This window comes from Oryza brachyantha, chromosome 12 (genome assembly GCF_000231095.2).
Source record: "Oryza brachyantha chromosome 12, ObraRS2, whole genome shotgun sequence".
Lineage (NCBI taxonomy): Eukaryota > Viridiplantae > Streptophyta > Magnoliopsida > Poales > Poaceae > Oryza > Oryza brachyantha.
The window spans coordinates 6,238,246-6,382,424 of NC_023174.2; the positions used below are offsets into that span (position 1 = coordinate 6,238,246).

The 144,179-nt window shown below is 45.0% G+C and overlaps 6 protein-coding genes across 13 annotated transcripts; 3 read left to right on the forward strand and 3 right to left on the reverse strand.

Moving 5' to 3' along the window:
* Positions 1 to 23,690: 23,690 nt before the first annotated feature.
* Positions 23,691 to 30,741, reverse strand: LOC102709981 (disease resistance protein RGA5-like). The gene is made up of 5 exons (XM_040529679.1): positions 29,587 to 30,741; positions 25,529 to 27,238; positions 25,174 to 25,217; positions 24,777 to 24,849; positions 23,691 to 24,354 (listed from the first exon to the last, which is right to left on the reverse strand). The coding sequence occupies exons 1-5, from the start codon at positions 30,447 to 30,449 to the stop codon at positions 23,967 to 23,969; spliced, it is 3,078 nt and encodes a 1,025-aa protein (XP_040385613.1). The 5' UTR covers positions 30,450 to 30,741; the 3' UTR covers positions 23,691 to 23,966.
* Positions 30,742 to 58,346: 27,605 nt separating this feature from the next.
* Positions 58,347 to 73,119, forward strand: LOC102710548 (disease resistance protein RGA4-like). Its single transcript, XM_040529247.1, has 3 exons — positions 58,347 to 59,299; positions 69,027 to 71,491; positions 72,951 to 73,119. Exons 1-2 carry the CDS (start codon positions 58,485 to 58,487, stop codon positions 71,488 to 71,490), a joined length of 3,279 nt encoding a protein of 1,092 aa, XP_040385181.1. The 5' UTR covers positions 58,347 to 58,484; the 3' UTR covers position 71,491; positions 72,951 to 73,119.
* A 1,284-nt stretch (positions 73,120 to 74,403) lies between these two features.
* Positions 74,404 to 83,742, reverse strand: LOC102710836. Of its 6 annotated transcripts, none has more exons than XM_040529902.1 (12): positions 83,289 to 83,740; positions 78,825 to 79,007; positions 78,468 to 78,560; positions 78,163 to 78,345; positions 77,929 to 78,031; positions 77,662 to 77,844; positions 77,155 to 77,448; positions 76,343 to 77,079; positions 76,081 to 76,236; positions 75,131 to 75,700; positions 74,946 to 75,043; positions 74,404 to 74,845 (listed from the first exon to the last, which is right to left on the reverse strand). In XM_040529902.1, exons 1-12 carry the CDS (start codon positions 83,559 to 83,561, stop codon positions 74,779 to 74,781), a joined length of 2,940 nt encoding a protein of 979 aa, XP_040385836.1. In that variant the 5' UTR covers positions 83,562 to 83,740; the 3' UTR covers positions 74,404 to 74,778. The 6 variants fall into 6 exon arrangements, with proteins under 6 accessions (XP_040385836.1, XP_040385837.1, XP_040385833.1 ...); XM_040529903.1 differs by having other exon boundaries at positions 74,946 to 75,038; positions 83,289 to 83,736; XM_040529899.1 differs by having other exon boundaries at positions 74,946 to 75,700; positions 76,343 to 77,448; positions 83,289 to 83,533; positions 83,631 to 83,742.
* Positions 83,743 to 86,085: 2,343 nt separating this feature from the next.
* LOC102711119 (protein RETICULATA-RELATED 1, chloroplastic) lies at positions 86,086 to 91,888 on the reverse strand. Its single transcript, XM_006664434.2, has 8 exons — positions 91,413 to 91,888; positions 90,662 to 90,823; positions 90,477 to 90,569; positions 90,277 to 90,392; positions 88,537 to 88,635; positions 88,156 to 88,461; positions 87,887 to 88,051; positions 86,086 to 86,779 (listed from the first exon to the last, which is right to left on the reverse strand). Exons 1-8 carry the CDS (start codon positions 91,779 to 91,781, stop codon positions 86,515 to 86,517), a joined length of 1,575 nt encoding a protein of 524 aa, XP_006664497.2. The 5' UTR covers positions 91,782 to 91,888; the 3' UTR covers positions 86,086 to 86,514.
* Positions 91,889 to 100,909: 9,021 nt separating this feature from the next.
* LOC102718972 (protein LOW PHOTOSYNTHETIC EFFICIENCY 1, chloroplastic-like) lies at positions 100,910 to 103,137 on the forward strand. Its single transcript, XM_040529222.1, has 2 exons — positions 100,910 to 101,041; positions 101,141 to 103,137. The coding sequence occupies exons 1-2, from the start codon at positions 100,910 to 100,912 to the stop codon at positions 103,001 to 103,003; spliced, it is 1,995 nt and encodes a 664-aa protein (XP_040385156.1). The 3' UTR covers positions 103,004 to 103,137.
* Positions 103,138 to 107,838: 4,701 nt separating this feature from the next.
* LOC102719253 (ultraviolet-B receptor UVR8) lies at positions 107,839 to 112,639 on the forward strand. Of its 3 annotated transcripts, none has more exons than XM_006663884.3 (6): positions 107,839 to 108,073; positions 109,055 to 109,375; positions 109,451 to 109,800; positions 109,890 to 110,291; positions 110,836 to 111,214; positions 112,092 to 112,639. In XM_006663884.3, the coding sequence occupies exons 2-6, from the start codon at positions 109,148 to 109,150 to the stop codon at positions 112,335 to 112,337; spliced, it is 1,605 nt and encodes a 534-aa protein (XP_006663947.1). In that variant the 5' UTR covers positions 107,839 to 108,073; positions 109,055 to 109,147; the 3' UTR covers positions 112,338 to 112,639. The 3 variants fall into 3 exon arrangements, with proteins under 3 accessions (XP_006663947.1, XP_006663949.1, XP_006663948.1); XM_006663886.3 differs by lacking the exon at positions 107,839 to 108,073 and adding an exon at positions 108,107 to 108,281; XM_006663885.3 differs by lacking the exon at positions 107,839 to 108,073 and having other exon boundaries at positions 108,543 to 109,375.
* Positions 112,640 to 144,179: the final 31,540 nt, after the last annotated feature.

Below are 144,179 nucleotides of genomic sequence, written 5' to 3' on the forward strand. Positions count from 1 at the left end.
AACCGGATTTAAATATAAATTTCAGAGGATAAAATTTTGCTCTAATAAACAAAATAAAATTTGGCAAAATTAGAGGCAATTTCTTTTTTTTCCTCCTTCCTTTTTCTTTTCTCTTTTTCCCTTTTCTTTTTCTCTTTTCCTTTTTTCCCCTCCGTGACCGAGCTCCTCTGCCTCTCCCTTGTGTGCACGGTCTCCACCCCCTCCCCTTTGTGTCGGACTCCACCTTTCCACCACCCCCCCACCCCCCTTCCGTGCACGCGCACAAGTCCCCTCTGCCAGCCCGTGAGCAGCCACCAACTCCCTCTCGCATGTTAAACTAATTCCAATTAATTAGGACTCAATTTCTTATACCTTTAAAGCTTTATCTATTCCCTTTTTGTATGGGATGGATAACTAGATTTATCTCTAGCTCTCCCCTATAAATACCCCCTAGAGCCTCACCTCTTTTCCCCGTCTCCCTCTCCCGTGCACCTCCTGCCGCCTCCTGTCCAGCAGCGAGCAGCAGTGCAGCCGTCCGCCGGTTTCCTTCTCCCGAATCTCAGGTTCGCATCTATTTTATTCTTGAGAATCAATCTAAATTCATCTACCGTTTAATTCTTTAGGTTTTCAAGTCGAATAGCGAGGAACAACAGCAATCTATCGCTGATCTCTCCACCAAACCTCAGGTTCGCGTACCGTTCGCTCATGCGAACCAATCTATCTTTGATCTACCATTTAATTGTGTAGATTTTCTAATCTAATTAGCTAGCGTGAGATTGATCTACAGTGCGGAGTTTAATTTCGTACGTGTAGATTTGTTTCACGTTAAAGTCATTTAGTTTCTAGTTTAGCGAGTCGTTAAATCTCAATTTAACGGGTCGTTAATTCCTATCGTGTTCCGCTAACAGTTCACAGTTTCGCGCTTCGGATCTGACTCATTGTGCGAATCTCTAATTCGTTCATGTTTTAGTTCTGTTTTGCAAGTACACGTTCTGTTCGCGCTTTTCCCGAGCCGCGGCCCAACCTACGCTCGAAGTCCCCATCACCTCACTCGGCCCACTCCTCCCGGCCCAACAGCTCGGGCCCACTCCCTCTGCTCAGCCTGTCTCCCCCGCTCCCTCCTTTCCTCCCTCTCTTTTCTCTGGGCCAACCCAACTCTTCTCCCGGCCCAGCTCGCTACCACCTCCCCCTTCTCTCTCCCTCCCGCACCGCACCAGGCCGAGCCAAGCCGGCCCAATTCCCCGCGCTCGCAGTGCAGGCCACCTCCTTCCTCCTCAGGACACCGATAGGTGGGCCCCACCAGCCGGACACGTTTCCCTGCTCTGGCCGCACCCACTCACGTCACTCGCCGCTGCGCCGAGCTGCTTTGTGCCCTCACCGCGCCGGTTACGCCTCGCCCGTGCCGTGTCGTGTTGTCGGCCGGCGCCGTGTCCGCTTGCCGCCTCTGCCACACCGCGCCTTGGCACCGAGCTGCGCCGAGCCGCCTCGCCGTCTGTGCCACGTGTGCCTCGCCGCCGCAGCTCATGTGCGCCACACCGCACTGGCGTCGCCGCGCGTTTGCCGCGTCACGAAGTCGTCGAGCCGTTGTCACACCCGGAGTTTGTCCCAAGCCTTAAATCGTAAAAGAAATCCGTAAATAACAATCGGCTTAATTAACTCAGGAAGAATCCCTCTAAAAGGACCTAATTTAATTAAATCAAGGCTCGCAAATCGACTAACTGGATTTAAATTCAAATTACACAAGTATAAAATTTGGCCAAACAAATTAATTTAAAACTCGGCAAAAGTGGGGTTTTCCTTTTTCCCTCCTTTTTCCATTCTTTTTCCCTTCCTTCTCAAATTGGGCCAAAGTCCAATTTTCCTCCCTTCCTTTTCTTTTTCTTTTTCCTCTCCTCCTTCCCGGGCCGGCCCAGCCGAGCCGGCCCACCTCTCCCCTCGGCCGGCCCAGCCGACCGGCCTCCGGCCTCCTCCCCGCGCACGCCTCCGCCTGGGCCGCTGCTTCGGCCCAGCTCGCCCGCGCTGCGCCGCGTAGTCCGCGCCGCCTCCCTCCCCCGTGCCACTGACAGGTGGGGCCCACCTGTCAGCGACCGAGCCCAGCCAGCTCGCGCGCCCGTGCCGCGCCGCGCAAAGTCCGAGTCCGCGCCACCGCCGCAACCGCCGCTGCCGAGTCCTCGCCGCGCCTGACTCGGTCTCCAACCTCTGCCCCGCCCTAGCCGGCGCCGCCACCCTATAAATTTCCCCTGCCGCCGCGCCGTCGCCCACTTTCCGTCTCAGCCCAAGTCGCCGTCGCGCCGTCGCTGTTCGCCGCCACCGTTCAATCTCGCTACCGGACGCCTTCGCCGTCATCCAGCCACGTCACCACCTCCGCGCCGCCGTCGCTGACTGGTTGCCGCCCCCGTCGTCGCCGGTGAGCATCCCCAGCGCCGCGCATTCCTTCGCCCCCCGGTCGCCGTCGCGTCTGACCTCCTCACCTTCGCCAACCGATCTCCGCCGATCTTCCGCTCCTACCCGCGTCGCCACCTCAGCCTCGATCTCGTCGACTCGTCCGCACGGTCGCCGCCGACGTTGAGAGTCTCCTTCCTCCTCCTCTCTCTCTCTTCCTTCCCGGCCGACCGCCGCCGAGCCGCACGCTGTCGCCGGACGGGTGCGGAGCCTGTCGTCGCCGCCGCCCGCTGCTGTCGTCGTCGCCTTCGCGACGCCGTCGTCAAGCCGCCGCCACCCGCGCCTGTGCGTGCCCGCGCTCGTCGCTCGCTCATCGTCGCCGCGCCAACCATCGCCGCTGCTTTGTCCGGTTGTGCCGCGTGCGCCACCGCCTTGGTCGCGCGCCACGCACCGTCACCGGACGTCGGTCGTCACCGTCGCGCCGTCGCCGTCGCGCCGTCGTCGCCGTCGCCATGCGCCGCCGCTGTCGCCGCTGCCGGCAGCCACCGCCCGCCCGAGCTGCTTTCCCCGCTGCCCTCTCTGTTCCCCTCTCGCTAACCGACAGGACCCACCTGTCAGTCACCCCGCGCCTCTCCTCCCTCTCTCCTCCCGTGGGACCCACTTGTCAGCCTCTCCTCTCCCCTCTCTCCCATTGACAAGTGGCCCGCACCCGTCAGCGCCTCCTCTCTCCTCGCTGACGTCAGCAGCCCCATTAATTGCGCAATAATTGATTTAGGACTTTTCTGTTTAGCTAAAAAACCCAGAAAACTTCTAAAATTAGTAAGTAATTCATCTAGTCTCTGTTTAGGTCCATTTAAATTTCATTAAATTCATAAAATTGTCAAGAATCCATTAAAAATAGTTTCTTTTGTTGTTTCAGTAGAGTTTGTGCCTGTTTTATTTATTTTTGTGCTTTGTCGCTTAGATTCGGACACCGCCGAAGAGCCGGTTTACTTCGAGATCGTCGCTGAAGTTCAGGAGCCAGAGCAAGGCAAGTGACACTCATCTTTGATCATGTTGAACCCATTATTGCAAATTCCCCGCTTTGTTTATTCAAACATGCGTTGTTTTAATTAAAGTATTTACTGTATGTTATTTTTCGAGTAAACCTTATTATTATGCCGTTGTTTATCCAACTTTATCCATGCTGGACCAAGGGTAACATGATTAGAGTTAGGCCTAGGTTAATGCTTAGCCGTGCTTAGAACAAGTAGCTCATGGGATCACATTTAAACATGGTTAGTTTCCAATAGCTGAGATATTGATTCATTACCCGGTTCGGGTTGATGTCAACTAAAATATTGATAATGGTGGGCTGTGGGTGCATGGTTTTGAGAGATGCACCCATGGTAATTAAGGACCGGTTCACGGGAAACCCTAGAAGTAATTAAGTGCTAACCACATGCCGAAATGGGTAAGGTGGGATTTGAAGCATGACTTTGAACTATTTGACGTACCGAGGCAAGGGTAGGCGTGATGGAGTATGGACGGGCAATCGTGGTGTAACGAAAGCCTCTGCTGCTTCCGGATCTACCAAGGCACAAGAGGGGACTGCCCGACTTGGTGTAAAGGAGGGGGTGAAACCTGAAGTGTGGTGCGATTAAATAGGGAGGGTTATGTGACGGGTCCTATCACGGTCTCCTTTCCGGTATACCATGGTGGTATGTCGGCGCATGTTCAAGTGTAGTGGAGTCTTGTCTTGTGGGTACAGTAGTACACCTCTGATCAGAGTATAATCTATTCGAATAGCCGTGCCCACGGTTACGGGCGAGCTCGCAGCTTCACTGTGATTAGTGAACCTTTAATAACTTGAGTAAATTGGTTTTTCACTCGGGACTACTGTAACGTGGTGTAACGTTGAGTAGTGGTTGGGCCTGTTGCAACGTGGTGTAACGATGGACAGTGTTGTGGTATTTTACAACTGTTATTTACTTATCCTTTATTGTACTCAATTACCTGTATTCTTTTTAATCTCTATTATTTTTTAACTGTTGCTTTATTGCAACTAACCCTAGCCTGCCCTTGTTAATCCCTATGCGTCATTTATTCCCCCTTGTCCGTGTTACTTGTTGAGTACGGTGGTTTGTACTCAGCCTTGCTTAACTTTCCCGACCAGAGCTGGAAGTCGAGTCCGATGGAGGTGTCTCTCAGGAGTGAGCTGATCTGCCGTCAAAGCTTTCTCTGTGGACTGGAGCCGTACCCGCTGGAGCTAGTCTACCTTTTCTTTCCGCTGCATTTCCGCTAGAATAAGTGTAATTTTCAGTTATTTCTAAGAACGATGGTTATGTAATCAACATTGTCTTTTTGTGTACCCTGGCTGGTCCTGGACAGAGATTTAATACACATTTAAGTTCAGAAATTCGTGTGAGAAATTTCTGGGCGTGACAGCCGTGCCACGCGTGCACCGCCGCCTACTTGTCGTCCTCCACCTGCCGCGCTTGCACCGCCGCCGCGCACCTCCTTGCCGAGGCACGCCGCATGTGCGCCGCCGCCGAGCCGCTCGCCACGCCCGGCCGCACCTCGCCCGCGCTAGCGCCACCGCGCCCTCGCCTCGCTGTCGCGGTATTCCGCTGCCGCACCAGCCGCCCTTGCCTCACCGCGTTGTGCCGCGTCGCCTCGCCTCACCGTGCTGTGCCGCGCCGCCTCGCCTCATCGTGCCGCCAAACCATCGTGCGCATCGGCCGCCGCTCTTCCCGCGCCTCTAACCGACGTGCGCAACCGCCGGCAGCATCCGCGCCGCCTTCCTAACAACCTCCCCACCCTAGCCGGCGCTAGCTCCCCCTATAAAGCCCCATCGCCGCTCGCCGCCGCACTCGTTCCCGAGCCGCCGCCGCGCTAGTTGCCTATCGTCGCGTAGACGCTGCCGCTCCTCCTCGGCCACGCGCCGTCTTCGTCGGTCGCCGGTGAGAACCCGCTTCGTCGGTCTCCAGTCGTCATCGCCGCTCCTCCGCTCGCCACCATCGCCTCGCCGCCACCGATGAGGTCCTGCCGCCACCGTTGCACGCCCGCGACCGTCGCGCCGGTCGCCGGCCATCGCGTCCCGCGCGCTGCCATCAAGGCCACCGCCTCCCCTCTCCTCTGCTGTCGCCACTTAGCCGCTCCGCTCGCCTCCGTCGCCGCCGATCACCAGCCGTCGTCGAGCGTCTCCGGTGGCCGTCGGACCCCGCCGCCGTCATTGGTTGCCGACCGCCGCTGCCCGGCCGCCCTCTCCCTCCACCGCTCCAGCCGAAGCCGAGCGTCGTCCCCTCTCCCTCTCTGTTTTCTCTCTCTGCCAGCCGGGGCCCACCCGTCAGCCGGCTGGTCCCCTCTCTCCTCTCTCTCCCCCAAATAGGACCCAGCCGTCAGCCTCCTCTCTCTCATGTGTTGACATCATCGTCTCCAATTAATTGCGCAATAAATGCATTAAGGTTTTCTGTTTAGTTTAAAAACACAGTTAATCTTCTAAAATTCATAACTAATCCATCTAGTCTCTGTTTAGGTCCATTCAAGTTTCATTAAATCCAGAAAAATGCCAAGAATACATTAAAAATAGTTTCTTTCTCTGTTTTAGTAGTTTTATAGTTTGTTTTTGCTTGTTTTTGCCTTGTTTGTCGTAGGTTTTGACCCTATCGCAGCGCCGTTCGTTCTCGAAGTCGTCGCCGAAGTTTCTCGTGGGCCTAAGCAAGGCAAGTGGCACCCTTCTTTGATCATGTTGAACCTATGTTTATAAAATTCCCCTGTTTACATTCAAACATGCATTGTTTTATGAAAATCTATTTATTGTATTTATCTATTCGGCATTTACCTTTATATCCGTTGATTCCCACTCATTATTATTGTCATCCCAAGATTAATTTGACTAGACTTAGGGTTAGGAAATGCTTAGCCATGCTTAGTTCAACTAGCTCACCTGTTATCATTTAATTACTATTAGACTTAATAGACCTTTAATGGTTGTGATCATGGTTAATTTCCAAATGTGGATTAATGCCAACTAAAATATTGCTTTTGGTGGGCTGTGGGTGCATGGCTTTGAGAGTCGTGCCCATGGCACAAGAGGGGGCTACCCGACTTGGTGTAAAAGAGGGGGCGAAACCTGAAGTGTGGTGCGATTGTCTAGGGAGGGTTAGGTGAAAGGTCTTATCATGGTTTCCATACTGAGGTATCGTGGTGATACGTTGGGGCATGGTAACATGCTTGGAAGCCATGTCTTGTGGGTAAAGTTGTACACCTCTGTAGAGTAAAACTATTCGAATAGCCGTGCCCACGGTTATTGGGCGAACTAACAGATTCACTGGGATTGGTTGAACCTTTAATAACTTGATTAATCTTGGAACTGGTTTGACCCTGTGCAACGTGGTGTAACGTTGGCAGTGGTTCGGGTCTGTCGCAACGTGGTTTAACGTTGGGCAGAGGGTTGACCCTGTTGCAGTGTGATGTAACGCTGGACAGTGGTTTGGGCCTGTTGCAACGTGGTGTAACGTTGAACAGTGGATGATTATTTTAACTGTTTACTTTACTCGTTTCAGTCTATTTTATTTATTGTTTTGCTAAATTACTGCTGCTTTGTGCAAAGTTAACCTTAGCCTATTCCTTGATACCCAATTGCGTTCATTATTCTTCCCCTCTTGGGTGTTACTTGTTGAGTACGGTGGTTTGTACTCAGCCTTGCTTAATTTTTCCCCACCAGAGAGTGCTAGAGCCTGTGTCAGAAGAAGGTTGTTCCCAAGGTTGAAGTGAGGTTTAGTCCGCCGTCGAGAATGCCTGTGGTGTGGAGCCGTCATCACCAGCTGAAGCTGAAGATTAGTTGAGTTTTAGTTTGTTTTCCTTTTCCGCTGTATTTCGATAGATAATTGTTTTTATTTGTTTTTAAGTCGTGGAACTGTGTATTAATTTGTCATAGTGTGTACTCGGGCTGATTCCTAGACCGAGATTTAATACATGCTATTGTTCAAAAATTGGTGTAAATTTCTAGGCGTGACATGAATGAGGAGATCCTCTTGCCTCTCAAGCGAACTTTCCTTCTTTTCTACCACTTTCATCAGTTTGGCAATATGAATAAGAGCGGGTTTTCTAAAATTCCTAAGCATAGAATCATCTTCGTCATGGTCTACATCATCATCATCACTAGAATCAACACTATGCTTAGGGGCAAGATATACCTTGCGCTCTTGCGCTATGAGGCACAACGGTGTATGGTCGTTATCGTCGTCGCTCAAGTTGGGGAAGAGTTCCTTCGTGCTTGATGAAGAGATAGTCATGGTGGTGACACCTCTGCTCTTGGAGTCACTTTACTTGGGCTCCTCTTCCTTGTCGCTCTCATTGTAGCTTGAGAACCACTCTTCACCAATGTGAACTCTCCCAGGCCTTTTCTTGAAGTACTTGGTCTTGCCCTTGCTCTCCTTGTTCTTGACAAGCTTGGGGCAATTCGCTATGAAAATGCTCAAACTCCTTGTATTCATAGCAAGCTTTCTTGGATTGCCGCTTCGAGCGATCTTTATCTTTTCTTCCATAGCTCTTCTTGTGGAGGAATCTCTTAAACTTGTGGACCAAGAGAGCGAGTTCTTCATCTTCGCTCTCCGAGTCACTTGTGCTCTCCTCTTGAACCTTGGAGCTACCCCTCACTGCCTTGAAGGTCACTTTCTTGTTCTTGGCTTGAGTGGCATTGGTAGCGTACTTCTTGACTTCCTTGGCTTCTTCCTCCAAGACCTCATGTGATATAATTCTTGAGAGCACATCACTTGGAGTCATCCTCTTGAAACCGCTTGACTCACGGATCAAGGTCACCAAGTAGGGTTCCTTGGTGAGATAGCCAAGAGCAAACGCTTCACCACCACATGATCCATCATATCTTCACTTTCAAGCCCACGGATCTTGTTCACAATGACCATCATCCGGTCATACATCTCTTGAGGTGTTTCGTCATCTTCCATAGTGAACCTTCAAAACTTACCTTCAAGAAGTTCGATCTTTGATTCTCGAACCGCTCTTGATCCTTCATGGGCCATTCGGAGAGTGTCCAAAATCTCCTTGGCTTTATCAAGCTGATCATCCTTGTTGAATTCCTCCGGGCTCAAGGAGTTGAGGATCACACTTGGCTCTTGAGCATTGCGGCAGATGAGGAGCTCTTGTGTCGGGTGAGATCTTCTTCATCATCCGGCATATCTTTCACATCTGTGCACACAACTTTCCAAACACTTGGATGCAAAGAGATTAGATGAAGTCTCATTTTGTGCTTCCATGCCCCATAGTGAGTGCCATCAAAGTGAGGAGCACGACCGGAAGAGAAACATATGTTAGAAGAAGAAGTATTGAGTTTAGAGTAGTCAAACTCAAAAGCAACTCCCTTTTTGGTAGAGCCATCTCCACCATCTCCATCTTCACAATTGTTGTTGGAAACGTTGTTAGACTTGCCTCCCATCTTGGATTACTTTAAGCGATTAAGCCTTTTTAGAAGAACAGGCTCCGATGCCAATTGAAGACCGAAGGAGACAGCCTAGGGGAGGGGGGTGAATAGGTGTCCTGAAAAATCTTCGAAACAGCAGCGGTCAGTAGGGGCCGGACCGTCTAGACGTAAGGCCGGACCGTCCGTCCGGTTGTGCCGAGAGCTCAGGCCGGATTGTCCAAGTTAGAACACTGGACCATCTGGTTAGTGGAAACAATAGACTTGAAGGTCTCCTTTTCCAGTGAAGTTCCTGGGAACGTGAAGTGATTGTGTGCAGAATATAAATGTAGAAAGATCGTAGGAACAGTGTGAACACTAAAATACAAGAATGAAGACCCGAGAGATTTATCCCAAAGTTCGGATCTTTCGATCCTACTCTCTATTGAGGTGTTCCTGTGAGCGGGATCTCTCTCGATTCTTTTCCTCTCTTGGCTTTCTCCCACAAGGCCAACATGGGTCTCCGGATTCACACCTAAGGACTACCAACCCCTTCGATCGACCACAAAGGTCAAGATCAAGGCGGCTTGCCTAGCCCTAGGTTGCAATCCGCTCTACCCTGCAGCCCTCTATGAGAAAGCACAAGAATCCACTAACAAGCTTACCTATTTCCTTGCGGAGGTTAGGCAACAACCTTTACAAACTTGCTCCCAGGCAATCCACACGAATCGGAGGCTCACGGGCGACGCCTATCCGTCTAGGAGACCGATCTCCAAGAGTAATAGGCCAGCTTGACTTTGCATGCATCCATCAACGCCCAAGAACGAACACTCAAACACTCACTAGCCTAAACACTCTCCCTATGATGTGATCCAGTGATTAATCTCTCTAGAAAGTGTTTTAGGTTAGTGGGGAGGCTTAAGAGGTGCTGAACTTGCCCTAGCAACCAAAGAATTCGAACAGAAAGCCTCACCAACGACTAGATCCAAAGGAGGCCTTAAATAGGTTAGCAGACGTCACTTAGCCATTGGAAAAGTTACCTAACCGGATTGTCCGGTCGACACTTAGCTCACTCACTCAGAGCAGGGGTTGGACCAAAGTCCGGATCATCCTACCACCGGACCGTCCGGCCAGGGGGCCGGACTGTCCAGTCCCTACTGATTAGGAAAGACAGTGACAAAGCCTCTGCTCAACTCAGACTTAACCCAAAACACTCTTGGATGTATGCTAAGCTTTTGGTGACCCCTCTTAATAGTACGGAGTTCCTACGACTCAAAACAAAAAAAAAGTCCATCTTTGAACGCCTTCAACTCTGTAGAATCGTCGCTTCGGGTCACACAGGCATCAAAGTAAATCGTGTATTCCTTCAATTGAAATTGATCCCTTATCTTCTCTGCAATCACGACTCATTATCGCACACATGCTTGGCTAGCATTGTCATTAATCATCCAAAACTCCATTTAGGGGCTAGATGCACTTTCATCTATATCCATCCATGAGTGAACACGTTTCCAAAAATTGAGTCCAAAGCTGAAATTTTCAGAGAGCCTGGACCGGACAATCCATCCACTGCCTCAAAGAGAAACCCTAAGTGTTGGACCGTACGGTCCAACACTTAGGGTCAACTTTTCATAGTCTCTCTCATTGTACTCTTTATTCTCTACATCTCACAACATTGCGTCTAGTGTGTTCCGATCCACATAGAACATTTCACCCCTCAATAGTGATTGCACAAACATATCTTCAATTCCTTCTTCTTGTTATTGCTCGTCTTCATTTATTTCTACGGCATCGCTACTCGATTGAACTTCCTCACCATGGCAGATCCAACGGTCGTAACCGGCATAAGGCCTCTTCTAACTAAGTGACTCTATATCTGCACTCGACTTTTCCAGGACTTCTCATTCTTACAGTTTATGTATGGGCAGCACATGAATTGAGCATTTCTCGTAGGCTTGTCATCTTCTTCTGCTTTTAGAAATTGCCCAAGTCCACTTCTATATTCATTGCTCAAACGATTCGTGTTGTACATCCAACTTCGATCCATCTATGATCAATTGAGAACATTATCATAGTTAGCGGTCATTTCTAAATTACCAATGTTAATTAATCCATGTATATATATGTATGTGTCTCTAGATTCCCTAATATACCTCAACATGAATCTTATAGAATGTATGATATTGTCTTTACAAAAAATTACATTGATAACACTTAATTGATCATAGAAGATGTAATAAATCAAGGTTGAACAATATGCTTTCGTGGAAACTCCCATAATACTTGCAAAACTATATAATAATGTTGCCTTCTATTTATGAATTATGGAATAAACGTGTAGCCAATAATACCTTCTTCTATTCAATTTGACTTTCCAATTTATTTTGGCAAAAATCCGCCCCCTCATTCTCCCACCCAAAATCTGAACAGTCAAATGGGTTGGGATAGCCAAAACTTTGGTTCAAGCGGGTATATATAAAGTCATAATATGGGCCACGGTTCTTACAAAATAAACCGTTTCAAATATTTCTACAAATCTCTCACGGCTCACAATACATGAGCCACAGTTCTATACTACACAACCCTTATGGTTAAGGAGTGATATCGGTTACTGATGGTAATTCGAGAACCGTTACATATATTGACGTATCGGTAACATCTCTTGGTTTTGGACCGTTCCCGATATGTTGTCATGGCTGTATTACCTGGCCCATGATAGATATTGCTCTATCCATCACGGGCCAATACGATTGGCCATATCAGATACAGACCTCGTTACGGCTCGTTATAGTGTAATTTAGCTATAATGGTCCAAATTGAGCCATTACGGTTATACCGTTTCCGATAGAGGGATATGTAGTAGTGTGTGCGCTTTGCCTTGCTTAGCTGGTTATCGACTACTTACGTAAGAATATTGACTACGATTTTGGAGAAATTCCTTTTTCTCTTATTATGCTCCAAATAATTGCTATGTAACGAATCTTGGAAGTGCGTATGATCATAATCCTCGTGTGTATGCATATATTGACCATGTTCGGGAAGTGTGTATATGTGACATTACCAATTACTAATGAATATTCTCATTTTGTATTTTTTTTCAAAAATGGTATCTCTGCACTGCTGGTGATTACCGCTATAAACTGGCGGTGATGAGGGTGTGTTGTTTGTGAAGTTGGTGATGAAGATTTCTTGTGATAGCTATTTAATGATATAATGATGATATTAAATACTACAAAGATAAAAAAATTCTTTAGAAATATGAGATGATGAACTTTTTCACAAAAAGATGTAGGTTTAGCTGTTCAGGAAGCATGCGAGCAAAAGATGCAAAAGATGAAAAAAATCGAGAAAAGTGTTTCTTTATCTAAATCAATATATAAGACAACATTAAATATACAATATCCATACTATCAGCAGGAGGTTTTTACAATCACTAGACCTTGTTTTCATATCCCTCGATCATGCCCGTGTCAACATGGGTCGGCCAGTTTTAGTTCAAAGTCCAGGCCTACTCACATGAATGAGAAATTTGCTATTATACCATCTTTAATGTGCGCATTCGCCCATATGACATTTTAGATTCTGCATTCGCTAGAATGACACTCTCACACTGTGAGCTATCTCTAAAATAGATTTATGTCAACACTGATATGAAGTAAAAAAAATTATACCTATTATTGTTAAAATACGGACGAAACTACCCCTCCTACTCTTAGCAGTACGTGCGTGACTCAATTCCATCAACTCCCGGCCGCCTCCACCCAAGCTCGCCACTGCTACTCTCCACCCAAGCCCGGCACTGGCGCCGGCGCCTCCATCCACCGCCTCGTCTACCGAAGCCTGCCGTTGCCTCCAACCCATCTTGTCGATGCCGCCATCGTGGCTCAGCCAGATCTCGCACCGTTGCCTCCACCCCACCGTGTCACCTTCACCATCGCCTCCACCTCGCGCCCACACCGCTGCGGGCTCGACCCCACCGACGCCACTGGTGGGCTCGGCCGCACTGACTCAGCCGGCTGGCCACCAACAAATCTCACCGCCATCGAGGCACCGCCGGCCTCGCTGTCCATGTTGCCGCTGGCTCATCCCGACAGCCTCCTCCTCCGCTGGCGTGAGCTGCTTTGATGTGGAGTAGGGTTCCCGATCTTCTGAAAGGTTCTGATAAACAATCGATTTGGGCGGAGTAGCGACACATGTCGATCCGGCTTCTTGAGCCCCAGAATCGCAGCACCATGTCTCCTCTGGTTACCACCGTGCCAGAACATAGATGGCCTCGCCGAGAAGGCTAATCCCTGTTTGCGAATTAAAGAACACAAACAAGAACAAGAAAGAAAGCAACCAAAATTGCAGATGAATGATTAAACTCAAAAGTTGGGGTCTGACAAACCGATCTAGCGACGAAACTGTTCTTGACAGATTAATCTAAGCAAAACCCAACCCTAACCTAGGCGACGGCTGGTGATATATATAGGCTAGAGTCGTGCAAGGCCCCCCTTGGACGTGTCCCTAATGGACTCAGACACGATACATGGGCCAAAGGCCCAAAGACGGTGAAGCAGCACCGGGATAGATTCTGGATGCCAACTTGTTCGATCGATTCCCGTTGACTCGTAATGAATTTGGACGTGGGACCAGATCCATTGGAAATGTTATCTTCTTAGCTTTCTATCCATATAAAGAAAACCCCAATCCGAGTGCGTATGCGACCTGGGCGTCCGTTTTAGTGCAGCCTGGTCGTGGACTCTGAACCATGATCGAAGTCGAATTGGTTTGGGCCTCCACCTTGACTTGGACGTCCTTCATGGTCCTCTCCTTGATTCCTAATCATAATACAATCATTAGGTAGCAATCTATTCTCCAAATCATTCAAAGAAGAACATAGGAACGAGCTCACCTCTAAATGTAACTGTCACGTGCGAACTCTAGTGATTGGACCTTAAATATCCATCGAAGGTGTATTATGTGCATCGGAAGAAGTGATGTCCTCGTTATCCTCCCCCTCTTGAATTGAAGTCATCCTCGACTCAAACACATCCTCCTCTCCCAAGTAAGGCTTCAAATCTGAAATATTTAAGGTAGGACTAACCCCAAAATCGGGGGGCAACTCAAGTTTATATGCATTATCATTAATCTTCTCAATTATTTTGAAAAGACCATCAGCCCTAGGCATTAACTTTGACTGTCTCAAATGTGGAAAACGCTCCTTTCTCAAGTGCAACCACACCAAATCAGCTACTTCAAGTTTTACTTCTCGTTTTCCTTTACTACCAGCAACTCTATACTTTTCAGTCATCTTTTCAATGTTGTGCTTAGTTGTTTCATGCATTTTCAAAATAAATTCAGCACGGTCTTTAGCAGAACTATGAATTCTCTCACTAGTAGGCAAAGGTAGAATATCAATAGGAGCACAAGGGTTGAAACCATATACTACCTGTTACGGAATTACCTTAGTAGTAGAATGTGTTGCCCGATTGTATGCAAACTCCACATGAGGCAAACATTCTTCCCATATCTTCAAATTCTTCTTCAATACAGCCCGCAACATGGTACCCAAAGTACGGTTCACCACCTGTGTCTGTCCATCAGTTTGTGGATGACAAGTAGTAGAAAACAATAACTTTGTACCTAGCTTGGTCCACAAAGTACGCCAAAAATGACTCAAAAATTTTGCGTCACGATCTAAAACAATAGTAGAAGGCAGCCATGCAAACGTACCATCTCTTTGAAAAAGAGGTCAGCAATATGAACAGCGTCATCACTCTTATGACATGCTATAAAAAGATCCATCTTAGAAAAACGATCCTCTACAACAAAAATACTATCCCTACCCCTCTTAGTCCTAGGCAATCCCAATACGAAATCCATAGAAATATCCGCCCAAGGAATAGAAGGTACAGGAAGTGGCATATACAAACCATGTGGATTCAAACGAGACTTAGCCTTTTGGCATGTAGCACAACGACCAACGAAACGCTCAACATCTCTCCTCATCTTTGGCTAAAAGAAATGAGAAGCCAAAACATCCTCCGTCTTCTTAGCACCAAAGTGCCCCATCAATCCTCCTCCATGCGCCTCATGCAACAACAAAAGACAAAAGGAACCAACTGGAATGCATAGACGGTTAGCTCTAAACACAAAACCATCATTGATCACAAACTTGTTCCGTGTACACCCCTCTTTACAATTCAGCATCACATCGTAAAAATCAGGATCAAGCACATATTGATCTTTAATCGATTCAAGTCCAAAAATCCGACAATCAAGTTGGGACAACATAGTATATCGTCTAGACAAAGCATCAGCTATCACATCATCCTTCCCTTTCTTATGTTTGATAATATAAGGAAAAGATTCAATAAATTCTACCCATTTAGCATGTCTACGATTAAGATTACTTTGAGAACGAAGATACTTAAGCGATTCATGATCGGAATGTATTACAAATTCCTTTGGCCACAAGTAATGACACCACGTCTCTAAAGAACGTACAAGAGCATACAATTCTTTATCATACGTAGAATAATTAAGAACATGCCCATGTAATTTCTCACTAAAGTAAGCAACAGGTTTACCTTCTTGCATCAAAACACCACCAATGCCAACTCCACTAGCATCACATTCTAGTTCAAAAGTCTTACCAAAATTTAGAAGTTGCAACAATGGTGCATGAGTAAGCTTTTCCTTCAAAGCAGCGGAGGATTCCTCTTGTGTTTTTCCCCACTTAAACACCACACCTTTCTTCGTCAACTCATGCAATGGCGCCGCAATGGTGCTGAAATCTTTGACAAAGCGGCGATAGAAACCTACAAGACCAAGAAAACTTCTCACCTGCGTGATGGTCTGAGGCATCGGCTAGCTCTCAATGGCTTCAATTTTTGTCCCATCCACCTCGATTACCTGTGGAGTAATAACATAGCCCAGAAAAGAAACTCTATCGGTGCAAAAGATGCACATCTCAAGGTTAGCAAACAAACGTGCATCTCGCAAAGCATCAAAAACAGAACGTAGGTGCTCCATATGTTCATCAGAAGACTTGCTGAAAATCAGTATGTCATCAAAATAAACCACCACAAAACGTCCAATAAAAGCCCTCAAAACATCATTCATCAAACGCATGAAAGTACTAGGTGCATTAGTTAAACCGAAGGGCATTACTAACCATTCATGCAATCCAAATTTAGTTTTAAAAGTTGTTTTCCATTCATCTCCAAGTTTCATCCTTATTTGGTGGTATCCACTACGCAAGTCAATTTTTCTAAAAATTATAGAGCCACACAATTCATCAAGCATGTCGTCTAACCTAGGGATAGGATGACGATACCAAATGGTAATATTGTTAATGGCTCGACAATCCACACACATACGCCAAGATCCATCCTTCTTAGGAACCAAAATCACAGAAACTGCACAAGGGCCAAGACTTTCACGTACATACCCGCGGTCCAAAAGATCTTGGACTTGTCGCTGAATTTCCTTAGTCTCCTCAGGATTGGTTCGATAAGCAGCACGGTTTGGCAAGGTTGCTCCTGGAATTAAATCAATTCGGTGCTCTATCCCTCTCATAGGTGGCAACCCAGGAGGTATCTCAGCTGGAAAAATGTCCTCGTACTCCTGCAAAACGTTAGTGACCATAGGAGGCAAAGAACTAGCAATATCATCAAGTGAGAACAAGGTTTGTTTGCAAATCAAAGCATAACATACGTCATTTTCAGAAATTTTAGCAAGATCACATTTTGTTGCAAGCATAACACCACCCTTCAATCTAATTCCCTCAGCCTTAGAACTAGGTGAAGACTTATCCTTTTTAGGTGAGAAAATAGACTTAGCAACTTGGTGATTTTCAGATTCCTCATTTTTCAAACTAGCAGCGCGTTCTTTATCAGCTCCTACAATTTCAGCAGGGGTCAAACGGAGCAAGCTAATTTTCATTCCATTATGCACAAAAGAATATTTATTACTTCTACCATGGTGTGTAGCATCATTATCATGTTCCCAAGGTCGACCCAACAAAAGGGAACAAGCTTGCATAGGAACTACATCACAATCAACGGAATCAGCATACGAACCAATGGAAAAAGAAACCCGACAAACCTGTGTTACCTTAGCTCTTCCGGAATCATTTAATCACTGAATGTAGTAAGGATGTGGATGTGCGCGTGTGGTCAAGGCAAGCTTCTTGACCAAATCAGAACTCACCAAATTGTTGCGCATGTGGTCAAGGCAAGCTTCTTGACCAAATCAGAACTCACCAAATTGTTGCAGCTTCCTCCATCAATGATCACACATGCACGACGATTGTTGATGACAAAGAAAATCTGGAACAAATTGTGGCATTGCAACCTCTCAGGTTGTTGTACCTGAGTGCTGAGCACTCGTTGTACAATGATGGTTCTGCATGCCGTCGTGTCCTCACGACCATACACCGCATCATCCTTGTCACACCCGGAATTTTGTCCTAAGCCTAAAAACGTAAAAAGAAATCCGAAAATAACAATTGGCTTAATTAACTCAGGAAAAATCCCTCTAAAAGAACTTAATTTAATTAAATCGAGGTTCGCAAATCAATTAACTGGATTTAAACTCAAATTGCAGAAGTATAAAATTTGGCCAAACAAATTTATTTAAAACTCGGCAAAAGTGGGGCTTTCCTTTTTCCTCTCTTTTTCCCTTCCTTCTCAAATTGGGCCGAAGTCCAATTTTCCTCCCCCTTCCTTTTCTTTTTCCTTTTTCCTCTCCTCCTTCCCAGGCCGGCCTAGCCGAGCCGGCCCACCTCTCCCTCCAGGCCGGCCCAGCTGAGCCAGCTCGCTCGCACGTGCGCACCTCCCCTCCACTTGGGCCGCGGCTGTCGGCCCAGCTCGCGCGCCCACGCTCGCCCGCGAAGTCCGCGCCGCCTCCCTCCGCCTTTGCGCCGCTGACAGGCGGGGCCCACCTGTCAGCGACCGCGCCAGCGACCGCGCCCGCGCCGGCCGAGTCCGAGCCCGCGCCGCGCCGCCGCCGCGTCGCAACCGCCGCGCCGCAACCGCCGCCGCCGAGTCCTCGCCGCGCCCGACTCGGTCTCCAACCACCACCCCGCCCTAGCCGGCCTCCCCGCGCTATAAATCCTCACCGCCGCCGCGCCGCCGCTCACCTTTTCCCTCTCCGCCCGAAGCTCTCGCTGCCGCCGCGCTGTCCTCCTCCGCCGCCGTGCGTCTCGCCACCGGTCGCCACCGCGGAGCGCTGTCACCACCTTCGCCCCGCCGTCGCCGACTGGTTGCCGCCCCTGTCGTCGCCGGTGAGCATCCCCAGCGCCCGCGCATCCTCTCGCCACCCGGTCGCCGCCGCGCCCGACCTCCTCACCGCCGCCGGTCGATCTCTGCCGCCATCGCCGATCGACCACGCCTACCCGCGTCACCACCTCCGCCTCGACCTCACCGACTCACACGCACGGTCGCCGCCGCCGGTGAGCGTCTCCTTCCTCCTCCCCTCTTTCTTTTCCTTCCCGGTCGACCGCCACCGAGCCGCACGCCGTCGCCGGACGGGTGCGGTGCACGTCGTCGCCGTCGCCCGCCGCTGTCGTCGTCGCCTTCACAACGCCGTCATCAAGCCGCCGCCACCCGCGCCCGTACGCGCCCGCGCTCGTCGCCCGGTCGTCGTCGCGGCGCTAGTCCGTCGCCGCCGCTTTGCCCAGCTGCGCCGCGTGCACCGCCGTCTCGGTCGTGCACCGCGCGCCGTCGCCGGACGCCGGTCGTCACCGTCGCGCCGTCGCCGCCATGCCGCGCGCCGTCGCCGTGCGCCGCCGCTGTCGCCACCGCCGGCTGCCGCCGTCGGCTGAGCTGCTCTCCCCGCTCCCCTGCTCTCTCTCCGTCTGACCGACGGGCCCCACCTGTCGGCCACCCCTCCTCCTCCTTTCCCCTCTCCCCCTCTCACTGCCAGGCGGGCCCGCGTCGTTAGCCGTCGCCGCGCCCTTCCTCTCTCTCTTCCCCGGGACCCACCTGTCAGCCCCTCATCCTCCCCTCTCTCCCACCGACAGCTGGACCCCCACCCGTCAGCGCCTCCTCTCTCCTCGCTGACGTCAGCAGCCCCATTAATTGCGCAATAATTGATTTAGGATTTTTCTATTTAGTTAAAAAACTCAGAAAACTTCTAAAATTCATAAGTAATTCATCTAGTCTCTGTTTAGGTCCATTCAAATTTCATTAAATTCATAAAATTGTCAAGAATCCATTAAAAATACTTTCTTTTGCTGTTTCAATGGAGTTTGTGCCTGTTTTATTTATTTTTGTGCTTTGTCGCTTAGATTCAGACCCCGCCGAAGAGCCGGTTTACTTCGAGATCGTCGCCGAAGTACCCCAGGGGCCAGAGCAAGGCAAGTGGCACTCATCTTTGACCATATTGAACCCATTATTGCAAGTTCCCCGCTTTATTTATTCAAACATGCATTGTTTTAATTAAAGTATTTACTGTATTTATTTTTCGGGTAAACCTTATTATTATGCCGTTGTTTATCCAGCTTTATTCATTGCTAGACTAGGGGTAACTTGATTAGATTTAGGCCTAGGTTAATGCTTAGCCGTGCTTAGAACAAGTAGCTTATGGGATCACATTTAATCATGCTTAGTTCTGAATAGCGGTAATAATGATTCATCACCTAGTTCGGGTTAATGTCAACTAAAACATTGATAATGGTGGGCTGTGGGTGCATGGTTTTGAGAGTCGCAATTAAGAACCGGTTCACGGGAAACCCTGGAAGTAATTAAGTGCTAACCACATGCCGAAATGGGTAAGGTGGGATCTGAAGCATGGCTTCGAACTATTTGACGTACCAAGGCAAGGGTAGGCGTGATGGAGTATGGACGGGCAATCGTGGTGTAACGAAAGCCTCTGCTGCTTCCGGATCTACCAAGGCACAAGAGGGGACTGCCCGACTTGGTGTAAAGGAGGGGGTGAAACCTGAAGTGCGGTGCGATTAAATAGGGAGGGTTGTGTGACGGGTCCTATCACGGTCTCCTTTCCAGTATGCCGTGGTGGTATGTCGGTGCACGTTCAAGTGTAGCGGAGTCGTGTCTTGTGTGTACAGTAGTACACCTCTGATCAGAGTATAATCTATTCGAATAGCCGTGCCCACGGTCACGGGCGAACTCCCAGCTTCACTGTGATTAGGGAACCTTTAATAACTTGAGTAAACTGGTTTTCACTCGAGACTACGGCAACGTGGTGTAACGTTGAGTAGTGGTTGGGCCTGTTGCAGCGTGGTGTAACGTTGGACAGTGTTGTGGTATTTTACAACTGTTATTTACTTATCCTTTACTGTATTCAATTATCTTTATTCATTTTAATCTCTGTTATTTGTTTAACTACTGCTTTATTGCAACTAATCCTAGCCTGCCCTTGATAATCCCTATGCATCATTTATTACCCTCTTTTTCGTGTTACTTGTTGAGTACGGTGGTTTGTACTCAGCCTTGCTTAACTTCCCCCTTCAGAGTTAGAAGTTGAGTCTGGTGGAGAAGACTCTCAGGAGTGAGCTGATCTACCGTCGAAGCTTTGCCTGTGGACTGGAACCGTACCCGCTGGAGCTAGTCTACCTTTCGTTCCGCTGCATTTTCGTTAGATTAATTGTTATTTTCAGTTGTTTCTAAGAACGATGGTTATGTAATCAACATTATCTTTTTATGTACCCTGGTTGGCCCTGGACAGGGATTTATTACATAATTAAGTTCAGAAATTCGTGTGAGGAATTTCTGGGCGAGACAATCCTCAACCTCAACCTCTTCTTCTTCTTCATCTTCAATGTCAGAAATACTGACGTAACCATCTTCTGTAGCCAGATAAGCCAGTTGACTAGGGCAATCCTTTTGCACATGGCCAAACCCTTGGCAGCGGTGGCACTGAATTTTTGTAGTGCGTCCCGTCGAAGCGACGGATGAGGCACTCTTGGTGGGTTCCTGCAAGGAACTTTTACTTGAATTGGCGGGTCGTGGTAGAGGTGGTTTTGGTGCTGTAGAACCACCAAATGCAACTGGTCACTTGTTCGCAGGTGGGGGTTCCCGAGAAGAGATGGCCTTCGTCATCCCCGAAGGTGGAGCCGTGCACGGGGGTGTACGTAGTTGACTTGCTCTTACTCTGCTGCTCACGCCCCTGCAAGCATAGCAAATTGAAACAACTGGTTGACAGTGTTAAATTCCTTAATAATCCACTATGTCTTGGATGTCACGTCTCAACCCCGAGTAAAAACGACAAATAGCATCCTCGGTCCCCTGTACTATGCCACATCGCATTAAACCCTTTTGGAGCTCACCATAGTAATCTTGCACAGATTTGTCACCTTGGTCTAAACGCATCAAATTCTTACGCAAGTCTCTATGATAAGATGGTGGAACAAATCTATCACGCATAGCAACCTAAGCTCTTCCCATGTATTAGGTACAACACCCTCTGCAGCTAAACCAGTCCACCAAATAATAGCAAAATCTTTAAATTCACTAGTGGCTTGTCTAACTCTATGTTGCTCAGGCACAAGATGAGAACTAAACTTTTGCTCTACTGTCATCTCCCAATCAAGATATTTCTTACCATCATAATAACCCAAAAAAGATGGTATTTGAAACTTAACCTTAGCATGAGGATCATCGGGCACACAATTATTGTTACCTTGTTGGTATTGCATGTTTTGAGCGCCACCCATACCTGTGATAAAAACATCAACCAACAATGAGGATTATCCCTAATAATCTACAGCGCGGTGTAGTGGTGCCTCTCAAAACTTCAGGCAATATGGTGCTCCCTACCATGCTCTTATAAGGTTCTTACGAGCAAACAAAGGATACCAAGAAGAACGTAGGCAACGATTGCAAGGATCAAGAACCTGTGTCGTTATGTAGAGCTAGGAAGGCCAAATATATGTGAGTGGTACACAATCCAATAACAGATAGTAATGCTGAATAAATGGCCTAAGTACAAGTAGAAATCGCTGGAAGGGACATGTTCCTAAAACAAGACTATCATGCGAGAGTGGAAACAAGGAAATAGGCTCTCTATCAAAAGTCTCTTAACAATGAAACACCTCTGAAAGTTGTGCTCAGCACACCACAAGAGTACACAGCCTCTCGATGTCTTTTTTTTCAGTTTTTTCTCACACTTTTTTTTATTTTTATTTTTTCTATATTTTTTCTCAACCAGGAGTACACAAATAACAAACTCCTAAAGTTATATCTTAAACCAAGGTAAGATATGGCCTATGGAATATTCTCAAGTAGGTGCAAAGTTGTGGTACAAACTTCTGAAGCAAAAACTCAATCTTCCAAGCTGAATTTCGTAATGAAAAATTCGTCAAACCTGACAAAGTCAGCGACAAACGAATGCAAAATTTTCTGTAGATGTCTAAAAGGTACAAGAACGTCCAAATCGGAGTCCGTATGAGAAAGTTAGAGTTGTTTTACTGAAGGGGGTTATTAACACAAGGCGGCTAGCAATCCGAAACCGAGTAGAACTCGATCTCTCAAGTCAGGCTCTCGCGCAACACGACAGATAGATCTAGAACCAAAAAACGTGAAACTAAACCAGCGACCACAAACTCGACTAGGACACAAACTCAACACTATGGACTCTGAAATCGAATTATGCAAAGGCTAAATCATGGTCTAGGTTAAGGAAGACTATCGACTATTTTTTTTTGGCTTCTTTTTTGTAGACTCTAGGACAAAGGTGAAAACAAAAATTGAAACTAGGGTAAAGATACTGAGCGAACCTGACGGTGAACCTAGAGCTCTGATACCAACTAATGTGGACTAGGGTTCCCGATCTTCCAAAAGGTTCTGATAAACAATCGATTTGGGCGGAGTCGCGACACACGTCAATCCGGCTTCTTGAGCCCCGCAATCGCAGCACCATGTCTTCTCTGGTTACCACCGTGCCGGAACACAAATGGCCTCGCCGAGAAGGCTAATCCCTGTTTGCAAATCAAAAAACACAAACAAGAACAAGAAAGAAAGCAACCAAAATTGCAGATGAATGATTAAACTCACGAGTTGGGGTCTTACAAACCGATCTAGCGGCGAAACTGTTCTTGACAGATTAATCTAAGCAAAACCCAACCCTAACCTAAGCGACGGCTATTGATATATATAGTCTAGAGTCGTGCAAGACCCCCCCTGGACGTGTCCGTAATGGACTCAACACGATACATGGGCCAAAGGCCCAAAGACGTTGAAGCAGCACCGGGACAGATTCTGGACGCCAACTTATTCGGTCGATTCCTGTTGACTAGGAATAAATTTGGACGTGGGACCAGATCCATGGGAAAGGTTATCTTCTTAGCTTTCCATCCATATAAAGAACGCCCCAATCTGAGCACGTATGCGACCTGGGCGTCCGTTTTAGTGCAGCCTGATCGTGGACTCCTAATCATAATACAATCATTAGTTAGCAATCTATTGTCTAAATCATACAAAGAAAAACATAGTAACGAGCTCACCTCTAAATGTTATTGTCGCACGTGAGCTCTACTGATTGGACCTTGAATATCCATCGAAGGTGTATTATGTGCATCGGAAGAAGTGATGTCCTCATCATGCTTCGTCTCCGCCGTCGCCAGCTTTGTCCCCACCGACGTCGCCATGGGCTCGGCCGCGCCGACTTAGCCGGCTGGCTGCCACCAAATCTCGCCCCCATCGAGGCACCATCGGCCTCACCGTCCACGCCACCGTGAGCTCGTCCCTCCAGCGTCCTCCGCCGCCAGCACGGGCTGCTTCGTCTCCATTGTCGCCGGCGCAGGCTCGGCCCCGCCACTGTCCCGGCCCCTACACTCAACACCACCTGCTCGGTTTGCTCAAGCAGGGGCATTTTGTTTATAAAATTGATGCAAATATGTATACACATATTTTTATATGTAGCAAGGAGACCAAATGTTATTTTGGCAAGCTGAATTGTTTGAGAGTGGCGTTCTAGCGAATGCAAATTCTACGATGGCATATGAGGCAATGCACACATTGAAGATGGTATGATAGCAATTTTCTCCACATGAAATGGCCTGGGGTTGAAGCCCACACAGATGAGGTGTTAAGAGGTAGCACGACTATTTACAACCTCTTTTCATCGATTACTTGTGGTATACCTCCATGTACCTCCCTTGTTAATTTTGAGGTATTGAGAGGCACCACAAATTGACAATAGAAGCACCAAACTACGCTACACAAAGACCTTAAATGAAACCACCCTAGGCCCCTAGCTACGAAGTTAGGAAGTGAGGAGAAGCGGTGTGCATCTGGATCTTCGCGCGGAGGGACTTGGCACCTTGGATCATGTCAATCTTCTGCCCATCCTTGACGAAGGCAAAAGTAGGCACTACTCCGTCGATGTCGTACGACTCCGCGATGGCCTCCAGATCATCGATGTCAACCTTCAGGAAAACCGCGCCTGCGAATTCCTTGGCATACTCAGCGAAGACCGGAGCGATCATGCGTGAGGGCACACACCAGGAAGCACTGAACTCGATGACCACGAGCTTGCGAGACTCCATTGCCTGGTCCATGAGATACCAGAACTCATCCATGGTGTGGCACTCGGTCACCATCCCTTCCACGCCGAAGGCCGTTTCCTCTTCTACTCTTTGCCGGCTGCAACAAGTTATGAGATACATTACATCTTTTGAATATATATTGTCTACTCCCTCTGTTTAATTATAAGATGTTCTGACCCAAAATAGATTCATCCATATATCAATGTAGATGTTTATATATATATATATATATATAGATTTATTAATATCTATATTAATTATTAGTATCTATATGAATCTAGAAAGTATCAGAACTTCTTATAATATGAAGCGGTGTAATACATTAATACATGACATTGAATGATTTTAACCTAGCGGTAATAGGATTTTATCTTTCACATATATGGCTGCAATAACAAGATTGTATTTTATATGCTTCAATGAACCATCTAAAAAGGTCTCTTCTGAGAAAGAAAGAAAGAAAGAAAGAAGAGATGAGAGAGAGATGGCACCCACACACGCAAGGAAAGAACTCCATACCTGCTACCAGCTTGCATGTCGCCAGCTTCCTTCAAGGTCATTTTAAAATTTCGATCTTCCCATTCTTTTGAATCTGTTTTGTGTTGTGAAATTATAATTTAAACAAGTGTTAGTACTGCGTCTTACTCGAGCGTTCTATTTCAACTACAATTTGATCACATTGGCATATGCATGCGGAAAGGCAGATGTAAAACGAGATGCCATGGTTTTGTGGACACGAGTGGTTTAAACTAAACGAGATGATCTCGCAAGGAGGTAAGAATAAGAAGTTAAGAATTGAACCATATACCGAAGTGTTTATTTTTGGTGTGTTATGTGTTAATTACCAAGAGATACTACAATTAACGCTAAAAATGTGCATGAACTCAAACTGTGAATTGAACTGACAGAGATTTACCTCTATTCCGTTGATGTGAAGAGGACTTCGATAGCATACATACCCTAATGCAAGTTGACAATAACCATTTAGATTCCATTAATTAAATTGGTCCCAAATGAACATGACATTAATGAGGCAAAAGATGGAAGTTAACGAAAGCACAAGCACATGAAGCCTTGTAACTTAAAAGAAAATGCAATATATTCATCTATACCGGTGTTTGAAATTTCAGAACCCACCCCTCCGGCAATTTAGAAAAAAAAAATTAATTTTTCTTTGCGAATTCATTCAAATTTAGAAAAAAAAATAGACCGTTCTAGATTTCGAAAAGATCCAAACATGCAAACCAAAATTGCAGAGCCCTAATCCATACCCACTATCATCTTCATCCGAGTCTCTCTCTTCAACACCAAAGATCCAATCAACCCATCGTATGTTGACGACAAGGTTTCTTGGGTGCCTGCGAATTGCAGTCTTCAAGGCAGACTCCACTTCCTCTTTGTCAGATTGGTCAGCATCAGCATCAGGGCCCTCAATTCTTGCAGAGATCTCTTGAAGCGATGCCAGATGCTCAAACCCAGGCTCTGCAGGTCCGTACTGTTTGAATTCATCTGCATTGAACCTCACACTGAACCTCTCTAATCTGGGCATTGCTCCCTCGACAAAAGCCATGCATGGTGCAGTACAGGCGAACATGAAGTAGCTCAGAGCCCAGAAGCCCTCATTCGCAACGACGATCCTCTGTGCAGGTGCTGTCTGGACACGAAGTGAGAGAGCACTGAGAGCAGGCAATCCTCTGAGAGTGTCAAGATCATCCTGGGAGATCTGCATCACTGCGATGTTTAAGACGCGTAGCCTGTCTAGCTTCCCAATCCAGCTGGGGATGCTGGTGAACACATACCGACTGTCAGGGAGCCGCTCGAGCAGCACAAGACGAAGGTGCAGCAGACGCTCCGTTTGAACAGTCTCGAACGAGGCAGCAGCTGTTCTTGCGTCTACTTCCAGTGTCTGCAGGTACTGCAGCCCCTGCATCATTTCTGGAAGTTTGGCTGTGATGTTACCTGTGATGATCTTCAGATATCTCAGCTGTAACAATTCAGAGATGCTTGTCAGGTCGCAGCTTGTTTTCTCTTGGTGAGCCCAGAACTGAAGATTCAGAACTCGAAGAAGCCTGTACTCTGCAATGGAAGGCACGCACTTGACTTGCCCAAAAAATGCCATTGATCGAACTTGGGACAGTCTCAAACCTGTTAGTAGTGTTGTTGCATCAACTTGTGCACTGCCAAAGTGAAGAGACAGTCGGCGAACCTTGTCGGCATATCTTGCTGCCGTTTGAGAATGCTCCAATGTGATGCAGAAGTTCTCTTCTATCGACTTGCATCTGATGAAATTGAGCACCATGTGGTGCACTACACAGGACAATACCTCATTCTTGCAGTTGATATCTACTGGTTGGATCAGTCCCCTACTAACAAGTTCATCAAAATAGTTCCCTCCAACTTCTTCCATGTCTTCGTTTTCTGTTGAATCAATGAAACCTTCAGCCATCCATTGCTTCACCAAGTCATCCTTCCTGATTATGTAGTCCTCTCTATAGATGCTAAGATATAGCATACATGCTTTCAAACAATTAGGAAGCTTGTTGTAAATAAGATTGAGCACTTGTCTCATCCCCTGCAAAGTAGGATTTTTCTTCAAATTGGCAGTAGTCAATGAGTTTTGTATGTGATCCCATTGCTGTAAACTATCTAACAGCTGGCTTTTAAAATGTCTGGCTGTGATAGTTATTGCTAGTGGCAAACCACCACATTTTTTTATTATGTCATAAGAAACTTCAGCATGCTGTCCAGGAAATTCATTTCCTTCGCCTACAACTCTACTGAAAAACAGTTCTCTTGGGACATCATCTTTCAGTGGATCAATCTCAAAAATGTGCTCCGAGTTATAACCAGAGCATGCCAAAGCTACTGATTTAATTTCTGTTGTCATTAATATTCTACTGCAACAATTATTCTCTGGCAAACCACGGCTAATAATATCCCACGTTGATGAAGCCCATAAATCTTCAATTATGATGAAGTACCTGCAGAATATTAATTTATGGCTAAATATCAGACACATCATGTCAAAATTCAGTTTTCTGAGGGCTATATGTCGGGTAGCATGCTAAATTTTAAACTGATGAGGACATGTTTTATATCCTCTTGCAAAACTCAGGAATTGCATAACCGCATTTGTGAGATATGAGTACAAACAACTCCTGTGTAAATTTTAACAAGCCTATAAAACATATGTACCTTCATTCACATTATGTAAATAAAATAAAAAAAACCTGATTTTTTTAGGGTACACCAAAACTTTGTGAACCATTCTAACATTCATTGTACATTGGTTAATTTAATATTAATGGTGCCATTGGTAAGATTCATTTATTACCATTAAAGTAAAACTATCAATTTCTTTAACGAAATAAAGGAGAAATAATGTTGTTTCTACTATTATAAAACATCATTATTAATACCATTCATAAATCTGCTTGTCAAGTTCAAATTTTGAGTAGCAATAGAATTGTAATAGCCAGCTAGTTTAGTCAAATGCAATTTAATTTCTTGCTTTCATTTTGTATTCTAACTTTTGAAGTACTTTTGAAAATTAAATATATTTATTCTTTCAAATAAAAACTTCTAGTAAAACAATAAACTATAAATTATTTGAATACAATTTTTTCGTACTTCTAGTCCACGGATATGCACTACAAAAGACCTCCTAAAAATCAAGACAACTCCTTAAAGTGGGCTCTTCTAGTAAATTAAAAATGATCTGAACACTATATATATTTTTTCGTCTACCAAGTCACTTATGGTTATTAGAACGAGGTCAGTCGAGTATCTGTCATGCATTTGAGAATTAATAGTTCATATTACATAAACATTTTTTAAACCATAAATTAGAACATGTTGTTATACAGGAATTTGTATGGTACACCAAAGTTATTATGAACCATCCATTGTCTTTGGATCCAATGTCTAGTGTTGCTCTTATCTAATAGGTGGGAACACACCAATGTTTCCTTACATTGATATTAAATTCATAACATCATATAATAAAAATCATGTTACATATAATTGAATTTCAGTATACAAATTATAATTTGTAAAATTGGTGGTTTATAAAAGGTTTAATTAAAAACATTGAGTTATATAAAATTTAAGAATAAGTTGCTTGTTTTTCTTCCAAATTAGGATTACTAAAACAATTTTAAATCTTCACAATCAAATGCATCTAAATCTTGAATAAGAGTTTTAAAAGTTGTTTTCAAATCCATACAGTTCAAGTATTAATAAATAGTATCAATGTTCTTACCATATTCACTTAATTTCTTATGATTAATTCAAATATTTGGATTTTATTTCTCACATCTGAAATCTATAATTTTATATTCTTTTGTAATGTATAATTGAGTTGCACCAACCATGCATGTGTGACTTGAATTTATAAAAAATAATAATGGTCTTTAATGCTCTTTTCGTTACTGTCATTTATTCATAAGGAAGTGAAAATAAATAATAATAATTCAATGGTCCGTAATGGCTGGTAGCTCTTACGCTCTTACTCCCTATAGGTAAGGTGGAGCACCCTAAAAGAACTATAATTCACAAGATAAATATGTAATTAATAAAGTAGTTTTTCTTTTAATAAGATTTATTTCATTTTTTAATGAATGAGCCTTGGACTAGGTCGTAGGAACATCCTCTAGATACACCGATATTTTGGAGGTAATATAACTCATAAATCAATAGTGTCATTGTAAAAGTATTCTCTCCATCCCAAAATAACTTCTTTTTTCACTCATCACACACCCACTGATACAAACTAAAATACTAAAGTACTGACAGTTTATCAAATTTCAGTATAATTATCTCATACTTTATCTTTTTCCAATGTATTTATTCTTGCTTTCACAAAACTCTAATGTAATGATTACTCAAGAAAATGAACTTATTTTTAGGACGAACTATAATGCCTAAAAATGAACTTACTTTGAGATGAGAGGAAGGTTGTATTTCAGTAATCGTTGACATCTGTCCAATGAATTTTAGGACAAACTATAATGACTAAAAATGAATTTACTTTGAGACGAAGGTTGTATTTCAGTAATCGTTGACATTTGTCCAATAAATTTAGAGCTTGACTACAATACAATACTCTCTGTTTGGTAGTATTTTACTACCGGTATTACCATTGATATAAAAATCTCCGCCATCGATTTAAATTCTACTACCATTAGAAAAAAAATATTGTACTATCAGTACTTGTTAAGGTAGTATAAATAGATCTGATCCCTTAGGTTTAAAAAAAATCAACGGTTTATATTAGTTTCACTCTACAACACCTAATGAATTTACGTACGAAGGGTAAAGAAAAAAATACTTCTTATCTTGCAAATGCGCCCTGATAGTTTCGACGAGTTGATCAACCTCCCAAACGTCCGAACACTGATGCTGATGCTGTGGTCGCAGCTGCGACAGCATGTCGGCGAGGATCTTCGCCACGTCGGGTTTCCGAGACGTCCGCACGAAGGCCCGGCACTCCAATCGCCGGCCATGGAGCCGGTACACTTCTGTGGCCACCGTCGTCTTGCCGACACCGCCGGGTCCAAGAATCGACCCCACCTTGAGCGCTGGCGTGGCCTTGTCATCGCCGGCGAGCCACTGCACGAGCGATTTCATCAAGCTATCCCTGCCAGCGATCTGGACGTGCATGTTGTCCATCCCCAACGTCAGCGACAGAAACCGCCGGCCCCGTTCGTCGTCCTCCTCCCTCGGCCTCGAGCCGCACCTGCCGCCTCGATTGTAGCTCTCGTACCGGCGGATGGCCTCCTTCACGCGGGCTCTGAACCGGGCGATCTCGTCGGCGATCCATCGCCGCCGGTTGAGCTCACCTCGAAGCCTGGCGACCATGCCCGTCTTCTTGGCAGCTGCAGCAGCACTGCTGCGGCTGCCATCGCCGCCGCAGCGGAGCTGGGTCGTTAGCTTGTCGACGAAGTCATCGACGTCGTAGGAGAGCTCGCGCACCTCCTTCGCCCAGCACGCCGCCGTCGTCGCCGTGTCCGGCGGCTCCACGACGAGGTATCCATCGAGCAGGCTGTGGAGGTCGTCTCTGAGCAGGAGGATCTTCTTCCTGTCCCCCTTCCGCAGCGGCCGCTGCTCAGGCGGCCGCAGAAGCGAGTCGAGCTTCCTCACAAGGGGCCGCATGGCACCCTGCGACGCGCTGACCGCCGCCACCGCCGCCATGGACGATCCACCTATAGCTCGCCGAGATCGATCAGGCGAGAGCGAGAGCTGGCTATCCTTAGTCGCCGATTCGAGAACACGGACGATCGATCCATCGTCGACATAGCTGAATATGATTTGAGAACGGAGACGACTTAGTGGGCAAGAAATCCTCTTCTCCCTTTGTGGCCTTGCCTAATGGAATTGGATGACTTTTTGGTGTTTGGACGCTTTGATGTACAGGCTTACAATGGGAGCCCTAATACTCCAGGAGCTAGTTTTGACACTTTGATGTCCTGCGCTGAAAATAATGTTATTTACTCCATTCGTTTCATACTGCATCATGTTTTAGCTAGACCTATCTATATTTATCATAGATCAATAAACATGTTTTATCTGCCACTCTAGATTCGTTACCATCCATGTGAATTTATAAAGAGTTAAAGCATCTTATAATTGATGTAATAGTTTTTTTTGTTGATAGTCATATATATATGTTACTTGGCTGTTACTATTGCCAACTTGCAGAATACTGGTTGGTAAGTAATAGGCTTGCATCTATCGTTTTTCCTTCTAGTTTTTCTAAGTACATTGTGTTAATTTGGTCCTGATAAAGTGTGATAAGTGTCAGGCCAAACTCCAAAGAGAATAAAAGTGAAAACAATTTTTGGATATCAAAATAGGGTGGAGGGGATTGACCCATGGGAATAAGCTAGGGAAAGGTACAACTAAGGCCGCGTTCGGCTAGGGAGGTAAGTCTTACCTCCCTCGTTTTCCCAAACTGCTAAACAGTGTATTTTTTGCAAAAATTTTCTATAGAAAAGTTGTTTAAAAAATCATATTAATCTATTTTATATTTTTTAGTAATTAATACTTATTAATCATGTACTAATCTATTACTATATTTTCCGCACGGGGCTAAGTTAACTTATCTGCAAGAAACGAACGCGGCCTAGGTTGTGCAACAAGTGGCAAAGGACATTTGTAATGGGAGCAATTAATTCCCTGATAGTAGCCTGGGAATTAAAAAATGCCACTGTGCATTTAGAGTTCTAATTCAACGTTGTTGATAATATTTCTATTTTTGCCCCTTGAATTGTTCCCTTAGGTTCTTATAAATTTTTAATTTGTCATTTATGTAACTTTTAGGAACAGAAACCTACACAAAAAAAAACCAAATTCCCACCACAAGAAACCCCTATTTGCACGCAGGTACTTGTACACACGCTATCTTAGCCATTCGCTCTGCATTAAGATTCGTGCGAGTAGTGTATTGGAGGGTAGTATAGATACTAATTAATTCCTGTAATTGCTCGTTACATGTCCCCGATCTAAACTATCTAAAGTCATTAAATGTCATGCCACGTAGACAAAAACAAGTGATGTTACATATAATCCATGATTAGATAGGGAAGTTTGGTTTCATAAGGATGAAACCTGATGTACACGTCACCTAGTCCATCAATAATTGAAACCTTCGTCACTAAGAGCAATTCATTTCATCTTTACACATTTAATCAACTTCATTAGTCACTTGGATGCAACATTTAAGTTATAAACCAATGAAACTGTGAAATAAAATTTTGCATTGAGAGAACTCATTTCATTCCTCCACTCAAATATGTTTTTGATAAGATAATGGTATTGAAAACCGCGCACAATGAATTGAAACCTCGCACTGAGAATGTCCTAATAGCAAGTTCAATAGTATAGCCAACTACTAGCTCCAATTCATCTATAGTCAATCTAATAGCCAATTCATACAATAGTTACCTACAAAACATCAATACATGGTTCCACATGTCATACACACATTTTGTCTTGGAGCCCGCGTGCAGCTGGCTACAAATTAGTAGCCCACCTCTCTTCTCTCTCCCCTCTTATCTCTTTAAAATATACTTATAGTTGGCTTAAGCATGCTATTGTACCTGCTCTAAAGCTACGACGCTTCGTTGTTGTCACCATCAGTGACCGACGGAGCGCTCGCAGCAGCTTCTTGGTGACTAGTACAATGGTCGTAATATTCCCCCACGGTGGCATTCCCCCACGGTGGCATTTTCTCGATGGCAGCCCCATGGTTGTCCAGTGCTAGCCAAAGATCACATATATATGTGTGGTCGGTTCCTATTTCTCTTCCATAATCCTATAATACAATAGATGATATAGCCTCAATAGTCACATATAATTTTATATTTTAACCATTTTCTATATTTTTGGATCATGCAGTGGTGATGGTCTACTTATAACTATGAAAGCTATTGTTCTAGTAACAATGTCTTCCTTAATTATTGTTAAGGCAATGATATTTTTCATCCCTACATGGACACTTGAGATGCTACTACCTCTTTCGCTCTTTATATACATGATGGAACCGTTAACTTGTGAAAGGTCCTATAAAACTACTAGAGACATCTCTTCCTCCCTACGGTGGGATCCAAGCCTACGTGGCAATGCATTATTGTGATTGCGAGGGAGGGAGGTGATGGGGCGAGGGTAAGGGGAGGCTTAGCTTTAACCAATGGGTCTAGAGAATTTATAACATCTCTCATACTTATTGTTTTGCTGATAGCGATTTCATCCATTTCGCGCACTGCTTATGATTTTTATATAGCATATATGTCACATCTCTGTCCATACTCCTCGCGTGTTACATGTTAATCAATGTTAGAAACTCTGACATAGTTACATCTTCATGTATTATTGAATTATATTACGTTCGTTACAAAATATAAATATTTATAAGTTGTTTAGCACAGACTAAGGATATATTAAAAGACTTCATTTCAGTCATTTTAGTGGTCAAATTTTAAATCTTAAATTAATTAGATTCACATTGTAAGTATCTGATTAGCTCTTGAAAATATGAAGATCTGTGCAGAAATGCTTATATTGTGGTATAAATTTTGAATCCTAAAAATACTTATATTTTGGAATTTGCGAAGTATATTGTAACAGCCATCTGCAAACTCCCTTATAACCCTCTTTCTCCACGAGGTATAATTATATATTAAAGGACCGGAGCTCGCTTTCAGAAAATGGTAGCGCTGGCTAAATTTTGTGAAATATTTTTTATATTATTTGAAAATTCTCATTTGAAATTCAAAGTATTCAAGATAAAAGAAAATAAAAACACAAAAATGAGAAGAATATTTTTTCCCAAAAGTGGTATTTGAAAAACAATGTGTTGACAACTCAGCAATCATTCTCCATCTCTGTAGCAAAGGGGATCACCCTAGCTTGATGCTAATCATCCTGCATTAATATAACAAGACAAAAGACGGTAGTAGTGGATGCTAACAATGAAAGTAAACCTGATGATCATTGACGGAGAAGTATGTAAACTAAAGTGTTGTTTGTTTCCATAAGTTTTAGGACTAAAAATTAGTCTTAGAATTAAAATATAAGTTCTTTTAGTCCTACCCTGTTTGTTTGGAGGGATAAAAAGACTAAAACTTCATTAAATGACCTACTAAATAGTAAATAGTACACAGCACACACATATAGCTATAGATCTACAGTAGTAGAGTAGGTGTACTATAGGCCTTTAGTCCCTTTTAGCACCTCCCCTAGAGACTTATAGACCTAGATAAATTTAGTCCCTTTTAGTCCCTATTATTTGATATTTTAGGGGTTAAAAAGGACTAAAGTAGAGGGACTTATAGATTAGTCCCTCCAAACCAGACTCTAAACATAATTAATGAGGTATAAAAAAGTAATAAGATGCTGCTAAAGCAAGTGTGATAACATCCTATAAAAAGATTGATGTAATCTGCGGGCACTGCTTTTGGAGACGATATGAGTCAGTCAGGCACTATGAAAGGAGACCCGGAAAAAAAAAAGAAAAGAGATTGACGAAAAGAGATTCTGTTAATCACACTACTTTTTGTGTACCAACTTTGTGAGAAACAAAACGTGGAATAATCTTTTCTGTAAAATCCATGACTTTAATTTGCTGACACTGCCGTTGCTTAGCACTAAGTAGTTACTGTATTGGAGGCCTGGAGCGGCGCCGAAACAAAGCTGAGGTAGGTTGGTGGAATTTATGCCTTTCTTATCTTTCCAAATTATTCTGATGATTTATTCCTCCTGACAGGAACCTGCCAGCATGGTCTTTTTATATTCCTGATGGTTTATGCTAGCTTACGGTAGATCTCACCAAAGATCTTCAGCAGTCTAATAATATAGCCAACAAACTGGTTATAAGATTTCTTATAGCCAGCTCTTAGCCCACCCATATTCTAGTTAGCTTTTCATTAATGTAGGACCCACATGTCATTCTCACATAATTTCTTGGCTCTTGTACCCGAGCTGGTATAATAGCAGCCTATAAGCCAACTATAAACATATTTTAAAAGAATAAGAGGGGAGAGAAGAGAGGTGGGCTACTAATAATTTGTAGCCAGCTGCACACGGACTTCAAGATAGGGTGTGTGTATGACATTTGGGACCATGTACTAATGTTTTGTAACTAACTATTGTATGAATTGACTATTCGATTGACTATATTGAAGCTAGTAGTTGGCTATGCTATTCAACTTGCTCTAACAGTGAGGGTAGGTTTTGCGAACTTGCGAAGAAGATGCCATCGCCATGACACAAAGCCCTAAGTGCTGGTTGGGAATCATGCGTAGGAGCCATCTAGACGACACTTATGAATGATACCGCCATCCATTAGTCATTAAAAATTGGCACCTTCATCCTACCACGGGTCGAAAAAAGAAGCCAACTCAAATTGAGCCAACCGTTCCTTGTGGCTGTAGTAGCCCGAGGACAACTGCGATGGCTAGCTTGCCGGTGATCGGCAGCAACATGCATGCATTGTAGGCTGGCTGGTTGTGTAAGAGTTCACTGATCTCATGGTTGTCGTTGGTGCAATCTGACGAACGAAGCCTATGGTGCGGGGTTACTTCAGCATAAACCGCATGATAGAGCAGGACCTCAACACGTCACGGTTTGTCACTTTGTCATCTGCTGCATTGGGACTGTCCCCTCCGGGCATGACTCGCTGCTGTCCATCCAAACCTGCAAGAACATCGTTGACCTTGGCCTCTCCACTGACTCGTCCCGTTCGCCTGATTTGGCATCCCTAACTTCCTCGCTGGAAGATGTGGCAGTGCGGGTTGAGGGAGAGATGGAGATGGGGATGGAGAGAGTTATGGGCTAAGGGGGCAGAGAAGGAGACACATGTAGGCTACAGTAGCAGAAAACAAAATTTTACATCGCATAAACCAAGAACCATGCAGGAAACATGCATGTAGTAGATCATGGATCATTATCGCATGGCACGTTGTGCAGCGAAAGAAGGTACTAAATAGCTAAAGTAGTGTCCGACAATCTAATCCGCATGTATAGGGAATGAATGTCATGCACGGATGTGCTAGCGTCCGCGCGCGACTAGGGTTTTGGCTTGGGAGGAGAACTGGGTAACGGCTAGGGTTTTCACACATGAACCAACCTCCTTGCCTCTATATATATATAAGACTCGAAACCAAGCCTCCAAGACCCATACGAGTCCGATTCAAATCGCTTATCTGAACTGAGCCCGAATTAGATCAGTATCCAACTCTCATATTCCAGCCAATTAAGTGTGTGACCCATATGTTCACGAATACTTGGTTTGAACTTGAAAACTCATTTTCGGTGCACCTGTCAACAGTGGCTCCAAACAAAACATATTGACCCACTGAGTATCCATAAAGATCACATTCTGAACCTATAGTGTATCTCTGTATTAATCCCTTTGCCTCAAAATATTGATTAAGCTCAATGCTAGATATGTGACATTTTTTCAATAGCATAACTATTCTCTCAATCCTATAATAGATTACTTAAATTGTTTGAGTTATCTATCTTAAACAACAATTCATGATAAATATGTAAATATTGTATGTGATACATACCATCTCTATGATTACCTCTGTAGGATCGAAACAGAGTTAAACACACTTACCAAAGGGGGTGAATGGTAGGTAAAACCAAGACCCAAAAATCTTCTAGCGGAAATAAAAGGTTACCTCTAGGTAGCCGCTCCTGCGATTACCTCTGGTAACGCCGTCCTATGCCGCCAATCTGTTTGCGCCGCTCCTGAAATGATCGCGTCACTCCTGTGCCGCCGATCAGATTCGTCGAGATCCAGAGAAATAGCGGTAGATGAAAGCAGAATATGTAGATTGAATGCTCTCAACTTTATTGCTCAACTAGTATTTACAAAGTGCAACAATAGCACTCCTCTGAAAATTGTTGATCTAGAATCAATAACTATTCAACTCTAATTTTCTAATTCTAAATCTCTAAAATACACACCAAGGATATACCCCTCGTTCCCTATTTATAACAAAATAATCCGTCTCTGAATCTATCTCAAACAATAATTAATCGACTTTTTCTCGGACTCGGCAACCAGCCGCACGTCCGTCCAAAACCAAATCCAACAAAATTCACGTACTGCATGCTGCTCCCGTACGTGCATAGTACGCATATATGTGCTAGAGTAGCACACAGTACAGTACAGTCCGCTACAATAACGATACGATACAGTGTCCGAGTACTGTACTCTGTAGCACCCTTTCGTTTTCCGTTTTTCATCTCCTGTTTACTTCGCGATTTTTCCTCATGTGAAGCCCATTACGATTTCATCACTCACGGTGTTTCTCCACCATGTGCCATCTCGTATTCAACATCGTCACTCGGCATCCTTGATCGTCCGGACCTCAGCTCCTCACTGAGCTTAGCCACGATCACACCGCCGGAGACCGATATTGACCTCCGAGAATCACGACTCTATCCAACCATGTCATATGGCATCCCGACCATCCAGACCTCGGTTTCTCCCTAAACTTAGTCACGGTCCTCATCCCGACCATCCAGAGCTCAGTTCCTCCGTAAACCTAGTTATGGTCCTCGCCATTGACCACAGTTGACCTCAAGTCACCTGCACACATAGGAACAAACCAACTGCTTCCGGGCATAGATATCGTAACCTGACCCACATTAGTCACACACACTCACACCAACACTACAACAGTTTCTAAACCAAATCTATCAATTTACAAGCCAATTGTTCATCACACAATATTGATCATGACTATGGTCTTACAACCTAGAGGGTATATCACTAAACAGCGGTGCATGGTGAGGGGGTAGAGAAGGAGGGGACGAGGTAGAGAGGGACGACAGAAATCGGTGTTTGGCTGGTAGAGATGAACGAAGATGTGGGTAAGGTGGAGAGGGGCAGACGACAAGGCAGCGTTCCGCTCGGCTCACGTCCATTGCAAAAGTGTCAAATTTTCTACACAACTATAAAAAGGAACAGTGGTCTGCTGCCACCACCACCTATCCTCACTATAGTTTTATAATTTAGTCCTCTAATTCTTGATATTAAAAACCAATTAAATATAGATTAATATCTATATATAAATTCAAATTAAGATGACTATTTTATATAAGAAAATTTGATAACACATCGTAAAATCCGTAGCAAAGTACGGATATTTAACTAGTTTTTAGAAAAATTGATACCTGTAACATGTTTGTGCCGATTTTTTCTTTTTTTTTCATTAACTAGCACCTATTAATATATTATAGGTGCTGATTTTTTTTTAAAAAGACAAGCACCTATAATATGTGGGTGTCGGTTTTATTTTTTTAACACATGCAGATAAAAAATGAGCCACAGGTGTCGGTTTAGACTTTAGAGCTGGCACCTATAGGGCCATCACCGGTCATCACCTATTAGACGTTCACCAGCACGGGATCCCTTATCTCTAACAGACTAAAAGCATCATCTATATCGGGTAGCGCCCCCGTCAGTCAGCAAAGGTCACTGATGTGTGCTAAGATCTCAATCAGGCACAAGCCCGTCACCGATGGATATTATCTCAATCGGGCCGAGTAATATGCCCGTCAGAGATAAGCTTGACCAAACCGTGCGAGTCAGACCTAGCCCGTCACGGATATCCTATCTCAATCGGGCTAACACACAAGCCCGTCACTGATAAGTACCTATCTCTATTGGGCCGAGAAAGGAGCCCGTCACAGATAGATTTGACCCATGTGAGGACTAAAAATTGACCTGGCTCGTATGAACTTATCTCTATCGGGCTCAAGCCTTAAGCCCACCACAGATGATGATATCTCTACCGGCCTATTCTAGAGCCCATCCCAGATGACTTTATCCCTAACGGGCCTAGGTTGTACGCCCGTAAGTGATCAGTAGGTTAGTAAAAAAATAAAATTTGTATTTTTGGCTAGACTCAGGCTTTTGCTAGCCATGCCCGCTGCGAAAATACAGAATATATACAAATTTATCGATCCCAGCAATCCAGATTTCAGTCCATTCCCATCACATATATATACACATTTCAGTCCACTCACATAATCCATCACGGCAAAAGCAATTCACAGCATATTATACAAATACATTCACATCCTTTATGGCCCACCAAAGCAGAGTTATGAACTAAAACAAGTTAAGATGTAATCAATTAGTAACCCAGACATTATACAATCTAGAAAAACAAATAATACATATTAGATCAACTTAAGTGCAGTAATTGTCAAAGCATTGTAAATTTATGTCGCAAGTACGGACTTAATTACAACTCTTGTTCAACACAATTCAATGATTATATAATTACACAAATAGATGTTTGTCACAAGCATTGGAAATGTGGAAGTATTCATGGACGAGCTAGCTAGCACTTGACTCTAAACATTCCCTTACTTGACAAGATATCATCAAGTATGAATCGTGCTATCTCTTCTCGAATGATATCGAAGTTGTTTTCCGGCATCTTTAAAAGTTTATCCTGCATGCGAGACGCAAAGTTAGTCTACATACGTTGCGAGTTATCGTCCTACGTACATAATAAACAACCGAAACACACACCTCAAGGTCGAGCAAGGCCACCTTGTCTGCGAAGCTTCTCATGTTATGGCAAACGTGGAACCCACACTGGTCACCGACTTGTTGACGTATTGGGAAGTCTTTCTTGTGACCGAGTGTGGGATGCCCGTCCTTATGCCTTCCGCCTTTTGCCATGTACTTGACCCAGGCGTCATTGAAGGCAGCTTCGATCGCCGTCCAATCATATATGTTTTTTTATGTCGGAGTTAAGGTAGTAAACCAAACTCCACTTCGGCACTATGACCAGAATAATCCAATGACCCCTACGACATAAATAAATTGATAGTTAAGTACTTAGAGATATGCATGTCATCGCCTTTCATGGTAAGTAGGGTGCACGCTTACTGTTGATTGTAGGCACACATAAGAAAGTCCTTGTCTTGACGGGACCATAAGCAATCATACAAATACTCTACCATGCTAGCTCGATCGGTCTTCATAGTGGTCTCGCTGACGACAGACGGATCGAGCAAGGCAACATGGGGTGCATGACGATGGACATGCTTCCAAGTCAACCTATATGCAAGGAAAGGATCTGAGTAAGTGTAATATATAGTTTGTTATTACCATATTTCATACGCAACAATACTTACAAGGAGTAGCACTTAAGGAGGTTGGTGTCGATCGACTGCAACCTGTAGAGGTCCCACAGATCTCTGAAGTCTACAACGATGAAGCCCGGAGGCCCGAGGAATGGCTGTGTATCGTGTTGCCCCGTCATCGAGGTCTCTCTATTCTTCCTCCTTGAATTAGTTTTCTCCATGTAGTACCCGTGCAACTCCTTGCATGCGTCGCCCATCTTCGTCCCCTACCAATGGCAGGCGTAACGTGAATTCGGTTGGAGGGTTCTGACGAGCCGACGCCTTGCCGAGATCTAGCTTCTTAGGAGCTAGGATCGTCCCTTCCACCTTGTCTCTTCCCTTCCCTGTTGATGTCCCTTTTTTGCGGGTATCAACCAGCGGTGGGGAAGATTTTGTCCTCCTGAGCTTCTTGGCAGGTGGGGGAAGTTGTGCAAAACTGTCTACCTCAGGACCCTCTCCACCAAAGTCAGTATCGTATTGCAACTGCGGATCTTCAATGGCAATAGGGGCAGATAAAAGAGTTGGGCAGGGAGGTGGCGGCGGTGGACAAGTACTTGGAGCTGGCCTAGGAGTTACATTGATTTGAATGTTGTCCTTTGGCCATTGAATGAACGTCCCACGTTTAGATCCAAGTGTTAGAATCTCGTCATTCGGTGGGTGCGGGAGAGTGAAGATAACCCAATCGGGCTTCACTAAGTCTACTTGAACTTTGGCATGCCCGCTAGCAGCTGGGCCCCATGCACTCGGGTCTCTGGAGTAGGTTTGAACGCACGACCCTCCGTGGCAGGAATTGCCACTCCTTGTGCCACCTTAACGACTAGGGTGCACGGGGTGGGTTCCTACAATACATTTCATACGCACTATTAGAATGTGACATAGTGCATTATACTGCTAATACACCAAAAGAAATGTATGTTGGTTGTACCGTTATGTTGTCCACCGTCGTGGCGGGCGGTGGTGGTTCTGTCGCCACCTCAGTTGAAGCGCAGCTGCTACGCCTCTGCGTGGGGCTCGTCCCTAGTAAGGGGCCGGGAGCGGGCTCGCTTTCCCTTAAGCGTGCCTCGACCCGAGCCTCCACTTGTAGGATCTTCGAGGTTAACTCTTCTCTAAGCTCGTTTCTAATCTCCTCCTGAAGCTGTTCCTTCAGACGTGCTACTTTCTCTCTCTTGAAGGTCTTGAGCTTCCTATATTGCCACCTGTATTCAGGAAACCCGAACTTCCATGGAATGGTGGCGCCAATGCCCCGTGTCCTTCCATGATGTTCTTCCGTTCCCAACGCTTTACTGAGGATGTCATCCTCGCGTCGTTGTGAGGACGTCGATTGAGAGGATTGTCGTTCAGCAGACAAGTCCACCTGTAGTAACGTTGGTTCTAATTAAATCAAGAAGACAATACATTGAAAGTTAACTGTAGTTATGTTTGAAACTTACGATCTTTTGGTAGACCGCCTGATCTTCGGCATTTGGGAACATACGTGTTCCATCGCTATTCTTCTTCACCCTAGCCCTTGCCCAGTTCCTGGCTCGGGTACTCGGGATGTCACCAAAAATAGGAGGGGTGTTAGATTCTGCAGCAGCTTCATCCTCCTTGATCCATTCTGTCGTTTTCCCGGCGTACCCTGCAGTCCCGAGCCGATGCGGGTGAATGTTTCTTACTTGTAGATTCCTATAGGCTGCACGTTTTGCCAGAGACTCAGGCGTTGACTTCGCGGCATGGAACTGTTCCCACGCTTCCTTGGTGATGAACGGGTACTTCTCATACGGTTCGACCTTGGCGGGGTTCATGACGTACTCGGTCACTGACGTGGTCTTGAAGTTTTTCCACAAGTTGCACATCTTGCAGATAGCCTGCTTCTTTAGTCTAGCCTCGGCCTCACCGAGGTACTCAAAGCTTTCCTTGAATTGCCTCCAGGCCTCCTCTTTTTCCGACTGTGGGACCTGGTCAATGTGGTCCCTCGTAATTGTGAAGTTTTGTCTGCCTAGGACTCCGTATATAGTTGAGAACCTCTTGACCGCTTTTGGAGGAGCTGTGGGAAATTCGAGATCATCCACATCCGTTATGGTGTAGACTTCCTTAGGAATCCTATTCTGGCTCCTACGAGACCAGTTCGATTCTTTCTGTTTCATTTTCTGTTTAACTGTTGTATGATAGGAATGTTAAAAACTATTGGACCGTTGTGCGATAAGACCTAGATCTACCTTACTAGGCAATGTTAAAATGTCATAAGTACTATGTCGCGACATACGCACACCTAAAATCCAAAATGTTTCATATACATTGTGTACGGTAGTTATTATAGGGTAACTAATGATGTCTCCGTGATGGAAATTCAGACCGTGCGCTACTAGGACGTAAATATCACGTCCACCTCACGCGACGGGCGTGCATATTTCTTGACACTTGTTTGATTTGTTTTATTTACATGTCCCTCAAGACGTGTGCACCCCCACCGCGATGAAGTGGACGTGATAGTTACGTACTACTAGCGAAAGGTCATATTTTCCACCACGGAGTGTACATTAACTAGCCTACAATAACTGCCGTTACAATGTTCTCTACCTGACATCTCGACATATTAACAACGAAGTAAGCAAACGACAGATTTTTTCTTTGGCCTTAGCATGCCAGTCAACTTCAGCCTAAGACGTGCCCGTCAAACCGCACGAAGGCGATGACCAAATGTGTTACACATCTTAGGAACTAGACGAGATGAGCTTAAGGCTGACCAAAAATTCTCGTTTGCTCACGACATCATCAATTGGACACAACCACTATTTGTATTTTCATATATTTCAATCTAAGAACAAGCATCCATATGCATACTTACATCATTTTTTTCATATAGATTCTTTATTTAAAGACAGCATCATATATATTCTTTTATTTTTCATCATATATTTCATAAGGAGGAGGGAGGCGGCTCACCTGCGGTGGTGCCGACGACGGGGACGGCGGTGGCGTGGGGAGGGGTTGGGAACGGCGGTGCGGGAGTCGGGGAGGGCGTCGGCATGGGGAGGGGTCGGGGATGGCGGCACCGGAGTCAGGGAGGGCATCGGCGGCCTCGGGAAGGCGGTCGCCGGCGGCTAGGACGGCGGCGGCGTGTGGACGGGTTGGGGACGGCGACGGCATGGGGACGGGTTGGGGACGGCGGCGCCGGAGTCAGGGAGGGCGTCGGCGTGGGGAGGGGTCGGGGACGGCAGCGCTGGAGTCAGGAGGGCGTCGGCAGCGTCGGGAAGGCGGTCGCCGACGGCTAGAAGGACGGCGGCGTGGGGATGGGTTGGGGACGGCGGTGCCGGAGTCGGGGAGGGCGTCGGCGTGGGGAGGGGTCAGGGACGGCGGCGCCGGAGTCGGGGAGGGCGTCGGTGGCCTCAGGAAGGCTGTCGCCGGCGTCAGGGATGGCGGCGGCGTGGGGACGGCTTGGGGACATGGCGCCGGAGTCGGGGAGGGCATCGGCGTGGGGAAGCAGGTGGCCAGCGTCGGGGACGGTGACGGCGTGGGGAGGCCTCGGTGGCAGCGGCGTGATGGGGCTAGATTCGGATCAGTGAGGGTGAGCGTGTGAGGAGGGTGGGCTAGCACCTAAACCCTAAATCAGCGTATCTCTGACGGGCATTGAGCCTAAGCCCGTTAGAGCCTTGCCTATCTCTGACGGGCGTCGAGCCTAAGCCCGTTAGAGCCTAAGTCATTTCTGACGGGCTTAGCTGCACGGCCCGTCAGAGATGACCAAACCTCAAACGGGCTTTTTGTTAACGCCCGTCAAAGATAGAGTAACTATTACAATTCGTATCATACAAATTGTTAAAATTACTATTACATGAAAAACAGTTTGAAGAAAACCATTTCTAGTAAAGGTGCTATTAAGTTTGTATTAAATTTTACTAACAGAAACAATTTGTTTTAATTTTAGAAAATCATACCTATACTAAATTTGCTATTAAATTTTTATAAATCACAGAACGATAATATTTCGTATGTCATATGTAGTTTGAAGTTGCTATTACTTTACCGAATTCATATCATTAAAGCACAGATGCAAGGTATATTACACATAGAGTTCATTTACAAAGATATGCATTCTGAATGGTCTGAACGAGCGTACGCCACATCATCTTCGGGATCGTCTTCGATGTTGATTTGAGGTCTCACATGAAGGTTCTTGTTGTATTCTTCCCCATCCACGACGTTGTCAACCCCAACAATTCTTCGCTTGCTATCCCTAACAACATGAAGCTTCTTGTTTGTAGGGTCTTGTACGTAGAAAATCTGTTGGACTTGCTTGACTAACACAAATGGTTCATCGACGTATCCAATTTTGGCTAGATCGACCAGCGTGAATCCTTCCTTGTCGACTTTCACACCTGTGCAGATATTGACCTAGGTACAACGAAACAAAGGCACTTATAATTAGTCGCATACATCTAACTTCGAACCATCGCTAAAAAAGAAAAATATTAGTTAATATTTATTTGCATGCTTGAAATTTTAGAGTGCTTATAATTAAAGCAGGTATTAGTTAACCTTTATACTTACTTTATGATTTTTAGATTCTCTTTAGAAAACAATTACAAAAATTCGCCCCCTTACACCTCCCACCAAAATTGTGAACAGTGGGACAGCTTCAGACAGCAGCCGGGTCGAATATTTATAAAGTGCAAATAATTATCTCAATCGGGCCACATTTCGAGATCTCTTACGGGCCACCGATTATCTCAATCGGGCGCAGCAAAAGAGACCGTCACTAATCGAAACAATCAGTGATAGGAGCTTGGTCATCTCAATCGGGCAATCTCCCGGACCTGTCAGAGATGATGGTCATCTGTGACGGGCCTGGTAACTCGGCCCGATTGACATGACTTGAACAATCTCAATCGGGCTTACCTTTGTGCCCGTCAGAGATAAGTACCATCTCTGACGGGCTTTAACCATGTGCACCTGACTTACGGCTGTGCGATTACATCTACAACAGGCTTATTTTAGGCCCGATTGAGATGCCTATGTTCTGACGGCTCAAGTAATCCAGGCATGTTTTGGACCGTCACAAATTGGAGGATCTGTACTAGTGGTTGTGTGGCAGTGTATAGCTAAAATATGTTAGAAAACAAGGTGAGGCAACTAAAAACAATTTATGGGTTAACATTTATCATTGAATTCTTAGTGGTTTCAAAACCAACTCTAGGGAGTAAACCTTCGTTGAAAATGTTCCAAATTCAAGTATAATATCATGTTTCAATAATTAAATTTTGATCAATTCGATTAGCTAACAACAAAAGATGATGAGTGCCGGGTGCATGTCAATGGTATGAGATCAGTTTCCATTTATTCTTCAATGCTTCCATATATGCACTTTACTGTGCCTCATGTTGGGTGATTTTTACAAACAAATTTTATATATGATTTTTAATATTATTTTAAATGCACTCTTAACTTTGTTATAATTAATTGATTTGTTTATACACTCAGATGATTATCACAAATCATCCAGCTATTCATCGCTCCAATATACTCAATTCACCTAAAAAGACCACACACAACATATTAGTGGATAGCACAGCACCAACTTCATGGGAGTACCTGATAGCAAGGAAAATTTTTTATTTTCCAGAACAAAAGGTACATAATTAGTGATTGAAACTTCCTTTTCTATAATGCTCATTTGAATTATTTATTTTAAGTTTGTTGTATAACTATGAGAACAATCACAAGTATCAAAGTCAATATCAATTATTCAGTGTGGTGTGTATTTCTTTAGCTGTCCGGGAATGTGAGAATCCAGTGATTTTTGCTTGAAACTTGTTTCATTCCAAGCTAGCTACTTTAATGTGCACAATTGTTTTAGAACTTCCCAAAATAATATTCTACCCTGATTTTAGAAACATCTCCCAGGCGAAGAAGTGATATATCAATGTACTTCTGTTGACGTCAAAATGTGAACGTTGATGTGTCACACACGAAGGCCTAGGAGTCAATCTTAGACAGCTCCAGTACAGGACCTAAATCTTAGAATGCGCAGGCGTGCTAGTCAATTTGATCCTGTAACTGACAAGATAAACAGTAAAACAAGCCGATCGGCTATCGAGCCGATAGGTAACTAAGAAACCAGCCGATCGGATACTGACGTAGCAACAATTAGCCGATAGGATGAGCTACCGGCTGTAAAAAGCTTGGATCGGCTAGAGACTTGATAGAAATAGACTTGAATTAAATATTAGACCAACGTAATCTGTCAAGTTACTTATTAATCTTAGTCGATCGGACGTACGAGCCCCTATAACCAGATCGAACCAAACATACATAGATCGGACTTAACCAAGACAATATGTAGTCGAGCACGATATAATTATAGGGAATATGAAGATCGGTAAGACTAATAAATAAACCAACGAATTACTTGGAATAAACAATGAATCATGTGTTACAATCAGCTAAACTCAACTTGCATGTAATTCTCATAAGCCGATGCAACATAAATAACTACCGATCTAACTAAATCAAGCCGATTGGTATAAAAAAAATAACACAGTAAGGCGATCGGCTATTCTGTTGATGTAGATATGATAAGCATTTAGATCGTTGGCTATAAACGACTGACAAACGACCAAGACCTGTAAAATATCTAGCCTAGATTGCTAAGAATAATCATAGAAGATCAGACCCAACTGAGATAGTTCAAGATTACGCCTAACAATATCAGGTTAGACACTAAACAGATCTATATCGCTATCAAGCCAATGAGCAAATAACTGATAACTTATCGGCTGGTACTCCGATAAAACGATGAGCAAAATACATCAATCTGATATAAACCATCTGATAAACGCAATCTATTAGGTTGGACCGAACCGAGATAGTACTAGATTGAATATGTCAAATAGCAAATATCAAACCAACGTAGATCGCCCAAAGTGTTCGACCAGGTCAACTCAAAACACAAAAGTGATCTAAGTTGAAACTGATACGATAACTAGCAATCGCACAACTAGATTAGAAGATCGGATCGAACCGAGACAGTTCCAATCTAATCGATGCGATTACCGTGGCCCGGCGGAACATAGGACTTACCCCTCCGTCGAAGATCAAGACGATGCAGCCCCATGTCAGGTGCCAAGTTTTTCCGGAGTTGAAACCTTGGAAGAGGGTGACGATACGCCGAGAGTAATTGATCTATTGATGTGTAGATGATTTACAATGACCCCGGGCATATATATTTATACCCTCGGGTGGATGCTAGTCTACGTTGGACACGACTCATAATAAATAAAAAGAAATAACAAATTCTATCTCTATCACGACACAGTTTCTAATATATAAAAGAAAATAAACAAGTCCTGATCGGACTCTAACCTCTTAGAGATAAAATAAAAATCCTAACTAACTCTAATTAATAGATAAAATTTACGCCGCCATGCCTTGGTCTTCACGATTCCCTGTTGAATTCGAACTCTTCCAGATAAAATTTCTGTCGACAATTGCACCTTTTCTCACCCAAATCCAATACGAAAATTTACCAAATTTTGGTGTTAACAACTTCCTCCGTCCCATATTAAGTATATTCCTAGAAAACTTGTGATAAATTAATGTGAAAAAAGTAATCCAAATACCCGTATTATTCGAGAGAGATCGGAGTGGGTTATGTTGTTACAAGGTAAGGTGGGAAGATTTTTTAATTTAAGGTGGTACTCCAAAAATATACCTCTTTTCTAGGAATACCTCCGAAATGATCATGGTTTATGTATGGTCCCAAAAGCTGACAGAAAGGTTAATTCTGCCTTTCCTCATCTTTATCAGCGCGAGTAGTATCTTTGAAAAATACTATTGTATTTACAATAAATTAGATAATTCAATTACACCGAGATTTTAGCGAAGAATTACTCTGTTCTCGTTACCATTAGAACTCACAGGTGTCATTTACCAGTTAGTGAACGACCCATTGGGGATCAGTCGTGGAATTGGTATGGACTATGGTATAAAATTTAAAGTTATTTGGACGTAAAACAATAAGTTGTAGTTTCAAAAACATACAATACAAGAAATGGCACCAACAAGTATGCAATCGACAATTATAAGTTCTAGAAAATTCCATCACATAAGTTCATTTATATATGAAAGTACTATCGTCATGAGTATTCCATCAACTAGATAGATACCATGCGCGTTGCTATAGGAGAACTATGTGATAATATAGTGCATATGAATTCTAAAATTTTTTTTTTATCTATTATATGATTTTTTTATGTGTTTATATATTTTTGTGCCTTTATTAATTATTCATAGGTTATAAATGGTTGGATTGTATGGTGTGTATTTTCGGGAAGAGATGCAACTTACACTCTTGATGAATCATCTAAAGTCTAAAAACAATTGAGATGATGTGAAGAAATGCAATTTACACCCTTGATGGATCATCATAAGGCTAAAAACAATTGAGATGATTTGGTTTAATTTACACCTTTGATGTATCATCCTATGGCTAAAAATAATTGAGGTGATGTGGTTTCATGAGAGAACAGAGAATAACATTAACTTTATAGAAAATAGAGATTCCAGTGCGCAATGGATCTACACCGTTGGAAATTTGTAGCCAATGATCTTTTATCTCATTTTGGATCTTGTAGTAACTTCAGAATTGTGTGCTACCATGCATCTATTTTACTTTATAAACGTTATTTAGTCTATCTTTTATTGGAATGAGTTGCGTGTTTGTCCTATCACCTTGTTTATATTTTTAGTTATGAGACTTATTGGTTGTGTCTCTAACGAGCATAGGCTGGAGATGTAATGAATTCCATTATCTAAAATTTTTTGTCAATCCCAATATGTTAGCCCAACCTAATTTTTAAATGCCTAAAATGCCCTCCCTTGAAGATGAATATCATGAAGGGGAAAAGAAGAATATATATTTTGTGAAGTCCCAAAGTACATCATCGACACAACAGACATAGGCTGAAGCGCTGAAGCTATCGTGTTGGAGCACGGTCTCCATGACCCGTTCGCCACTAGAGATAGCGCCATGCATGCTTGACATGGAGGGGTCAGACACCGGCCCTTTTTATTTCCAGGCGGGGCCGTAAGTGGCGCCGCCTGGAAAAAACGGTAGACAGACATCGGACCATTACCCACACGGGAAGATGCATTTTCCCGTGCGGGCGTCTTAAAACGACCGCATGGGATAATCGCATTTCCCCGTGCGATCGTGTTAACCCAACTGCATGGGATAATCATTTTCCCGTGCGGTTTTTAACCCAACCGCGCGGGAAAACGATTATCCCGTGCGGTTGGGTTAAGACGACTACACGGGAAAATGCATCTTCCCGTGCGGTCATTTTAAGACGCCCGCACGTGATGATGCGCCCATATATAAATTTCAGCTCGACCGCAACCTTTCCTTTTCACCCTCGTCAACGCCGCCTCCTCTCCTCCTCGCCATCACCACCGCCGATGCCTAGATTCATCATCATGACTTCTCCTCTAACCCAAGCCGCCTCTCCTCCTCCCTTGCCGATGGCATCGACGAAGAGGCCGCCAATCTCCTCCACAAAGAAGCCACCGACCTCCTTCCCCTCGACGTCGGGCTCCATGATGCCTCCTCCCCAAGACACCGGCCTCCACCAAGCCACCAACGATCTCCTCCACCAAGAAGCCACCGGCCTCCTCCCCCAAGCCGCCGACCTCCTCCCCCTCAGCGTCGCCGGCCACCAAACCGCTACTAGCACCGATCGCATCGGCCTATTTGATATGTGTGCAAATTGTGAGATGTGCTATTTGATATCTGGGCAAATTGTGAGATGTGGTATTTACAAATGTTCATCTTTTGATGTGTGAGATGTTATTTTTTTCAAATTATGAAATATTGTATTTGCTATATGTGAAAGTTGTGACATATGGAACTTGGGACTTAGAATGATATGTGAAATGGCTAGCATGCGCTAGGCCAAATGCTTGGGATAGCACATGCTAACCAAATGGGATAATCCATTATCCCATGTGGTTCCGTTATGTCGACCGCACGGGATAATGGATTATCATGTGCGGTTGGGCTACCCGCATGAGAAAATATTGATTCTCGAAGACCCTTGGGTGCAGACGGGTGGGACCTCCGCACGGGAAAATGCATTTTGACCGCAAAGATAAATTCAATCTCTATTTGTGATCGTTGCATGCATGGCAGTAAGCATGGTGACCACTGGCGGCCAACACGCCCTTGCACAAACAACAACTCATAGGCACGGTTGATGCATGGATTCCATGTCATTATATTAATATCATTGTAGGCATTGATACATGGATCTTACCCTTGTACCGAAACATATTCGTGCATCCAATGACACTATCACTATGATAGAGGACATGAACCCACATTCATCATGTCTTGGCCATAATGGTGACACCACTGTTGGTGTTAGGAACCATCGCATGATATCATACATACTTGTTGGAGTTGTTGCCGCTGTTGATACATCCTCATTCATCATTCCTTTTGCCGCTGTTGGCAAAAGGAAACTACTGAAGGATGAGTACATGACTAAAGTATATGTATAATGGTGTATTTGGACGTACGAGGTAACACTAATATAAAAATGCAAACATATAGAGACGTTTTATAGGTTCGGACCCCTAAGAGATAATACCCCTACTGCCCTTAGGTTGGGTGGTCGGTGCTTTGCACTCTATATTAACCTCATGAGTACAAAGGATGAGAAAACCATAATCTAGCCTGCTATGATGACATCGGCGTAGAGCGTGGGTACGGTGGTTAGCAATTAGTGATCTTTGGGCTTCTCTAATATTGGCTCAATAATATTGGACATGCAGCTTGGACTAGCTTATCCCACATTGAGATCCCCCGTGACTTGTTTTGGCATGTATTGACTTGCCTATTCCCTTCATATGAGTCTAGTATTATACTCTTGGTTGCCCCCTATTATAGTAGAATGGGGGTAATGTCACGCCCTGAGTTTTACCTTAGCCAAGAAATAATTAAATAATGCATTAAAAATAATTTGTTAATTAAAGTTCAGGAAAAATCCCTCTAAAAAGAACCTAATTCAATTAAATCGAGGTTCCAAATCAATTAACTGGATTTAAATTCAAATTGCAGAACAATAAAATTTGGCCAAACAAATTAATTTAAAATTCGGCAAAAGTGGGGTTTTCCTTTTTCCCTCCTTTTTCCTTTCTTTTTCCCTTCCTTCTCAAATTCGGCCGAAGTCCAATTTTCCTCGCTCTTTCTTTTTCCTTTTTCTTTTTCTTTTTCTCCTTCCCGGGCCGGCCCAGCCGAGCCGGCCCACTTCCTCTCGGCCGGCCCAGCCGACCGGCTCCGGCCTCCTCCGCCCGCGCGCGCCTCCGCCTGGGCCGCCGCCCGGCCCAGCTCGCTAGCTCGCCCGCTCGCTCGCCCGCGCTCGCGGCGAAGTCCGTCTCGCCTCCCTCCTCCCCTCGCGCCACTGACAGGTGGGGCCCACCTGTCAGCGACCGAAACCCCGCCTCCGTGCCAGCTCGCGCCCGCGCCGCGTCGCGCCGGCCGGGTCCGCCGCTGCCCCGAGTCCTCCGCTCGCGCCGCCACCGCAACCACCGCCGCAACCGCCGCCGCCGAGTTCGCCGCGTCGTCGACTCGGTCTCCACCGGCCTATCCGCCCTAGCCGGCGCCACCACCTATAAAATTCTCGCGCCGCCGCCCCGCCGCCACTTTCCCCTCTCCGCCCGAAGCTCCCCTCCGTCGCCGTCAGCCGCCGATTTCCCCGTCGGCCGTTGGACGTCGCCGCCCACCCGCGTCACCACCTCCGCCTCGGCTTCGCCGTCTCCCGCCGGCCTCCGTCGCTGCCGGTGTGCACCCGAGCGTCGTCGCCGCCCCTTCGTCCCTCCTGCCGCCGTGCCCGTCGTCTCGACGCCGTTGGCCGATCTCGTCACCGCGCGTCGCCAGCCGCCGCGCGTCTGCGTCATCACCTCCGCCCCGTCCTCGCTGACTTGCTGCCGTCCTCTGTCGCCGTCGGTGAGCCCTCCCCTCCTCTCTTCCTCTGTTTCTTCCACCGTCGCTGGGTCCCCTCGCCGCCGCGCCGTTGCCAGGTGTCGTGCCGCTGCGACGCATCTGCTGCCGGCCGCCGGCCTCCGTCCCGCGCCGTTGCCGCTGGTCGCGTCGTCGCCGTCGTCGTCAGGCGCCGTTGCCGCCGTCGGCCATGTGCCTCCTCTCTTCCTCGGTCCCCGCCTAACCGCCGATCCTTAGCACCGCCCCTCGCCGCGCCGTCGGTCGTCGCCGCCGTCCGCTGCCGTCGCGCCGACGTCGCCGACCACCGTTCGCCCGGCCGCCCGCCGCCTAACCGCGCCACCTCCTCCCACACGCAACCATCGCTCTGCTTCCCCCCGGTCGCGCCGTCGCTCGCAACGGTCGCCGCCGATCCCGCCGCTCCGCTTGCGCCGGCCCAACAGCCGCCCGCTTGTCGCCGCCCGACGTCGTCGCCGACGCCGTCGTTGCTGCGCCGTCGCCGCCTCCCCGGCTGAACGCCGCATCTCATCCCCCTCTCCCTCGCGACGCCGTCGCTAAGCTCCTCCGCCCGCCGCGCTGCTGGCTGACTCACCACCGCACCACCCCGTCACCGTGCCAGCCGTCGCCGCTGTTTTGCCGGTTGCGCCCGTGCTCTCGCCGCCTCCGCCGTCATCGCCGTCGCGCCGTCGTCGCTCGCCGGTCGTCGCCGTCGCGCCGTCGCCGTCGCGCCGTCGCCGTCGTCCCGCCGTCGCCGTGCGCCGCCGTCGCCGTGCGCCGCCGTCGCCGCGTTGCCCGCTGCTCCCGCCGGTCGCCGCCGTCCGCCCGAGCCCGCGTGCTCCCCTCCTCTCTGTTCCCCTCTCGCTGACGAGTGGGCCCCACCCGTCAGCCGTTCCCCGCGCCCGCCTCCTCTCTCTCCTCCCCGGGCCCGCGTGTCAGCCGCCCACTTCCCCTCTCTCCCACTGACAGGTGGTCCCCACCTGTCAGCCGTCAGCTTCCTCTCTCCTCGCTGACGTCAGCAGCCCCATTAATTGCACAATAATTGATTTAGGACTTTTCTGTTTAGCTAAAAACACAGATAATCTTCTAAAATTCATAAGTAATTCATCTAGTCTCCGTTTAGGTCCATTCAAGTTTCATTAATCCAGAAAAATGCCAAGAATCCATTAAAAATAGTTTCTTTCTCTGTTTCAGTAGTTTTATAGCCTGTTTTGTTGGTTTTGCCTTGTTTGTCGTAGGTCTTGACCCCGTCGCAGCGCCGTTCGTTCTCGAAGTCGTCGCCGAAGTTCCTCGTGGGTCTAAGCAAGGCAAGTGGCATCCTTCTTTGATCATATTGAACCTATGTTTATAAAATCCCCCGCTTTTACATTCAAACATGCATTGTTTTATGCAAATCTATTTATTGTATTTATCTATTGGGCATTTACCTTTATATCCGTTGATTCCCATTTATTATTGTCATCCCAGGGTTAATTTGACTAGATTAGGGTTAGTCAATGCTTAGCCATGCTTAGTTCAACTAGCTCACCAATTATTATTTAATTATTGTTGCAATTTGGTACACCTTCAATGGTTGTTATCATTATTAATTTCCTGTTGTGGATTAATACAACTAAAATATTGCTTATGGTGGGCTGTGGGTGCATGGTTTTGAGAGTCGTGCCCATGGCAATTAAGGACCGGTTCTCAGGAAACCCTGAAGGTCTTACACGTACTAACCACAAGCCAGAATGGGCAACGGTGAGACTCGTAATCTAGCTTGTCCCTATTCGACGTACCCAGGCAAGGGTAGGCCTGATGGAGTATGGACGGGCAATCGTGGTGTAACGAAAGTTTCTCCTGCTTCCGGATCTACCAAGGCACAAGAGGGGACTGCCCGACTTGGTGTAAAGGAGGGGGTGAAACCTGAAGTGTGGTGCGATTGTCTAGGGAGGGCTAGGTGAAAGGTCTTATCATGGTTTCCGTACTGAGGTATCGTGGTGATACGTTGGGGCATGGTAACATGCTTGGCAGCCATGTCTTGTGGGTAAAGTTGTACACCTCTGCAGAGTAAAACTATTCGAATAGCCGTGCCCGCGGTTATTGGGCGAACTGACAGACTCACTGGGATTAGTTGAACCCCTTTAATAATTTTATTAATCTTGGAACTGGTTTGACCCTGCGCAATGTGGTGTAACGTTGGCAGTGGTTTGGGTCTGTCGCAACGTGGTTTAACGTTGGACAGAGGGTTGACCCTGTCGCTACGTGGTGTAACGTTCGACAGCGGTCTGGGCCTGTTGCAACGTGGTGTAACGTTGGACAGTGGATGATTATTTTAATTGTTACTTTACTTTTATTTCAGTCTATTTTATTTACTGTTTTGCTAAATTACTGCAGCTTTGTGCAATTTAACCTTAGCCTATCCTTGATACCCTGTTGCATTCACTATTCTTCCCCTCTTGGGTGTTACTTGTTGAGTACGGTGGTTTGTACTCAGCCTTGCTTAATTTTCCCCCACCAGAGCAAGTGCCAGAGCCTGTGTCAGAAGAAGGTTGTTCCGAAGGTTGAAGTAAGGTTCAGTCTGCCGTCGAGAGTGCCTGTGGTGTGGAGCCGTCTTCGCTAGCTGAAGCTGAAGATTAGATGGTCTAGTCTTGTTGTCCTTTTCCGCTGCATTTCGATAGATAATTGTTTTTATTTGTTTTTAAGTCGTGGAACTGTATATTAATTTGTCATAGTGTGTACTCGGGCTGATGCCTGGACCGAGATTTAATACATACTATTGTTCAGAAATTTGGTGTAAATTTCTGGGCGTGACAGGTAAATAAGAATACGATTAGTGTATTCCTAATTAGACCCATGTAGGACAATGTATTGCTTTCATTCTAATATATCCATGCACATATAGTTTGTTTCTATATAGAAATCGGTATGTGGTACTCCTCTATCAATGTTCCCCTTTGGACATAAGGTTTGCACAAGGGATAATCCCTTCTATGCACATCAAATTTTGGCTAATCTTTTCTATGCCCCCGAATTTTGCTTACTTCCTTGTTTACTCACAAAATTTGGTTTTGATCCCTTCCATACCCCTCCCGTCAGTTGACCATTAGTTGACCGTCTAATTTCTATAAAATCAACCATTTTATCCTTTAGATAAACATATAAATTTATGAATTACATTATTGAAAATGTAAAAGTTTATCTCATGAGACTATTAGTAGTTATGAGTTTACTATGCGATATATTATTTATGACAAATATTATTTATAGATAATAGAATAAAAATATGTATTTATTTTGTTTCTAAAAATTCACAAAAATAAGGAGTTTTCATATAAAGATTGGACTAGCAATGTTCACGATATTTTTTAAGAGTGTTCCTGATAAAAAAATATTGTTCTATTAAATTTCAAATAAAAATAATTTATTATATTGTTTTATTTGAAAATTTATGTCAAAAGTTTCTACACTAATTATGTTTGTCTCATTAGTTACGTAAAATGCACATGCTATGCACTCAAATAAAAATTTTAATTGTTTTTCAAGCTCATATTCAACCTAAATCATCGAGGGCAGTCATTTGTCACAAACTTAACAGTGAATAAAGGAAAATCTAACAGCAAGGGCATGGAAGGGATCAAGTTAAAATTTCAGGGGTATAGAAAGGATCGGGTAAATTTCAGGGGTATAGAAGAGATTGAGTGAGTTTGCAGGTGTATACAGGGTATTTACCCTTTGCACAATGCATCATACCAGTGAGCGTGAGCCTTGATATGTTGGCAGCAAAGAGGTGAGTTGTCGTCATTGCTGTATTTTAAACTTTCTAGGGCAAGGCGATATTGTCAAACACTCTAATCAACAAGTTTGTTGATGTCACTAAGATCTCCAATTGCAGTGTCACGTACCACTCTAAGGGCCTAGGCAAAGGTGGCACATGGACGAGGACGAGCATAAGCAATGAGGAACTAGGGGCAATGAAGGCTAATGGTACTGGAGCACGACAATCAGCAGGCTTGGATGCTCAAGCATGGATATGCGTTTGTTAACACCAAAATTTGATAAGGTTCCTTAATGGATTCGATTAAGTAAAGGACGTGATTGGTCGATGAAAAGCTTATCCATAAGATTTTGAGTCCAAGAAGGGATGGTGAAGACCATGACATGACAGTTTAAATATATCTATATATTAATTAGGCAATGTTTAATATTTTCTTTATTGCTAGGAAAGTTTTGTGTCTGATTAGAACTATATTTCCTTTTGTCTAGAGGAAACATGTGTCTCATCCAATAGTGACTAGAGTTAGAGTTCGATTAGAACTTGTGTGTTTCCTTTTATCCTTTAGAAAATATGTGTGTGTCTAATATGAACTCGTATCCACCCATGGGCATATATATGTACATCTGAGGTCCTATAAAATATATCTACATCTACATAATACAGATCAATACAAGTACCGTGCATCGTCACCCTCCTTCCCAAGGTTTATCAACGGCGAAATTTGGCATCTGACACAAGGTTGCATCACTTCGATCTCCAGCAGAGGGGGAAGTCCTATGTTTTGTCGGGTCGTGGCGATCGTATCGGCTACATCATCAGAACTATCTTGGTTCAGCCTGATCTTGTGATCTAGTTGTACGATTGCAAGTTATCAATTAGTTTCAACTAAGTTGATCTGGTCAACCACTTTGGGTGATTTGTGTATGTAGATTTGATATTTGTTATTTGACATATTCAATCTAATATTATCTCGTTTCAGTCTGATATATTAGATTGCGTTTATCAAATAGTTTATATCGTGTCGATGTATCTTTCTCATTATTTTATCAAAGTTCCAACCAATAAGTTATCGGTCATCAGCTCATCGGCTTGATAGCAATATTGATTTGTTTAGTATCTTGCCTGATATTGCTAGATGTAATCTTGAACTGTCTTGGTTCAGTTCAATCTTCTAACATTATTCCCAGCAAGCTATGCTATATAGTTTATAGATCTTGGTTAATTGTCAGCTAGTCATAGCTGATGATTCTTGCCAGCATGTATAGTCTTTGTATTTATATCAATAGAGTAGCTAATTACCTTATTGCATTACATTTACACCGACCGGTTTTATTTAGATCAGTAATTATTTGTGTTACATTGGCTTATGAGCATTACATGCTGGTTGGTTTTGGCCGATCATAGTAAATGATTTATTGTTTATTTAATTATTCGAGTCTATTTCTATCAGATTTTTGGCTGATCCAAGTATTCAACAACCAATTGTTCAGCCTATCGGCTAAACGCTGCCATATTAACATCCTATCGACTTGATAACCAATTGGCGTGTTTTACTCTTTATCTTGTTAGTTGCAGTATCAAACTGACTGACACGCCTGCACCTAGGAATTTAGGTCCTGCACTAAAGCGACGCAGAGACTCCCAGACCTTTATGTGTATTCAGCGCGCCACATCAGACAGATTTAGCGTCAACAGAGCTCAACTGCATTTTGGGCCATGAGACAGTAGGACCGGAAGCTAGGTGGTTGGAATGGAAACCCAAGCGGCAGCTACCGATAGGGATGGCAATTCGGGGAGGGGTACCGGGTACCTACCGGGTACCCGATCCGACGGGGATGGGTACTAGTACGATTTTTTACCCGTGGGAAGTACCCATACCCAACCCGAATTGATATGGTATGGGCACGGGTATTTTTTCACACCCATGGGTAATCCGTTGGGTACCCGAATGTAATCCATATATTGAATTTTGGTTCAGCCCATTAAAACCAGGTAACCCTAATTTCTTTACATCACCTTATCTAATCCCCACTCCAAGTCTATTCGCTGCCACCCACCTCTGCCTCCTCCCCCGTGCCTATCGCTCTCTGTCTCATCTCCCTGCTCCCTCAACCCTTGATCCTCCTCCTTCAGATCTCACTGAGCGTCGGCTGCCGCACCCCCGCTAGGCTTGCGCCGCCTGTAGTCACTGGCTCGCCGCCCCCACGCGCGCCGCCTGTATACGTATTTGTTGAACTTTTCATATGTGATGCAATATTGTATTATGAGCAGTATGTTTAGTTTATTGTATTTTTTGGAATGGTTATTTTGATGTGTTATTGACATGTGAAATGGTATACCCGAGTACAGGTACATGTATCAGATTTTACCTACGGGTATGAATACGGATAGAAAATTCTATCCACAGCCTTTAAGTTAGTGGGCGGGTAATTGCTGAAAAACCCCGCCCCCTTGCCATCTATCCCTAGCTGCCGAAGATCAGCGAGTTGGCGCTGGGAGTGGTTGTGTCAATGCTGGAGAGTGCGTAGCAGGTTAGTAGGTGGTGTCACCATCTGCTATTAGTTTGGCGATTTTGACCGTGTTTACAAAGGGGTAAAATAGTCTTTTCCAACACTTAACATAGGGATTCATGTGCCCTGTCCCATGCATTTCTTAGAAATTCTCTATGAAAAGAAAGAGAGACCAAATGACTGCTGGTCAAGAAGGCCTTTATAGTATAAAGTTAGAATTTTTCTGCACCACAAAACTATACAATTTCATATGGTGGCAACTGGCAAGCTTACCAGAGCTTTGCTGTAGTAGCTCCACCTCTACCTCCACCTGAAGATCACCCGGCCGGGCACCGATGGAAAAGACGGCGGCGACCGCCTTCACCAACTGCGTCGTGGGGAAGCTCCTGAAGGTGCTCGAGACGAAGTACACGATGATCAAGGACCTCAGCGACGACAGCGCCTCCTTGCAGCAAGACCTCCTCCTCCTCGCGGCGCACATGGACGACCAGCTCCGGCGGCCGCCGTCGTCGTCGTCGGCGGCGGCGGCGGCGGACGAGAGCCCCACCGCCGTGCTGAGGGCGTACACCAACCTCATGCGCGAGCTGACGCACGACATGGAGGACTCCATCGAGCGGTTCCTCCACCGCGTCACGCTCGTCGACGACGGCGCGTCCTGGCCCCGCCGCGCCGCGCACTGGGCGAGGACGCTCCGCACCCGCCTCCGGTTCGCCGCCGAGATCAAGCAGCTGAAGCGGCGGCTCACCGAGGCGCACGAGCGCCTGCAGAGAACCCCATCGCCACTGCCCCGGCCTCACCCCATCGCCACTGCCCCGGCCCCACCGCCGCAGCCTCAAGTGGAGCTGAACCCGGTGGGCATGGAGGGGCCCATCGAGCGCCTCGCCGGGATGCTAGACGAGCACGGCGGCGGGCCGCAGCAGCTGCGGGTGATCGCCGTCGTCGGGTTCCGCGGGTCGGGGAAGACCACCCTCGCACGAGCGGTGTACAGTCGGGCCGCCCGCCAGCGCCAGTTCCGCCAGCACGAATGGGTCGACGCCTCCAAGTCGACGGACGTCCTCGCCGACGTGGTCCGGAGAGTGTGCCCGGGGAAAGACGATGCTAGGGAATCTCACGAGGAGAATCTTCGAAACCATCTCAAGAAAGCGGGCCGGTACGTATGTTAACCAGATTAATCTAGGTTTTATTTTAATTTGTTTGATTTTAGACTAAGTGATGTCAAATAAAATAAACATGGGGTAAATTTTAGTGATACACAAGACAACTATGGCTGCGTTCGGCTTGAGTGTTGTTATCCGGCACCGAAAACACGGTAATAGATTACTACATGATTAGTTAATTATTAATTATAAAAATATAAAAATAGATTAATCTGAAGTTTTAAAGCAACTTTCTTATAGAATTTTTTTACAAAAAACACACCGTTTAGCAGTTCGGAAAGCGTGTGCGCGAAAAAGTAGGGAATCTGGTAATAAGGGGATAAAATTACCAACGAGGCTTATGAAGTCTTAACCAGGAGCACCTATGTCCTAAACTTTCCTATATTTTAGATTGGAGGTAGGATTCATTTTTCAGGATTGGAAGAGTTTGTAACTTTGTTGATGTTTGATCATCGTGCTAGTCGTTGGATGAGCATTGAGATTCTTGTTTGGTGGGTAAACAATAGCACTTTTGCTATTGATCAAACATTTGATTTTCTGTTCTTCTGTCAAACATGCGTGCAATATATGGAGGGCTCGGGGAGGGCGTGTATGAAATTTTTGACTTGCGTGTATGCCTTCTGTCGGAGATATAGGCCCAGGTATCCCCTGAGTGGTTGGCACGTGCAACAGTGGGCCCAAGAACTTCCAAGCCCGTGACGAAAGGGAGGTCGGGCCCCAGGAGGCGCGCACCCCTGGGGGTCGGGCCCAAAAGGGTCGGTCGAGCAGAGAAGTCAGGGCGCCCCAGACCCCCTCGGTGCGCGGCCTAGGCACCATGGTGCCGACCACATGGCTGGCGCAGCCCTGGCACCCAACTACCGCATTTATTATGATGGGAAGGGCCCTGGGCGCGTGGTGCCCGCATTATGGGCATGGGCATGCGCCCCCGGTTCGCTCCTGTCACCGCAAGGATTAAATGTGACGGACAGCTGCGGAGAAGCAAGGGCAACTGCCCCGTTCGGACCGTTGGGTCCAAATGAGTGTTGGTCCTAAGGTCTAGACACTGACTGATGGGACCGGGCAAGAGAGGCGTGGCCGCCCCCTCCACTAGCTTTCTGACTGATGGGACCGGGCAAGGACAGCATGGCTGCCTACACCTACCCTCTGACGAACGGGACTAGAGGGGAGCCGAGTGACACCAGCAGATCACTACAGCGTCGACCGAATGTGATGAGAAGCTATTAGCTATAGCATAATGATAGCTTATGTATCAGTAGTTGATAAGACCATGGCGATTGTGGTGTTCCCTTACTAGTAAAAAGGAGGCCCTGGCCAACCGAGAAAGAGGAGGACCGAGAGCTAAAGGAAGGAGAAGACATAGCATAACTTTACCCCAGACGCTTCTACGCATTTACCCAGATAGCGCTCAAGCAACAAGAGTAGGGTTTACGCCTCCCAGTGGCCCGAACCTTTATAAACTCTCCTCACATTCTTTCTTGAACACAAGGTTTTCACAGATCCAGCTCTGCACCCCTGGCCGAATGAAAACAGGGTTCACCGAACTCCCGCTCGAGGAGCTAAGCCTCCGACAGCTGGCGCTCCAGGTAGGGGGTGCGTAGCTTGGGTTTTTTTGAAAGCCTCTCTTCCCCACCTCCTGGGAAGAACCTATGTTGATCCCAACTATCGGCTAGTGATGACGGGTGGGCAGGAGAACCGCATTCCGCCCTTGCCCCGCGACCCACGTGTGGTGGTGGACGTCGAGGATGACAGCGACGCGGCCGATGAGGGTGATAACGGCCCCCACTACCGGCATCGCAGACACCCTCGTGGATCTCTTCCGCTGCCGCCCGGTGCCACCACGACGGGCGAAGACCCCAGAGATGCAGGCAGCCATGGCTGATGTGGATGCCTCTGCGTCCCTCCTCGATGAGCACGTCGGTGCGCAACACAGGGGCAGGGAGCGATGCTGCCTGGAGTTTGGCTCCAGGCCGCCGAGGTGCTCCTATGCCATCCCCCGTTGACCCCAGATCCAGGAACCAACACCCAGCGCAGGCTGGACGACATGGCCAAGTTGGTCACAACTGCGCAGCAGCAGCTAATTGCTGCTAACTAGGGATGGCAATTTTACCCATGGGTACGGGTACTCGTGGGTACCCGACCCAATGGGCATGGGTATGGGTGCAATTTTTTGCCCGTGGGCATACTCGCCCGTGACCCGAATACTAAACGGGTAGCAGCCGAGTTTTAATTTTTACCTATGGATAACCCATACCTGACCCGATATATATAAACACAGTGACATGCATACAATTTGATTTGGGCCCATTAGACATCTTTTGGCCCAATTAGCCTATAATATATATACACACACAACCTTTCTAATAGGTTTCCCACTCTATTAGTCTATCTCGAAGGGCTACGACTAAGTAGCGGCAGTGGCGGCAGAGCGACAGCTAGTGGTGGGCAGACTCCACACAATGGCAGCGATGAGGTAGCCAGCGGCGACGGCGACGGCCGGAAACCATGCGACTACTGTGGCGGGGCAGCCAGCGGCGGCCTCCAGGCATCGTCTCGGGATGGCTGCAGATTCCAGCGGCCGTCAGTGGCACGGACTACATCCGGCGACTGACGGCGTCCGCGGGGCAACGTCGTGCGACGGCAACTGTGGTCCGCAGAGAGCGGCGAGTGAAGACGGCGGTGGGGGAGCGACGGGCGGCAGCGACCTCAGGGTGTGGTCGGCGGTGGCAACCTCGGGGTAGCTTTCGGGCGACAGGTCGATGGGGCAGCGAGCGGCCGACGGCATCCGCAAGGAGCAGGCAACTGTGGGTACCCATCGGGTACCTGGGCGCCCGTGGGGTACGAGCTCTGGTACAACTTTTTGCCCGTGAATCAATTCGGGCACGGGTCAGGTACCTCAGTGCAGGTATCGTGTCGAGTACGTTCTTGCTCTACCCGTAATCGACCCGACCCATTGCCATCCACACTGCTAACCACTCGTTGACTGCGGCCTCCCACAGCATGGTGTTCAGATCGACCGTGGCATGATGGCGGGCAGCCTTGACAGATCGAGCTCCTAGTGCCCCGCCGCCATCGTTGGCCAACGGTGAGCGAGCAAGCGAGCTCTATGCCGAGAGCAATGCTCGCTTGAGCATCGAGAGGCGACGTGACGAGCACCGTGATGCACGGGTCACGAGCGACTCTAGCTCCTCAGGAGGAGAGCACACCCACCGACTGGCGAAGCAGACTTCATCACCTCCGACAACGCACGCCAGAGGCGGCGTGTCTCCCCCGGAAGGGGCGCGCTCCCGACACGTGATTATACGTCTCCCCGACCTAAGTCGCGCGACTCCACTCGGCACCAAGGTTCTCCCTAGCCGCCCTGTCGGTCAAGGAGTCCGGGTCGAGTCCACCGACAGCAGCAATGACAACAACGATCTCGCGGAGTGGAGGGCCCCCCTCCCCACGTATTGCGTGCATCCTCAACTTCTGCGCATATTTGCCGTCATAACTGCGCCTCCTCGTTTCCCGCGAAAGGTGCGTACAATGTGGCAGACGCGCGCATACAGTTGGCACACGACAACGGTGGGCCCCACCAAACGTCGGGGGCAACTGTCGAAGGTATCCCCTAAGTGGTTGGCACACGACAACTGTGGGCCCAAGAACTCCCAAGCTCGAGAGGGAAGGGAGGTCGGGCCCTAGGAGGCACGCACTCCCGGGGTCAGGCCCAAAAGGGTCAGTCGGGCGGAGAGGTCAGGGCGTCCCTGGCCCACTGCGTGGCAGGCGCAGCAGTAGCACCCAACTACCGCATTTATTGCGATGGGAATGGGCATGAGGTGCGTGGCGCCCGCATGATGGGCATGGGCATGTGCCCCTGTTCGCTCTCCATAGAAAAAGAGGCGAAAAAGGGGACAGGTGTTCCTAAGAGCGCGGCGACGCCCCTGTCACCGCAAGGATTAAATGCGACGGACAGCTACGGAGAAGCAAGGGCAGCTGCCCCGTTCGGAGCGCTGGGTCCGAATGAGTGTTGGCCGTAAGGTCTAGACGCTGACCGATGGGACCGGGCAAGGACAGCATGGCTACCCACTACACCTACCCTCTGACCGATGGGAGTAACAACAGTAGATCGCCACAACATCGACCAAACGTGATGAGAAGCTATTAGCTATAGTGTAATGATAGCTTATGTATCAGTAGTCGGTAAGACCATGGCGATTGTGGCGTCCCCTTACTAGTATAAAAAGGGGCCATAGCCAACCGACAAAGAGGAGGACCGAGAGCCAAAGGAAGGAGAAGACATGGCATAACTTTCCCATAGATGCTTGTACGCATTTACCCAGAGAGCGCTCAAGCAACAGCAGTAGGGTATTACGCCTCCTAGTGGACCGAGCCTGTATAAACTCTCCTCGCATTCTTTCTTGAACACAAGGTTTTCATGAATCCAGCTCTGCACCCCTAGGCCGAATGAAAAAGGGGTTCACCGAACTCCCGCTCGAGGAGCTCAGCCTCCGACACCTTCAAATTATCACCTAACAATAGTGATCGGATTTGATTGATGGAATTAAAATTTTCAAACATTTGATCACTAGGCGGACCCAAACAATAATTGTGCCACTATAGGTACTTGACCCTACCAGTGACATCGAGTTAGAGCATCACCAATGTATATGGACTACCTGGTCCATATAGATAGGACCCACATATGTAGTCTTTTGCAATTTCAATTTGCACGATATATAAAGATAGCAATGGACACATAGTAGGACCTACACATCTCATCCAATAGTCTTAGCTCTCTCACAAGAGAGAAGAGAGAGGAGAGAGATAATATATTTATGGAATACCTCTACTAGGGGTATCCATAGACTATATATTTACGTATAGCAAGGGGTTTACCGAATAGGAAAGCAATTACATCTGTATGGTATCAACCAGAGTTTGGTAACTATCGGATTGCATGCCGCATGTACCGGATCCGAGTTGTAACTAAATTACGATAGATCTTAGTCATATCAGATTAGGATTATAACATATAGTTGTAAGCCCTATCCCCCACTATATAAGGGGGATAGGGGCGTCCCTCATGGGGCACGGCCAGACACACGACATATTCAGATCGGCTATCTTCTAGTTGATATGTCCATAATCCAATACAATTGCCAAGCAGGAGTAGAGTATTATCTCGCTATTCAAGAGCCTGAACCTAGGTAACCCTGTCTTCATCCTAAAAATCGATCTTTACGCCTCGTTAGCCACCCCATATATATTGTCGACCTCCAAATCTTTGACAGTTGGCGTGCCAGGTAGGGGCAGCTACTACGAGGTCTTCGACGAGATCAATGGACCCAAAGTCGAAGATCATGAAGACAATGTTTGTCCCGGGGCAAACCTTCAAGACACAGCTAGTAAGCAACATCGTCTCAATGATCAAATCTGCCGACTGGATAAACAACGCCAAGATCTTGAGACCAAGAAAAAGCACCTCTATTCGGAGGATAGCTCTAACCTCCACCTCAAGATCGCACGCCAACGCCAAACATGCCAAGAAGGTCGTCGTCGGATCCGCGAACATCAGAGCCATAGCCAGGGGTCTAGGCATCGGTCACCTGAGAGCTCAGACACCGCCATGGTCGATAGTGTAAGCGGCCTTCACCAAAAATTTGAGCCAGCTTACTTAGCCGACTAGTTTCAAGCCAACTGGTATCAAGAAGTATGACAGCTCCACCAACCCCAAGAATTGGCAAACGGTGTACACCATGGCTACTAGAGCAGCCGGCGGCGACACTAAAGCAATGACCAACTATCTACTAGTCACTCCAGATGACTCGGCTAGACATTGGTTGTTAGGGCTCCACAAACAGTCTATTGACTCCTGGCAAGAACTCCACAATCGGTTCATAGCCAACTTCCAGGACACTTACGATAGGCCATGGCCCAAATACGACCTATACCAGGTCCAATAAAAGAAGAACGAATCTCTCTGGGCCTATATCAAACGGTTCTCTAAGGTTCTCAATTCCATCTCCGACATCAAGAATGATATGATCATCACTGCCTTTCATAAAGGCGTGAAATATGAGTCATTTATCGTGAAATTTACTCGCAAAGAGCCAACTACAGTCAAGGATCTCTTTGACATGGCTAACTCCTATGCCGCATCGGGAAAATCAAATCTACTGCTCATAAACTCTTCATTTATTCACTAGATTGACGTCTGGATGCGGTTATACGACTTCGTGGCTACACCCTACTTATTGTACCGAACCAGGAAAACGACGCTACGCTCCGCGCTGGCTAAGTCCGTCCGAGAGCTGTCGGGATGGACACACGCCGTGAAACCAACTCATCTCACGACTAAGAAACATACAATAGTAAAAGACTATTAGCAAACAAATTAACACTAAGCATGATTGAAGTCCGCCGAGTGATCAAGATGAAACGAGTGGTCACCAATGACCCTAGTTTCCAATAGAAGGTCGTAGGTTCTTCATCAACTTCATCACCTTCGAACACATCAACTTCATCGTCGCCGAGTGGTGATCCCATCACCACACCGAATGCATGCACCGCCACCGTGTTGGACACATCAACTTTGTCGCCGCTAAGTGGTAATCTATCTACCATGTTGGCCATGTCTCTCTTCGACATCAGGATCGTCACCACCAAATCTTGATCGCATCCGTATGTCGGTCATCATCATTGCCATCAATGAGAGAACTTGTGGAATAGCGAACAGATAAGTCACTTTTATTTTTTGTAGAAGTTTCCTATTTCTCCATCCTTCGACTACCCACGTCGAGTGGCTTTCACCCTTAGCAAGCCAGTCGGGAGGCTATACTGTATTATGTCATACGGTTCTTTTAAAAGTCTATTGTTTAAAAGCTCTGTTTTGATCATGAGATCAATATCTGAATAAAGCTAAACAAACATCACGGCTACGCCCTACTTACCATACCAAACTGAGCAATACGCTACGCTCCGCGTTGGCTAAATCTACTTGGGGGCTATCGGGATGGGCACACAACACAAGTTTACACTGCTCATTTCAAACTGTGAAATCTAAATCAGAATAAAGACTTAAAACAATAGCAAAACAATTTACATTACAGACAAACAAAGGTCTTACAAAAGACAAGTTACTGCTAATGGCTATGTTTCCTATTTGCAGGTCAAAGGTCCAAACTATGGAGTCGGCACTAGCTTTAGTCTCTTCCGTTAGCACCAACGCCTTCTTCGGATCGAAATCGGCTGCAAAACCTTTGACGGGGGGGCTAAAAGGACTACCTAGGGATAAAGGGACTTCATTGTGGCAAAGGCTTGGCCAGCCGCTATCATTGCCATGTCCCTCACCTACCTCGGCTACACGCTCGGGTACATCTTTAAGCCTCTCATTGGCTGACATGGAGCTGAAGCTGGTCGCCATAGTCTCGAACGACCCGAAGATCGCCAAGGCTGCAGAAGCAAATCGGTCCCGAGTAGCCTCGACTACTTTTAAGTCTGGCCTCGATATCGGTTACTACACCACGAGTGCTCTATCGCACCAAATCTCCAAAATTGTCAAACTAAAATAGTTCAACGGCTCCAAATCTCCAAAATCGACTAAGTGTTACTATGTCCCTCCGTGGGCCTAGCGGACCGATGCATAAACCTCGGTGTTGGCATAGTTGATATCATGTCGACGAGAACGTTGCGAGTTTATGGTTCGCCCAAATGGTGACATAAAATTCATGATTTCTCACATTTCGGAAATCAACGGTCTGCCCATATAATGAGGCTATAACTGTTTTCACACAGGAACTATTTGATATCGCCCATGGCACTTAATTGCGCTTTTAGCCTATGCCTAAACTTTGAGTAAACCTGAATATACTCGGTACTAACTACTTGGCTGTAACGGTTAGGCAATACTGTATAACCTACCCTACAGGCACAGTGTAATTAAAAATTACATGTCTGGGGGGACACGACATAAAAACCATCTCCAAACCACTCGGGTTCAAATTGCTCAGAGAGAGCAACCAGAGCTGGGTACCACTCGGGTTCGAAAGTACTCAGAACAGTGTTGCTCGAGTCAGAACACTTGAAACTTCGAGAAACATCTCTTGGGTAACAGTCCATAGAAGACTCTATGTTTAATTGTTACGCATTTAAGCATAGAGTCGGGGGCTACACCTATTAGGTGCATCTCAGATGCACCTAAGCCTTTTTTATATAGTCTCGAAAAGACTCTATGTTTAATTGTTACGCATTTAAGCATAGATTCGGGGGCTACACCTAATAGGTGCATCTTCGATGCACTTGTTCCTTTCATCCATTCGGAGCCATCCACAACCTTTATAATCATCACAGAGTACTCAGGATCACTCGGGAAGCACTCGGGGAGCGCCCAGAAAGTACTCGGATAACGTCAAGTATGTTGTGTGAAGATACGCCTGATGATCAACAATCTACACGGATGATTTGCGCGGCTATGTACGACTCTAGGGGCTGATGTGGAATACTTCTACTAGGGGTATCCGTAGACTATACATTTACATATAGCAGGGGGTTTAGCGAATAAAAAAGCAATTACATCTGTATGGTCTCAATCGGAGTTTGTTAAAGTAGTCCTTATGCCCCCTTCCACAATGGTAAAGTAGTTTATATAGAGCTATTAGGACCACTTTTGATATACATTGTGGATGACCTTACCTACACACCTCTTCCACTGACCTATAACCTTCATGTCGCAGGCATGCATCTCTCACTAAGCTAGGGGCATTTATGTGTGTCTACACCGAACTTACATCTAAATTATATCACATCTTTGCTTAAGTGTAAGAAATTCTACAGATGAACATATACAATCCTTTCATCATATTTATCCCATAATCCTTTATATTTTATTATGAAGGGAGTAGTAATTACATGCTAGATATATTAGAATTATACTATAGTTATGATAATGTAAGTATACTATAAGTTATACTTGTGTAATTTCGGTATAAGTTATACTTGTGTAATTTCGGTGAAAATAATATCACTAAACAAGTCTCCCTACATGTGATTGCACCTTTCAAAGAGCTTTATCACATTATACTAATCTGAGCTCTATATTATAATAATTTGTCACAATAGTTCATGTTTTTGTTTTAACTCATCCTAATAAGCTATATTAGAATAAAACCAACCTGAATCAAAGAGTGCCTTAGTTCCTGTCTTATTTCTTTCCTTCAAAAGAAAACTACTTTTTGACAAATAATTGAGCTGATGATTGTGTCATAAATCCTTCCACAAATATGCAGTCAAATATAATTTTCATATTTTATAATTTCACCAATTTATCGATGGGTAAAATCAAAATTATGATACGTGAGGATGTAGGGGTCGTTTGGCATAAGATGCCTGTATATTTGTAAAAGATGAAAAAACACGATGAATTTTATAAAGGTTCTGACCCGAAAGTAACAGTCTCTCTCTTGTTTATATGTATTGATGATCTAGTGTTTGCTATCTAAACATCAAATTAAATAATCATAACTGCTATTGTGCTAGTACATGGTTGTGGAGGGTCCATAAAACACAATATTCTCTCTCTCTTTTTTTTATTCGTCAGGGTTTTTCTACGAATATCATACAAAAGACAAGAACATGTGTCGTTGAAGGCGCTTAAATTCTTTTTCCCATTTCAGATTCATATATAGCATGAGCTAATGGGTTTTGATGAAAATATTTCCTGTTTTTTTCTAACCATTTTGTGTGTAGGTATCTAATTGTTCTTGACGACATAAACATGGAGCAGTGGGATGCCATAGAATCAGTGTTCGAAAACAATGGCAGAGGCAGCAGGGTGATCGTCACCACGGCCATCTTGTCCGTCGCCAACCGGTGCACCGCCTGCAAGTCCGGACCCAACGGCGCGTGCGTCCGCCGCCATGGCTGGGTCTACAGGATGCAGAGTCTCGGAGAAGCGCACGCCAAGGAGCTCGCCCTCGGAGGCGGCGCCGCCGAGCGGCCGCCGGAGCTGGAGCACGGCTCGGCCACGCTCATGGCGAAGTGCGACGGCTTCCCGCTCGCCCTCGTAAGCGTCGCCAACCACCTGCGCTGCCATGACAATCCCACGGGGCGGCACTGCGCCGACCTCTGCCACCTCCTGGGCTCCCTCCTGCTCGACGAGCGCAACGTGGAGCTGCTCGCCGGGATGGCCACCGCGGCCGACAACTTCGCCAGGCTCCGCCGCGTGCTGATGGACAGCTACGCCGCGCTCCCGGACTACGCCGCCAGGACGTGCCTGCTGTACCTGGCCGTCTTCCCCAGCGGCCGTCGCTTCAAGAGGAGCGTGCTCGTACGGCGGTGGCTCGCCGAAGGGTACGCGCGCGGCGGCGAGGACGTCCTGGGCAACAGCACCGACGTGAACGTCGCCGACGGCCACTTCGGGTCCTTCCTCGACCAGAGCATCATCTTCGTCCATCCTGCCGACGACGACACGGCCGGAGAGGGAGACGACGACCACGATGGCGGCGACCACCAGGCGGCGGCGGCGGCGCGGACAAAATGCAGGACTCACGGCATCGTGCACGAGTTCGTCCTGCACAAGTCCATGGCCGAGAACTTCATCCTCTCCTCCCGCGCTCCGACGCGCAAGAGCGTCCGCCACCTCTCCATCCACGGCGGGAACACGACGACGACGCTGAGCACGACGGACCTGTCTCGCGTCCGGTCACTGACAGTCTTCGGCGACGGCGGCGACGCCGTCTCGAGCCTCCGGAAGTGCAAGATCCTCAGAGTCCTCGACCTCGAGCAGTGCACCACCGCTCTGAGCGACAATCACCTCGCCGACATCTGCAAGCTCTGGAACCTAAGATACCTAAGCCTCGGGAGCAGCAGCGGCATCACCATGCTCCCGGACAAGATCCGAAGGCTCAAGCTCCTCGAGACGATCCATGTCAGCAAGAACAAGGTCACCGAGCTGCCAGTACAAGTCATCGGGCTGCCATGCCTAGCCCACCTGGTCGGAAAGTTCAAGCTTCTTCTCCCAGATCACCATGCGAGGATGACGACAGCAGTGAATATCAGCAGCGAGCTCCTCGAGCTCGCGAAGAAGAGCAAGCTCGAGACGCTCACCGGCTTCGTCGCCGACGAGAACGAGCAGGCGTTCCCGAGGCTGATGAGCAACATGCGGAAGCTGAGCAAGGTCAAGATATGGTGCGAGTTCACGGAACCACAAGGCGGCGGCAGCAATGTCTCGACGCCGGCGGCGGCGACAACCGACCACCTCGCGGATGCTATCCGGAGCTACATCGAGGCGCCCAAGGTTGAAGAGACCGACGCCCGGTCGCTGTCCATCGACACGGCGCAGTGCTCGAAGCGGCTCATCCGTTCGTGCCATGGAGAGAGCAAGTTCTTGCACTCCCTCAAGCCCCCATGCCGCAGCTACCTCACCTCGCTGAAGCTCCACGGCGACCTGTTCCGGCTGCACGGCCTCATCTCCATGCTCAACAACCTCAACGACCTCTGCCTCTCGTCGACGACGACGACGCTGACCCGGGACCTCGCGTCAGCCATCGGCGGGCTGCCGCTGCTGCTCGGCCTCAAGCTGATCGCGCATCGCATCGAGCCCTTGGAGATAAAACGCGACCAGTTCCGCAGCCTGAAGCACCTGCTCCTCGCCGTGCAGCACCCGGTGCTGCCGGAGATCGAGCAGGGCGCGCTGCGGCAGCTCGTCACACTCGGGCTGCTCTGCGAGCGCCTCTCCGGCATGGTGCAGATCAGGCACCTCGAGCGCCTCAGGGAGGTGGGCCTCGACGCCCGCGTGGGCGAGGCGACGCGGCGGGAGTGGGAGGCGGAGGCCAGGAGGCACCCGAACCTGCCCACCGTCTTGCTGCTCAGGAACACGTACAGCGTTGTGCTGTCTGACGAAACTGACGGAAGGGATGTTGATGGTGCTCAGAATGGTGGCGATGAGGCTGCTGGGATTGCAGCTGCTCCTGAGAGATCTTCACCTGATGCTGCTGCTGCTGCTGTGGAGGGATCAGAGAGCAGCAGCGTTGTGCAGGTGGGATCAGCAGGCAGTGCGTTCCAGTTGAGTGGTGGTGAGTCTGGTGACCTGACCAAGCCTACTCTGAATAATTCAGTCGCTGTAGTAGAGGAGACGGCGCCTGATGCTCAAGAGGTCTCCAGCAGTGTGAAATTCACAAAGTCATATTATGAAGACTGCTGCCCCTGCTGAGGTAAACTTTAAGAATCGACGTGTTACTTTTTTTTCTTTATTCGACACGGTTGACTTTTCTATTTATGTTTTTATCATTCATCTTATTTGAAAAATTATGCAAATATGTAAAACAATAAATAATGCTTAAAGTTCCTTTAGGAGCAAATAAAAGTATAGGAAAATAATTAATAATTATATAAATTTTTTAAATAAGATGAACAGTTAAATATATATCCAAAAGGCAACTGCGTAAAAATAAAAAAACAGTAAAGAGTATATATGTAAAAAACAGTAAAGAGTATATATGTATGACTAAACGCGACCGATTAGTCGTATACTGGAGACCTCACTGGGCACTACCTATTGCAATACTGTTCAAACAAGCTGATAAAATAATAACATAATGAAAATACTTCTCAAAACAAAATATTCTATGCACATTTGTGACTACTCCCTCCCCTTAAATATATGTGTTGTTTGACTTTCCAATGATCTTTGAGGTGCAACTTTGGTGATAAAAATATTTGTTACTACCTCTGTTTCATAATATAAGATGTTTGACTTTTTTGTTGCAACGTTTGACCATTCGTCTTATTCAAAAATTTAGTACAAATATAAAAATTAACAAGTCGTGCTTAAAGTTTTTTTTGATAATAAAGTTAGTCACAAACAAAATAAATGATATTTTCATAATTTTTTGAATAAGATAAATGGTTAAACATTGCAAGCAAAAAAGTCAAACATCTTACATTATGAAACGGAGGGAGTAGTATAGTTGAGGCCCCATTTGATTTAAAAGAAATTTATATGAATTTTAGAGGATTTCATTCCTACAGGGTTTTTCCTACAAAAACATTTGAATCAAAAAAATGAACCTTATAAAATCCTATGAAATTTCTATGGAATGTCTCTTTCCATACAAGTTTTGGAGGAAATTTAACAAAAGGTAGAACCTCATGGAAAAATCCTTTGAGTATTTATCTCTCCTCAAATTCCTGTGTTTTTCCTGTGGTCCAATCAATCGGTTATTCCTACGTTTTTCATGTGTTTTGCAATCCTCTATTTTACACTTACATTTCTATCAGAATCATTTTCATCCTTTTCATGTTCTTCTATTTTTCATTCTTGTGATTCAAAGAGGCTCTAAAATCTAATAACTTCTCAAATCAATCAAAGCACTTTTCAAGACAGACGTATGCATGCCCCTTTTATAATTGTCCAACCAATTTTAAATTTTATTTGAGGTCAAAGTTTAAAAGGTTTGACCGAATATTATTAAGAAAAAGATATGTTTATGACTAAAGGGAGCTCCATGCATCATATCGAAATAATTGAATTGTTCTGGTATTCAGTGTTTTTGAAGTTTTACATAATTAAACTTAACGACGTGTTCAAGGCGAATAAGTTTTGTGTCTGGACAGAGTACATGATAATGCAAGTATATTTGTGGGCTGACTGTTGTCTGTTGCTACTTGCAGGACCGTGACTAGCACATCTAAATGCTGCTAAGGATATTGCCGTTTGGTGACATGACTGAATGCTAGCTTCTAGCTGTGTCTTCAGGATCGATAAATCAGGCTATAAGCCAACGTGGAAAATAGAAATAAATAAATAAATAATAAGAAGTATTGGCTTTTTTATGTACTCCCTCCGTTTCACAATATAAGATTTTCTAGTCTTACCTAGATTCATATGAATGCTAATGAATCGAGACATATATAAATTATATGCATTCATCAATTGATGAATTTAGATAAGACTAAAAAGTCTTACAATATGAAAAGAGGCAGTAAGAGGTAGCTCTATGTATGCTCCAAAATTGATGTATTATAGGATAAAAATAGAGAAAACAATTTTATAGCTAATCTATTACTCCCTCCGATCTTTAATATTTAACGTTAGGACAAATTATCTTAGGCAAAAGATAGTTCATTTGATTGTCTAAAATGTCATGTATTAGTAACCGGAAGGAGTATATATGTTATCTGTAATATGGTTTTAAGCCAGTAGTTAGCTAACCTCGTCCTTATAAGAAGGCATGCTGTGAGTTATACCTGTTCAGTATCTTTGTAGTTTTCCTGCAAGCTAGATATATCTACTGCTATACTGTGAGTTAGCCTACCGACAAGTATAAATTCATTCTGTGTATAGTTAGGCTTATATGTCTTAATTATTAAGTACATGGATATGATCTCGATTTATAAACAGGTTCTGACCTCCCTAGCTTCAATTTATTGAGTAATTAATATGGTGAATGATATGCTGCAAGGGGTGGGAATTATAAGCATAGCCTTAGCTTTCTGGAGCAGCTAGCTGTGGGAGGGGATGGGATGACATTCCTCTCAAAACAGTTTGTTTTGTTAGCTGTTGTGAGTTGACAACTAGCTTTCCATTCAACATACACCCTCCGCTACATTTAGATTTATCCATATATCAATATATATGTTTTGTATATGTGCGGTATATATATGAATCTAGGTCAGTATAAAAAGTCTTATAGTATAAAACGGAACAAAGAAAATATTCTATAAATAAAACGACGAGGGTATTAAGGCCAAGAGTTGTGGCCACTAGCTTTCCACTTTACAACATGGCCTGAGGCACGATCGTTTGGAGGGGTATGCAAAATCATTCTGAGGGTCAAGCTTAAGCAGCCTGTTCTTGGGAGGGCACGACCAATCTCGTTAAAGCCTCTCTCCCCTGCTACATTCTGAAGCTACGTTAAGATTGTTTATTAAGCTTACATATGTACTTCCACATTAATGCCTCTCGGCCAGGTTCATAGCCTCATATCGATGAAGTAGAATGGTCACTTGTAGCTGCTGATGCCACATTAAGTGTAATCCTTTTTCTTTTTTTTTCTTTTTTTTTGCCAATAAAGCACAAGCTGTTTACAGAGAAAATTAGTTTAACAAATAACCATGCAATGGGTAAATCATCATAAAGAACAGAGAAAACAATAGGTGTTACACCTAAACACTGTTTCCTTTTTCTTCTATTAAAAAGTTAAAACACTGTATCCTAAACACTACTAGGTGGGTTCCTTTTTTTTTAGCATTTTAGGTTTTTTTCCTACTTTTTTGGGGTTATATAAGCTATAAAGGTGAACTAGTTTTCCCAGAAAAAAAGAACTAGCTCTGTTTAAAATTAAGGATTCTACCCGGAGTTACCAAACCTACAGAATAAGGACTAATGGAGTTTCACAAAGCTGAACGCATCAAAATTTCTTATGGTATCAGATTCCTCCTGAAGAACCTATTTCTCAGCCAGTAAGCTTCCTCATCTTCCAACCCTATAATGCAAGTTTCAGCAAGAACCAGCCTGGAGAGGAGGAAAGTCAGCTTCATCTTTCAGTTGGTAGAATCCTTCTGACCTGCAGATTTTCATTCCCAATAAGATGCACTTCAATACTAAGCATAATTGCAAGGAAACAATCACGTCTAAAATTTAGCCCACTCGATAGAATGGCTTACCTGCTTTCTGTTGCAGTTGGCTGAGGTCTCGCAAGAGTTGAAATTGGGGTTTCTACAGGTCCCTTGATAGAAGGCAGAATTGGGAATACTGCTCTGAACTTTGCACAGGGAACGCTAAATGAGATAGGTCCGAAAGATCCAAACTGAAGACTTTCATCTAGTTTTGTTTTGATTGGATGACAAACCTCTATTGCAGGTGAGGAGGGCTGACATGTATTGGATTCTTGTATATTTCCTTGACCGTCGTGGCCACAAAGAGGAAGCACTATACAAGGTGATGCTGTAGCTTTGCAGATTTGAACTTCTGGTGGATGGAGTATCTGTAGCTCCCTTGATTCATTGTCAGGTCTGACAAGGCTTTCGCTGGTAGCAGGTTTTTGGTTGTCAACCATGTTGTTGTTGTCTGAGCAAACATACCCATGTTGATTGTTATGAACATTCCATGGCTGGCTTATTTGTGTCAGTTCGGTTGCATGATTTGTTGATGCACTCTCCAGAGCAAAACCTCCTTCACCTGGAACTACAATTTTGCCTGAGTAATCCTGTTGTGAACTATTTTGGTTTGTTGGTATATGATATGTACTTTCAGCTGTAATAACCCCATTGCTTTCATCAGAACATCCAACTTCATGTGAGTTGTGCTGATGAAGGTGGCCAGTTTGGTTGGTTTTAATCTTGAACAGTCGATTTGGTAATATTTCTCTTTGTCTTCTTCCTTTTTCAGACAATATGCGCTCCTTGTAAGTATCATAACTCTGTAATAAACAAAATGAACTGCCTGAATGAATTAACTAATTACATAGATTTAGTAAGAAATGCAACAATTCACAATTTCTAGTTTATACTATTATCAATTTTCAGTGTGTAGCATAAACAACTCATTTTAGATTTTACAATGCTGATAATCAAGGTTTGAACCTAGAAATTCTGTTGGGAAATTTTCATTGACCCCTAATACGGTAATGAACGAATCATTTCCTGCCCAGGAGGAAACAAAGAATAAGAGGAATATAAAGTATGGCAATATTGTAGCATAAGGAACAAAAGATTAATGAGTCAATCTACTGAACACGAAATCTTTTTGAAGTTTAAACATGGAGCACCAAGAAATACATGATTTCCCAAGAGTCCTCACCATCTGGGGAATGTATGAGCCAGTTCCACGCGTCACACGATTATTTCTTGTGCTATTATACCCAAAAATGTTATGGTTCTCTGAACCGTCAGCAGGAGATGAAAATTGTCCCAATGCATTTGATAGTACATTTGTTCCAAGAAACAATGATGCATTCTGCATATATGCAACAAACAGGAATTAAGTCAATTCATTGAAAGCAGAGCTTATTGCAAACTGTGTAGAATAAAAAGTTGATGCACAAAGCATCAGAGTCTCTTACATTGAGAGATTGCATGCCAGTTCCATAAGTCCTAAGATCCTGTGTGGTATGAAACCTATAAACAGGATAGTTCTCTGAAATAGCAGTAGGATATGGAGAAAATGTCAACCCGTTCGATGTAATATGTGTTCCTGAGGGTAATGAACCATTCTGCTGACAAACTGCATTCACTTGGTCCCCAGTGTGTGATTTATGACAAATATCTCCTGTGCTATGCGAATAGTAAACTGGAGATAAGTTCCTTATCTCAGTTTTAGAAGATGAAACTGATAATAACCCTGGATGCCTTGCGTCAGTATTTGAAAAGTAGCTCTCCGTTGGAATCTTGAAGGAGTCTTCATCTAGCACACCAGACAAAAATGCTTCCTGAATCAGCTGCACCAACCCATCAAACATGGACTCCAGGTGGTACTGAATTTTCCGAAGGCATCCCAAGTGCAAATCCAGATCCCCTGATAGATCCAACAAATTTGATGTTGAGCAAGGAGAAAGTATCAGTTTCTGTTCATGGAGATCACTCCTATTTGACTCAGCTGCGCAAGAATGGGGAACATCCAAAGTATTTGTACGAGTAGAGGGAGTCAATATATGTGGTTTATTGTTCGCATAAATCTGTTGTTCCATAAATGATATAACAGGTGGTAAATCTTCCCCTGCAGAACAATCCTTGCAACCCTGTTTAAAGCTGTCGTTACCATTCCCTGTGGAATATGTTGAATGGATATTGAAACCGGTTCCTGAAACCATGTTGCAATATTGAATATCAGAATTTGTAAACCTGATTTTGTTCCAGGGACAATCTTTAGCATTACCTGGGAAATAGCTATCTGAGGTCCTGTGCGGATTCGGACTTCTGTTTTCATCTTCACTTCTGTTGGAATTGTTCAAGACTGGTGCATCTTTTCCAAGTGCATATTCAGGAGCAAGCAAGAATTCTGGGGAATCATTTTTACCAACGTCTGATCTTTCTCCTCTTCCATGTCTCTTCAAGGTGTTCATAAAAAATCCAAAGATCTCAGTAGGAATAAGGTCAGCACGTAACATGAGAATTTGACCCAGCTTTTGTGCACCAAATGAGAAAGCACCTCTTATGCGGTAAAAGCTTCCTGCCGAAAAAAGTTTATCAGAACCAATCCTGCAAAGAAATATCATCTATGTGTGCAGTTAGGAACATATGCCTTTCTACACATGTAAAGAACCAAAAACACATGTTATGAATAAGCACACAGCGAAATGTGCACTATATGGTGGTGGAACATACAAAACAAAACGACGACAAAAATAAAGATAAAATGACACAGCCGCTAGGTTATTCTGACCTTTGCTGACGCTTCTGCCAAGATTATTACTCCACTTCAATGGATCAATTATGTTCAGATGCTTCAGGCAAATATTTATGTTTGATCCACCAGAAACTTCTGGAAGTACAATGAGTTTATCAAACGGGACCTCAAGGATCTCCTTGCTAAACAGTAATTCATCATTTATGGCCGAAAGTTCAACTACATATCACAGAGATTATAATATTCAGTCCAGTTAATACATGCCTGCCTATCACTTGACGGAGGAAAAAATACATGACTCACCAGCAAGGTTGGGCAAAGATGACAAAAGAACAGGACCATTTAGACTAATGCAATACTTTTCCCAGTCAAACTTGCTAAAATATTCCAAAAACTTGTACAAAGCCTGTTACACAAAGACCACACAATAAATTAATGAATATCCGCTGGGCATTTCATCCAAAATCATTTTAGTTCAACCATCTTAGGAAGCAGCTTGTAAAAATTCTGAAAACTGTTGTGTCTTCGAAAGGTTACCTCTAAGGGGCCGTGCAGAGATTTGTGAAATATATTAAATATGTAAAGAACAAGTGTTTCCAACGCATAAGTAGATAGCAGTCCATGATGAGCTCCTAGTATGCGGCTTTCATAATAGCACCATGCCTTGATTAGCATAATGCTCCTCTTAAACAGATGATTTTTGCCAACTTTACGGTCAACCTGAAGAAGGAAGCAACATTCAAGTATGTGATCAACATAGCAGCATACATTTGTTCAAATTTCTTGGTGAATATTCAAGATGAGTAGTTTTGAGTGGAGTAGATAGTTAGATTTGTGTGTACCAGCTCAAGAAAGCAGAGTGTGGAGACACCACCAATTTGGTTGAACGAGATGTCAACAACAATATTCTCAATAACACATTTAATGAGCTTTACCTGGATACAAAAATAATGTCAGAATTTTATGAGACTGTGTACAGAATTTTATCAGTGGCATATATAGAAGTGAGGATTGCATAGTTCAATATTTTTTTCCAATGCATAGCATCATTTGGAAAAAGAAAATAAAATTTCTGTTTTCTTAAGAGACCATGCATGAAGAATGATGGAAAAAAAGGAAAAAGGTCAAAACATTGTTAATTTTTTTCCTAAACTTTCTAAAGTAAATGGATTTAGAAAATAATAACACAGAAAATGCACCTCAGCATTGATGAATTGCAAACCCTTTATTTCAAGTTCTGTGCCGCTATCCTGCTCCGATTCAAGTATACTGTGAACATCACTAATGTAAGTGCTGTCCAGAGCAGTGTTCCCAAGTACAGTTATATCAATATCCCCGTCTGGGAGATAGCTCTTCAGAGGAACTGACCCAAATGCAATTACCTGAAGTATCAAAAGGAAATAGCAAAACACCAATCTTAGTGTAAAGTGAAAGGTCAGAGTCATTCACTGCACCAGCAATATCTATTTGAAATGCAGGATTGTGAAAACGTAGGAACATGAAAACATAAGAATAGAATGTCATACCCACTAGATTTTACCAGGAATGGAAAACACATGAAAGTTCTAAAACTACCTGTTTGATGTTAATGACCTAAACAAAGAGATGATCAAAATGGCACATTAGGTCATATGCATTGAAACTTGGTTAAATTAATTATACACTCTTTCTATCTTGGTCGGTCTGACCACAGGGAGTGCTCCAGTCTGATCGGCGCCGGTTTGACTGGGCCAGGCTTGGTCTGACCTATGGGCTGTGAGCCGGTTGAACGGCCAATACAGAGCCGCCAGAGTTGTGGCCAATATGATCAAGCTCCAGTCGGTCTGACCGGTTGGTCCACTCCAGTCATACCATGCTACTTGTTGTCAGTGCATTTAATGCACTATAACGGCTAGAAAATTAGTCATTACAATGTTGGACGGTCTGACTGACCACCCTACGGCGGTCTGACCGGCAGGCAACAGAGTTAGAGGGTTTCGACCCCAAACAGCTAGTTTTTGAGGTGTGGGGTATAAATACCCCTCCTTCAGCAGCAATGGGTCCCTCTTGGCACTTGCTTCATTTGCATACGCCCCTTGCAACTATTCTCGCACTCTCTTGTGCGTACTCATCTATTTGATGTGTTTGAGAGTTGTTTAAGCCAAGATTCGAGTGCATTGCTTCATTGTAGAGCTAGTGTGGCACTTGATCATCTCCAAGCCGAGCTATCGCTTATTACTCTTAGAGGTTCCCGCCTCCTAGAAGGCTTGTGGAGGTGTTGCTCGATGACCTCTCCAATGAGATTGTGGAGAAGGCCTAGTGTCGGTTTGTGTGTGGTTTGGAGTTCACCACCTTCAGGGTGAGGAAGAATTACCCTAGTGATCGAGGCTTGGTTAGTCTACTTCGTGGGCCGGCTCACACCTTGCCCACCCCTTGACGAAGGGGGCTTGCGGTGACTTAGTGGTTTTGAGCGATGAAGTTGGGCTCGCCTCAATGGGGATTAGAAAACCTGCGAGTTTCCGAACCTTGGGTGAAAAATTCTCTTGTCCCATTTACTTATTGCATTTACTTTTGTGCAATTTATTTTGATAGCGACATAATTGAGCCCTCGTCACCCTAGGATTGCAAAACATAACTTAGTTGCTTAGTTAGTCTTATCCTTCACCAAGCCTAGCAACTTAGGTTAGTTTTGATTAGCTGTTATTTATTTTTAAGGGCTAATTAGATCCATGGCATTACAAATTTGCTAGTTTTGAAAAATACCATTACAATTCACATAATTGGAAATATGTCATTACAATTCTTCCTCTTTCAGAGACATGCCATCTTATACGCCTTGAAGGCTATTGGACCCACATGTGTATATACATATCGCCCAAAATGCCACTGCTTCATCTCTTTTCTTATACGGGAGGAACGACGACCTCTAGTCCCCTCCATTATCGCCACCGGTGACGCCGCCACATCACATAATTGGAAATGTCATTACAATTCTTCCTCTTTTAGAGACATGCCATCTTCTATGCCTTGAAGGCGGTTGGACCCACATGTGTATATACATATCGCCCAAAATGCCACTGCTTCATCTCTTTTCTTGTACAGGAGGAACGATAACCTCTGGTCCTCACCATTACCGCCACCGGTGGCGCCGCCGTTGCCACCCCCTCGCCTGTAAAATCTCCGGCCGTCATCATGGCCACCACCATCACAGTTCGTCATCCTCCCCTTCCTACGATCAGAGGTCGAGTTCAAGAACACGAACTTCTCCTGGCTTTGCCCGATGAGCCGCTGCCACCACCTGAAGACCGACCCAGTCGTGCCGCTCTTCTGGCAACTCGTCGGCGAAACCGCCACCACAGGGGAACCGGTGACCACAGGCAGTACGTCTTCGTGGGCATGCCATCAAGATCGCCATCATCATTGGGTTGTTGACCCAATGGCACCGCCACCGCTGATGCCCTCCACCAGCAGAAGCTGCCATGGCGCGGGCTAGGGGTGGGCGTTCGGTTTATTCGGTATATACGGTTCGGTTTGTTCAACTTTTCAAACGATTGGTTTTCAACAATCTCAAACCGAAGTCTCTATGGGAAAACTATAAACCGACCCGAATAAACCGATCTACATCGGTTCGGTTCATTGGTTTTACTGAGAAACCCGATAAAAGAAATTGCGCATGCCACATGCGCTTAGCCTGCCCACATGAGTTGTCAGGCGTCGTTCAAGGAATGGTGGTGGTTGGAACTAGCATGGATTAGTAGTGGGCCTCTAGGAGTTAGTGAAAGGTAGTGGTATTAATGGGCTTTTGCATGGCTTAAATGGACTAGACACGCAAGGAATTCATGCTGGATATTGTATCATACACATTGATCGTTTTTACGGTTTCTTCGGTCTCCACAGATTAAAAACCGCACATCAATCCGAACACCGAACAAAAAAAGGACAGAAGCCGAAGAGGAGACCGATCACCGAAAAACCGATAGTTCGGTTCGGCTTTCGGTTGTCGGTCTTTTGATGCCCACCCCTAGCGCGGGCGACGGACGAGGCCGCCTCAGCGAGCACGAAGAGGGCTTGGGACAGGTTGAGTGGCAGGCTCCTAGAACAGGACCTAGGAGTCTAGGACCTGGCCGATCTAGATGAGGTGTTCGAAGGCGTGGAAGACGCCGAGGTTCTTGATCCCACGGAAAGGGTTCGCGCAGGGAGGGTCTACGAGCGGTGGTGACAGGCCCTGCCTAGGGAAGTCGACAGCGACGGCGATGAGTCCATGGGAGGAGAGCGGGGCGCAGGGTGATGGCGAAGAGGTCGGGCCTGAGATGGAGCTTTAGCATGCTGCCCTCCAAGGCGTGGGAGCGGAGGAGGGACGGAATCGATGGGAAGGGAGGAAGTGGGGGAAGAGCGCAAAGGGGGAGACGGCAATGGTGAGGTTGAACCAAAGTGGTTGTGGGAGAGAAGAAATTGAAGACATGCCCATGTGTTAGTGAGTCGGAGATAGGGGCATTTTGGGCAATACAAAATTACAGTGGCCTGCATGTGGGTTCAGTGGTGTTTAGGGTGTAGAAAATGACATTTCTAAGATAGATGAAGAATTGTAATGGCATCTATGCCAACAAAGTAATTTTAATGGTATTTTTCTAAATTGGCATATTTGTAATGCATGAATCTAATTAACCCTATTTTTAATCACCGATTCCCCCTTCTAGTTAACATCTTGATCCTATAATAGGCCTTCTTCTATCTTTAGCATACGATGAATTATATTTATATTTATATTTATATATATATATATATATTTATATATATTAGTGTATGGTGAATTTATATGATTATAGTAGGATGACGTTCGTTTGTCCTTATCGAGTTCGCCCCATCTATTTTTTATTCGTGGTTCAGCAATAAAGAGGCAATATCTACACAAATTCCAAGAGATGGAGTAAATAGACCAATATATTAATAATAAAATGAAATTATTATGGTGTATTGGAGGATGTATGTTACGGGTAATGTGTTGTATATGTTTCCTCCTAATTAATCAGTAGATGATGTAGACAAAATTAGATATAGTAGCATTCATATTTCCAAAAACAAGCCTGTTTACACGCTAAGGTGAAACGTAAAAGTAAAATACCTAGGCTAGTAAAAAAAGCCACAAAAAACGGTCAAAGAACCTTATCCTCTTTTTTTATAATAAAATAAATCTGGCATGATGTCACTTGCTAGACAGTAGGGACACCAATTGGTTGGAGCTACTGTACAGTGAATATGGCCGGCCAGTCAATTGTCAAACAAGTGTCAGTAAAAAGCGATCTGGATGGCTTGGAGAATATGAACTGGCAATTTCACCGGTTAATCCTAGTCAAGACGAAATTGGCGGATTAGCCTAATCCTAATCATCACCAAAACGGAATAAAGACTATAACGACACATGAGCTGAGCAAGCGATTACGCGAAAGCTCATCCAAGACAAATCCCTTTGGGGATGGAAGCGGACGCATGCATCATGTAAGCAACTGCAATTTTGTTTGTTTTTGTTTTCTTTTGGAAAGAGAAAACTGAACCACAAAATCCGCGAGGATCAGGAGGCGGCGGCGCGGTGGCCGGACTACCGACGACGACGGAAGGGCTAGCTAGCACGCGGTCGGCGCCGGCGCCGATGCGATCGAGGAGGGGGGGGGCACGACGTTACATACCTCGCAGCCGAGGGCCGTGCCGAAGAGCCGCCCGAGGTAGCCGATGACGTCCTGCCGGCGCCGCTCCGCCGCCTCCGTGGGCTCCACCCGCCGCAGCACCTCGCGGGCGGCAGCCTCGGCGGCGCGCACCGCCTCCGGGCGGATCCACGACGGCCGCGGCGCCCTCGCGGCCATCACCGCCGCCAGCGTCGTCCTGCTCCCCCCGGTTCCGCCGCCCCCACAGTACGCCATTTGAGGAGAGAGAGCTTCCCGTCGCCATTTCAGCAAACACATGAACGAATGAATATATCGAATTCGATCCAAGCGGGGAAAGGAGAAAAAAATGCGAAATAAATTATCTACCTCGTTTGCTTACGATTTACGCTTCCCAAAATCGAACGAAAAATTCAACAGTATAGTGAACCGTCGATATATTTTATTTTTAATTCACCTAATCTGTACTAGTAGTGGTATTTTTGGATCTCTTGCTACTAGAACGGAGCGGAGGAAGTGGTTTTAAAAGAGTTTTAATCGCATTAAATGAGTTGCCCACGTATAGGCTATAACTGCTGATATGTTAAGAAATTTATTTATGAAGAGAGAACTATGCCAGGATTTATATGGGCAGGGGTGCAGAATTGTTAGCTGTGCTCCAACCAAAAGCCCAAAAGCCCAGTTGATGCCCTGTTTAGTTCATAGAAATTTTATTCTAAAATCATCACATCAAATCTTTGAACACATAAAAAAATATTAAATATAAATAAAATGAATACTAATTACACAGTTATATAAAAATCGTGAGACGAATCTTTTGAGCCTAATTAGTCCATAATTAGCCATAAGTACTACGGTAACCCACGTGCACTAATGATAGATTAATTAAGCTTAAAAGATTCGTGTCGCAGTTTTAGGCGAGCCGTAAAATTTATTTTTTCATTCATATCAAAAACCCTTCCGACATCCAGTCAAACGTCTAATGTGATACTCAAAAATTTCCATTTCCCCAACTAAACACCCCCGAGCCAAAGTGAGAGCGGGAGACAACGACATATATGGAAAATGTGGTTGACACGGGAAGGACCCTCGTTTTTTTAGCATGTTTTTAAATGGTTGAACGGTCTATTCATAAATATAAAATTTATATTAATATATATTTTTTTTTAATAATATTTTTATACTCCACAATTGGTAGATCGAATGAAAAAAAATTTCTCAATTTTTCCTATACTCCATTCCTACCAACTGAATGATACTGGTAGAAATTGATTGTTAGGAATCCAAATATTTGTTTTTCCTTCTCACCAAACCAGCCCTAAGAAACTTATAAAGAAAACAAAGAAATGTGTCTGAATATATGTGCTGCAGGATGGTTAGCTGTTCTTAGAAAAATCACTTTACATCCCTCAACTATGGATTGAATTTCATTCACGTCCTTCAATCATAAAACTAGATATACAACATCTCAATCTAGGTTTCTCTTTGCTTTCATCTGACGTGCCTAACATACTATGTTGCACTACGGTTAACAAAGTACGATGGTTTTATCCTACATGCCATATCAGAACTATCTAGTAAGAGAAATAATGTTAAAACTAGTGGGACCCACATATTGGTTGGACAAAAAAATTAAAAAAGTAAGACCCACATGTCCCCACTCACCTTCTCTGCTCCCTTGCTCGCTTCCGTGGCTGATATACACTTTTTCTTCCATTCAACAGAAAAATACACATATAAGGATAATTATCAAAAATACACACTTACCGTATGATGGAAATGCGGCATTGCCTTGATACCATGTGTCAATGTAGCGGTACCGCGTTGATACACCCAATATTGTACTAATCTCGTGCTCCCATACATGGCCCTGATTTGAAATTGACACCTTATGCAACAAAAGGATTGGCATCGCACCGCATACATGACCATGATGCTCTGCATGTTCTTTTTCACGCACTACAAGTTGATAAAGGCTCCTTAGGGTAAGGTAAGTAACTCGTGTGCACGAGTGGCCCGATTTTCGGTGGCTACTAATTGTGAAAAAGACACTGATAATCCGACTATAACCATACATGGCGTTGTTTTGTGTTGCGCCTTAGCGATCGATACATCTCTTCAGAGATTGCCGATCTTATTGGTGTAGATTAACCTTACTTCTTCAAGCAATCGAGAACAAGATAAAATAAACACTGATTCGTAAAATATAAGTGAAGAACAAAAGATAAATCTCAATTAAAAGTGGTTTCCCAAACAAGTGAACGGCATTGATCCAACATGCATGCTACCAGGAAATAACTTAAGCTAAACTTAAAATTTCTTTAATGCTCCTCTTAATGGTGAGAAATGTATTGGCCTTGATTGGATATATTTCTTTATAGGTGTATTCCATGTGAAATTTATAATTTTATTTTGAATCTAGGATCAAGAAATTTGCCACTAACTTATTTCGGTGTTTTTTTTTCCTCTAGCTGAATGCTTGTGCGCGGTTGATTGACTGAAACAACGCTAAACAATTAAGATATTAGCCATGTCGTTCCAACATATTTTTATTACTACTTTTTCAACCATACATGTATAAAAATTATTGGAAGTATAACCTACATGACTACGCCCCCCCCCCCCCCCCCCCCCCCCCCCGGAAAAAAAACATTCGGTTCATAGAACACATGGGATATCAAAATCGGAAAATACTACAATTTCTTTCCAGTTCGCTCGCAGATGTGAAGGATACGGTAGAAGACCACACAAGGTGCACAACAACATTTTGCAGCCACCATATCAGTTAAAACTGATATCTACAAAGCCTATAATGCTTCCAAGATACACCATTTGGTTCTGACGACCAAGAGGTATCCAGCTCTGTAACGCTACAAGCATACATCGGGCAACTACATGAAACCCTATCAAAAATGCAATGTTTCTGCTCATATTAAAGACTGCATCTTTAAAATCTCCATGACTACAACTAGCTGAGTCTATTTGGCTCACAACAGTACAAGAAAATTTGGGTGTCAATACTTATCAGAAAGTGTGAAAAAAAGAACAGATACAAAATGGCAAAGGGTCTGCAGCTTTGAACCAACCCCCTTCCAGTTATGAAACCTCCACCACCGCTTTCGATGCCTTCCACGATAGACTGCAAGCTGGCTGCCAACTACGGTTTTCCTCATTCGCCTTGCTGGGTAGAACTCAATACGGCATAGTGGAACTAAAGCAAAATTGTTCCAGAATTAGACAAAATCAACTAAATTCAACTTGAGACGACTTTCTTTCGGACAACTCTCTTTCTGCGAGGCTTGGACAATGCAGCTTCTGTTCCAACTTGCTTGATGCCAAGAAGACCAAGGCCAGATACAATCGCATCCTTCGATATAAACCACCTTGAATCTTCTTGTCCCCCAGCAACCTCTACTGGCCTTTTGTATGCTCTCAACAATCGATCTGAGTACTGTGGATCAGCTTCCTCTCCAAGCCATGTGCATCTTGATGATTCGCCAATCTGAATGTTCGTCAATCTGCAATACAAATGGCATCAAAGCTTAGTGGTAGAGTGTGATCCCCATAAGATGCAATTAAAACACTTCTGGAACACTGGAACACAGGCAATACAAATAGAGCAAACCAATGAAATAAATAACTTTTAGAACTGAAGTGAATATAAGATAGAAATCATGTAAGGATAACATAAAAAGTAAGATCTAATCATCTAGCATACAGAATTAAACTGCAGCAAAGCTTTACCATTACAACCTTTTGTCAACATACCAGCACAGCTGAAACACTTCACATAGATTTCTATACAGCCACAACCATCTCCATAATTATGCAAATCACTAAATGAATTCTAAATACAAGCTAACAAGTCGACAACCATTAGCATAAGTTTATCGCTAAATCATGCAACTCAACAAACATTTCCAACTACAAGAATGAAGTACATATCAGTGAACAGTTAGCAATGTCTATACCTCAAAGGTATAAATCCAAAACCATATACTATGACAAAAAATAGATCTAGTGCAGCTTTAAGATGTGTCAAGTTAAATTTGCAAGAAAAAACTTTTTCATGAATGCAGTAATTGGTTGATTGTCTGCTGGAAACTGCTGAACCTCCTGGTTGCATCCTATTTCAATTTTGAAATAGTCAACTGGCAATCATTTCCAGTTTTTCATCTGTAACGGGCAAAACACAGCAAGGTTCCAGGAGGATTCAGTTTTTGGTGAAAACTGCTCCAAATGTATTCTCATCTACCATTGTGCTATGCCAATACTATTGCAAATTGCTACTTAATTCTTTGTTATACAGAAAAGTGGAAGTAATCATCCATGTAGGTATTAGGTTAGCTCTTGTATCAAATCCTTGGTTGTTGCCCACTTTCACAGCCCAGACTGAAAAGGCGAAAAGCCGAAAACTCAATCTGAACATGTCAAATATAGTGCATCGTATTAACATCCCACGTAATTTAACTGATACAATCAATATGTGCATCAACAGTAGTATCCCATGCACCATCGATAAATTATCTCAGATTACTGGGTTTCTGCCTTCATAAAAAATGCATAACAATGGACACCAGTTAGTTATCCTGTGGGATATTCTACAGAGCTCAGTACATATTTACCTTAGTGCTGTGCTGAAGAAGATTGCCACACCAAGAACATCAAATCTTCTGACCATATACTGATCCAGTCCACATAATAGTTGATACCGCAAGTTTGCATAAAGTCCAAGGAAGGCTCCATACCCAAGGGCATTGGTGCTCACAGAAGGAATGGTTACCGATAACCTATATATGGGATTAGCAAAGCAGAAAACCAAAAGTTAAATTCTAGAATGAATAGATTTGAATAGATTAGAAGAAGCTATGAAGTAAAACTATGATAAGCCCACCTCCTTTCCTTTCTTGCAGACAGGGCTTTTGAGAGACCACCTTGAATAGAACCAGCAACTACCCCAACCAAGCTAAGCTCTGCTGCCTTGTAAAAGAATGCACTGATCCGTTTTTGTAGATCAAACTCTCTCAAAGGATAACTCTTCTCAAACATGTTGTTGGGAAGTTTCTCAATTGCATTCTGGAAGTCAAATCGCGATGTACTCCCATATGAGCGACATGGTGCCAGAAGCCCAAGAACCACCACATTGCAACAAGAGGCAGTCAGAGCATTGACGACAGCCAAATCCCATTCTTGCTCAAACCTGATTTCTCAGAGTTAGAAGAATTGGTAAAAATTAAAGTGTTGAATACAAGATCACAGAAAATGTACAGCATACCTCTCCTTACGTATGTTCATCTCCCACCAAACAGATGAGAAAAAGGTAGCCACGAACTCAAAAGCTATCTTATGTGGGAATGATGGATCTGCAAGCGTCCTGCATGTAGAGAGAACAGAAGACAATTTAAACTGGTGTTACGAAAACCAACACTTCAAATATGCCATATGTACAACCAAGACATTTCCATTTTAATTTGATCAAGCATATATTGAGTAAATGTGACTACAGAAATGCAATATTTGCTTATGGAGTTCGCCAACTAGTAAAATATAAGCTAAGCTCGATACAAAGTTGGAAGTTCAGCTTTCTTAAGGTACCAAAAACAAGAAATATCATTCTACAGATGATAATATAGGTTATGGTTTAGTTTTAAATACAGTAAACCTACAGGATAACTGGTAAACTAAATTATGGTAACCAACTCCCGTCATTTAAATTCAACGAAGAAGAAAAGACATTCCATGAGGCAATATTCATGTACACCAGTGCCTAATAAAGGAGGGAAATATCTCCAACTTGGATTTATGGCTTGCAGCTTAAGTCTAAATCACTAAACCACCATTCCTACTGCCTAAAACTAAATGAGGTAAAGAGACTAGATGTCACCTACCATCTTTCAAGAAGTTTACCGTGCCACCCAAGCTACTACACATTTGTTTATCTTTCATATTTCAAATATGATACATTGGTCCCTCCCCCAATTTTTATCTAAAAAAAACTTCTTTTGTTTCAGCTATTATGGGCTCAGTTAAAATGTCAAGGTTGTCCACTGCGCATATTCCCCATCTCCACAGCAAATTCTGGATACACCCTATCAATGCTTCTCCACTGGACAGAATTTGTAGCGTGTTACTTTCCTATGATCCTCGCACGCCATGGCAGAGGTGAGTATGGGTATAGTGGCCGGTGGTGTACAGTTAAAAGGTGCAAAGAGAAGTGGGATAACATCAACAAGTGCTTCACAGGGCCGTGGATAACAGAAAGGTGCAGATAGCAAGGTGCACCCTACTTCAAATGAGATCAACCATCTCTAAACCTGTGCTGATTGTGCCAAACCATCCTCTGGCCTCCCATGCGGGTGCAAGTGATGGTGCTTAGGTAAGGTTGGCACTGCTTGACAGTGGTAAATTGCCCCAACATTTTTCATCAATAGCGGCTATTCATGGGATCCATGCGTGCATTCTTCTAAGTGATGGCATCAGACACCTAAGAAATCACTGACGCTCCGGCAGTCATGTGTTGCATGGGGCAGGCAGGATGTGGATTTTGGAGGAGACAGCAAGTTAAGGTCACAGCTATGGAATAAAAAGGAGATGGTGTGAGGGTGAAGGCAGCCATTTTGGCCTTTCAAAAAGCTTCCACCTTGGTCAAAGTTTCCATACGTGGTACTTGGTAATTAATTCCTCGAGTGGCATGTTCAGGGTTAAACAAGAAAAAATTGCTAGTTTCAAGTGGTAACTGGTAAACAAAACTTCTCAAAAACAAATGGGCAGTTGCGGCACCACAACAAAATCAAAGAACAAATATACCACCTAGAAATTCTCTCTTCTTTCTATATTTTCCTTGCAGCAGGTGCTAGTTAAAATAATTAGCAATCTAAACATAGTACAATAATATTATGTTTGCCTATTGCAATGTGAGTTATGCCTAAGAAGGCACATATGCTGGCACAAAAACTATATGCAAAAGCATACACATGTAGAAGACAAAAACTAAGTGTGGACATCTAGCTGTTACCTTCCAACAAGACCTCTGGAAAGCCATCCAGGAAGAGTTCGCGAGAAGGATCTGGAATGAGTAGGCCTTGCAAAAATTGCAAGGTACCGTACCATCTGGGCAGAACTAACCAAACCCTAGATTGATACATCATGATCAGTCCATGTAATTCAGACATTGGTACCAAACAATGGCATGAGAAACAAAATATGAAATGTTACCATCTCATAAGCTTGGCGGATACCAGCAGGCAAATTACTCATCGTTTTGCACCACTCTTGCATTACAGCATCCACAAACTCTCTATTGAAAAGCTGGTTCAATAGGAGAAAGAATCAGCACATAGGTCTCAATATTTTCTGGGTTAGAAATTAATATATCCTGATTTAAATATTAGGGATTTCACCTCCTGTATGACGATTCGTCTGCGGAAAAGACCACCTTCCTCTTCCTCACCATCATCAAAATCATCGAAGTAATCATCATCATCGCCATCATCATCGCCACCATCACCCCCACCATGACCAATCCTTTTCCCAATATCACCACCACCACCACCTGTGGCCAGCTGCAACATTTTAAAAGAAGAGGTACATGATGAATATATACACAGAATAATAATTAACACCCCTTCAAAGAAGAACATTTAAGGACAAACAGATATGCATATTAAAGTGAGTTTTTAAGCTAACAGGTCATCAAGCTTTGTCAGATTTCAACATGGCACCGCGATCTTTCATTCTAGAGCACAGAAATGGAGCATTTGGTTTTAGATCAATGCATTTATTATTGTAAGAATCCCTACTTACCACCAGATCAGCATCACGCCGATAAATAACATGAGTTAGCAATAGAACATTGGTATCTATAGTAATTGGCCCTAGTACTCTATTTGAAACAAATCCATGTACCTTTGCACCATCAAACCTTATCCATTATTCCATTATATTGGCCTTCCAGTCCGGCCATCCAATTTCAAAACGAATTTGGATCGATCGATACCCTGATCTCTTTGTCACGTAATTCATTCAGTCGACAAGGCATGAACAACGCAGGGTTATCTTATCTCCCAAATTCCCTAAGCCTACCCCGGAAATTCATCCGGTTACAGCTACCCAAGAAAAACCAAACAGGGAAATCATGATTAGCAACCCTACCTCGGGCGTGATCTTCTTGCGGCCCTTGGACAGGTCAACCTTCCGCTCGAGCGTGACGGCGCCGAACGAGCCGTACTGCTTCCCTCCCTTCATCGCCGGCGGGGCGCGCGTGGGCGCCGAGGCCGGCGCCGCGGAGCCCGACGCGGCCAGGCACCGCTCCAGCGACGACGCCGCGTCGGACCGGTCCCGCCCCGTGGCCGGGGAGGACGAGGACGACGACGAGGCGGAGGCCGCGAGGCGGGGCCTGCGGCGGGAGGGGAGGAGGCGGAGGAGGCCGGTGGTGGGGTTGGGGCTGCGCGGGTGCGCCCGGGCGCGGGCGCGCGGGGCGGAGGCGGCTATGGTGGGGTGGAAGGCGGCGAGCGACGCCATGGGTGGAGGCGGGCGGGGTTGGTTGTGGTGGTCGACGCCCTCCGTCCGGCGCCTCCGGGGTGGAGGAAGGTGGCTTTATCGAAAGAGGAGGAGGAGGCTAATCTGCTTTGGTTTTATTTAGAGGGTTTCTTTTCTTTTTTCGATAAAAGAAAAAAATCGGTTGAGTGATGAGGCTGCCTTGCCTTTCCTTCTCTTCCCCTGCCTGCTTGGATGCAAAATTCCCCTGCTGATCCGCTGCTTCTTTAATAAAGCGTGGAGGTTCCATCATCTCCGAGTCACCGCTTATCTCACTTGACATACTAAATATTAACAATTTTGTACAAATTTTTTTCTCCAAGAGACTATCTATTTTATTTGTCATGATATTTAAATGGTTAAACATGGCCCTTTAATAGCCAAATTTTGCAAGTCATTCTAAGGTTGCTATCTATGGGTCTCATCCCCTTGCTAAATTTGAAGAGTGATGATGAAGAGTCTATTAGAATGCACATCAGATTTGAAGTTGCTAAATCTAATATGAATAGCTTAAATTTAGATTTAGAGAGTTAAAATTTACGTCAGATTAAAATCGGTTTTTTTGTGAGGTTGTTTGACAGGGAGGATTGTTTTGGCCGTGAGATTGGGGCTGCATAGATGTTGTGCTTATATTTTAAAATTGTGGTGCTTATATTTTAAAATTGAAATCAGATGAGTGATTAAGTTAAAGTATATTTACTAGAAAATTAGATTAAGTATGATTTGTTTTGATCGGATCGGATCAATACAATTGAACTAAGTGTTGTTGGTGTTGTTTTTATTCTATATAAACCTTTTCAATTTAAATAAACTCCTAAAACTTATTATTAATCTAAGCATAATGTGGCATGGCAGTGGTGTGACCTCAGAAATAGTGGTACTACTTTTCTTTTATGAAATTTTGAAGACCAAAAGTTCCATTCAAACTTTTGATGACTTCTAAATTTATAATGGAATACATTTGATTTGTAAGAAATTTGTCAAATTTTTTTCTAGAAACAGCAATAGTTTGTGCATTGCAACATAAACAGAAAAGGAATTCTTTTGTTGGCTCATGAATCCTTTTGTTTTGACAAACTTCTGTTGGCTCATGGATTCTTTTGTTTTTGAGAAAAAAGAATTCTTAACCGATTGAGGTCCAAAAATTGCACATAACGAGAAACTACCAACATCACTATTTATACGATATATTTTTATTTTTTTGTAATTTTCTTATTTCAAATTTTTTAATTCATTGAAATTGCAAAAGCTTGTTTCAACAGGATGTAATTGGCAATATTACATGCACCAGTGTGGGCTTTTTTATCAACTCTAGAATGTACTACTACATCCGTTTTATATTGTAAGTCTTGTCTAAATTCATTCATTGACGAATGTATATAATTTATATGTGTATATAGATTCATTAACATCTATATAAATCTTGACAATGCTGGAAAGACTTGCATTACGAAATGGATGGAGTACTATTTACTCAACAAATATAACACATTTTGGTGCATACACCTCACCCCCAGCCAGCCGAAACACCCATCCAAGCATTATGTTGGGCACTTGGAAAAGATGCATGTAGCATATAGCATATAGCATATAGGTGGATCGGGAACATGCCACTAATCGCCTTATGGAATGCAGGTCAGGCAAGAAGGCAAGATGAACTACATCTCCCAAGGCAAGTAGGAAGGCAAGATGAATTATATCTTGGCAGGTAATCCACTAGGAAACGAACTCAACATACGACAAGAAAGAGTCGTATCAATTACGCTACTAAGGCTTTGTTTAGTCCAAATTTTTCACCAAAAACATCACATCGAATCTCACACCCAAATGAAGCATTAAATATAAATGAAATTTAAAAACTAATTACAGAGTTATAGGAGAAATCGTGAGACGAATCTTTTGAACCTAATTAGTCCATAATTAGCCATAAGTGCTTTAGTAACCTACATGTGCTAATGATGGATTAATTAGGCTCAAAATATTCATCTCGCAGTTTACATGCTAGTCATAAAAATTCGTTTTTTTATTCGTGCCCGTAAACCCCTTTCGACATCCGTTCAAACGTTTGACGTGACATCCAAAAATTTTCTTTTCACCAACTAAACACCCCCCCTAAAAAGGAAATATGCCTTTAAAATACGAAGGGAGCAGTAATCAAGTGCAAGTGTTGACTCATGAGGTGGTCAAGGATATCAACTAACCTATCATTATGTCTATGCAGTCCTTTACCCTTTTAGGGTATCTGTTGGAATGTGAACCACTTGAGCGAGAAATTGGTGGACACCTTTTGTGTTGGGCCAAGAAGCACGGGGGAGGTTGCTAGTTCAAATTTGGTATATAGAGTAGTAAATATGTGGAGGAATCATACAAACAAATAGATTGTATATGCTCGGACCGCGCACAGGAATGATATGCTACTCATGTTCTTTTGATTTGTGTGTGATACAAGTGGTGGGAGTAGGAGTGTTCTCTGTTAGTGGTTGGGAATTTCCTATCTCCTAAACAGTTTCCTTCTGTAGCTACTAAATGCTCTTAATTCTAGAGTACTACTAGCTAACTTCTTTTTCACCTAGCTCTTGAATACTCCTGATTCACGGTTGGGTTTGGTTATCTTCTTCTCTATGTTGTTTTTCTTAAATCTCTTATGTCCACCTTGTTCATTGGGCTTAGTACTCCTTTTATAGTGTCAAGGAACATGCACTTACAAGGACTCATCTCCTTCATCTTGCACATTCTGGAGCTGCCATTGAATCCACGTGCTTCATCCTTATTAACAGGACATGAGATGGGACAAGCAACACTGAAGGTCGGTGATAGACCTACATGGACCTATCAGCCCTTGTGCACCATGCCCTTGGGTATGGATATATTTGGTAGCCCCCTGCGCATGCTATTGTATATATGACCGGTGTACCCCACATATCGGTGAGGACGAGTGACAGGTGGTCGTTATTAAGCTCTGCTGAAATTATTCATCGACCCTCATAAACCAGGATGATGATGATAATGATGATGATGAGAAGGAGGATGAGAGTGAGGGACCCAGCAAGAGGCGTCCCTATCCTCCACGTCTACTCAACAAACGATGGGTGCTTTCAGGGGCATATCTACCACCAGGCCTTGGGGGGCTTTAGCCCCTCCTACCCGATCTGCGCCACTTAAGCCCCCAATTAGCCCCCGTAACAAAATTTCTAGTAATACTAAAGAAAAAGAAGGACTGAAAGCAGTTATCTTTCGTTCAGCCTCTCCTAATATTTTTTCTGGATCCACTACTAGGTGCTTTCCCATAACAAGTAACATTGCGGAGTGCGTATTAAATGAGGTCGGCGAGGGGTCTATTCGCGGTGAACTCCTCCACCAACATCCAACGGTGTGCACGCTGATAGATCACTTCCTTTCCATGGAGAAGGATCGGGGTAGCCTGATCGCTCCTAGCTATGGCACAATTAAGCCTTAGGATGTCATGAGTCAACCAGCTGGAAACCCTTGTTCCCAGATCATCCATAGTATACTTGTGACTGCCATATGTACTCCAAAGGCTATACAAGCCTAATATCTTCCTTATATGACACACATTAAATCATAATTATATCATAAGAAATATCCAACCCCATCTTTTGGCTTTTTCTTAAGCTTATAAGTCAAATTTTGAATTTTTTTACTTTAAAATTGGAGTTAATTTTGAGGTTTTTCATTATAGTTTATTATTCAGTTTTAGTTTTTAGATCACTATAAACGTGTAGATACAAGATTTATTCACAAAATATATTTTTTAAATATGGCGTTTGCCTTTTCTTTTAAAAACCCAAAAGATTACCCATCACAGTGGTAAATTAACTTTACATACTCGAATAATTCACATTTTACAAGAATATGCAAGGGAAATTAACTTTTCATTCCTTATTTCCTGGTTGTTCGTAACCTATCGTCACATGAACACAAAAGGACAGAACGGAACATCATGTTTATCGCTGACAATGCTTGGCATATTAGAAGCATCGTGGAAAGAGGGTGGAGTCAAAGTGTCAACTTCAGCAATTCTCCTAAACAAAATGAGTCAAGGCAAGTTTTTCTGTACACCTGAGGCTCCATCAAGGTAGCGTTTTTCTTCCTTCTTTACTACTCACTTAGATTTTTTTTTTATGTCATTGACTTTTTGATTTATGTTTGACCCTTTATCTTATTCAAAATATTTGTCCAAATATGCAAAATTATAAATCATACTTAAAATTACTTTAGTAATAAAACAAATCATAATAAAATAGTCAATAATTATATAATTTTTTTAAATAAGACGAAGGGTCAAACATGGATCAAAGAGTCAACGGTGTCAAAAAAAAAATTGAAGAGAATATTATAATATTCGCTACCAACCTTATTCAACAAGCGCCTAATTTCTCCTTTTGATATATCAAAGGGAGATTGGAGATTTAGAGGTGGTTATATTTGCTTTAAACAAGGTAAAAATCAAAGAGGGGTATAAGTTAGAGCAGATCCCCAGTAAAGACAAATTTCAAGTAGCTTATAGGAAAAAGAAAGCTTTATTCTTACCCGTTAACTCCTAACTTTGTTTAATTTCAATCTCAATTCTTTTACTCGGTAAAACTTACTATGATTCAGCTCTTAAATACAAATCATTGTCATGATTGTCATGCTTTTGAACCGGTGGAATCCGAGTAGACAATAAGCACTTAGGCTGTGCTCTTATTTGGGGAGATCTCTACTATTATAAAAATACAAAAACGCTTCCGTCGCACGTTAATCCGCTCGCACACGTCGTTACCGAATCACGTGATAATTAGTTCAATTCAACTCTCTTATTGAATGTAGCAAGATGCGAAGATGACTTCGTAGGCCAATGAATAAGGCGTTGTTCTGCCGAACCAAATGTTTCTGGTTCATCCCAGGCAAAGTCGTCTTTTATTTGGTTTTTGCAGCCGCTCCGTGCGTTCCGCTCGCCCGTCCCCGTCCCCGTCTAAGGCGTTGTTCTGCCGAACCAAATGTTTCTGGTTCATCCCAGGTAAAGTCGTCTTTTATTTGGTTTTTGCAGCCGCTCCGTGCGTTCCGCTCGCCTGTCCCCGTCCCCGTCCCCGTCCCCGTCCCCGCCTGGGCCAGCCAACCGGCCCACGCGACGGCCTGTCGCCTCGGATGAGCCATGCTTCGCTCGCGTGGACCGCGTCATTGCGCTGCCGCGCCGCCATCCTCGTCCGCTTGCCCAGGTTGCCGGATGGGCTGCCAGCCACCTTGGCAGGCCGAGCGGAGAAAGGAGAAGGCCTGGAGCTCCTGTCTTGGACTGCCTCCTCTCTCTCTCTCCCTCTGCTCTTTGATTTTCTTTTGCAAATTTCCGGCGCTTCCACCAGCCAGCCAAGCCCTAGGCGACTCTTTGGAAACACAATGTACTTTTGTTTTTAAAAAAGAATTCAAATAGAAATACAATTAACAATAAAAATAAAACATTTAAAAAGTGAGATGTTGAACTTCTATATTAAACATTTTAAACAAAATGTACCGTTTAATAGTTCGATAAACGTGCATACATGAATAGAGCAAAATCTGAGAAAAATCTCGATAGTTCAATACGATCTGTCAGAATTTCCGTGACTATAAGATATTTATGAGAGTTAGGCATCACCACTCACCTATATTATCTTGTCTGGTTTCAATACTTTAGAAATAAACTTTTGCCAGCTCTAGAATTAAAATTTAAAGGAGTAGAGACTAAACCAAGATGAAAATCGGGTTACAAGTAAGTTGGTATGCATTGACACATGTTTAGAGATGTACGATGGTAGAGACTAAACCAAGATGAAAATCGGGTTACAAGTAAGTTGGTATGCATTGACACATGTTTAGAGATGTACGATGGTAGAACGTTGTTACTCGCTACATCAATGTATTACTTGTTTCTTTAAACTGTGGTAGTATTTTTAGTCTTTATAAATACAATAATTTTTTTAATAATCTGTTAAATGACATCATGGCCAATTGTAAACAAGACATATATGTAAATCGTATGCTACATTGAATTTGATATTTGATCTAACATACAAGTCATTCAAGTCTAAATACTAATACTAATCTAATAAACTAAAGATCAGGTATAGAGGAATCTAATAAACTAAAGATCAGGTATAGAGGAAATGACTCAGCCAGTAGAGGAGGTGTTTTATTTCAGTATATAACCAATAACGCTTAGCGACCTATTATAGCTAATGTGACAAGAGAAGACAAGAATGTAAAGCAACATGAATATCATGTCAACACATCCTGTTTATCCTATTCAAACAAAGTTGATGGTAATGTGGTTTTTGCCACACCAACTCCATGGACAAGTATTTCCCCTTCACAAAAAATGTAATGCATGCATCCCCTTCACAAAAAGTGTAATGCATGCACTATACTCCGACGCAGCGTGTGACTCTGGCCCACCATGTCGGAGCACGTATGACAGTTGGCTATGGACCGTGGTCTTGGGGAGAGGCGTGTCCCCTCTGCAGGAGCCGGTGGCTCTGTCAGAACTTCTCAGTGAAACCAAAAAAAGTCGGATCCACCGACACCAAGCTCGACGACGAGAGGAAGACGCCGGAGGCCGCCGCGCCGCCGAGATCCGGTACCAGCGAGCTCCGCCGCGCCCTGCCCCGCCTGAGGGCTCGGGGACGCCGCCGCCGCCGCCGAGATCCCTCACCGCCGAGCTCCCGCGCCCCGTCCCCGACCACCGCGCCGGCGAGCTCCGCCGCACCCCGCCCGTCGAGCTCCCGCGCCCCGCCCGAGAGCGCTGTCGCCACCGAGATCCGGCACCCCCGACAGCCGCGCCCCGCCCGAGGGCTCCGCCACCGCTGCCGAGCTCGCCCCGCCGCCCGGATCGGCGTCCCCGACGTGCCGCCGTCCGGATCCGGCGCCCGCCGCCCGCCCGACGCCCGGATCCGGCGTCCTCCGCCCACCCGACGCCCAGATCCAGCGCCGTCGATCGTCGAGGTCGCCGCCGAGCCGTCGCCGTCGCCCGCCGAGGTCGCCTCAGTCGTCGCCGTTGCCCGCCGAGTTCGCCGCGGCCGTCGCCGTCACCTGCCGAGGTCGCCGCGGCCGTCGCCGTAGCCCGACCGGGAGAGAGCTTGGGAGGGGAAGGGAGAGGGGAGAGAGATACCTGAAAAATTAAAAAAAAAGTTTTGTAGGACCCACCTACGACACCTTGTATTGGGGAAGGGTAGCCTTATCCTACGTGGCATGGTAGGACTCCCATGTGAGGAGCCTGCATATAAAATGCCCTTGCCCTAAGGTCCAACGATCTGGACCATCAGACAAACAAAATAGGAGAAAGTAGACTGAATGGCAGTGTGAATGACATGCAAGGAAGAAGCTCTATCAAACAATGTTAATAGTAATGTAACTTCTGGTACACTGATACTGTCATAGACTGTTTGCCCTTCAACCCAAAGTGATGTGATCAGGAACTAATAATCTAAGGCCCTGTTTAGTTTCAAAATCATCACATCAAATCTTTAGACATATAAATAAAGCATTAAATAGACATGAATACTAAAACCAATTACACAGTTATGGAGAAAATCGTGAGACGAATCTTTTGAGCCTAATTAGGGCGTGATTAGCCATAAGTGCTACAGTAACCAACATGTGCTAATGGCGGATTAATTAGACTCAAAAATTTGTCTCGCGGTTTCTAGGCGGAATCTGAAATTTGTTTTATAATTAGACTATGTTTATACTCTAAATGTATGTCTAAACATGTGATGTGATGTTTTTGTAAAAAAATTTTGCAAACTAAACAAGACCTAAAATGTCTGACCAAGATAGAAATAGAGAGCAGTAGGCTAGATGGCAATGTGAATGACATGTAGTGAAGAAATCTAAGTTAAGCAATATTAAAAAAATATGTAATATATGACACTATAATATAACCATCAATCAAAGAGTGTTACCTTGCTAATAATCTCTCTTGTATCGCTAAACGGGTTACTTGTGCTAAATTATAATGATGCATTTTAATTGTTGTCTAATGTGTGATTTTATATTTGAAATGATACTTTAAACGTTCTTATTTTAAAATATATTATTAAATATATTATAGAGCCGCAACATAAGCTCGAACACATTACTAGCTAGAGGTTATTAACTCGTAACTTTGTTTAGTTTCCATATCTGTTTCAACTCTTAAATGGCAATCAATCTCATGCTTTTGAACCGTGGAACGTCGATGTAGGATTCTAGCAGGCAATGAGCCCTTATTGTTATTCAGAAATTTTGGATAGGACATCTACATTGGATCCAAATTACGCTGGATACCAATTGTCAGATTTACAAGTAGGCATCACCATTCAACTGTAATGTCTTATCCGATTTCAATATTTTAGAAAAAAAAAACTTTAGCTGGTTCTAGAATTAATTTAAAGGACTAAAAAGTAAACCAAGACGAAAATTGGTAATAGAAAACATACACTTTCCAGTAGGAAATATCACAATTCTCTTTAAAAATGATAAACAGGACGAAGTTCTTAGCAAGACTAGTTAGGATTTAGAAGCAGGTTCCCATCTCAGTGGTCACGACTCATGAGCTTTCTCTTCGGAAACAGTTTATAAAATATAAGAAAACTAATAAAATCCTGATAAATTTTGAAAATTTAAAATTCAGTTTAGATACCTTTTAGGTTGATTGAAAAAAAAGAGTTGTTCCTGTTGATTCGGTTCAGAAAATCCGGTTAGGGGGTGATCTTTTGATTTTTTACGAGAAAGTCAAACAACATATATATAAATAAAAAATATTTATAATACAACTTATATAACATGTGTGTTTTCAGAATATAATGAAAAAAATCTAAAATCAACATATTTAAAATAAAAAATTTAAATTTTGATTTATAAACACGAAGAATACGAACCAATTTCGTTGGGCTAGTAAACCCCGACACATGGACGACTGGGCGGGGGGCGCACATCCAATTTGATAAAAAAAAAAACACACGAGAAAACGTTGTGGTCGTCTACTCCCGACCGAAGGGCCGGGCGCACGGCAACTGCGCGAAAAACTTGTGGCCACCGCAGCAGCAGATAGCCTCCTCTTTCAGCGGTCACCAGAGCGCCCCGGACGCCGGACCACCCCGATGGCTTCCTCCCTCGCCGTCCTCCACCCCGCCGCCCACCTCCACGCCTCCGCCTCGCGCCGCCTCAACCCGCCCCCGCGCCTCCTCCACCACCACCCGAAGGCGGCCCCCCGACGCAGGCTCGCCGCCGAGGTACTTCCCGAACCCGAACCCCCCTGTACTGACCCGTCGTCCCCGTGAAATGAACGAGCGGCTTCCGAGTGTGACGCGCTCCGTTCTAGGACCCCGCAGTTCGCGGTCGGCGGCACCGGCGGCGACGGAGGAGGAGGAGGCGGGAGGAGGGCGAGGAGAGGGGGCGTCGACGTGGCAGCGGTCGGCGCGGCGCTGCGGGACGCCAGGACGGCCGACGACGTGGAGTCCCTGGTGAGGGGCTTCGTGGACGGCCGCGACGAGCACCTGCCGCTCCAGGTGTTCACCTCGGTGATCCGGGGTCTGGGCCGGGAGCGCCGCCTCGACGCCGCGTTCGCCGTCGTGGAGCACCTCAAGAGGAGGGGACGTGGCGGCACCGGCGCCGGCGTCAACCAGTTCGTGTACAACTGCTTGCTGGGCGCGGTGAAGAACAGCGGGGAATTTGGGAGAATCCGCGACGTGCTTGCAGACATGGAAGCACAGGGGGTTCCCTCAAACATTGTGACATTCAACACTCTCATGTCCATCTACGTCGAGCAAGGGGAGATTGATGAGGTCTTCAGGGTGTTCGCCACCATCGAGGGCCGTGGGCTGGTGCCCACGGCGGCGACATACTCGACGGTGATGTCGGCCTACAAGAAGGCCGGTGACCCGTTCGCGGCACTCAAGTTCTTCACCAAGCTCAGGGAGATGTACAACAAGGGCGAATTGTCGGGTAATCCTGAAGACTGGGAGCGAGAATTTGTTAAGTTTGAGAAGCTGACCGTTCGTGTGTGCTATATGGCAATGCGGCGGTCTCTTGTGGGTGGTGACAATCCAGTAGGCGAGGTGCTGAAGGTTCTTCTTGGAATGGATGAAGCCGGGGTGAAGCCAGACAGGAGCGATTATGAGCGGCTTGTCTGGGCATGTACAGGTGAGGAGCACTATACTATTGCCAAGGAGCTGTACCAAAGGATCCGCGAGCGTGGCGATGGCGTGATCAGCTTGTCGGTGTGCAACCATCTAATTTGGCTGATGGGTAAGTCTAAGAAGTGGTGGGCAGCTCTTGAGATCTATGAGGATTTGTTGGACAAAGGGCCCAAACCGAATAACTTGTCATATGAGCTGATCATGTCGCATTTCAATGTTCTACTCAATGCTGCAAAGAGAAGGGGCATTTGGAGGTGGGGTGTTAGGTTGCTTGATAAGATGCAAGAGAAGGGCTTGAAGCCTGGGAGCAGAGAGTGGAATGCCGTGCTTCTTGCATGTTCTAGAGCAGCTGAAACATCTGCCGCAGTTGATATATTTAAGAGAATGATAGATCAAGGGTTGACACCGGATATAGTCTCTTACGGAGCGCTGCTTAGTGCACTTGATAAGGGAAAGCTGTATGACGAGGCACTCCGAGTTTGGGAACACATGTGCAAGGTAGGCATTAAGCCGAACCTACACGCATATACAATCTTGGTATCAATTTACATTGGCAAGGGGAATCATGATATGGTTGATTCTGTTCTTCGTGGTATGCTGTCAGCAAAGATAGAACCAACTGTTGTAACGTTCAATGCGATAATCAGTGCATGCGTGAGGAACAACAAAGGTGGCGCTGCTTTTGAATGGTTCCACAGGATGAAAGTTCAGAGCATCGAGCCAAATGAAATTACATATCAGATGTTGATTGAAGCTCTTGTGCAAGATGGCAAACCCAGACTTGCCTATGAGATGTACATGAGGGCTTGCAACCAAGGGCTTGAGCTTCCTGCAAAATCATATGACACTGTTATGGCGGCATGCCGAGATTATGGTTCCCTCGTAGATCTAAATTCTTTGGGCCCTCGGCCTGTAAAGAAAGCAGAACCCATCTGGATAGAGAACAAGTTTTCAAGTAGTTATTATGTTGAGAATCTCCCAAGCAGCACAAAGCATTTTGGTAGCACTGGAACATCTAGTTTATATAGATACAGAATGGAAAGATGGATCATGTAACATTCTCCGTCCCCTCTTATTTCTGAACATTCCAAACTCACTCCAACATCAAATCACCCTGAATTTTGTTTGTAAGTTGCCTAACTTGTAAACATTCGATCATTCATACATTAGTCGATTTATTATTAGTTTTACAGAATGTAGAAAATTTTCTCACGGAGTTTGGCATTGCTATTCCATTTTTGCTTATCTGCAATGAAAATTATAATTGTTTTATCTTCATGGTGAATCTTATATTCATTTAAACCCTGTTTGAAAATGAGGAAATCTTACATGATTTTCATGCAAACGTCTGAATGTCTCAAGTAGTCAAGTGAATCTTTACTACTTTCGTCCGTTCACCCTCCTCTCCCCCACGTCGCACAGCAGCACCCCCTCCCCTCTCAACGTGCGATCTGCACCCTCCCCACGTGCGATCTGTGCAGATCAAGTAAGATTAATTAAATTATCCTTCAACTAAACAATCAATTAACTTCATAGCCCATTGGTAAGGTTCTGTTCTCTCCAAAGAGAGATTATGGTTTCAATTCTCTCTTGAAGCATGATTAGAATAGATTTATTTTTTTATTATTGTACAAAGCTAACAAGCAAAATAATTTTATTTTATTTGTGTTTAAATTTTGTGACTAGAAATATTTTTTATATCTAATGTTTATGAATAAAAATATTTCGTTTATTTATAGAGTTTACCGATGGAATCTATTTTTCCTATATGTAATTTTAAGTAGAAGTTTGAAATTTTTTGTTCACTTTTATTTCATAAGAGAACCTAATCTAAGAAAAAAAATGCTTAGAAGGTTTCGTACTAAATACGAGAAATTACATTTTTTTCCATAGATTTTTTTACGGTACAATAAAAATGATTTTTTTAAATTTTTAATATTAGTGGGGTAAGTTAACAAAACCTTAAATTACATCGTTAAAATAATGACATAAATAATGCATGCATGCATGAGCCTCTTTCGTGCACTTACAAAATTAATATCGATGATGATGTGTTGAAGTATTCATGGATTCTTGAAACACAGAACATCTAAATGGAATCATTAAATGAGAACACAATTTACCTTTTACTTTTGTAAAGTCCAAGTAAAAGTACAATTAACGATAAATCTAGGATTGCAGTAGCATAATATGATTACATTCTACATTTTTTTATAAAAAAAAGCAGATTTCGCCTGAATAGGATGAGAAATTCATATCCAATACAGCTTTCGGTCTACCAGTCGAGAATTTGCATGGGTAGAAGGGCTTGCATATGAGGAAAGAAATGAAAAAAAAAGAAGAAAATGAAGGATAAAAGGAAGAAAAGGAAAAAAAGAGAAAAGAAAAACAAAAGGACAGGACGTGTGCCTCGAGATTTATGTGTCTGGTGCGCTGCAATGGCTGGCTCAAGATGCTCCTCGTCCTTCGCCGACGACAACAACGGTAGGGTTAGTGATACGGGCGCGTACCCGGGAAAATGCGATCTCGACCACCGAGTATACGTTGGTGAGCCTTGTGTGCCCTTTATCGTCGCCTATGTCTCCTTGAGCCCGCTCGAGCCTTCTCCGTCTTACTCTACTTGTCATCGTCGTTGGGATTGCCATGGCCACGAGGGGTGTCACCATGTCAAGGACCGGTGGCGCAAGAAATAGGTGCTTGCCACTGCAACCTATCTATATCTTTATAAATATAATCTTTTATTTGTCATAAAAATTTAGTTTCATTGCGAATCACGACCATAGGACTAGTCAAGGAAAATTTTGTCATTTTCGAACACAAATTCCTGCTGAAAACCCATCAAGTTCCAGTACCACAAGCTAAACTTATCAATTAGCCGTATGCATCAGGGGCAGCCGGTCTTTATTACTGCAATGGATTGTGTTCTCTGGTCAGAGGGTTCTGATTGCCAATAGTTTTGTACAATACAAACACTGAAATGTAAAAAAAAAAAAAACTGCAAATGAGAAAGAATAAACTCTTGCAACAGTTCTGATCGGCTTCTTGCATGTGACTGCTTACCTGCTCCTCTCTTCCTTAAATGGTAGTGTTCATATTTTTTTTCAAGAAAATTGTGAATGATGTAACTCACCAAAATTTTGTACTTAACTACTCAACTACTTTGCTTAAATGGGATTTAATTTTCAATAATAGGCGGAGGGGTCAAGCCGTTTAGTTAATGGAAAAACGTTTATCCTGAGAAATAAGTTATTCCCTCCGAAGTCATTTTAGGTTTATCTTATGTCAAATCTCTTTAAATTTGACCAATCTTATATAAAATATATAAATGTTCTAATACATGGAACGTCAAATTAGTTTTGTTAAATTTATCATTAAACATTGTTTTACAGTACATATTTATTGTGTTATAAGTATTGATATATTTTTCATAAACTTAGATAAATTTGAAGAGGTTAGATTAACCTACAATATAAAATAGAGGAAGTGTACCTAGTGCGGTTATTACTAAATTTAAATAAACTAAAAAAAATATTATGGGAGGAGTAGCAGCAGGATGATAAAATACTCTTGCAGCGGTTGGTTAACAAAAACAAGAACAAAAGCTGGCTGTTTAAGCAGACGGTTGCTTGACGCCACCGAACATATCCGTCGCAAGTAATTTGACCACAACCAACGACAAAGCACACTCCCGCACAACCAAAACCGTCCCGCCAGTGCCACCGACATGTGGGCCCCACGTCCCACACACTCCTCCTGGGCCCACATGTCGGTGTGATACTGTGTCATCTCCGTAGTTCCGAGAGCAAACTCCTCCCTGTCCTCTGCGTTTTTCTCCCCCATCGCCGTCGGCTCCTTTCCGTGGCGTCGACACCCCATCCACCCCGGATACCAAGGGGTGACGGCATATCCGTGAAGAAATAAAAATTATATACATATGACAAGAACAAAAAATAAAGGTTAGTGAAAAACTCCAAAATCAACTATAAATTTAAAGTTAAAAGTTTAAATTTTAGCTTGTAAGCATAAGCACAAGCAAAAGATAGGGTGCAAGGTTATGCTCTTTTATATCATACTAGTTACGTACAGGTGCTTCACAACGGAACTAAAATCCACATAAGAGCTAAAATGAATCAATTTATAGATTTAAGACATGTTACCGATTCCAGCGAAAAGATGTGCATTACTTTAAAATGAATATGTCATTTATATGCATGACAGGCCGAAAAGGAAATAAGAAGAAAAAACCCACCTCCTAAACAATAGAAGCTCCTTTTGTCCTACTCCGGTCTCGGCAAGCTGGTGCCGACGCAGATCAGCGATCGGGACTAGGTGGCGTTAGAAACACATTGTAGATAACGGCCGTGCTCGGCTACGCCTACATCGTCTAGGAGTTATCTTGAATGTCAGCTGCAGCACCATGAGCCTCAACGTCACCTTCGCCCCCTTGTCACGTCGGTTGGTTGCTAGGGGGCACCTCTAGCTCCCACTACTATGTGTTCGTGAACGACATCGAGACTGTGCCCATGCAGGATGTGTTCACGACGCTGGTACCCACCTTCGCCAATGACAACCGCTTGAGCGTGACACCTCTATAAGCTGACACGACCTTTTAGACTATGTACTTGGGACAATAACACCCCCTGTATGTTTGGCACACCCTTCGGTGTGATCTTCGAGAAGGACAACAACGTCAACATCCAGTACAATCTGCCATCCGTGCCACCGCACGTGACGCCGGAGGGCGTCTATGCAATGGCGAGGTTGATGGGCCTGCCAGCATAGAGGGGGTAGAGAAGCGGTGACGGTGGACTGTGTTGGTCGAGAACCGACGGAGAAGGTGGCGGACTGCACTGGTGGAGAAGCAGAGGCGGGGGCGGGGAAGAAGCTGCTAGGGCGGACGATGGCGGTGGAGTGTGTTAGTGTGCTGCATGTGTTTTTTTCGTGCGTGTGTGACGTTTTTTTCTTTATGGTGCGACGTGCAATATGTTTTTATTTTTCATGGGTGGATGGATGGACGAAACTCCCCTTTAAAGTAGTATAAAGATATTAAGATAAGATTTTTTTAAAAAACTAGACAGGTGAAAAAATTACACTGACAAAAAAAAAATGATCAACCTACAAGAACGAAGGCCCATCTTTGCCCCATCTTTCCACGTAGAACCGGCTCATCTCAGTCCACGATGTCTTTTTTTTTTATGCGTACGTGCATCGTGTACGAGTTGGGTGAACGGATTAACGAAACTCCTCTATTACACTATTATTACAGTAGTAAAAATTATTTGTTGGCTTTTACCTACACATATATTTTTAAAATGCTAAACTAGGTATTTTTTTAACTTTTTTATATAAATTCACCATCTCACCTCTATAAATAAATTTTTAATTTTATTGTTTAATAGTTATAAAAGAATTTAGATAATAATTCTTTCATCTTCTCTACTAATGAAAAAGCTAAGTCATCCATCATCCTCCCTATACTACATCACACAAAAACTATCATTTCAAAAAACCATAAAAAATCTAAGTGGTTTATTTAAAAAAATCGTTTCTTTTCTATATAGACATGTGTAGTCTATCATCAATATAGATCGGTTTCTTTACGTGCTTGTACGATTTATACTATGAACCTATCACAGTACAAGTATATTATAGTCTATTACTTTAAATTTAAAAATAGAGTCGTTCATATTTCTCTCCATGGCACAACAACAAAAACCATTATTTCTTTTGTTCGTGTATATTCCCTAATCAATTATATAGACCTACTTTTTTACGTAAACGTGTACACTGCTAGTTAGAAGAACCTCTTACTATGCAAGAATACATATTAACCCAAAGACAGCCGATGAGCAGAGAGAGAAGAGAGAGAGAGAGGGGGGAAAGGGAAGAAATATACTGCAGAAATACGCGCGGTTACCCATCGAAACAGCATCCTCTCCCCTCCTCCCCTCGCTTCTCCACGCACACACGCACGCACGCACGCCATCATTATTGGGAGGCTCGTCCCTGTCCATCGCCTGCTTCCTCCTCCGCCTCTCTCTCCCTCCCTCCCTCCTCCCCATTTCTTGGTTAGATTCACACCTCTCCGATCCCCCCCAGCAATCGGTTGCCCGACCAACCCCGTTGGTGCGTGCTGGTTGATTCTGCTTCTCGAGTCTTGTGTTTTTGGTGAATTCTGGGGGCTTTGGGGTAAGGATTTCCTTGTGATTTCCTGCGGGGGGTTGTTTGGGGAGTCTGTGTCGTGCGGTTCTTTGATACCAGGTTGGATGGACGACCGGAGCCGATCTTCGCGACGATCACGATCGTGGTGGTATTTCTGTTCGGATCAAAGATGGTATTTTTCGTCCTCGGATCATCAGCATGAAGGAGATTAGCATGGATCCTTTGTTGTTTACTCGAATTGGGGGTCCTTTTTTACTGATATTTGTTAGCGGGTGTGATCTTTTGCCGCCGATGATGCAGTTTGGAATCTTGCTTGTTTGTGTGCAGTACAGGTGAACTGTGGATATCGTTGATAATTGCTGCATAGGATAGGAAAGGTGGACTTTTTGGGGGTGGAGTTGGGAGGGATATGCTTTGTTTTGTGAGGGGGTGGGGGGGGGGGGGGGTGGAAGTGGCTCTCCTTGTCCTTTAACATTTCCATACTCCTGTTGCTGCATCAAGCTTCCTGCAATCAACCATGTCTTGCTGCAAAGCCTCATCACGACCGGCTATAGTGTTCTTGATTTTTTTTTTTTGGGGGGGGGGGGGTGTTACTGTTTTGTGATTTTAGTTCTTTCTTTCTTTGTTTCCTTGCTTTGTGGAGGTTGTGTTGCATCTGATGTACTGCCTGTTGGCTGTTTGCGTGCCACCCAGAAGAGTATGGCATCTGTGTCCGTTTGGTCAGGGTGATATGCTCTGTTTGATTGCATTGACTTTGGAAATGCTTTCAATTATTGATATGCTTTGGTTATTTATTTACAAGTGTTGGATGGATTCTTTCCCATCTACTTTACTGAATAGTATAGCATATAGTTGTTTAATTGTGCAAAGCTAAGGTGTGTTGATGAGCTTTGTTAATGGTGGTAGTTACATGTCATGGTTACGTTCATGCATTCCACATTGCAGAATGATACTGTACTTGATTCACTCTGGAAAGCGAGGATCACCACAAGCTTTGAGATAAAAGGCATAGGGCAGTGCAAGTTCCAGCCGTAGCGGATGGACGCCACGACCAGCAGTGGAGCTTCCTCCTCTCTGCCCCTCCACCTTATCATAGATGATGCTCTTGCCCTTGTTTCTCCGTTGCAGCAGTCGTTTCAGCGGTCGCAGCGCCATTGCTTTGGCGACTCTGCTCCTGGAGAATTCCCCTTGGCTGCAAACCCGTCAATTGTTCTCCATGTCCTCACATCATGCAACCTAGAACCTGATGACCTCGCCCACTTGGAGGCAAGTAGTGTTTTTATTGCTCCTCTCCAATGTAGAATTCGATATTGCAGCTGATGAAATTTGTGCTTGGCATAGGCAACATGCACGTTTTTCCGGAAGCCTGCCAACTTCCCTCCCGATTTTCAGCTGTCAATGTCAGAACTTGCAGCGTTGGATATGTGCCAGAAACGGGCGGTATTTAAACCGATGAATCAAGAAGAAAGAGAAATGTTTAAGCAACGCTGTGGTGGGAGTTGGAAGCTGGTTCTTAGGTTTATAATGGCAGGTGAAGCATGTTGCCGGAGAGAAAAATCTCAGGCGATTGCCGGGCCTGGTCACAGCATTGCTGTGACAACAAGCGGTGTGGTGTATACTTTTGGGTCCAACAACTCTGGCCAACTTGGCCATGGTACTTTAGAAGAGGAGTGGAGGCCACGGATTATCAGGTGCTCCTAGAATCCACAGTTATCATAACTTTAGTCGTGACACAAATGTACCTTAGAAAGAGTATTAAACATTGTTGGTGCTCCTATAGATCATTGCAGGGTATTAGAATTATTCAAGCGGCAGCAGGAGCAGGAAGAACAATGCTTGTAAGTGATGCTGGTAGGGTCTATGCATTTGGAAAGGATTCGTTTGGAGAAGTGGAATATGGGGCTCCAGGTTCTAGGGTTGTCACTACACCACAGATGGTGGAATCGTTGAAGGACATATACATTGTCCAGGCAGCAATTGGGAACTTCTTTACTGCAGTTTTATCTCGGGAAGGTCGCGTATATACATTTTCCTGGGGTAATGACATGAAACTAGGTCATCAGACAGAACCAAATGATGTTCAGCCTCATCTTCTAGCAGGCCCTCTTGAGAACATTCCAGTTGTGCAGATTGCTGCAGGCTACTGTTATCTCCTGGCTCTGGCATGCCAACCAAGTGGCATGTAAGAATTTTCACTCAAGCACTCAACCTATGGTCAATGCTGTGATGTATGGCATAGTGATATACAATTACTTTTATAAACTAAACATTTATTATTTGCATTTACCCTCATTCTTCACTATTCAGCTTTTTGACAGCAATGAGCTAATAGGTGAAGTAATGTTAAGTCTGTTTTACATTTCCATGCACTAGAGTACTGAATTGTATATAGGTAATCGTGGTGTAGTCCATTTAAATCCTGTTATAACACTTGAAGACAAAAGAATAATTCCCACAAAACTAAAATGACTTTTTTAGGTTCAGAAAAATAAGAAATAACTAACCTCTCATATTCTATTGTAACATATAAAAAAATGTTGACATTTTCAATGAGTTCGTCTTGTGCTTTGATAGACACGTGAACTAGTGTGCAGATTTTGATATTTTTTCCTATACGCCAGGATGTCTTAGATATTTTTTTAGATAATAGAAGATGAGAAATACAGCGTGTGTTAGATATGATAAACTTGATACTATTGAAATGTTTTTTCCTATTTATATTGCAGGTCTGTTTATTCTGTTGGGTGTGGTTTAGGGGGGAAGCTTGGCCATGGTTCTCGAACTGATGAGAAATATCCTAGGTTAATTGAGCAGTTCCAAGCTTTGAATATACAACCAGTGGTGGTTGCTGCTGGTGCTTGGCATGCTGCTGTTGTAGGTAAGGATGGACGTGTTTGCACCTGGGGATGGGGGAGGTATGGCTGCTTGGGTCATAATAATGAGGATTGTGAGTCTGTTCCAAAGGTTGTTGAGTCCTTAATCAATGTGAGGGCCATCCATGTAGCAACCGGAGATTACACCACATTTGTTGTATCAGATAAAGGTGATGTTTATTCGTTTGGATGCGGTGAATCGTCAAGTCTTGGCCACAACACTATAACCGAGGTTAGGCACTACTAGTATTCATGTTTCAAATACTTGGATTACTTTTGAGAAAAATATGGAGTTATATTGTCATTCTGTTTGTATATTTGGCTGTCAATGTTTTACGATTCTTTAGACAGTTCAGTAGTTTTTGTTTAACTAGCTAAAATGCCTGTGCTTTGCTACAAATAAAAGGAAATATATTATAATTTTTCCTAAAATAAATAAAATATATTTTCCATGAAATATGTTACCAATAATTTTCCATAGGAAATATCCATCTTTATTTGATTTTGTATGTGGCTATCTATTTAGATTTGATTGCTTCTTAATACTAAGAAGTTCAAAGGGTAATTTTGCTAAATTGTGATGTTAGTAGGCGGGGTGGTAGATTCACCGCCACCAACGCTACCTTTCTTTAAGGGAGTATAGATGATATACAAATAAATGCAAATTTCCAGTTAAATACCTATGAGAACAAACTATGTATTGCAGTTTACTGTTTTTTGTTTTCTCAGAGTATTGGCTAGTAATGTTCTGCCTTTTTGACACAAGATTGAGGGTCCATTAACCATAGTTTGTGAATAGGGCATTTCACATAGAGTGTCAGGAAGTACTATACTTTTTTATGTAAAATTTGGTAGCTTCAGATATTATCTGCCGGTATGAATAACTGCTGGTGTGATTTCATCTTTATTTTGGTGCTGTTTACCTTTTTGTCATGTGTTCTTACTTCTCACAATGATAATCTTCAGTATAAGGAGATAAACACATTTCCTAATATACCTTCTACTATTCTGTAACTTCCCTTCTTTCTATGCAAATTAGAATCAATACAACCTATTTCTTCTCTGCATCTGAAAATTCTGAATCTGATGTATAGTTTCTCTTTATCCAGGGTAACAATAGGCACACTAATTTCCTTAGCCCAAAGTTGGTGACTTCTTTGAAAAGAACGAATGAAAGGGTGGCTCAGATCAGCCTTACTAACTCCATATACTGGAATGCACATACATTTGCACTGACAGATTCAGGGAAGCTCTATGCATTTGGTGCAGGGGACAAAGGGCAGCTAGGCACTGAACTCGTCGCACAGCAAAGTGAGAGGGGGACACCTGAGCGTGTTGAAATTGATCTCAGTTAGTTCCAATGGCAACACCACTTATCTCCTTTTCACTTAAGATCCACTCCTCAGCCTTGACTTTCTAATTATTTGCATTGCTCGCACTTAGTTTGTTGCCTGTTCATCAGCCTCATTCTGCACTGCAGCTAATCCTTGTGAATATAGTTACCCTGAAGTAAAGTCTGTTGTTCATATGATTTGTTCGGTTTAGAAGATTTGTATATATGATTATCATGTAAATATAACAGTCAGGTCTCATTGCCAGTTTCCTTCAAACATAAGCAGCTGGTTTTAACATCCTGTGAAATTTACCCTTGACTCTACATCTGCACCATTTATCTGTGCTTTTAAACAAATGTATATATATTTATAGTTGATTTGACACTGTTGTGTAAGTGGTCAATCCTGTTGCAGCAAAGAGGGAAAACGAATACCGTTGCAGTAATAACCCAAAACATACGCTGAAAGAGGTTATTAAAATCATATGTCAGGGTTTTATGTGTACTAGCAAGATGCCTATGAAAATCACCTGCGAGGGTTTGTATGTGCTACCATGAGCCTACGAAAAGAACAAGATGAATAAACAGAAAAGCCTACGAAAATTTCTTTGTAATTAATATTTTTATTCTTACCAGATAAAACATGAATAGTACTTTATATGTGACTAACTTTTTTAATTTTTATACAAAAGTTTCAAATAAGACGAATGTCAAACGTTACACACGGAAAAACGAAAAATAAAAATATTATGGGACGTAGTGTCACATCCAGAAATTCCTTATACAAATTTTTGAATTTAATTGTGCATTAAAATCCCTGTCCAGAACCAGCTAGCGTACAAAAAAGACAATGTTGATTACATAACCATTCGTTCTTAGAAACAACTAAAATAACAACATTAATCTAATGAAAATACAGTGGAAAGATAACGTAGACTAGCTTCAGCGGCACGGCTTCAGTACATAGGCAAACTTCGACGGCGGAATAACTCACTCCTGGGAGTCACCTCCATCGGATTCAACATCTAGCTCTGAAGGGAGAAATTACGTAAGGCTGAGTACAAACCACCGTACTTAAAAAGTAGTATGGAATAGGAGTAATAAATGATGTAATGGATCCCAAAGGATAGGGTATGGTTAGTTGCAATAAAGCAGCATTTAAGTAAATAACAGAGGTTAAAACAGAAAGGTAATAACTAAGCAAATAAATAAGTAAGTAAATAACATTTGTAAAGTACCAATAACAATATCCAACGTTACACCTCGTTGCAACAGGCCCAACCACTACTTAACGTTACACCATGTTGCAGTGGCCCCAAGTGAAAGCTAGTTACCCAAGTCACTAAAGGTTCGACTAATCATAGTAAAGCTAGCAGTTCGCCCAATAATCACGGGCACGGCTATTCGAATAGGTTTTACTCTGATCAGAGGTGTACTACTATACCCATAAGACATAGCTCCACTACACTTGAACATGCGCCGACATACCACCATGGCATACCGGAAAGGAGACTATGATAGGACCTGTCGCATAACCCTCCCTATTTAATCGCACCACACTTCAGATTTCGCCCCCTCCTTTACACCAAGTCGGGCAGCCCATTCTTTTGCCTAGGCGAATCCGAAAGCAGCATAGGCCATCGTTACACCATAACTCCCATCCATACTCCATCACGCTCACCCTTGCATGGATACGTTGAATAGTTCGCAATTACACTTCAAATCCCACCGTTGCCCATTCTGGCCTGTGGTTAGCACGGAAGTAACTTCCAGGGTTTCCTGCGAACCTGGTCTTAATTTCCATGGGTGCGAATCTCAAAACCATGCACCCACGACCCACCATTATCCATATTTTAGTTGGCAATAACCCGAACCGGGTATTAAATGATCATCATCAACTATCTAGAGCTAGTAATGATTAATGTGTGATCCCATGAGCTACTTGTTCTAAGCACGGCTAAGCATTAACCTAGGCCTAATATCTATTCAAATTACCCCTAGTATAACATGAGTAAAGATGGATAAACAATAACATAGTAATAGGTAACCCGTAAAACAAATACAATGAGTACTTCAATTGAAACAATACATGTTTGAATAAACAAAGCATATATTTTGCAATAATAGGTTCAATATGATCAAAATGAATGCCACTGGGGTACCTCAGCAATGATTTGGAAGTAAACCGGAGCGTCGACGGGCTCCGAATCGAAGCGTCAAAGCGCAAAAATAAATAAAGCAGGTACAGACTCTACTGAAACATAACAAGAAAGTATTTTAATGCATTATTGGCAATTTTATGAATTTAATGGAATTTGAATGGACTTAAACGGAGATCAGATGAATTAGTTATGGATTTTAGAAGTTTTATGGATTTTTTAGACTAAATAGAAAGTCCTAAATAGATTTATTGCGCAATAAAGGGGGCTTGCCGACCTCAGCGAAGGGAGTGGTGCGCTGACAGGGAGGGGTGAAGGGAGGATGACGTGTGGGCCTGAGGAGGAGAGGAGAAAGGAAGGGATGGTGGCGGCTGACAAGGGGGCCCCAAGGGACCGAGAGAGGGGGAGACCGACGGGTGGGGCCCGTTGGTAGGGGCACAAAACAGAGAGGGGGGGGGGGAGGGGGGACGGCGGCGGCGTCTGGCCGGCGACCGTGCCGAGAGGAGGGAGGCAGAGGGCGGTGACTTCGTAGCGGACCCGACGGCGGTGGGGTCACGTCGGCGATGGCGAGGCAAGGGGAGTGACGCCGGGACGGCGTGTCGGCGGGGAGTGGCGGTGCACGCGCACGGAGGCGGCACACGGGCCGGTGTCGGTGACCGGAAGGAAAAGAGGGAAAGAGAGGGGAGGGGAGATGCTCACCGGCGACGCGGGGACGGCGGCGAGGACGGCGTGGGTGGGGCGGAGGTGGTGACGCGGGTGGGCGGCGACGAGTAGCAGCCGACGGCGAGATTGGTCAGCGGCGGCGGACTTGGGAGTGATGGCGGCTCAAGGAAACGGGCGCGGCGGCGTGGGGGAGTCAGGGTTTTGTGGGGTAGGGGCGCCGGCTAGGGCGGGCGGAGGTGGTTAGGGGAGTCCGGGTCAGGCGTGAGCGAGGAAGGCGACGGTGGTTTTGACCACGGCGGCAGTGGCGTGGGGGAGTCGGGGCGGAGGCGGACTTGGCCGGCATGGGGACAGTCGCTGACAGGCGGGGCCTGACTGTCAACGACGCGGGGGAAGGAGGTCGGTGGCAGCGGACTTCGCGGGCGCAGGTGAGCGGCTCAGCCGGCTGGGCTGAGGCAACCCAGGCGGGAGAGAGCGGCGAGCGGGTGGGAGGAGGAAAAAGTGGGCCGCGCGGCTGCGGATGACCCGAGAGGGAGAAAGAAAGGGCAAGGAGAAAGAAGGAGAGAGAAAGAAAAAAGAAAAAAAGGTGGAAGAAAATTGGACTTCGGCCCAATTTGAGAAAAAAGGGAAAAAATGAAAAAGGGAGGAAAAATGAGTGAAAAGAAAAGCCCCGCTTTTTGCTGAATTTTAAAATAATTCTTGGAGCAAAATTTTATACTCTTCAATTAAGGTTTAAATCCAGTTAACAATTTGCGAACTTTGATTTAATTTAATTAATTCCTTTTTAGAGAGGTTTTTCCTGAGTTAATTAAGCTATTTGTTATTTACCAATTTCTTTTACGATTTTAGGCTTAGGATAAAACTCAGGTTGTGACAAACCTACCCCCCTAAACGAAATCTCAACCCCAAGATTCGGAGGCGCTGGCGAAGAGGTGCCGATGGGCAGCCTTGAGCTCATCTTCTCTTTCCCAAGTTGCTTCTTCTTCCGAGTGATGACTCCACTGAACTCTATAGAACCTGATCACGTGGTTTCTAGTTTTCCTTTTGCTAGTTTCTAAAATTCGAGTTGGCTTCTCCACATAAGTTAGATCCTCCTGGATTTCGAGATGTTCTAGGATAGCTTGCTCCTCTGGTACACGCAAACACTTCTTCAGCTACGATATGTGGAACACATCATGGATTGCTGCTGTTGGCTGGTAGCTCCAACTGATACGCAACTTCTCCTCTGCATTCTTTCACACAGTATGGTCCCACATAACATGGTGCCAACTTACCTTTCGTCTGAAACTGGTGCACTCCTCGTAGAGGTGTGACGCGAAGGTACACATAGTCTCCCGCTTCGGAAACTAGATCCTTTCGACGATTGTTTGCATAACTCTTCTGTGTTGTCTGAGCTGTTTTTAGCCTTTCGCGGATGATTCTGACCTTTTCTTCCGCCTGACTCAAAACTTCCGTTCCAAACACCTATCGTTCCCCGGTCTGATCCTAGAAAAGAGGTGTTCGACCCTTTCGACCGTACAAGGATTCAAACGGTGCCATCTACAAACTAGCTTGGTAGCTGTTGTTGTATGAGAACTCCGCATAAGGCAAATTCTTATCCCATGCTCCACCAAAATCGAGAGCACACGCTCTAAGCATGTCTTCAAGAATTTGGTTCACCCTTTCTGTCTGACCAAATGTCTGTGAATGATAGGCTGTACTGAAATTCAGACGAGTTCCCAATTCTTCTTGCATTTTCTGCCAAAACTTGGATGTGAACTGACTCCCTTAGTCAGAAAATCTTTTTAAGCACTCCATGTAGACACATGATCCTGGCCAAGTAAATCTCAGCTAGTCTCTTTCCTGAACAGGTGGTGTGTACTGGTATAAAGTGAGCTACCTTTGTCAAACGGTCCACAATTACCCAGATTGAATCGTGACCGACAGAGGTCTTCAGCAAACCGGTGATAAAATCCATCCCGATTTCTTCCCACTTCCATTCCAAAATCTAAAGGGCCTTTGGTGTTCTGCTTTAACTCGTTGGCAAACATCGCACAAGGCAACATATTCTGCAATTTCTCTCTTCATGCTGACCCACCTGAACTTTTACTTTAGGTCTTGGTACATCTTTGAACTTCTGGGATGAATAGAATACTGAGTCTGATGAACCTCTTGAAGTATCAACTCCTTTAGCTCCTTGTTATCAGGCACACATAATCTGTTTCCCATCCAGATTGTTCCATGTTTATCTTCTGTAAAGTCTAGAGCCTTGCCAACTCGCATATTGTTCTTCAGTTCTGCTATTTCTAGATCATTTGCCTGAGCTTGTCGAACTTGGTCCACCAATGTAGGCTGCGCTTCTATAGCTGCCACAAAACCTTCTTCGACTAAACCCAAATTTAGTCGTTCAAACTCCTGTTGCAACTGTTCACAAACTTTAGTCGACATAGAGGCACTGCAGTAATTCTTTCGGCTTAGAGCATCTGCAACTATATTTGCTTGGCCTGGATGATAATGAATACTTAGATCATAATCCTTGATCAATTCCAACTATCTTCGTTAACGGAGATTCAAATCTGGTTACGTAAAGATGTATTTTAAGCTTTTATGATCTATATACACTTCACACTTATTATCAATCAGGTAGTGTCGCTAGATTTTCAAAGCATGCACTACGGCTACTAGCTCCAAATCATGAGTCAAGTAGTTGCCCTCATGCGGTCTCAACTAGCGAGAGGCATAAGCAACCACTCTTCCTTCTTGCATAGCACACATCCAAGTCTAGATCTGGATGCATCACAGTAAAATTGGAAGTCTTTCGTCTGATCGGGCAAAATCAACACTGGTGCAGACACCAATCTCTGCTTGAGCTCTTAAAAACTCTTAGTGCACATGGTAGACCACTTGAACTTCTTGTCTTTCTTCAACAACTGCGTCATTGGCTTGGTGATCTTTGAGAAATTCTCAATGAACCGGCGGTAATAGCCTGCAAGTCCTAGGAAACTTCTGATTTGAGAGACTATCTTAGGGGGTGTCTACTTTGTTACTGACTCCACTGCTACTCCTTGAGCATTGATCACGTGCCCTAAGAACTTCACTTCACGAAGCCAGAAATCACACTTACTGAACTTGGCATATAGCTGATGCTCTTTTAGTTTCTCTAGCACTATCCGTAGATGCTGCTCATGCTCTTCTTCTGACTTGGAGTAGATAAGGATGTTATCAATGAAGACAACCACAAACTTATCTAGGTATTCCATGAACACCTTATTCATGAGATTCATGAAGAACGCCGGGGCATTAGTAAGTCCAAACGACATTACTGTGCATTCATACAAGCCATAGCGACTAGTGAATGCTGTCTTGGGGATATCTTCTTCCCGAATTCTCAACTGGTGATAACCTGATCTGAAATCAATCTTGGAGAAAACTTTCGCTTCCTTCAATTGATCAAACAGATCATCAATCCTTGGCAGAGGATACTTATTTTTGATGGTGACATCGTTCAAAGCACGATAGACCACACACATTCTCCTGGACTTGTCCTTCTTCTCAACAAAGATAACCGGGGCACCCCAAGGCGAAGTAGTCGGTCAGATGTAACCCTTCTGAAGCTGTTCATTTACCTGCTTTTTCACTTCTGCCATCTCATTGGTTGCCATTCTATAGAGTCTCTTGTAGATTGGGGCGGTTCCAGGTACCAAGTCGATACTGAACTCAATCTCTCTTTCTGGCAGCATTGTTGTGAGATCATCTGGAGAAACCTCCGGATACTCACGGACCACTGGTATGTCTTCCAACTTCTTTGGATCTTTGACTGCTTCTGATGGTTGCTCTTCTGCTTCCATTTGATTCAGACTTGTTTCCACATTTACGGACTCTGGTGACTGATAAGTCATGACTTCACCAATCTCACTGGTCAAAGTGATGGTTCGCTTGACACAAACAATCACTCCTTGGTGTTTGGTAAGCCAGTCCATTCCCAAGATGACATCTAGGTCTTTAGATTCAAGAAGAATAAGATTGGCTAGAAACTATGCTTTTTCAATTTCTATAGGTCATCTGGACTATAGCTGACCGAAGTCACACTATTTCCTATGGTACTAACCCGCATCGGGTCCTTAAGTTCTTCCTTTCTTAACCCATGCAATCCCACAAATTTCTTTGATATAAAAGAATGGGTAGCATCAGAATCGAAAAGTACTGTAGCAGGTATTGAGTTGACAAAGAACGTACCCAGTACAACTTCTGGCGTGATCTGTGCCTTTTCCGCGGAGGCATGATTGACGCGTGCCTGCACAAACCTCTTCCGCTACGCTTCGGCTTCGGGCACTTGTTGGCGAAGTGACCCGGGTCGCCACAGTTGTAGCACACCCCAGGCTTGGTGCCTGAATCCTTCCTTGCTGGCAGAGGCTGTGTAGACGTAGGAGGATGTCACGCCCAGAAATTTACACCAAATTTCTGAACAATAGCATGTCTTAAATCTCGGTCCAGGCATCAGCCCGAGTACACACTATGACAAATTAATATACAGTTCCACGACTTAAAAACAAATAAAAACAATTATCTATCGAAATGCAGCGGAAAAGGAAAACAAACTAAAACATCTAATCTTCAGCTTCAGCTGGTGAAGACGGCTCCACACCACAGGCACTCTCGACGGCGGACTGAACCTTACTTCAACCTTCGGAACAACCTTCTTCTGACACAGGCTCTGGCACTTGCTCTGGTGGGGGAAAAAGTAAGCAAGGCTGAGTACAAACCACCGTACTCAACAAGTAACACCCAAGAGGGGGAGAATAATGAATGCAACAGGGTATCAAGGATAGGCTAAGGTTAACTTGCACAAAAGCTGCAGTAATTTAGCAAAACAGTAAATAAAATAGACTGAAATAAAAGTAAAGTAACATTTAAAATAATCATCCACTGTCCAACGTTACACCACGTTGCAACAGGCCCAGACCGCTGTTGAACGTTACACCACGTAGCGACAGGGTCAACCCTCTGTCCAACGTTAAACCACGTTGCGACAGACCCAAACCACTGCCAACGTTACACCACATTGCGCAGGGTCAAACCAGTTCCAAGATTAATAAAATTATTAAAGAGGTTCAACTAATCCCAGTGAATCTGTCAGTTCGCCCAATAACCGCGGGCACGACTATTCGAATAGTTTTACTCTGCAGAGGTGTACAACTTTACACACAAGACATGGCTGCCAAGCATGTTACCATGCCCCAACGTATCACCACGATACCTCAGTACGGAAACCATGATAAGACCTTTCACCCAGCCCTCCCTAGACAATCGCACCACACTTTAGGTTTCACCCCCTCCTTTACACCAAGTCGGGCAGTCCCCTCTTGTGCCTTGGTAGATCCGGAAGCAGGAGAAGCTTTCGTTACACCACGATTGCCCGTCCATACTCCATCACGCCTACCCTTGCCTGGTTACGTCGAATAGGGACAAGCTAGATTACGAGTCTCACCGTTGCCCATTCTGGCTTGTGGTTAGTACGTGTAAGACCTTCAGGGTTTCCTGAGAACCGGTCCTTAATTGCCATGGGCACGACTCTCAAAACCATGCACCCACAGCCCACCATAAGCAATATTTTTAGTTGTATTAACCCTCAACGGGAAATGAATAATGGTAGCAACCATTAAAGGTCTATTAAAGTTTAATCAATAAATAAGAATTGTTGAGCTAGTTGAACTAAGCATGGCTAAGCATCGACTAACCCTAATTCTAGTCAAATTAACCCTGGGATGACAATAATAATGAATGAGGATCAACGGATATATAGGTAATTGCCCAATAGATAAATACGATAAATAGATTTGCATAAAACAATGCATGTTTGAATGTAAAAGCAGGGGATTTTATAATCATAGGTTCAATATGATCAAAGAAGGGTGCCACTTGCCTTGCTTAGACCCACAAGGAACTTCGGCGACGACTTCGAGAACGAACGGCGCTGCGACGGGGTTAAAACCTACGACAAACAAGGCAAAACAAACAAAACAGGCTATAAAACTACTGAAACAGAGAAAGAAACTATTTTTAATGGATTCTTGGTATTTTTCTGGATTTAATGAAACTTGACTGGACCTAAACGGAGACTAGATGAATTACTTATGAATTTTAGAAGTTTTCCGGGTTTTTTAGCTAAACAGGAAAGTCCTAAATCAATTATTGCGCAATTAATGGGGCTACTGACGTCAGCAAGGAGAGAGGAGGCTGACGGCTGACAGGTGGGGACCACCTGTCAGTGGGAGAGAGGGAAAGTGGGCGGCTGACACGCGGGCCCGGGGAGGAGAGAGAGGAAGGGAGGGCGCGGCGGTGGCTGACGGGTGGGACCCGCTCGTCAGCGAGGCTGGAACAGAGAGGAGGGGAGCGGGGTCCGGCCGGGAGAGGGAGAGGGGCGGCAATGCCCGGGCGGCGGTGGACGGCGACCGGCGGAGGACGGCGAGGGCCGAGGAGAAAGGGGAGGTGGCGGTGGCGATGACCGGCGGCGCGAGGGCGTCGACGTCGGCGACATCGACCGGCGACCGAAGGGCGATGACGGCGTCGGCGAGTACTGGCGCGAGGCGATGGGCGGCGGCGCACGGCGAGGCAGGGGTCACGGCGAGCGGAGGGGTGGCGGTGACTGAGGAGGTGGCGATGGCGAAGGTGGTGATGAGAACGGCGACGATGAGTCGGCGCGGAGGAGGCGGAGATAGCGATGGGGTGGCGCGGCTCGGAGCGGCGACGAGCGGCGGGAGGGAAAGACGGTGACGGACGTCGGCAGCGGGGCTTGGCGACCGTGCGACGATAGTGACGAAGGGCGGAGGTGCGATGATGAGTGCCGGCAGCGCACGACACCCAGCGACAGCGCGTGGGATCGGGTGGCGGCGGAGCAGAGCAGAGGAAGGAGAGGGCGGCTGAGCGGCGACGGAGTCGAGCGGAGCAGCCAAGTGGCAGCGACAGAGGAGAGGAGAGACGGCCTCGACGGCGGCGCGGGGCCAGCAACGGCCGGCGACGGCTCGGCAGCAGGGCGGTGGCGGCTCGGGGAGGACGACGGCAGTGCCGCGACGAGCGCGGCGGTGCTTCGACGGTGGCGGGGTCGCGTCAGCGACAGCAAGGCGAGGGTGGCGGCCGACGGACGGGCGACGGAGATGGCCGAAGCGCGCAAGAATGCGGCGGCGGTGGCTCTGGCAGCCACGGGCGGAGAGGAAAAGAGAGGGATAGAGAGGACAGTGACGGCTTACCGGCGACGAGGACGACGGCGGCAAGTCGGCGAGGAGAGAGGACCAGACGGTGGCGAACGGAGCGGGGCGGCGACGTCGCGAGCGCGGATGGCGACGCGCGGACGACGAAGTCGGCACGACGGCGAAGAGGACGAGGAGGCGGCGAGGAAGCTCGGCGACCACCGGTGGCGACGAAGGCCGGCGGAAGGTCGGCGAAGCCGAGGCGGAGGTGGTGACGCGGGTGGGCGGCGACGTCCGACGACCGACGAGGAAATCGGCGGCTGACGGCGACGGAGGGGAGCTTCGGGCGGAGAGGGGAAAGTGGCGGCGGGGCGGCGACGCGGGGATTTTATAGGGTGGCGGCGCCGGCTAGGGCGGAGCGGCCGGTGGAGACCGAGTCGACGACGCGGCGAACTCGGCGGCGACGGTTGCGGCGGTGGTTGCAGCGGCGGCGCGGCGAGGGGCGGAGGCGGAGTCGGCTGGCGCGGCGCGGCGCGGGCGCGGGCTGGCGCGGACGAAGCTTGGTCGCTGACAGGCGGGGCCCGCCTGTCAGTGGCGCAAGGGAGGCGAGGCGGACTTCGCGGCGGCGCAGGCGCGGACGCGCGAGCGGGCAAGCTGGGCCGAGGCGGCCCGGCCGGGAGGAGGCGCGCGCGTGCGCGGGGACGGAGCGGAAGGCTGGCTCGGCTGGGCCGGCCGGGCGGGGGAAGGTGGGCCGGCTCGGCTGGGCTGGCCCGAGAAGGGGAAAAAGAGAAAGAAAAAGGAAAAAGAAAAGGGAGGGAGGAAAATTGGACTTCGGCCCAATTTGGGAAGGAAGGGAAAAAGAAAGGAAAAAGGAGGGAAAAAGGAAAACCCCACTTTCGCCGTGTTTTAAATTAATTTGTTTGGCCAAATTTTATACTTCTGCAATTTAAATTTAAATCCTGTTAGTCGATTTGCGAGCCTTGATTTAATTGAATTAATTCCTTTTAGAGGGATTTTTCCTGAGTTAATTAAGCCAATTGTTATTTACGAATTTCTTTTTATGATTTAGGCTTGGGATAAAACTCTGGGCATGACAGAGGAGCATCCTGCTGTCATGGAGCTAGTGCTAGGAGGAGACGCTGGGTCGGGGCACGCTGGGACTAGCCCCCATTGTTGTTGAAGTTGTTTGGGTTGTAGGGATGATGCTGGTGGACTATCAGAGTTGACTGTCCTTGCGGTGGACCTGCAGGGGATTGACCTGTGTGGAACCGGGACTTCTGGTTACTTCCATGAGTAGGCTTAAACTGTGAAGCCTTCCTCTTCTTGTCCATCTGCATATGTTGGTCTTCCTAACGAATAGCATTATCCACCAGCTTCTCAAAATCTGCGTACTCACCTGAGAGCAACTGTTTCTTGAGTTCATCATCCAGGCCTCCAAGAAACTTCTCCTCCCTCTCGGTATCAGTGCGGACATCTTTTTGAGCATATCACGCTAGGCGATTAAACTCATGCAAGTACTCTGTTACTGACCTGTAGCCCTGCTGCAACGCACGAAACTCGTGCTTCTTCTGTGTGACTATCCCACTAGAGATGTGGGCCTTGCGGAAATTAAGACAGAACTCCACCTAGGTGACTTCAATGGTGGCAGTGTGGGTAGCCAGGAAATTATCCCACCAAGCAGAGGCGGGACCTATCAATTGGTGTGTAGCAAACATGACCTTCTCCTGGACGGTGCACTGCAGCAGGTTGAGCTTCATCTCAACTTCATGGAGCCAATCATTTGCCTCCATAGGGTTGGTGTGCTTGAGAACGTTGGTGGCCTGACGCGGAGGAACTCCGGCAACTTGGACTGCACCAGGGGTGGTCCATTCTGCTGATTCTGCTGCTGCTGCTGGTTGGCCATCTATTGCATCATCTAAGTGTGCTATCTGTTGCACCATCAGATTGATCATATGGGTTTGGATGGCCACAACTTGAGCAAGGGTGGGGTTCTCTGGCGGCGGCGGGGGTGGTGGTGTTTTTCCACGACGATGCCTCTGGGTAGTTTCACTCTCCTCGGTGTCACAGTTGCCTTGGCGAGTGTTGACCATCTATAGGAGCAGGAGGGAGCAGAAAGAGAAAGGAGAAAAAGAAACAGCTAAGCAAAAATGGGCTTTATTTAATTAATGAATTGTAATTGTCTTGCTTAGAAACACACTTAAAACCACACAACTCCTGGTAGCACGAGCATAACTCCACTACTAGTCACGGTGCACAACTAACCCCAAACGAAGTAAACCTAACACATAAACTAGCACCCAAAAGCTAAAACGACTTCTAAGGGACAAGCGTTCACTGCTCGAGCAAACGACGGCGACCATCAGAGTTGACCGCAGGCTCTCCTTCTCCATCTTCATCTTCTGAACGACTTTGGGAATTCTCGAGCTTGACTTCCTTGAGAACTTTTGCCCTGGGTGACGAAGACGAAATAGTAACCCAACCGGTAGCTCCTGCTCCATTGGCGTTTCCTGCAACGTGAGGGGACGAAGCGGCTTCGGACTGCTGACATGTGTTCGGCGAAGAGGGGTGGGTTCGGCAGACTGCTATATGCTTCTTGAACACGTGGCGACGCACAAGTTCTCTTCCTTGCAGTGAGGCGAAGGCTGGCACCTCTTGGTTCTGGTTGTCCTCGTAGTCTGGCAATCTCCTTCTCCAGACACGCAACTTTACTCTAGAGTCAATCTATTTTCATGATCCTGTCATCATTTAGCTCCTTAGCGGTGGCGTGAAGATCATAGTGCATCTGGTCTAGTCCCTGTAGAATAGTGCACATCCTGCTGAAGGTGGTGTCCTGCTCCGTTTCGGCAGAGCGGAACAAACTAAGCATGTCATTGGGACCACCGCCGGGATGATACCGATAAGCTATGTGGCGGAGATCCAGATCATGTCTATCTCTTATTGCAACCATTATGCTGTAAGCGGCTTCTTGGCAAGCATGCTCATGCGTGTCCCCGAACACGACTACTTCCAAGTTAGGAAGATAGTTTGGAATTTCATGTAGTTCTAAGCAAACCCAGTGTGGAAACTCCGCACTTAAGTGGTGAATCGCCGTGTACATAGGATCGTACAGATACCCTGCTATGAAGGCTATCCGGCTCAGCTCTTTCATGAAATGGTCCATTCCCTGGCCACGGTGCATCTTTGGAAGATCGACCATATGAAGAACATGAAGGATTAGAATCAATGGATGAAAAATTTTATTTCAAGACAAATAAATCATAAAAGAAACAAAAGAAATAAAGTTTTAACCATAAATTATTTTAATCACGCTTTTCAACCAAAGAGATTTAACTTTTGAAACTACTCACACTTTTAAAACCACTAACCCGTTTTCAAAGCAACTCTAACTTTCACAAACAATGCACAAACATGAAGAGTAGAGTGCTCTTAAGATTTCCATTGGGCTAATCCTATGGTCAAAGGTGGCTCTGATACCAACTTGTTACGCCTAGAAATTCCTCACACGAATTTCTGAACTTAATTGTGTATTAAAATCCCTGTCCAGGACCAGCCAGGGTACACAAAGAGACAATGTTGATTACATAACAATTTGTTCTTAGAAACAACTGAAATAACAACATTAATCTAACGAAAATGCAGCGAAAAGATAACGTAGGCTAGCTCCAGCGGGCACGGCTCCGGTCCACAAGTAAACTTCGACAGCAGAACAGCTCATTCCTGGGAGTCACCTCCATCGGATTCAACATCTAGCTCTGAAGGGGGAAATTACCGAAGGCTGAGTACAAACCACCATACTCAACAAGTAGCATGGAATAGGAGTAATAAATGATGCAACGGATCACAAGGGATAGGGTATGGTTAGTTGCAATAAAGCGACATTTAAGTAAATAACAGAGGTCAAATCAGAAAGGTAATAACTAAGTAAAAAAAGTAAGTAAATAACATTTGTAAAGTACCAACATCACTGTCCAACGTTGCCCCACGTTGCAACAGGCCCAACCACTGCTTAACATTAAACCATGTTGCAGTAGCCCCAAGTGAAAGCCAGTTTACCCAAGTCATTAAAGGTTCGACTAATCACAGTGAAGCTGGCAGTTCGCGCAATAACCGCGGGCATGGGTATTCGAATAGGTTTTACTCTGATTAGAGGTGTACTACTGTACACACAAGACATAGCTCCACTACACTTGAACGTGTGTCGACATACCACCATGGCATACCAAAAAGGAGACTACGATAGGACACGTCGCATAACCCTCCCTATTCAATCGCACCACACTTCAAGTTTCGCCCCCTCCTTTACACCAAGTTTAGGCAGCCCCCTCTTGTGCGTAGGCGAATCCGGAAGCAGCATAGGCCATCGTTACACCACGACTCCCATCCATACTCCTTCACGCTCACCCTTGCCTAGGTATGTTGAATAGTTTGCAATTACACTTCAAATCCCACTGTTGCCCATTCTGGCTTGTGGTTAGCACGGAAGTACTTCAATTGAAACAATGCATGTTTAAATAAACAAAATAGAGATTTTGCAATAATAGGTTCAATATGATAAAAATGAATGCCACTTGCCTTGATCTTGTCCCTGGGGTACCTCAACGATGATTTCGAAGCAAACCGGCGCGTCGACGGGCTACGAATCTAAGCGTCAAAGCACAAAAAAATAAATAAAGTAGGCACAAACTCTACTGAAACAGCACAAGAAAGTATTTTTAATGCATTCCTAGCAATGTTATGAATTTAGTGGAATTTCAATGGACTTAAACGAAGGCCGGATGAATTAGTTATGGATTTTAGAAGTTTTTTGGGTTTTTTAGACTAAACAGAAAGTCCTAAATAGATTTATTACGCAATAAAGGGGGCTTGTTGACATCAGCGGAGGGAGGGGTGCACCGACAGGTGGGGCCCACGGGCAGTGAGAGGGAGGGGTGAAGGGAGGATGACGTGTGGGCCCGAGGAGGAGAGGAGAGAGGAAGGGAGGGTGGCAGCTGACAAGGGAGCCCACGAGGAGTGAGAGAGGGGGAGACTGACCGGTGGGGCCCATTGGCAGGGGCACGAAACAAAGAGGGGGTTGGGGGCAGACGGCGCCAGCCGACCAGGTGTCACGCCCGAAGTTTCGTCCTAAGCCTAAACCGTAAAAAGGAAATCCGTAAATAACAATTGGCTTAATTAACTCAGGAAGAATCCCTCTAAAAGAACCTAATTCAATTAAATCGAGGCTCGCAAATCGATTAACTGGATTTAAATTCAAATTGCAGAAGTATAAAATTCGACCAAACAAATTTAATTTAAAACTCGGCAAAAGTGGGGTTTTCCTTTTTCCCTCCTTTTTCCTTTCTTTTTTCCCTTCCTTCTCAAATTGGGCCGAAGTCCAATTTTCCTCCCTCCTTTTTCTTTTTCTTTTTCTCTTTTCTTTTCCTTTTTCTTCCTTCCCGGGCCGGCCCAGCCGAGCCGGCCCATCTTCCCGCTCGGCCGGCCCAGCCGCGCCGGCCGCTTCCCTCCGCCCGCGCGCGCCCCCCGCCTGGGCCGCCGTTCGGCCCAGCTCCCGCGCCCGTGCCCGCGTCGCGAGTCTGCGCCGCCTCCCTCCTCTCTCGCGCCACTGACAGGTGGGGCCCACCTGTCAGTGACCGTTTCGCCGCCTCCGCGCCAGCCCGCCCTGAGTCTGACTCCGCGCCGCCGCCGCAACCACCGCCGCCGCAACCGCCGCCGCCGAGACCGCGTCGTCCCCGACTCGGTCTCCAACCTCCGCCCGCCCTAGCCGGTGCCGCCACCCTATAAATCCCGAGCCGCCGCGCGCCGTCGCTCACTTTCCGTCGTCGCTCGAGTCCCCGCCGCGCTGTCGCCGTTCGCCGCCGCCGCGCAATCTCGCCGCCAATTGCCGGTCGTCGCCGCCTAGCGACGTCATCGCCTCCGCCTCGGTGTCACCAACCTTTCCCGGGCTCTCGTCGTCGCCGGTGGACGCGTCGCAGCTCCTCCGACCTCGCCGCCGCATTCGGCCCCCTCGCCGCCGCCCGTCAATCTCCGCCGCCGCTGCCGATCTCCCGCTCCAACCCGCGTCGCCACCTTCGCCTCGATCTCGTCGACCCGTCCGCGCTCTCGCCGCCGCCGGTGAGCATCCCCATCCTCCTCCCCTCTCTCTCCCCCTTCCCGGCCGACCGCCGCCGAGTCGCACGCCGTCGTCGGACGGGTGCGAAGCTTGCCCTCGCCGCCGGCCGCTACGGTCGTCGTCGCCTTCGCGTCGCCGACGTCTAGCCGCCGTCGCCTGCGCTCGCGCGTGCCCGCGCTCGCCGCTCGCCAGTCGCCGCCGTGCCAGCCATCGCCGCTGCTCTGCCGGGTTGCACCCGTGCATCACCGCCTCGGCCGTCGTCGCCGTCGCGCCGTCGCCGGACGCCGGTCGTCGTCGTCGCGCCGTCACCGTCGCGTCGCCGTCACCGTCGCCGTGCGCCGCCGCCGCCGCGTCACTCGTAGCTCCCGCCGGCCGCCGCCGTCTGCCCGAGCCGCGCTCTGCTCCCCTCCTCTCTATTCCCTCTCACTGACGAGTGGGCCCCACCCGTCAGCCGTTCCCCGTGCCTCCCTTCCTCTCTCTCCTCCCCGGGCCCGCGTGTTAGTCTCTCCCTCCCCCTCTCTCTCACCGACAGGTGGTCCCCACCTGTCAGCCGTCAGCTTCCTCTCTCCTCGCTGACGTCAGCAGCCCCATTAATTGCGCAATAATTGATTTAGGACTTTTCTGTTTAGCTTAAAAAACCCAGAAAACTTCTAAAATTCATAAGTAATTCATCTAGTCTCCGTTTAGGTCCATTCAAATTTCACTAAATTCATAAAATTATCAAGAATCCATTAAAAATAGTTTCTTTTGCTGTTTCAGTAGATTTTGTGCCTGTTTTATTTATTTTTGTGCTTTGTCGCTTAGATTCGGACCCCGCCGAAGAGCCGGTTTACTTCGAGATCGTCGCCGAAGTTCCCCAAGGGCCCGAGCAAGGCAAGTGACACTCATCCTTGATCATATTGAACCCATTATTGCAAATTCCCTGCTTTATTATTTCAAATATGCATTGTTTTAATTAAAGTATTTACTTTATGTTATTTTCGGGTAAACCTTATTATTATGCCGTTGTTTAGCCAACTTTGTTCATTGCTGGACCAGGGGTAACTTGACTAGAGATAGGCCTAGGTTAATGCTTAGCCATGCTTAGAACAAATAGCTCATGGGATCACATTTAATTATGCTTTGTTCTGAATAGCTGAGATAATGATTCACTACCCGGTTCGGGTTAATGTCAACTAAAATATTGATAATGGTGGGCTGTGGGTGCATGGTTTTGAGAGTCGCACCCATGGCAATTAAGGACCGGTTCACGGGAAACCCTAGAAGTAAATAAGTGCTAACCACATGCCGAAATGGGTAAGGTGGGATTTGAAGCATGACTTCGAACTATTTGACGTACCCAGGCAAGGGTAGGCGTGATGGAGTATGGACGGGCAATCGTGGTGTAACGAAAGCTTCTCCTGCTTCCGGATCTACCAAGGCACAAGAGGGGACTGCCCGACTTGGTGTAAAGGAGGGGGTGAAACCTGAAGTGTGGTACGATTAAATAGGGAGGGTTGTGTAACGGGTCCTATCACGGTCTCCTTTCCGGTATGCCATGGTGGTATGTCGGCGCACGTTCAAGTGTAGTGGAGTCGTGTCTTGTGGGTACAGTAGTACACCTCTGATCAGAGTATAAACTATTCGAATAGCCGTGCCCACGGTTACGGGTGAGCTCCCAGCTTCACTGTGATTAGTGAACCTTTAATAACTTGGGTAAACTGGTTTTTGCTTGGGGCTACTGCAACGTGGTGTAACGTTGAGTAGTGGTTGGGCCTGTTGCAACGTGGTGTAACGTTGGACAGTGTTGTGGTATTTTACAACTGCTTATTTATTTATGTTTTACTGTACTTAATTGCCTTGTTCTTTTAATCTCCGTTATTTGTTTAACTGCTGCTTTATGGCAACTAACCCTAGCCTGTCCTTGTTAATCCTTATGCATCATTTATTTTTCCCCCTTGTCCGTGTTACTTGTTGAGTACGGTGGTTTGTACTCAGCCTTGCTTAACTTTCCCACCCCAGAGCTAGAAGTTGAGTCCGATGGAGGTGCCTCTCAGGAGTGAGCTGTTCCGCCGTCGAAGTGTTGCCTGTGGACTGGAGCCGTACCCGCTGGAGCTAGTCTACCACCTTTGTTTTTCTTTCCGCTGCATTTCCGCTAGAATAAGTGTAATTTTCAGTTGTTTCTAAGAACGATGGTTATGTAATCAACATTGTCTTTTTGTGTACCCTGGCTGGTCCTGGACAGGGATTTAATACACAATTAAGTTCAGAAATTCGTGTGAGGAATTTCTGGGCCTGACACCAGGGGAGGCCGGCGGCGTTCGGCATGCGGCAAGCAGCGGCTCGGCGGCGTGGACCGGCGGCGTCGGGGACGACAACTATGCCGAGAAGAGGGAGGTGACGGCGTAGCGGACTCAGCGGCGGCGGGGTCACGTCAGTGACGGTGAGGCAAGGCGAGTGACGCCAGGAACACGCGTCAGCGGGGAGCGGCGGTGCACACGCATGGCGGCGGCACACGGGCCAGTGGCGGCGGCCGAAAGGAAAAGAAGGAAAGAGAGGGGAGGGGAGATGCTCACTGGCGACGCGGGGACGACGGCTAGGACGGCGTGGGCAGGGTGGAGGTGGTGATGCGGGTGGGCGGCGATGTGTGGCAGTCGGCGGCGAGATCGGTCGGCGGTGGCGGACTTGGGCATGGCGGCGGCTCGAGGAAATGGGCGTGGCGACGTGGGGGAGATGGGGTTTTATGGGGTAGGGGCACCGATTAGGGCAGGCAGAGGTGGTTAGGGGAGTCCTGGTCGGGTGCGAGCGAGGGAGGCGGCATCGGTTTTGACCACGACGGCGGTCGCACGGGGGAGTCGGGGCGGAGGTGGACTTGGCCGGCGCGGGGACGATCGCTGATAGGCGGGGCCCGCCTATCAGCGGCACGGGGGAAGGAGGGAGGCGGCCGCGGACTTCACGGGCGCGGGCGAGCTGCTCGGCCGGTTGGGCCGAGGCAGCCCAGGCGGGAGAGAGGGGCGAGCGGGCGGGAGGAGGAGAAAGAAGTGGGTCGCGTGGCTGCGGCCGGCCCGAGAGGGAGAAAGGGAGGGGAAGGAGAAAGAAGGAAAGAGAAAGAAAAAAGAAAAAAAAGGAGTAAAATTGGACTTCGGCCCAATTTGAGAAAGAATGGAAAAAAAAGAAAAAGGAAGGAAAAAGGAGGGAAAAGAAAAGCCCCGCTTCTTGGCCGAATTTTAAATTAATTCTTGGATTTTATACTCTGCAATTAAGGTTTAAATCCAGTTAACAATTTGCAAACTTTGATTTAATTAAATTAATTCCTTTTAGAGAGGTTTTTCCTGAGTTAATTAAGCCATTTGGTATTTGCCAATTTCTTTTACGATTTTAGGCTTAGGATAAAACTCCGGGTGTGACACGTAGGTAGTAAGAGTTTGAAGAATGCGTTAATGGAGGTGAAGTGTGGAGAGGAAGACACCAAAACGAATTAGGAGTATATATATAGAGAGAGAATAGACAAGATTTTAATGCAAGCCTTGATGTGCCGGCGTATTAAGGTGTCAGTAAATCAACTGAATATAGGGCTATCTGATAGGCTGTGATGATTGCTGGTTGGAGAGAGAGCTGTTGGACACATTGGTCTATGATAGTATTTATTCTTTCATCTATGATACCCGCGGTCTGACCGCAGGTGTCTAACTGGTATGACCGCCCATATACCTGCGGCCTGGCCACTCTGTCAATGTCACACCTAGAAATTTCTCGCACGAATTTCTGAACTTAATTGTGTATTAAACTCCCTATCCAGGACCAGCCAGGGTACACAAAAAGACAATGTTGATTACATAACCATCGTTCTTAGAAACAACTAAAAATAACACTTATTCTAACGAAAATGCAGCGGAAAGAAAGGTAGACTAGCTCCAGCGGGTACGGCTCCAGTCCACAGGCAAAGCTTCGACGGTAGACCAGCTCACTCCTGAGAGTCTTCTCCACCAGACTCAACTTCTAACTTTGAAGGGGGAAAAAGTTGGGCAAGGCTGAGTACAAACCACGGTACTCAACAAGTAACACGGAAAAGAGGGTAATAAATGATGCATAGGGATTATCAAGGGCAGGCTACGGTTAGTTGCAATAAAGTAGCGGTTAAACAAATAACAGAGATTAAAAAAGAATAAAGGTAATTCAATACATTAAAGGATAAGTAAATAACAGTTGTAAAATACCACAACACTGTCCAACGCTAGACCACGTTGCGACAGACCCAACCACTACTCAACGTTACACCACGTTGCAGTAGTCCCGAGTGAAAACCAGTTTACTCAAGTTATTAAAGGTTCACTAATCACAGTGAAGCTGGGAGTTCGCCCGTGACCGTGGGCATGGCTATTCGAATAGATTATACTCTGATTAGAGGTGTACTACTGTACCCACAAGACACGACTCCACTACACTTGAACGTGCGCCGACATACCACCATGGTATACCGAAAAGGAGACCGTGATAGGACCTGTCACATAACCCTCCCTATTTAATCGCACCGTACTTCAGGTTTCACCCCCTCCTTTACACCAAGTCGGGCAGTCCCCTCTTGTGCCTTGGTTGATCAGGAAGCAGCAGAGGCTTTTGTTACACCACGATTGCCCGTCCATACTCCATCACGCCTACCCTTGCCTTGGTACGTCAAATAGTTCGAAGCCATGTTTCAAATCCCACCTTACCCATTTCGGCATGTGGTTAGCACTTAATTACTTCCAGGGTTTCCCGTGAACCGGTCCTTAATTGCCATGGTGCGACTCTCAAAACCATGCACCCACAGCCGACCATTATCAATATTTTAGTTGACATTAACCCGAACCGGGTAATGAATCATTATTACAGCTATTCAGAACTAAGCATGATTAAATGTGATCCCATGAGCTACTTGTTCTAAGCACGGCTAAGCATTAACCTAGGCCTAACTCTAATCAAGTTGCCCTCGGTCTAGCATGAATAAAGTTGGATAATCAACGGCATAATAATAAGGTTTACCTGAAGAAAATAAATACAGTAAATACCTTAATTAAAACGATGCATATTTGAATAAACAAAGCAGGGAATTTGCAATAACGGGTTCAACATGATCAAACATGAGTGCCACTTGCCTTGCTCTGGCCCCTGGGGAACTTCGGCGACGATCTCGAAGTAAACCGGCTCTTCGGTGGGGTCCGAATCTAAGCGACAAAGCACAAAAATAAATAAAACAGGCACAAACTCTACTGAAACAGCAAAATAAAGTATTTTTAATGGATTCTTGACAATTTTATGAATTTAATGAAATTTGAATGGACCTAAACGGAGACTAGATGAATTACTTATGAATTTTAGAAGTTTTCTGGGTTTTAGACTAAACAGAAAAGTCCTAAATCAATTGTTGCGCAATTAATGGGGCTGCTGACATCAGCGGAGGGGAGGTGGCGCTGACGGGTGGGGTCCACCTATCGGTGAGGGAGAGGGGAGGATGAGGGGCTGACAGGTGGGACCCAGGGAGGAGAGAGAGGAGGGAAGGGGCGGTCGGCTGACGAGTGGGGCCCACTCGTCAGCGGCCTAGCATAGAGGAGCGGGGCGAGAGTTTGGCCGGGAGAGAGAGAGGGGCGGCAGCGCTCGGGCGTGACGGACGGCGACCGGTGGAGGGCGGGGTCCGGCGACGAGCGGCGTAAACCGGCGGGCGGCGGCGAACGACGACAACCCGACGGGCGGCGACGCGGGGGTCGGCGGCGACGCTAGGAGCCTGACGTCGAAGAGGGAGAAAAGCGGCGACTTGGGGAGGACGACGTCGACGGCGCGACAGGAGGGTGGCGGCGCTCTGGCGATGACGGGTTTGCGTCGGTGACAGCGAGGCAGGAGCGACGGCGAGCGGAGGGGTGGCGGCGACGTCCAAGGTGCGCTGATGCGCGGCGGCGACGACGTCCCAGGCGACGGCTCGCGGAGAGGAAAAAGTGGGAGAGGGAGTAGGGGAGAGCTCACCGGCGGCGACGGAAGGTGGCAGCAAGTTAGCGAGGACCCAGGACAGGTGATGACGGCCGGTGGCGCGGTCGATCGGCGGTGGCGACAAAGATTGCTCGGCGGCGGTGAGGAGGTCGGGCGCGGTGACGGGAAGGAGGGAGAGGCGCGAGGGCGCTCGGGTGCTCATAGGCGGCGACAGAAGCCGGCGGAAGGTCGGCGAGGTCGAGATGACGGTGGCGATGCAGATACGCGGCGACGTCTAACGGCCGATGGCGAGATCGACGGCGGACGGCGGTGGGAGCTTCGGGCGGAGAGGGAAAAGTGGGCGACAGTGCGGCGGCGGTGGGGATTTATAGCGTGGGGAGGCCGGCTAGGGCGGGGCGGCAGGTGGAGACCGAGTCGGCCGCGGCGCAGACTGGGCAGCGGCCGTTGCGGCGGCGGCGGTTGCGGGCATGGGGTGGCGATGCGGCGGACTCGAACTCGGCCGGCGCGGCGCGGGCGCGGGCGCGGTCGCTGACAGGTGGGCCCCGCCTGTCAGCGGCGCAAAGGCGGAGGGACGTAGCGGTGGACTTCGCGGGCGAGCGCGGGCGCGCTGGGCCGAGCGGCGGCCCAGGGAGGGGGAAAGCGCGCGCGAGCGAGGGGAGGCGGAAGCGGGCCAGGTGGCAGGAAGGGGCCGGCTCGGCTGGGCCGGCCTGGAGGGGGAGATGGGCCGACTCGGCTGGGTCGGCCCGGGAAGGAGGAGAGGAAAAGAAAAAGGAGAAAGAAAAGGAAGGGGAGGAAAATTGGACTTCGGCCCAATTTGAGAAGGAAGGGAAAAAGAAAGGAAAGAGGAGGGAAAAAGGAAAGCCCCACTTTTGCCGAGTTTTAAATTAATTTGTTTGGCCACATTTTATACTTCTGCAAATTTGAGTTTAAATCCAGTTAGTCGATTTGCGAACCTTGATTTAATTAAATTAAGTTCTTTTAGAGGGATTTTTCGTGAGTTAATTAAGCCAATTGTTATTTATGGATTTCTGTTACGATCTTAGGCTTAGGACAAAACTCCGGGTGTGACAGTCAACTATCACAAAAACACTTAACTCGTAAACCACCAATTTGTTCATCACAAAAACATGTAGATCACTCCTTGATGTTACAATCTCCCCCTTGATGAACACATTGGCAAACACATCAAAATTTGTTTGTTGTTTTTGTGAAGTAACTCCAAAAATCATTTAAAAGAAACATCTTTCATTCACTTTTGAAAAGAAAGAAATTTCCCCCCTATTAAAAACATGCAACTCTCTCTCTTCTCCCCCTTTTGACAATGATTTCATCAAGCATAGAATTTATGTTCATTAATATTCAAGAACTGAGCGTACACATAGCACATCAAGTCATGTGTTGCAATAAAAAGAAGATGAACTCATCTATAATATAGAAAGGATGTATTAAAGTATAATCATGAACGAAAGATTTTACAATTAATTTCAAATCAACAATCAAATTTCGTGATTTCAAATGATTTATAATGCAACACTGTTATAGTCACATAGATGAAAGAATAAATACTAGACATATATACCTATTGCCTTTATCACTCTTTCTCAAATTAGTGTCATGCATCATCTCACTTAAAAGCAATATCTAAGTTTCATAAAAAGACTAGAATAGATACAAGCTATGCTAGAGACAAATAAACCTTCATAGTATTGCTAGCATGCACAATAATACACCATATGTATAAATCAAAGCTCTCTTTTTTTTTATTTTTCTTATTGTCATATTTCGCTTGATAAAACCATGTGATGCAAAAACCCCCTCAAACCATGCCAAAAGGATGAATTATACTCATCTCTCCACGAAGAAAAGCAAAGCGAGAGAAATCCAATGGTTTAGTGAAAATATCAGCAAGTTGCCACATTGTATCCAAAAATGTCAATTCAACATCTCCCTTCTCAATATGATCCCTCAAAAAGTGAAAACGAATATCAATGTGTTTTGTGCGTGAGTGTTATACAAGATTCTTAGTAATGTTAATAGCACTAGTATTATCACAAAAGAGAGGTACTTTCTCAAAAGTAAGACCATAATATTTCAAAGTTAATAAAAGCCAAAGAATCTGAGAACAACAACTAGCAGCAGCAACATATTCTAATTCAGTAGTAGATTGAGCAACCCTAGATTGTTTTCTAAAAGACCATGCAATCAATGAAGTACCAAGAAAATGACATGTGGGATACCTATCCGGGGGTATCCAGAGACTACACCAATACGTACGGTCAATGGGGTACCGAATAGGGAGGAAAATATATCTACATGATATCGGTTAGGAGTCTAGTACGTACCGGATTGCATGCCATGAACTTTAGACCCGAGCCGTAACCGAATTGGGATAGATCTTAGTCTTACTAGATTAGGACTCTGTCCTACCCGTAACCCTTCCCCCACTATATAAGGGGTATGGGGCGCCCCCTTGAGGGCAACAGAGATTCATCTGCACAATACAATCGCCAAGCAGGAGTAAGCTATTATCTCTCCACGCCGAGAGCCCAAACCTGGGTAAATCGTCTCCCTCTTCATCTTAACCATCGAATTTCGAGCTCGGTAGCCACCCTGTAAGTTTGTTGCCGACATCAATCGTCGACATGACATGTTTCACTAGTACTTTTCCGATCAATTCTACAACTCACAAAATCAACATCAGAATATCCACTCAAACATATAGAAGATGAGGTAGAATACCAAATTTCAAACTCAAGTGTATGATTCAAATACCTCATAAATCGCTTGACCACTTGACGATGTGAAGCACGAGGAAAAGCTTGAAGGCGTGCACACAAACACATAGCAAATTGTATGTCTGGTCTAGAAGCAGTTAGATATAACAAAGATCCAATCATACTTGTATACTCTTTCTAATCAACTGGTTCACCGTCTTCATCAGGATCCAACACTGTTGTAGTACCAATTAGCGTTGAAATTGGCTTGCAATTCTCTATCTTCAATCATCTCAAAAGATCCTTTGTATACTTTGTTTGATGCACAAATGTACCTTGAGGTGTTTGTTTAATTTGCAACCCCGAAAAGTACGATAACTCACCCATCATACTCATCTCAAATTCCCTGCGCATAGTCTCAGCAAACTCCACAACCAAAGCGTGAGATGAACAACCAAAGATGATATCATCCACATAGATCTGAACGAAAAGTTGATTATCACCATGCTTAAGAACAAAAGGTGTTTTATCAATCTTTACCATTTGAAAACCTTTCACAAGCAAAAATTTCTTAAGCCTATCATACCATGCTCTAGGTGCTTGTTTCAAACCATACAATGTTTTAGACAATTTAAAAAAATGGTTGGGAAAATCAGGATTTTCAAAACCTGGTGGTTGTTTGACATAAACTTCCTCTTGTATAAAACCATTTAGAAAATCACTTTTCACATCCATTTGATAAAGTTTAAAACCTTTTGTTGCAACAAAAGCTAAGAAAAGTCTAATTGGTTCAATTCTAGCAACAGGAGCAAAAGTTTCATCAAAATCAAAACCCTCTACTTGGGTAAAACCTTGAGCTACAAGTCTAGCTTTGTTTCTAACAATCAAACCATCCTCATTTTGTTTATTTTTGAAAACTCACTTGGTTCCAATAATATTGTGTCCAGAAGGTGGTTCAACCAAAATCCAAACTTTGTTCCTTTCAAAATTTTCAAGTTCTTCATGCATGGCGTTATCCTCGATTCATCAGTTAAGGCATGAGTAACATCTTTGGGTTTAAAAGAAGCAACAAAATCAGAATTTGCACAAACATCATGAGTCGTTACCTTAGATCTTGTAGTTCGCTCACCTAACTTACCAATGATTTGATTTGGCAGATGTCGTCGTTGAATGTGCAAAGGAGCAGCGACTTTAGAAGTTAGTTCACGTTCTGTGCTCTCACTAGTCGAGGATGAAGCCTCTAGAGGACCGTCATGACTGGCATTACCATAATCGAAACCCGACGACCTTGGCCAGTCTGAACGCACTTCCTGTGCCGGTTGTTGACGTCAAAATGTGAGCATTGACGTGTCACACACGAAGGCCTGGGAGTCAATCTTAGATAGCTCCAGTGCAGGATTTAAATTCTTAGAATGATGCGCGAGCATGCTAGTCAGTTTGATCCTGCAACTGACAAGATGATCAGTAAAACAAGCCGATCGGCTATCAAGCCGATAGGTAACTAATAATCCAGCCGATCAGATGTTGATGCTGCAACGGTTAGCCGATGGGATAACCAATCGGCTGTAAAAAGCTTCGATCGGCTAGAAACTCAATAGAAATAGATTTGAATTAAATACTAGACCAGCATAATCCATCAAGTTACTTATTAATCCTAATTGATCGGACAAGCCCCTATAACTAGATCAAACTAGATGTACAGAGATTGGACTTAACCAAGACAGTATGCAGTCGAGCACGATATAATTACAGAAAACATGAAGATCAATAAGGCTAATAAATAAACCATCGAATTACTTGGAATAAACAATGAATCATATGTTACGATCGGCTAAACCCAACTTGCCTGTAATTCTCATACGCCGATGCAACATAAATCACTGCCGATCTAACTAAATCAAGCTGATTGATATAAAAAATAATGCAGTAAAGCAATCGGCTACTCTATTGATGTAAATATAATAAGCATGTAGATCGGCAAAGATCATCGGCTACAGACGGCGGACAAACAACCAAGATCTATAAAATACCTAGCCTAGATTGCTAAAAATAATCATAGAAGATTGGACTCAACCGAGACAGTTCAAGATTAAATCTAGCAATGTCAGGATAGATAGTAAATAGATCTAGATTGCTATCAATCCAATGAGCCGATGACTGGTACCTTATCGGCTGGTACTCCGATAAAACAATGAACAAAATACATCGATCTGATATAAACCACCTGACAAACGCAATCTACTAGATCAAACCCACATAGATCGCCCAAAGTGGTCGACCGGATCAACTCAAAACACGAAAGTGATCTAAGTTGAAACTGATACGATAACTAGCAATCGTGCAACTAAATTAGAAGAATAGACCAAACCGAGACAATTCTAATCTAGCTGAACGATTCCCGTGGCCCAGCAGAACAATGGACTTACCCCTTCGCCGGAGATCGAAGCGATGCAGCCCCACGTCAGGTGCCAAGTTCCGCCGGAGTTGAAACCTCAGAAGAGGCTGGCGATGCGCCGGAAGAAGTTGATCTAATTATGATGTAGATGATTTACAATAGCAGGGGCATACATATTTATACCCTCGGGTGGAGGCTAGATCGTGTTGGACACGACATACAACTCCTAATAGATAAAAAGAAATAATAAACTCCTAGATTGATTCTATCTCTAACACACAAGTCTCGATCGGACTCTAACAACCTTAGAGATAAAGGAAAAATCTAAACTAACTCTAATTAACAGATAAAATTAACTTACACGGACTCTGAGTATTCCCAAATCTATGTGTAACATTCTATGCCTAATCGGATTCTATTTTTTATCTGATCCAGACTCCATTGGCTGAATCCGAGTCTTCTATCCGATTGCCCTGATTCCTGTTTGATTCGGTCTTTAATCATAGTTTAATCTTCAGCGGCACATATGCAAATTCTAGTGTTAACACCGGTCTGATCGGAGGTGTGCCGGCGGTCCGGCCAGCTTGGCGCCCGGTTTGACCGGCCGAGCCTACCTCATCGTCGTTGTCGTCGCTCTCGTCTTCAAAAATGCGACCATCCTCCCCCTGAACATGTGACAATGTACCTGCAATCTCTAGTCTAATACCTGGACTAGCCTCATCAAAAGTAACTTCACAAGTTTCAATGATTTTGTTAGTTTCCAAAACAAGTACACAATAGCCATGTGAATGTGTGGGGTAACAAAGAAACATTCCATCACTAGAGCGCGCCTCAAATTTATCCAAATTTCCAGATTTGAAGACAAAGCAATTGCAACCAAAAACACGTAAACGTGAAACTTTGGGTTGACGACCAAATCGAAGTTTATATGGAGTTTTTCTAAGTTTAGATCCCAAGAAAACCCGATTTGAAATATAACATGCAGTGTTAACTGCTTCGATTTGGTCAACCAAAGAACAATTTTTTCTTGGAGTGTGATCCTCATCTAGCATTGTCAACCAAAGAACGATTTTTTCTTTCAACAACACCATTTTGTTGAGGAACACGAGGAGAAGAAAATTCATGTTCAAGACCTTTTTCGTTACAAAATTGTTTAAAAGAAGCATTTTTAAATTCACCAGGGTTATCACTTCAAATTCTTCTCAAAGAACCAGGAAGTTCAAGATCGAATCGAAGATACAAACCAAAAAAGTGTTGAAAGGCCTCATCCTTAGTTGCCATATAGAAGACCCAAGAATATCGAGAAAAATCGTCAACAATAACTAACACATACCACTTTCCTCCGACAGATTGCACTCTAGCTGGACCAACAGTGTCCATATGTAGTAGTTGTCCCGGTGCATCCGTCATCACGAAAACAATAGGAGTATGTGAAGCAGCAACCATCTTGGCATGAAGACATGGTGCACAAACCAAATCAAGATCTTTCTTAAGTTTAGACAAACCACGAACAAGTTCCAAACCATGTAACCTCGTGAGATGATCAAAACCAACATATCCAAGTCTACCATGCCAAAACATCACATCCTTACTAAACTTAGCAACCAGACATGTTATCGCAGGTGAAATAGGATTTTCAAAGACAGCTTTAAAAACTCTTCCATAGCGAGAAATATTCAGCACAGAATCACCACAAGAATCAAAAACATTACTTCCAATTTTCATAAAGTGAACCACAAAGTTTTTATCAACAATTTGTGAAACTAAAAGCAAATTATACTTTAAGTCCTTAACCAAAGCTACATTTTTCAATTCAAACTTGTCATTTACCTTCACCATACCTATAGCAAGAACGGCACTAGTAGATGCATCACCAAAGATAGTCGATTCAGTCTTGGATGCCTGTTTAAGGGAGGAGAACCAATTTTTATCACCGGTCATGTGCCGTAAACAACCTGAATCCACGATCCACACGTTCTCCTTCCTCGCCACCAAAGCCTACACAGAAGAGGATGTCGAAGCCTCAGTACTGGGATTAGATAACAGAAATTTAGGAATCAAGTACCGAGACACATGACCAGTAGATCGAATAGGCATAAATCGATGTGCAAAAATAGTTTGAGAATTTTTTGAAAAATCTCTGCGAGGCCGGTTTGACCGAAGTGCAGTAGCCGGTCTGACCGAAGGCCGGTATGACCACTTCTGTACTACCGGTCTGACCGGCTCCTAGTCTGACCGTGGCTTAGCAGTTGGTCTGATAGGTCTTCGGTCTAACCGTGCAACCCTCTACGGTCTGATCAGTTTCCTCAAGGGAAAAGCAAGTTTTTGCAACTTTGATTTTGCAAACGCCATTTCTCTCTCCTTTTTCTGTTTACGAGCTAATCTGAAACAAAAACAAACAAACCAACAAGATGAGCATCTTTACCACAAAAGGAGCAATTATATTTTTCTTTAGAAATAGATGGTTTTGAAATTTTTGTTTTTGTTTCTTTCAGTGTTTCAGAAGGAGAGGATATAAAACCAGCAGATTTAAAAACTGTTTTTCTTCACTTGGTTTTGTCAAAGTTTTATAATAGTCAAAACCAAGACCGCTATTGTAACTAGTCACTTTAGATTGTTCCAAAATCATATTAAGTTGTTTCTTACCATCAGAAAATCTTTTCAAAGAACTTTTCAAATAAGAAACCTCTTTTTCAAGATTAGCATAGTTTTTGCAATCAACCTTGACACTTTTGCTATTATGACATTTGGGGCAAGAAAACACTTCATTAGTTTTGACAATTTCTTCCGTGTACTCAACACGAGCTAAAGCATCTTTTAGCTTCATTTTATTCAATGTGCATGTTGAGCAATTCAAAACATCATGTTATTGTTTTAACCTTTTAGCACAAAGCGTGTTAAACATCAAACTAGCATAAAAAGCAATTTGATACTTTTTCAACATCTTTTTAGTTAAAAACAACTCATCACAAGTGCGTCTAAGCAAGGCAAAACCAAGAGCAAGAGAAGATCCAGTTTTCAAGTCATGTGAAACATTGACATCTCTGATTTTTGAAATTTCATGCATCAAAACCTCACAGTTTTTGCAATTATCATCATTAGGAATAAGAGATTTTAATCTATCAATTTCAGCATTAAGAGATTCAATCATAAATTCTTGTTTTTTATACATCTTCTCACATTTCTTATTTTTTGCACTTAAGACATGAATTGCTTATTCAAGAGAACTCACCTCATTGTCGTCATACTCTGAATCTGACTCACCACGCAACATGAGGCAGACACAGGAGATGTTCTTTCTTTTATCTTCATCTTCTTCACTCTCTCCATCTACGTCGTTTAGAGGCTCAAAAGTGGCATAGACTTAATTCAACATCTTCTTGAGGTTCTCTTTGGTCCTCCTTCCCTGGAATATGCTCTTGAACTTGGGCTTATCGTCCTTGGTCTTGTCTCCACCATTGTCTTCCTTCTTGCTTCTCCCAAGCTTAGGACAATGCGAGCGAATGTGATCAAGCGCTCCACACTCGAAGCAATGAGTTGGACCTCCTCTTTTCCTGTACCTGACATTATTCATAACTCGAGAAATTTTGTTAGCTGCCAAAGCCAAATCCTCCTCCTCGAACTTTTCGAGTTGCTCATCGGACATGGCATTAATCAAGGCAAGAGCAGTAGAATTTGATGGTGAAGCACCAATATCAAATGAAGTTGAGAGAGAAACCAAAGCACTAGATTTAGAATCAACTTTACACGAAAGAATATTCATCTCCCAAACAGACATGTCAAGACCATTCAAAAAGTGGCAAGAGATCTCAGATTAGGAATAATTAACATCATAAGCAGAATCAACAGATCTAAGATTACTCAAAATTTTATTAAATCAAGCAAGATAATCATCCAAAGCTTGTCCAGATTTCATCTCAAATTTGATATAGTCCTTTTTGAAAAGATCTCGATGAAGTTCTTTTATGTTAGTTGTTCCTTGATGAAAGTTTTTCAAAGCATTCTAGATCTCATTGGCAGTTTTAAGATGCAAAACGCGATCAAAATCGAAACGAGAAATCCCATTTAGTTTTCAAAGCAGGAGTGTTAATCTGTTCGGGAATCACATATGGCTGTGGAACTTTTTGCCAAACATCATAATCTTCAGCCATAATGTAAGATCGCATCTTATTACACCAATAAGAAAAATCCAATCCATCAAAAACATGAGGCTTAGTTGTAAATTTGTTAGCCATGGCTAAAAAACTCTAGATCGGTTAAAATTCAAAGAAGAAAACAAGGCTCTGATACCACTTGAAGGATCGCAACAGAGTAAAACACCTACCAAAGGGGGTGGGTGAATGGTACCTAGATCAAAAACCCAAATCTTTTCACGGAAATAAAAGATTACCTTCACAAAAGCCTTATTGAAGCCTTCGATCGCACTGCGAATGTACCACCGGTCAGACCACTGTTATGTGGCCGGTCAGACCGCTCGCATACGCTCGGTCAGACCGCCAGCCTGCTTGCGGTTGGATCGTCGAGATCCTGGAAAAACGTCGATCGACAATGCTTCAAGATGTAGATTGAATCTCTCGACCTTCATTGATCAACTAGTGCTTACAAAGTGCATAGAAAGCACTCCTAACAAAAACTTTCGATCTAATATCAAAATAGAGTCGAAACCCTAATTTTCTCTCTCAAAGGCACCAAAAAGCTCACCGGGGGCATACCCCTCGGTAGCT

Bases quoted from the DNA above. Each gene is read 5' to 3' on its own strand.
- LOC102709981 (XM_040529679.1), bottom strand. From the start codon at position 30,449: ATGGCGGCGGTGGCGGCGGTCAGCGCGTCGCAGGGTGCCATGCGGCCC. The intron at 25,218-25,528 runs GTATGGATTAGG...AACTTGCATTAG, and splicing joins TCGGATGAAGATGATAGTGG to GGTATGTATGCTATCGAAGT. The intron at 24,355-24,776 runs GTATGGAGTTCT...AACTTGTTGCAG, and splicing joins GACATGCAAGCTGGTAGCAG to CCGGCAAAGAGTAGAAGAGG.
- LOC102710548 (XM_040529247.1), top strand. From the start codon at position 58,485: ATGGAAAAGACGGCGGCGACCGCCTTCACCAACTGCGTCGTGGGGAAG. The intron at 59,300-69,026 runs GTACGTATGTTA...TTTTGTGTGTAG, and splicing joins CATCTCAAGAAAGCGGGCCG to GTATCTAATTGTTCTTGACG.
- LOC102710836 (XM_040529898.1), bottom strand. From the start codon at position 83,561: ATGTGTTTGCTGAAATGGCGACGGGAAGCTCTCTCTCCTCAAATGGCG. The intron at 78,346-78,467 runs GTACACACAAAT...TTCCTTCTTCAG, and splicing joins CACTCTGCTTTCTTGAGCTG to GTTGACCGTAAAGTTGGCAA. The intron at 78,032-78,162 runs GTAACCTTTCGA...TTTGTGTAACAG, and splicing joins CTCTGCACGGCCCCTTAGAG to GCTTTGTACAAGTTTTTGGA.
- LOC102711119 (XM_006664434.2), bottom strand. From the start codon at position 91,781: ATGGCGTCGCTCGCCGCCTTCCACCCCACCATAGCCGCCTCCGCCCCG. The intron at 90,570-90,661 runs GTGAAATCCCTA...CTATTGAACCAG, and splicing joins GACGAATCGTCATACAGGAG to CTTTTCAATAGAGAGTTTGT. The intron at 86,780-87,886 runs GTAAATATGTAC...TTTGTATTGCAG, and splicing joins TTCTTCAGCACAGCACTAAG to ATTGACGAACATTCAGATTG.
- LOC102718972 (XM_040529222.1), top strand. From the start codon at position 100,910: ATGGCTTCCTCCCTCGCCGTCCTCCACCCCGCCGCCCACCTCCACGCC. The intron at 101,042-101,140 runs GTACTTCCCGAA...AGGACCCCGCAG, and splicing joins GACGCAGGCTCGCCGCCGAG to TTCGCGGTCGGCGGCACCGG.
- LOC102719253 (XM_006663884.3), top strand. From the start codon at position 109,148: ATGGACGCCACGACCAGCAGTGGAGCTTCCTCCTCTCTGCCCCTCCAC. The intron at 109,801-109,889 runs GTGCTCCTAGAA...GTGCTCCTATAG, and splicing joins TGGAGGCCACGGATTATCAG to ATCATTGCAGGGTATTAGAA. The intron at 110,292-110,835 runs GTAAGAATTTTC...TTTATATTGCAG, and splicing joins GCATGCCAACCAAGTGGCAT to GTCTGTTTATTCTGTTGGGT.